This window comes from Syngnathus scovelli, unplaced genomic scaffold (assembly GCF_024217435.2).
Source record: "Syngnathus scovelli strain Florida unplaced genomic scaffold, RoL_Ssco_1.2 HiC_scaffold_29, whole genome shotgun sequence".
Lineage (NCBI taxonomy): Eukaryota > Metazoa > Chordata > Actinopteri > Syngnathiformes > Syngnathidae > Syngnathus > Syngnathus scovelli.
The window spans coordinates 986598-1130776 of record NW_026061381.1 but is presented as its reverse complement, the minus strand read 5'-3'; the positions used below and the strand labels follow the sequence as shown (position 1 = coordinate 1130776).

Sequence of the window (144179 nt, the reverse complement as noted above, 5' to 3'; positions counted from 1 at the left end):
ATGGGCTGAATTGGAGGCGCAGGCACAGGCGCCGGCACTGGTGCTGGCGCTGGCGCCGGAGGTGGAGGTGGGGGTGGGGACGGGGGTGTTGGTGGAGGTGGGGGCAGCGGCTTGGGCCCGTGGCCGTCAAAGTTGCAGTTGATAATGTTCTTTACGTCTTCGATGGTTACAGCACCAGTATCCACCATCTGATGGGCAACTTCACATACATTTGCCGGGCACGTGGGCTTGCGCACCGCACTAGGCAGCAGCTGGTTGACGGAGTCTGCGCATGGGGCATACCAACAACCGTCGTTAAACACCTTCATGGCTTTGACTTTTGCGTAGGCGGGATCGCGTGTCCGCATGGCGCACTTGCAGTCCGCCGAGGTTGGGTTGCGCACGCAGTAGCCCTGGATGAAGGCATCATTGTTGGGCGGGTGTAGGTTGTTGTACCATTTGCTGCACCAGTTTGAACCGGGACCAGTTATCTTAGATGTGATGGTACCATCAGCGGTGCGTGTGGCCACGCTACAGTAGTTTGTGTTGAGTGTGAGCATTGAAGTGGCATTGTCACTACGAGAGCCAAACAGGTCAGTGGAGCGACTCAATTGATTCTCTGTGTCTACATACTCCATCTTGTACGTGAGTGCAAGCTGGGGGGCCCTTCCATGGAACTGTGCACCTATCACAGGGTTGATGCCCTTTGAGCTCAGGCCAATCTGGCCGTCCCTGGTGCTGGCTGCCATGCACGTGGGCTGGGAAGTGCAGAAGCCGCTGCAGCACGAGGCTTGCCCCAATTCCCAGTCGCGCACCCGGTTGTGCATGGGACACTCCCTACGTCCTGTAAATGCGCTGCACCAGCCGCATGCGCACGGCGCGTCGGTGGGCACGGCTGCACCATCGCGGTCTATCTGAGTGCGAAACAGGGTTACAGTTGACGCCATCTTTTAAAGACCCGACACGCTTTAAAATAGCAGTCATGAAAACAGTTTTAGTTACACTGGGTTTTATTATGCTGATTGTATGGTGTTACATCATGTGGTCCAACCAGCGTACGCTCATAAGGTACGTAGAGAACAGCAAAAACAAAGCTAGAGAGGACGACATAGAGGGGTGCGATGACTGCACCGCCTAGGACATCACACCCCTGTCAAGGAACGACTGGCCATGGGTCATCGTTTGTTTATTGACTCTGCATGCCGCCAGCATGGGAGGCTCCTTGTAAATGTGCACAGCGGCTGTAGCGGGGTTGGCATTGGCCGAAGCGTGGACCTGTGCCTCCACAGTGAAGGTGTGCGCCATGACATGTGAATACGCCCTCTGCGCCACCACGTCGGTGGGTGTGGCAGTGCGACTCACACTAACGCTCTCCAACTGGCTAATGGCCTTCTGCACGGTGGTAGGCCTATACAACTGCCTCTTGGCTACGATGCCCGGGGGCGCATAGGCGCCATCAACCGACACACGCTCCTGTATGTAGTGTCCTACGCCCAGTGTGGGCCTGTGGAATCTGCGACTCGCCATGTCAGGCACCCCGTACACGTGAGTGTCGGCGAACGGTACAATACGACTGCCGGGCCCCACCGACTCTGGCACTAGAGGCATGCCCCCGGTGATAGCCTGACGTGAGTACAGCTGCTTGTCGCTTGCCTCGTGTCCTTCCGTCTGCTGGTGAGAGATGTCTGTGAACTTGACACCGTCGATAAAGGGCTTGTTGCCGTGGGACGTGACATTAATGGAGCCGCGTACCGGGGAACGGCCCAGCACTACAGCGTGGGCACCGCCTGGGTCTATGGGACTCCTTGCCACGAGCGCCAAGGTCACATCGGGCATAGCCACAGTGTGCACCGACGATGCGGCATAGTTGGGGTGTTTGAGAGAGACGTAATCATTGTTGGCTACGCGCCAGGCTTCTTTGGCCACATCCACAAAAACCCGCTGCGTCTTTAGAGTTGAGGTGGGCCTGGGCCGGGGGCCCCTTGTCACCTTGGGGATCCTGGGTGTTTCGTGCCTGAAAGGAGTGGCTTATTCAAAACTAAGATTTATTTAATTTGTTTGTTCCCAGGCAAAATTGGATGTGATGCAATTCCAAATTTCACCACATGACGGTGCCCAATTTCGACTTCATAGGACATATTAAACACTTAGCTTGTTATTATGTTCAAGGTAATCAGATTTGTTTATTATTCTAATGGCCTCTTCAAAACTATTCTGGATTACTACTTTGGATCTATTCTACATTACTTGGCAACAACATACTCTGTAACAGATTAGGCAGTATAATCATATATGTTAACTTGAGAGTGCCCACACTCAATCTACTTATCGTGATGTGTTAAATCAATTACTGTTAGACATTATTTGTCTGATAATCTACCAAATCTTTGAATTGAAGAATTTGTGATTTAATTAATAGCTTGTTGTTATGTTCAGGGTAATCAGACTTGTATATAATTCTAATGGCCTTCTTTTGAAAACTATTCTGAATTACAACTTTGGATCTTATATTACTTTGCAACAATCTACTCGGTGACAGATTAGGCAGTATAATCACATATGTTAACTTCAGTGCCCACACTGTATTTATTAATGGTTATTTGTTAAATCAAGTACTGTTAGACATGAAATAGGAAGTGTTTAACATAAATGTTATGGCTACTCACCATTGTAGCTCGCTCCTGGTCAATGATACGAACCTCTTCTTGCAGTGGAAAACTTGCAGCCAACAAACACCGTGGAACCTAAAGGAATGAAATTAAACATTAACATTTCGCCTCGACCAATTTTCACACGTACAACGCAACGCGGCTACACTTCTGCTATTACAAACGTAAATCTCCTTAAACACAATGAGTGTTATGTCAAACGCACCTCTTGCAATCAGGTGCCCCCGGCTTCCCAGTAACGGGTTCGTTTTAGCCGGGTTCGGAGATTCGTCCGTAATCTAACCACCCGAGTTAAATTAACTCCTCCGGAATCAATCTAATTTCTGTACGACGCCAATCCCTCTCAAGTCACCCGAAGCGCGTGCCGAGTAACTCAATTCGAGGCAGGACTTCGAAGTGACCGCATCGTATTGATGGCTCCCCGCTAATGTTTGAAGTTCTTATTCGTTACGGATATTTTTTAGATGTCTTTGTTAAGACCTCAGGGATTCGTTTGTATAGCGCACCCAAGCACTAGTTTTGCCGAAGTAAATGTTGATATGGGTCCGTTCCACTTGGTCGCTCATGCAGCGAGCCGACCAACTTTTTTTTATTCGAAAGAGAATCGAATTAATAAAAGTGTGACAATAATAGTATTTAAGAAGAAAATTAATGCCCCTTATATTATTAATTCTAACTTCGTATACGTAGATCTAGCACTTGACCGTCGGAGTTCTTCACCCCACTTAATTGCTTCGAAGAGAATAGCGACTTTCTTACCGAATAAAAATGTCGTGCTGTCTTTAGATTTGCCCAATAATTAATTTGGAAGGCAAGTCTATTTTTTGATCGTGTCCTATTTAACTTTTGACGCGGCCCGACAAAAGGGGAACTGGGCCGCGCCCCACGGACAATCGAAATATTTTTATCCTCCACCAACTTCACTGATTTATTTTAATCATCGTCTTTATGTTATTTAAAGGAAGTAAATTCTCAACCGAATTCACTTTCAACGAACTCAACTCTTCCGTTAAATATTTACGAAAGTTATTTAATTCTCTAACTTGCTCAGAGTTACTTTTTACGCGGCCCGTCAAAAAAGGGGAACTGAGCCGCGCCCGACGGACAATCGAAATATTTTTATTCTCCTCCAACTCCACTGATTTATTTCAACCGTCGTCGTTAATTTATTTAGAAGAAGTAAATTTCCAACAATTCACTTCTAACGAAATCCACTCCTCCTTTAAATATTTACGAAAGTTATTTAATTCTCTAACTTGCTCAGAGTTACTTTTTACGCGGCCCGTCAAAAAGGGGAACTGAGCCGCGCCCGACGGACAATCGAAATATTTTTATTCTCCTCCAACTCCACTGATTTATTTCAACCGTCGTCGTTAATTTATTTAGAAGAAGTAAATTTCCAACAATTCACTTCTAACGAAATCCACTCCTCCTTTAAATATTTACGAAAGTTATTTAATTCTCCAACTGGCTCAGAGTTACTTTTTACGCGGCCCGTCGAAAAGGGGAAGCGGGCCTGAGCCTTTCAAATAGTTAAACAACTTTTCGTTCTACACAAAATAATAATCCGATTTAAACACTTCCGTTGATTTATTTTATTTAAATCGGCCCCAAACCATCGGTTGCATATTCAGTACAAATCCGCGTACAACGAAGTAAGTAATATACAAAACACATTTATTGAAGAAACATGGAATAGAATTACAAATCTCAATTACCCCAGAAACTGAACAATTTCACTCACTGATACCCGTGTTAATAAAATCATTCAATCCCAGAACAATTCGATTGCAAAACACAGTTCATAAAAAAAGGGAAGCGGTGATTACCAGCTGCGTGCTATTTTTGGTGAAAGCAAAGTCGAGTGATCAGTTCGATCTTGCTTCTAAATCCAAATTAAAGAAACAGGCTGGCCACGAGGAATCCGGCGGCCCGATGACTATTCCCCCCTCTCGCTAAAATACATAAAAAATATAAATCCCTCTCACCTATTTCTCCTATAAAGTTGTCCAGTCCAATTTTTGGGAGTAAATCCAAGTTAATTTCAGTCCAGCGATCCTGCGTCTCACACAAAGATCTTCGGGACTTTGGAAAAAATCTTGAAACTCCTCCGGGCCTCTTCACGTATAAGCGCTCTTTTGGGGAAAAAAGCCCTGAAGCTACTCCAGCAGGACCTTTTATAGACCTCTCCGTCTCCCCCCCTCCCCTTTCTCTTCTCCTGTACTTTCCCTATAGGGTAAGACTGCCCAGTTCTCCCACGCGTATAGAAGGGACTGGCCAGCACTCCCACGCCTATGGAGGGACTGGCCAGCATTCCCACGCTTTGTTTTCTGTGGCCTTTAGCAGCTGTTTCCGCCCTGACCACGCAGTACTTTCCACCAAATGCACAGCTAGTGGTAAAACCTTTCACTTCCCCTTTTCACCTTTGACCTACTTTCTGTTACATGAATTGATCGAATTGACAAATAATATTGCTTTAAAGCGGTTACAGAGTACATTTTTAGCCAAGCAAAAAAATCAAAAAATTAAAATCACATAATAAACATTTCATTTGTGCTTCTCCAAACAATTTATGTCACGCCACTATTTTCAGTGACGGGTCCCTTGATCGAATTGACAAATAATATTGCTTAAAGCGGTTACAGAGTACATTTTTAGCCAAGCAAAAAAATCAAAAAATTAAAATCACATAATAACATTTCATTTGTGCTTCTCCAAACAATTTATGTCACGCCACTATTCTCAGTGACGGGTCCCTTGATCGAATTGACAAATAATATTGCTTAAAGCGGTTACAGAATACATTTTTAGCCAAGCAAAGAAATCAAAAAATAAAAAACACATAATAAAAATTTCATTTGTGCCTCCATGCGTGACTTACACTCTGACACCGTGTTCCTCTTTTCTATTTTAACTGGTCTAGCTTATTCTGGCCTCTCTTTTGGTCTCATGTTTTGGTCTGGCGCCATCTTTTGGACAAATTTGGAAATATCAGCTCTGTCAATTTATCCCTGTGAACAATCCATATTCTACCATTTGGACCATCTCTACCCCCATGTTACATGACACCACCTCCTTGGATTGAAAAACAGGTATAAATTTTCTCTGCTCACTCCCTCCCCCGCTACGAGTTAAGCAGTCATGTCGTCGTCTCCGTCTGAGATACTCACAACCTCAGCGGTTGTTGAAGTAGGGCAGGCCGCCGCCATATCACCTTGTCTGGCGATCTCTGCGAGGGCGTTGATCAGGCGCGACAACCGACCAGCAGCGTTGTCGTCGTCAGCGTGGTCCTCCACCGCGAGGGCTCTCAGCACCGGTGGCGTTGAATCCCCTGTGGCCACACTCTCGACATCTGCTTCCTCATCCTCAGCCCCGAGGTCGCTCTCGCGTTCTCTGTCTTGAGCCCCATCGTCGTCCTCAGACCCAGAAGGAGCTGCATCCACATCCAGCGGGCTTATCAGCCGTACGGGGCTGGTGGGCGAGTCGAGGGGAGGACCATCACCGTAGCCAGGCCCTCCATACATACGGCTGTCGTCTGAATCCCGACGCCTCATGGAACCCTCGCCTGGCTCTCTGTACCGTCCTCCTCCCCGACGCGCAGGCCGGACAAGCCCCACCGGGGCCTCGCTGGGTATCACCATAGGTCGGTGTGCTCCATATTCCGCGTTCGGGTGGGTGTAAAAGTCAGCCGGGAGAAAGCGATGAGGAGCGCTCACCGCCAGACAGCGCCCACATTGCCAATGCGAAGTGACGCATCGAGTGCCGTTCCGTTGACGCCAGGTCAGGTGAATCAAAGGCCAGATGGTGCCGTGGGTTCTTCCTGCTCCTTGCGTGAGAACCGTACATGCTGTTAGGGGCCCTCGAGTTGTCTCGAGCAGAGTCGCGGTGATCATCAACTCCGCACATCCTTCCCATCCGAGATGGTCCAAGCTGGACTGCTCTCCCTCTTTTACATACAGACCGTCAGGGACCAGCCAAGTCAAACTAAAGCCGGCCTGATAACAACAGCTTCCCACATAAGATCTCCCGATCACCCAGGCCAATTTCATATGGCTCATTCCGCACAGGATGCATTTAGGTGCATCCCCAAACCAGTGTACAGTCTGTAAAACATGGAAGCACAAATTTTAACATTCTTCATCAAACAATCACCCCTCTGCCAGCCCCTTGGTATACAATAGGGGGGCTTCTCTGCGGCCGTCCTCCCGCCTCTCGGGGCGGGAGGGGAAAGAAAACAGAGTATGTAAAAAACCAGGTTATCATTGCCAATTGGTCCACCACTTCGACCCAAAGTAACACAGACAATGACCCCCATATCACGCACCAGAGTACGAGTTTGGCCGTACGCCATCTCCACGCGACAGAGGTGCGTGCATGCTGGTCAAGTCCGGCTACCATCTTTATAACATACATGGCCATTCCTATCACCAATATCGCTTCCAATATGACAACCCCAAAAACGACATAATAAACAAAAATTGACACCACTTCCAAAACACTCCACAAAATAAGCAATACAATTTCGGCGATACCTCTGGGTGTATCAGGGTCAACATACATTCGGCCATGCATGTAGACTACAAAAAGACCCAAACCCATCGTGTGTCTTGTGTATAAAAATCTCAAAATCAAAACCTTGAATATTGATATGACCAAAATTACGGGGCGAGTGAGTTGTTGCAAATCCCAAGACCCAGAACAGCAGTAGGCTGTCCAGATACTGAATAAAACCCAATATTGAACTTCGTTACTCACTCTCATCGCTCCTGGCCTCCCCCTTGGATCTAAAAACCCACTTGAGCTGTTTGTTGCCATTATTAGTTTTAGTTCCTTTTTTTTTTTTCTCTCTCTCTTGTAGTCCCTGTCTCTGAGCTGTCAGGCTCGAATGCCCGACGGCTGGCCGACTTCTCCTTTTAATACGACGTTCCGACCACCCCTCTTGCGGGCCGTCATTTGCCTAACTAGAGACACCCCTCTTTCGCGTGGGTCGAATAAAATCTTCTTAATGCTTCCTTTTATGGCAATGCACAGAGTCGTTGCTATCCCTATCAATGCAAACCCTACTAGCACCCACGCCCAGATTGGCCCCAGTACCACTTCCAACGCACCAGTGATCACGTCCCCAAAGGCCTCAACCGCGGCACTTGTTGCTGACTGCAGCGCCGCCCCTATCTTCTCATACCAAGTGCAATCATGAATATTGTCTCCATGACCACATTTTATCCACTGCTCTGACGGGGAGAAACATGTTCCATTATTGAAAATTCTATTGGGGCCAACCCAATCAAAACCTATAAACTGCCGCCCCTCACACAGACTCTTTCGGAACGCACGCCCCTCAGCAATCTGCATCAGCGCAGGCAGCCGATAGGGGATAGACACTGGCTTGCCTAAATTTAGCAATCCTTCATTTTGTACCCAGGTACTACAAGGCACCCGGTCTCTAGCGGGCTGCCGCCTCCACCTGTTTTGTGGCGAGACGTACTCCCACAAAGCCCCTTCTACACTTCTGTATCTCTCATCTTGATATTTATCTAAACAATATTCTTTCCAATTAGGCAGTGTAACACATTGTTCACGAGCTAAGGCAATCAAACATTTTGTTTTCTCAGTGTTACAAGTCATCGCCCAGGGCCGAGGATTCACATAGATATATGGGGAATATATTCCCGTGGGCTTGATATCAGTCTCTTTTGAATATACTGTTGACATAAATTGGTATTGAACCCAGTAATTTGTTGTTACGTTTAAACAGGGTATAACCCATTGCTTCATCTCATACCCGTTAAATCCCCACCATGTCTTGGCGGGGTCCCGAACGTTTATCTCAGACCATGCCTGTAAAATTCCTTTCACTGTTTTGTTTACTAAGAGACTGGCACAGTTGTGAACCCACCTGGTGCCCAAGACGGATCGCTTGATCTCATCCAGGTCACATCTTGGTGACTTCCCAACTGTCCAATCCCTCCCATGCAATCCAGCATAAATTTTGCCCACTACACATTGGTCAATTTTATCAAATTCTCCCGGAGTTACCGTCAACAAATCGGCAGGAGTGGGTAACCGTTGAACCCATAAGTGCCTTGCCGATGGGTACAACCGGTGTCTGCCCTGGTCACTGCTGGGCACAGCGATCTGTCTCTGTACCTGCCATAACCATGGAAATGAACTATTTAGCCAAAATTCAAAATCCACTGGTTCCTTATTTGGGTTGAACTTCCTCCCTCCCCTTGTTGACACTGCGACAGGGGACTTCATCTTTTGGAATTTATAGGCCCACATTATCACATGATAATTATTCTCACAAAATTGTCCCACATTAAAGTAACACGCATTTAGCCTACTAAAAACTCTCTGACAGTCCCAAAATACTGGCTTCTGGCTGTCGGACAGGCTTCTCGGCACCCGGTTAAGGCGACGCTTACTTGAATAATCCTGAGTTTTTTCACAAACCAAATCTAAACAACTCCAGCACGGCTCCCATCCGGGATAAGTGCCACGGCACGTGGAGTTTTTCATTGGGGCCGGGAATGAAAATTCATCCGGCCTTTTCCCACTCTTTTCCCAATACCCTCCTTTTGATTCGGGCAACGGGACACACGAGGCATTGCTATACCATTCCGCATGCTCCTCGCCCACTTTTAAAATCCAATTTCTTTTAACAATTTTCTCTTCACGTTTGTTCTTGCAAATCAAGCTTATCGTTAGATTAGCAAAGTTTTCTGGCGCTTTGAAGTACCTCATATCACAAGCACTGATGTTACTTATTTTTTGCCCTGTCCAATTCACGAGACCCAAATGATCGGGAAAGTGAGTTACTTCACTCACTATTTCCCTTTTTGTCTTATATCGTCTTTTCTCCTCGTCTCCTGCGCGCGGAATTGCTCCTGGTTCCAGTGGCAAGGCTATCATCTTCTCTCGTCGTCGCAGCACCGATGTCCAATATTGTCTGGTAGCGATGTCTGGTGCTATGGATGTATTCCATTTCACGGTGACGCTTCCAAAGTCCACTGCCCAACAGGTTTGATTGAAGAGCTTCGTTCCATCGTACTCGATATGGATCATCTCCATCGGATCATAGCGGGCCGCGCTCTTCCAAAGTGTGAAGCTGAGTAGGATGCCTGTCAAAATGACTGACAGTATTATAGCTGTCAGCCAATCCGTCATCAGGGTCTTCTTCCATGATATCGCTGGCTGAGGAAAAATAGATGGTCTCCATTCAATTGTGTTCCAATCCATTGGAGGGTTGTCGGGTAAATTCGGTGGTTCGTCGCAAAAAGGCGAAGTGCTGGGAATCTCATACCCGCCGTCTGCACATAAAGTTATTCTTCGCCTTTCAAAATTTGGCTCTGGATTCCTGCTCACGGGAACTGCATTCGCGTAGAGTGGCTCCAGAGCTATCCATTCCCGGTTTGCATAAATCTCTTGTTCCTCTTGCGCAAAAAACGGATTCCTCCCGTTTTTCCCATCGTTGTCTGTGGAAGCCCTGGTCCCGGGGCTCAGCCTACCCGCTGGTTCCACCGGGTTGCAGCCAGCGGGATCATCCGTGTAGCCTGGGGGGGTCATTGGTGACTCCCCACTCTCCAGGCTCATTGTTCTCTTTCTCTTGACTCCGCGCGGGAAGTTCATGGTTGGTCACTTCTCAGGGCTGAATGAAGATCTGGTTCTTCTCTCCTGGCTTTATAGGGATCTTCCAGCCCCTCCTCCTTCCCTGGCTCCTCCCTTGTGCCAAGGAAAACGTCCACCTCCTTGGCCAAGGTGGTCACTCCTTCCGCTGTCCCCGTCTGGTTTTCTTTCTATTATTGGTTATGTACAGTCCATTAATGATACATCGTTATCATACTTTTATATACACATGTATACATACACAATTACATGCCTATTCATTTACATATACACGTATGTACACATTCTTCTCTTTTTTTTTTTTTTTTTTTTTCAGTTGTCTCCCCCCTGGGAATCTGGCCGCCTCCACAGCTTAACCAACCCCTCCACTGCGGCTCGACCCCTTTTTTTCTTTTGAGGGTCTGTCTCTTTAGACCGCAGTGTATAGTAGGAGGCCGCTTGAGCCAACGTTCCTAGCGGCCTATCAGAGGTGGACGGCCCTGGTTCCCCCGGCCTGGTGTCTACCGCATCTTCTGCCATGTTGCTCTCTTGGCCACCGGCTTGTTTTCTGGTTTCGGAGGCTTTGCGCTTCATTTCTGCCAGCACTGGACATGTCTTAAGGGTGCGGTGACGCTCCGGACCCCATCTGGTGTTTCCTTTTCCATCACATCCCGGCGTGGGACACACCTCGAGGCTCCCCACATATATCGGACAAGCTCTAAATGAGCGGTGGTAAGTTGCCCCTGGTCGTGTGCTACCGCTTCCGTCGCAGCCAGGAGTAGAGCAATTTGCCGGATACAACTTCGTCCAATCAAAAGGGGTCAAGTCCGGTAGAATCTTCCCGGGTCGGTCACTTACGCCACCACCTTCCGCCTTTGGAAACAGGTTTTCCTTCTGGACTCCTGTCTCTGGCGGGAGAGAAGTTGTTGGATTTTCCACTTGGACTCCTACTTCTAGCGGGAGAGAAGTGGTTGGATTTTCCACTTGGACTCCTACTTCTGGCGGGAGAGAAGTGGTTGGATTTTCTTCCGTCACCAACGATTGGAACATGCTTCCTCCAGCTGGACATCCCTGTGTCCACTCCTGGCTGGGACCTTTATCCCATTCTCTTGCTTCCGACCGGTCAAGGTCATCTGTCTCCTTGGCCTTTCTTTGAGATTCTATCGCCGCTACTGTGCCGTGCTCCTTTCTTGTTTGTATTTGTTCACTAAGAACATTCCGTATCTGGGACCCGGCGTTTCTTATGGCTACAACTTGGCTAAGCCTTTTGGCCTCCAATTTGATTCCCAGTGAATATATTCCTTCGTAAGGAATGATGGCCATTTTCACTGTAATCCTTACCAGTGCTGCTTCACCCTCATTCACTATAAGGACTGATCCAACTTTATTCCCAGGGGCAAAACAGTATATTCCTTTTTTTGTCACATACTGGAAGTCCTTGTTACACATGTCCAAAATACTTCGATAGCAGTACATGTTGCTCACAGTCGGGCTTGTTTCCGCAGGGGCTGCCTCCACTTTGACCAATGGTGCGTCCTTGCACGCCAACAACTGGGCTACAGCCCGAGCCCAAGTCATGGGCCTCCAAGGTCCCTCAAGCAGGTCCCCAAGGACTGCGGTTCCTCCTGCGGAAAGAACCGACTCACGAGCAAACAAGGCCATTTCGTCGGCCTCTTCTGTATAACTGTCGGGGGCAGGCCGGCCGACTGGCCTTGGCCAAGGCCAACAATGGCCCAAGGCCAGATAAAGGTTCTTCATGGCCTGATTATTATCATATGCCGGCCAAGATGCTCCTCCCAACACTGGATAGAGGGTCGCCAGGGGGGTCATTGCCCTGGTGATTTGCCATCCCTCTGCTTCTCCGACTTTCAATAATTTTCCTCTTGCCATGTGTTCTAAACACATGGGGCAATATTCCAGCTCATCGCCGTCCCAAATACACGTGCACGAGCTAATTTGTCGAGCCCGTACATCCGTAGTTGGTCCGATCTCCCACTGTGAAAAGAACACCATTCGTGTCAAAATGGTAATTCGACACTGGTGGCATACCATGGCATCTAACACTTTGACTGGAAGCTTGTCCTCATTCCTCTGGGCAAATTCCAGTTCTCTTACATCGGTGGTCAGTACCGGTGGCATCATGAAGCCTACTCCCGACCACATAGTAGGCAACAGGTTGGGTGTCAAACAAATGACACACGCTTCGTCGACCCATGTCCAGTGAAAATGTTCTGGTCCACCGGGTGTGCTACCCCGCTTGGCCAATCTCACCAGATTTAGGGCCCTTCCGGTTTGGATCCCATTTGGCGTTCTTCTTACGATGACCGCACCTTTGTGTGCGGCCATGCGCACGAAGGCCGGGATTATTCTGTAGTCCGTTGCCATATGTTATTTAAATTACTTCTTGGCTTGAATCGGGTCAGCCGATAACGGCTTCAGCTGTTCAACTCCTTGGATACCTTTCTTCTTTAGTCGTACTGTGTTCCTGTCCAAGACTTCACTAACGATGTCCGAGCAGTCGTACTTGGCCTTCACTGCTGTGTTGCTGTTCAGGTCCCTTGACTTGATCCACACCTTCTGTCCAACGCTGAACCGACACTTCTCTTTATCCTGGGACGGGCTGTCTTGGGTTCTGCCCACTTCCTGGGACACAAAGAGTCGTTGATTGAGTTCTTCGGACGGGGAGGGCCGGCTGCTCCTACTCCTCCCGTTCAGGTCTGCAACCAAATCAAGTAGTTTAGTACTCCACTCTTTCCCGTTTGCATTTTTTCCCAACCAGGTTTTGACTAGGCCAATACTTCTTTCGGCCACTCCGTTTGCCTGTGGTGTGTAGGGAGGCGAATAGACTCTGACTATTCCCCACCTACGACACCATTCGTCTACCTGGGCGTTTTTGAAATGAGTTCCATTGTCTGTTCTCAACTCTTTTGGGATTCCTAGCCACATGCACCCATCTTCTAGTGTCTTGATCACACTGTTTGCATTGGCTTTTCTCACTGCTTTCAGCCCGACGTGTCCTGACATCGAGTCTACCAGCACAACCAGGTATTTTTCACCCTTTGCGCCACTTATTCCCATGGGGCCAGCTACGTCCATACAAACCGAGCCCCACGGCACAGTACTCCTGATCGTCAATCCGTCCGTGCGTCGTCCTCTTCGCCCTGCGTTGTATTTGTTGCACGGATTACAATCCCGCAGAACCGCACGAATCATTCGGTCAGGGACCCAGAGTTCCAGCTTCTCTAACTCTTTCCGCGTAGGCAGTGGACCCGCGTGGCCTAGTGCTTCATGCACTGCCGACACGACTTGCCTCACGCTCTTGTCTGGGACCACTTTTCCGCGAGGGGTCTTGTCCCATTTTTCTGCTCCTACAACTATTATTCTTCTTTCCTGGACATATCGATCAACTTCGTTATTCCCTCTCCAATGAGCTCCTTCTTTTACATGAGATTTCTGGTGAACCACATCCAGACTCAAATTTAGCCGTAACTCGGCTATTTTTTTCCACACTTCATAGTGGGCCACTAGTTTTCCTTTCGCGCCCTCAAAGCCATTCTCTTCCCAAATGGCTAGATCGAATTTGAGAGCTTGCGCGCAATAATGACTGTCAGTTATAAGTCTTACGCGTCCAGCGTGATTTTTTTCTGCTTCTAACAGTCCTTCCAGCACTGCCGTGGCCTCTCCTGCTTGCGCGCTGCCGGGTGTCTTTCCTTTGCGGCGGCAACGCTCCACTCCATTCTGCTTCAGAATAAACCCCCAGTGGGCATTCTGCTCTCCTTCCTTTTTTGACCCATCGGTGTAAAGAGTCCATTCATAGGGCTTCTCTTCATCCATACTCTTTTTGGGTATCGGCTTCTTTGTGGAGGTTGTATTTGGTCCAATTTCCAAGTCGGGGTCTAGTAGGATGTCTTCCCATCTGCCCCATCGGATGTTGGTCGCTTTAGTGCTCTCGATTGTAGTCTTTCTTAGAAAACGATGCACGTTACTTCCGGTCTGGACTTTGATACCTTGTCCCTGGGCCAGGTCTTTTAAATTACTCCAGTACCTCGCCAACACTGCAAGTTCTTTCTCCTCCTGGGGGAATTTTTTCTCGACGCTGGACAGGGTGTAGGTCCACAAGGCCACCAAACCGGCACCTTCGTTGCTGACCGACACCATTGCATCATTTTCTTCGCACTGCACCTTTGCGACCAGTCTTACTGTCAAACTTCGTGGCTCAAGCCGCACGGCTTCTCGGACGGCCTGTTTCAAATTATTCAAGTTCTCATTGTCTTTGTCTGACCACTGCCACTTTGTTGGTTTTTGGCCCTCCGGTGTTTTCTTCAAGCGGCCGTACAGCGGCCTTGCATGTTTCTGATAGTGAGGAATATGATCCCGCGCATAATTGCACAGTCCAAGTATTCGCTGCAACTCTGTTTCTGATCTCGGGGGCGAAATCTGTTCAATTTTCTGTCGAAATCCTTCTGAGATTCCTAGGTTCTCAGTCACTTGGAATCCCAAGTAATCCACTTGGAATCGAGCTAGTTGGCATTTCTTGAGATTCAGCTTGAGGCCGGCAGCGGAGACTCGTTCCACCACTTTCTGCAGCAAGTCCAAATGTTCTTCCTCTTCGTCATTTGAAACAAACACATCATCGATGTACACCGTAACATCCAAACCACTCAAAACTTGTAAAACCGCTGATTGAAACACATTTGGGGAGTTTTTGTATCCTTGTGGCAATCTTTGCCACACGTATGATTTCCCTTTATGCGTGAATGCTGTTTTTCCTTGTGATGTTTTGGCCAGTCGTAGTGAAAAGAACCCGTTTGCTAAATCAATGCATGATTTGTATTTCTTCACTCTTAGCGTCTTTAGGGATGCCTGGGGATTTATGAGGCTCGCTCGATTAGCCACCGTCCGGCGGTTAAGAGCTTTAAAGTTGATAACTGGCCTCCATCCTCCCCCGGACGCCTCTGGTTTTTTCACTGCCTGAATCGGGCTGTTGGTCACTGGATTTGATTCTTCCCGAATGATGCCAAGCTGTAGAAGTTCCTTCACGATTGTTTCCATTTCAGCCACTGCTTCGGGATTCAAGGGATATTGTCTCACCGGTGGATGCACTCCTCCTTCAATTGTGTGGATGTATTTTGATCCAAGGTCACCACAGTCGTTCTTGAAATACGCCACAGCTGCCCTTTCCAATATGGCGGTCAGTTTCTGCTTCCCATCTGGAGACAGGTCGCTGTTTTGGACCAATTGGATCCGGACGGAGTCCACATCCACAGGTTTGTACCACTCATTCAGTGGCATGGTTTTAGTTGGACCCACTCGGACTGTTTTTGCTTTAATATTTTCCAACCTTGCTTTTACTGGCTGACGCTGATGTGCCGGTTTTTTCAGATCTTCGGCGTCTCTTAATGTCAGTAAATTGTGGGGCCCTTTCACCCAAACGATTATTTTCCAGACTCCAATTGGCATGCTGGTCACTGATCCATCTGCCATCATAACAGTTAGGTGTCCTATCACTTTCAAGGCTTTGCGGGTCATCGACACCTCAGCTCCGGTATCTACTAAATATGGAGCTCCATCAATATCAGTGTAGAGATTGTCTCCCTCTCTGTACACGCCTGACAGGGTGACCCGCGCCTCTTTTTCACTTATTTTCTGGGCCCAGCAGGGGCCGCAGCCTTGCGAGCCTCTGCCAGGGCCTTTCTTTCTTCTGGTGACATTTTGTCATACACATCTTTTGCCACATAACCAGTTGAATTCACTTTACCATAAGGGGGTTTGGGATTCTCTCGGGTGTTTTGTCTCTGATTATCATTAAATTTTTGCCCCTTCCCATAAGTTGGCTGTGGTGGTGGTTTCCGACTTGCTTGTGTATCTTCTGTGCGAGTGCGAGTGCTGCCCGATGGATTCGGCTTTTGTCTCTCCATGTAGTGTTTTGTTACTCTGTCCCATTTCTTTATGGATTCTTCGATTCGTGCCAGAGTTGCCTCCGCACCCAGCTTCACAAAAGTGGTGTCCTTGTCCTCGGTAACTGCTCTCAGTACTCGCACGTATCTGTTTGGGCTTATCACTTGTTTCAACTTATGCCACACATTCAGCAAGGTGAGACCCTGTTTTAATGCTTCTTTAGCTCTGGTTATATGTGCATCTTCGTCATCTTCTTCATCATCCACCCACCTCTGGTAGGCTTCCTGGGCTGTCTCATCCCTTCCAATGGGCTCGGCTGTAATATATTGCAGCCACAACTTCTTTGACAACTCTCCGCCCGGACCGTCTTTGATTACTGGCCAAGTTGCCAATAAATATTCTTTGACACTTTCTTTTTGGTACTTTACGCGTACCATTCCTTTTAAAGTTTTAAAGGCCCGTGTCTCTCTTTCCAGGTCATTTCCGGGCATCCCTGTATTTTCCAGATAAGTCGCTCCCAGTTGTGTGGTGCTCGGCTGAGCTTGTTGGGTGAAGTTTCCAATTATGTTGGTTTGTGTGGACATTGCGGGATTAACAGCGTGTGTGTCCAACTCTTCACACGCTCTTAGTTCTGCTTGAACACTAGAACTGTTGAGCTCTAAACTGAACTCTGCATCACACATTCACAGAACTGTACTTTATGACACTACGGACCTCTATCTTGCACTATCTCGCACTACCAACTTTACTGAACTTGTATAAACCCTTTAAATAGAAGTTTAATACATGGTTTAGCATTCCTCTGCACACTCTTGAATACTGTTTTGCCTACTTGCACTATTGCATAATTATCACTGCTGCACTTTATACTTATTTTTAATATATATATATATATATATATATATATATATATATATATATATATATATATATATATATATATATATATATATATATATATATATAGTATATGTATATATATATATTTTCATAGGATATGTTACTTCTATTCAACTGCAATATCACTACTTTGTTGTAAGACGTATGCAACGGAATTTCGTTTTGTATGCACCATGTGCAGACAAGATGACAATAAAGTTTGTCTAAGTCTAAGTCATGTCAGGTCAGCTGTCTGGAGAGAGAGAGAAGTCAGGACCTGCGGGCGGAGCACCACCGTGCCACCGCCGCCATGACGGAACTCAAAAGCAAACTCCATGAGGAGAAGCAGAAAGAGTTAGCCATTACCAGGGAGACATTACTGCGGCAGCATGAAATGGAGCTGATGAGAGTGATCAAAATCAAAGATGGAGAGATCCAGCGACTGAATGCCTTGGTCCTCAGCCTGAGGGACGGCTCCATGGACAAGGTGATCCGCTCTATCCGTGTCTGACTATCCGCACGCCACGTCGGGCTTCGATGCGGCCGCTACCGTATTGTGTAGCTTGTCCCCAGTAAGCGTCGCGGCGCTCCGTTGCGGTCTCAACGGCCCGGTGTGGCGCAATGTCTGCTCAGGTGAGGAGGGGGGGGCGCTTTGCTGGCGGAGGTGGAGGAGACGCGGCGGTGTCGGGAGACCGAGCGGTGTCGCCTCCACCAGGAGCGCGGAAGAAGCCCTGGCAGCGGCCCAGCAGGCCTGGCAGTCCCGAGCGGCCGAGCTCCGATCGGCTCATCACCAGCATCGGGAGGAGCTGAGCCGAACCAAGAGAGACTGCGAGAGGGAGATCCGCCGACTGGTAGGACTGATCAGATGCGCGGTGCGTGGCTATGTTCCCAATTTCGTTGTATACCTGCAGTGCAATGACACCTAAGGCATTCTATTCTATTCTATTTCACAAGAAGAAAATGTCCGGTTGCTCGCTTCGCTTTTGTCACAGCAAAGGTGTTCTAGTCGATTCAAGAAAAAAATTGGCCGGTTGCTCTCTTTGTTTTTGTCACAATTCTGGCAAATGAGTTTGCCCGCCTGCCTGAGCGCTCCCCGTTTGTACATCCAGACGGATGAGATCAAGCTGAAAGACAGAGCGGTTAGTGTTTTGGATGAAGCCCTGGGGCCGGCCACGTCCACCGCCTTCAGCTGCAGACTCAGGCTGCCGAGCAGCAGATCGCTGCCCTGAGGGATTCCCAAAGGGCGGGCCTAAACTACCCTGGAAGTGGGGTCAACGCCGCTACTAGCAATCCTCTTCATTGCGTAAGCCACCTCATCACACACTTGCAGTACGCATGACTTAGTTCGTTGCTGGAGGAAGGTAGCACAAAAACAGTTTTGAACTTTGAACGAGTGCTTGTGTGTGTGTGTTGCGGGGCGTTTTCAGTCTCAGGAGGATCGGGACACGCGACGGTTTCATCTGAAAATCGCTGAGCTCAGCGCAGTCATCAGGAAACTGGAGGATCGAAACGCCCTGCTTTCTGAAGAGCGCAATGAACTGGTAATTTATTGACGGCACGCTTGAAGGTTTGCGCTACGTTTGATGCGCGCCATCCAGCGAGGCACCCATTGCGCTTGCTTATTAGTTGAGCGGCGCGGCGAGTCGGTTGCCTGGTAGATGTCTTTTATTGGGAGCCAAAGCCACGATTCCGTTCAAACCGATGCAAAAGGAATGGATACGTTCTGGCCCGCGTGTTGTGCGTCTTTCACATCCCGCACTTCATGCTTGCAGCTAAAGCGACTGGGAGAAACAGAAAGCCAGTTTCTGCCACTCCTGTACAAAAACAAACGCCTGAGCAGGAAGAATGAAGAACTCTCGCTGGTGCTGTGTCGCCTTGAAAACAAAGTGCGCTTTGTCACCCAGGAGAACGAGGAGATGGCAAGCTTGGTAAGTCGACGCGGACAACGGCGGCGTGCCAACAGAGTCCACTGCATTTGTGTTCCACAGAGAAGGCCTAGTTCGCTCAATGACCTGGACCGCGGTTGCGGCCAGCAGGACGGTGAAATGGAGTTCCTTCAAGTTGTGGAGCAGCGGCACATCATCGACGACTTGTCCAAGGTCTTCAGGCAGGCGACTCGGTGCACGTACGGCAGCGCCGCGCTCGCTCGCTGTCGCCAGGAAACCTTTTCCGTCCAAAGCTTGGCCGGCGGCCGCCATCCAAAAAATTGGCCCCTTAAATTCCGACCTTTCAAGCAGGAGCATTGTGCGCACGCGTTTGAACACGCTTTAGACTTGTTTTGCCGTTTTCAGCAGCTCAAAGCTCCCGTTTTGTCAGCGCCTTTGCCACTCGCTGTGCGCTGAAAACGACGGACTTGCCCGGCTGCTCAGCCCGTCAACCATGAGCCGCGAGCGCGACGTCATTGTCCGTAGGCAGCTAGTGGCAAAATGCACCCTGTTAGAGTTGCGCTCGCTCCAACTTATTTTGCAAGAACCACACGGGAGACAAGTAAGTTCTTTTGGACACCTGCAGGTGGAGAGTCCATCCGTTGTACGAATGAAGTCTGACTCTCGGCTCCTGCACGAGCATTTTAATTAAGAGAAACAGGGTGGGTGTAAGAGTGGATTGAATAGAGGAAGCCCTTGACCTCTAGTCAAAACATAGCAAGGGGTGTTTTACGACTTTGTGTAGGAAGGGATAAGCGATAGGGATAAATAAGGGATAAATAATATTATTTATTACAGGTCGCAGTCAAAGTCAAAGCAACACAATGATACGATAAAGATAATCTGGAAAACCCTGACACACCCTGTAGTTGTCACTTTTGGAAAAGACGAGCGTCCCTCCAATCATCGCCGGTGACGTGTTTTTCAGGCTCTGGAGACAGGAGCTCATGTCAGAAATGTCATTGTGAGTCGCGTTTGTTTCTGCGCCGGAGCCGTTCGTTCCCTTTGCATCCAAAGAATCTCAAAGGCGGATTATTTGTGTCGACAGGAGAGAGATTTGCTGCTACGATACCGACGTCGAGAATCTCTGAGGAGGAACAAAGCGTGAGGTCCTGCAAGGTGAGTCTGTTTGTTTGCGGCTGCTTGGTGTTGCGCAAGATGAAATGGCCTTTTTCTCGCTATCGTTCCTCTCGTCGATTCATCGTGAGGTGTCGCTTCAGTTTGTTCAGAGAGATGTTTGCTTCCGCGCCCGCAGGTCATCGAAACATTTTACGGCTACGACGAAGACGTGTTGGTGGACCCGGACGGATCGTCCTTGTCTTTTCACACCGACAGAAACCCCGACACGGAACCCGAAGAGGTAGCCCGCCATTTCTGCCAGCGTATTGGCACCAAACATTCCTCTTCAGCCTGGAATCGGACTCGTCTTTGCGTCGCGGGTGCTTTGTCGCCGGTCTGACTGATTCTGGTACTAGTGCTGTGTTGCATTGGTGTGTGCATGAAGAGGCGGAGCTTCGCTACCGCCAGCTGACGCAAGAATATCAAGCGCTGCAACGAGCCTACGCTCTGCTAGCCCAGACCAGCGAAGGGGACTACGACGCCGAGAAGGAGATCAAGGTGGCGCCCCTTCCCGCAACCCCCGGCCGGGTCGCAGCCTCCCCGTTCTCACCCAGCCTCGGGTGTTCTCTGGTCTGAAAGGAGGAGGAGGAGCCTCCCTCCTCCTCCTTTCAGACCAGAGAAAAGCTGATGGTAGAAATGGGTCACTATCAAAGCAGAGTAGCAGATCTGGAGTCAGCGCTGAAGCAACAAGGACAGGTAAGCTCATCAATGAGCACACCTTTTTCTCAGACAAAATAGCTACATTCTTCAGTCACTCATCCGTCTGGCATTACTGGACCAACCCCCCCCCCCCCCCCCCCCCCCCCAACGTGGCTCGGAAAATGCGGAGAAAAGCAAATGTCATTTTCCAGTCAACCAAAGAATTTGTGGATGAAAATGACACAACATTCCAAAGCTGTCCACGCGTTTGTCTCTTCTAGAATGTCAAGTGGGTGGAGGAGAAGCAGCTGCTGCGTCAGAGCAATCAGCAGTTGGCCGAAAAGGTGACGGAAAGAAAGGCGCTGGGCGGAGTCGCTTGGCGTCACACCTGTCGGGAAGCCCCGCAGATGAGGTCTGACTGTCTTTTCAGGTCAGGCGGATGGAGGCGGAAGAAGCGCGTCTGAAAGAGCACATCCAGGATATCCGAGACCAAAACGAACTGCTTGAGTTCCGCATCCTGGAGCTGGAGGTGGGAAGACTCGCACAAGCGTGTTGAGGCCAGAGATGTGACGGACGGACGGACGGACGGACGGACGGACGGACGGACGGACGGACGGACGGATGCATGCCTCTGCCTTTCAGGAGAGGGAGTGGCGCTCCCCCGTCTTGAAGTTTCTGCAAGTCCGTTTCCCAGACGGCCTCAGCCCTTTGCAGATCTACTGCGAGGCCGAGGGCGTGAGCGTACGTAAGGCGTCCCTTGCAACCCTAACCTTAACCCGAGGTCCCAGAACACCTTACATTGCTCCTTGCGCCTTTCCCCCGGACATCGTCATCAGTGATCTGATGAAGAAGCTGGACATCCTGGGCTATAACGCCGTAAGTGTATGTCGAACTCCTTATGTTCGCACTCCACGAGACTCGGCGGCTCAAATGTGACTTTTGGAAGGCTTTGCGCTGAAAGAAGCTTGTTGACGCTGTGCCTTTGGGCTCTTGCAGAATCTCACCAACGAGGAGCAGGTGGTCGTGATTCACGCCAGGACCCTTCTCACCCTAGCCGAGAAGGTAACGCGCACGTCCACGCACGCTCTCGCATTCTGCTTATGTGACAGCAGCCTTTCCTCAGTGGTTAGAATACATCAAAGTGACCAAGTCAGCACTTCAACAGAAGATGTTGGACATTGAAAGTGAGAAGGTAGACAGACACGCGACATCAGCCAAGGGGAACTCCGGCAATGTGCCCCAACAATTCTGACCTTGAGCTGTGCTAGGATATGTTCTGCAAGCAGAAGGGCTACCTGGATGAAGAGTTGGACTTCAGGAAGTGTTCCATGGACCAGGCTCATAAGGTAAGCCGCCCTCAAATCTCCCGCCGGACCACTGATGGACGAGGATTGCGGCCCAGAGGATCCTGGAGCTGGAGGCCATGTTGTACGAGGCGCTACCGCAGCGGGACTGCCCCGCCACGGACGGCGAAAAAGCCAGCCACGCTGGCGTGAATGACGTGCTGACGGCGGATCAGAGAGAAGAGCTTAGGAGCGCCGTGGACCAATGGAAGCGAGCCCTGATGTGCGAGTTGAGGGAGCGCGACGCTTGCATCCTCCAAGAGAGAATGGATCTGCTGCACAGCGCGCAACAGGTAAGGGCCCAAAGCCAGCCCGGCACTTACTTGCACGCTTACTGGCTTTTGAATGCCACTTTCCATTTGTCCGTCCTAGAGGAACAAAGAGCTGAAAGAATTCATCGAAGCTCAGAAGAGACAAATCAAACAATTGGAGGAGAAGTTTCTGTTTCTCTTTCTATTCTTCTCCTTGGCCTTTATTCTGTGGCCCTAACATCAGCTGGTGAGTGAGCTCCAGCGGCACCGCACTCGACACCTCCGATACACTGCCAGCCGGTCTCAGACGTTGGCAGACGCTCCGATGCCAACGTATACCCCCCGCCACGGTGACAGAGGCACCGCGTCACACCGGCGCTCATCCAATCAGAAGGCAGGAAAAGCAAATTCACATGCAGGGCACTTTTGAACCAGAAGAGAGCGCCACAAAAAACGGTTGTTGCCCCAAACGCGCACTAAAAAGGGTCAGAATAACAAGAGTCCCACTGGCCAGCCGGGGCCACCCGTCCAGCTGTTTCTTCAGGGGGGAAAGAAATTGGAGTCACCGGTGAGTACATTTTGCATTTAGCTCTGCTTTTCTGCTTCTGTCTTCAAGTGTGTGGCATCCTGCGATCAAAGATTCAGCCAACCCCAAAGCGGTTGACCTCAACGTCCCACCACCATGCCTACCAGAGCAGGTGACGTGATGCTTTGGACATCCTTCCGTCTCAGATGCCCAAAAGTACTCTTTGCCACATCTGCGGCAATACGGTGTCTTTTCAAAGGTGCAAATAAATCCAGCGTGGGCGGAACACGCACGTCTTCGGTTTTTCCCGCTTTGTTTGTGTGACAGCTGTTGTGAAAATTTTATACAAATAAAGTTGTATAGTACAGGTTTGGCCAAGCCGCAACTCCCGAACCGCATGCGGCTCTTTTATGTTCATATCAACATTTGTGTGTGTGTGTGTGTGGGGGGGGGGGGGGGGGGGGGGGTTGTGCATGTTGGCTTCACTTGAGTTCAATTTGGTATTTTGGTCAAAAGCGCATGTGGTGAAATTCCACAAAGTAGGATGGGCAAACACATTTCTTTAAACTATGAGTGTCAATTGGGCTCTCGAAATGGCAGGGAAAAGATGCACAGCAAAACGAAAATACGTAGATGAACACAGGACGTTTTAATCAGAGTGGGAAAGTTTCTATTTTTTGTTGAACGTGATGGCAAACCATTCTGCCTGATATGTCAGACCTCAGCGCATTTCAAAGATTCAAATCTTCAGCGCCATGCACTTCAGCTCACTCCATGCTAACATTGATCAGGCGTCGAACCCGCAACATCATGCTTAAGAGGTGGCCATGCTAACCAGTGCGCCATTATGTCAACGCATAATAACTGTAAGTCTACTGATCAAAACAGCGGTTACTATATGACGTCGCTACGTCGTGGTCACGTGACGCAGACAAGACGTCAATGGACGTGGGCAGAGTTAACTTGTTTAAAAGGGAGTGGGCAGAAGAAATATTTAATTTATTTAAATCTATTTTGAGTGCACACCATTATGCCAATGCATAACAACTGTAAATCTACTAAACAAAACAGCGGTTGCTATATGACATCTGCCACGTCGTGGTCACGTGACATACGTGACGTCGATGGGCGTAACTTTCGCCGGAATTCAAATCCGCGGGGAGAGTTAACTTGTTTAAAAGAGAGTGGGCAGAAGAATTATTTAATTTATTTAAATCTATTTGGTGTGTGCGCCATTATGTCAATGCATAACAACTGTAAGTCTACTAAACAAAACAGCGGTTGCTATATGACGTCTGCCACGTCGTGGTCACGTGACGCGGACGTGACGTCGACGCCTACTTTACATCCCACCGATCACAGGACCCCTCGGCTGCATAACCGTGCCCCCTTCCCAACCAATCGGATTTGCTATACGCGAAAACGACGCCAATGGAAAGAGCTTCCGCCCAAATTTAAATCCGTGGGCGTGGCTCGCAGCAGGAAGTAGGAAAACGGCGGCGATGTTGACAAAGACACAGCGGATGGTAACATACGACTAACAAGAGAAATATTTTTATTTTCTGCTTGCAACTGGACCGTCCAGAGCGTACACGGTAAGTACAACTCATCGTTTTTAAAAAGAAGTACTTTTGTTGCCCTGAAAAGCGAGTGAGCGTGGCGTTTGTGGGGGACGTCGAATTTCGACGATTCTTTCTGGTCAACGGTTGTAAATGATTGTGTTGATTAAAAAAGAAAACTTGATGTAACTCTACTTTTAACTGCCGTTTCAGATAGATTTGGAATTGCATCACATCCAATTTTGCCTAGAGCGTACACGGTAAGTAACACTCATTGTGTTTAAGGAGATTTACGTTTGTAATAGCAGAAGTGTAGCCGCGTTGCGTTGTACGTGTGAAAATTGGTCGAGGCGAAATGTTAATGTTTAATTTCATTCCTTTAGGTTCCACGGTGTTTGTTGGCTGCAAGTTTTCCACTGCAAGAAGAGGCTCGTATCATTGACCAGGAGCGAGCTACAATGGTGAGTAGCCATAACATTTATGTTAAACACTTCCTATTTCATGTCTAACAGTACTTGATTTAACAAATAACCATAAATAAATACAGTGTGGGCACTGAAGTTAACATATGTGATTATACTGCCTAATCTGTCACCGAGTAGATTGTTGCAAAGTAATATAAGATCCAAAGTTGTAATTCAGAATAGTTTTCAAAAGAAGGCCATTAGAATTATATACAAGTCTGATTACCCTGAACAAGCTATTAATTAAATCACAAATTCTTCAATTCAAAGATTTGGTAGATTATCAGACAAATAATGTCTAACAGTAATTGATTTAACACATCACGATAAGTAGATTGAGTGTGGGCACTCTCAAGTTAACATATGTGATTATACTGCCTAATCTGTTACAGAGTATGTTGTTGCCAAGTAATGTAGAATAGATCCAAAGTAGTAATCCAGAATAGTTTTGAAGAGGCCATTAGAATGATAAACAAATCTGATTACCTTGAACATAATAACAAGCTAAGTGTTTAATATGTCCTATGAAGTCAAAATTGGGCACCATCATGTGGTGAAATTTGGAATTGCATCACATCCAATTTTGCCTGGGAACAAACAGATTACATAAATCTTAGTTTTGAATAAACCACTCCTTCTCAAACAAGTAAACTCTGCCCATTTTGCGCAGTAGATGTTCTGTTAATATCTAGTATTTATACAAAGTCATAATTTAAATTGCTTTCAACCTTCATTCATCGGTTCAACCAACATTACTCGCTCTTATTACCAACTTGTATTGATTTAACTAAGCGTTTAATACTTCCTATCAGGTCTCAAATCGAGATTTGGCAAAATACAATTTCAGCAAATCCAATTTTGCCAGGGAACAAAAATAGATTAAATAAACTAAATAAGTCCTCTTCCCATTAAATAAATCAGAAAAGTCTGTCTTGTAACCAGTCCTCTTCAAACAAGTAAAGTCTGCCCATTTTGTGCCGTAGATTTTGTGTCTATGCCTAGTATTTAAACAAAATCATAATTTAAACGACTTCTTTCCTTCATTCACTTTGGAAATTTGGAATTGCAGCAAATCGAATTTTGCCAGGGAACAAAAATAGATCAATTAAACTAAATAAGTCTTCTTCCCATTAAATAAATTAAAAAAGTCTGTCTTGTAACCAGTCCTTTTCAAACAAGTAAAGTCTGCCCATTTTGTGCCGTCGATTTTGTGTTTATGCCTAGTATTTATACAAAATCATAATTTAAAGGACTTCATTCCTTCATTCACTTTGGAAATTTGGCATTGCAGCACATCAAATTTTGCCTGGGAAGAAAAGTAGATTAAATAAATTTAATAAGTCTTACTACTTCCCATTAAATAAATTAAATACGTCTTACTTGTTTCCACTCCTTTTCAAAACAGTAGTTTAAAATGAGGGCCCTTCACTCAATCTTTAACCTCAACCCCGCACGTTGTGTTGTATCTGTGAATGTTGGTTGTGGCCAAATGATAGTTTTCTTTCATTCGTTTAGGTTCCAAGAAAACTTGATGTAACTCTACTTTTAACTGCCGTTTCAGATAAGCGGGTATTACGTCGCAGTCATGTGCCGCGGATATGACGTAATTGCCGGAACCTCCGCCAAAATTCAAATCTGTTGGCGCGATGGCCGTGAGCCACTGAGCAGCGACGATTATCAACAGAAATATCTTTATTTTCTGCTTGCAACTGGACCGTCTAGAGCGTACACGGTAAGTAACACTCATTGTGTTTAAGGAGATTTACGTTTGTAATAGCAGAAGTGTAGCCGCGTTGCGTTGTACGTGTGAAAATTGGTCGAGGCGAAATGTTAATGTTTAATTTCATTCCTTTAGGTTCCACGGTGTTTGTTGGCTGCAAGTTTTCCACTGCAAGAAGAGGCTCGTATCATTGACCAGGAGCGAGCTACAATGGTGAGTAGCCATTACATTTATGTTAAACACTTCCTATTTCATGTCTAACAGTACTTGATTTAACAAATAACCATAAATAAATACAGTGTGGGCACTGAAGTTAACATATGTGATTATACTGCCTAATCTGTCACCGAGTAGATTGTTGCAAAGTAATATAAGATCCAAAGTTGTAATTCAGAATAGTTTTCAAAAGAAGGCCATTAGAATTATATACAAGTCTGATTACCCTGAACATAACAACAAGCTATTAATTAAATCACAAATTCTTCAATTCAAAGATTTGGTAGATTATCAGACAAATAATGTCTAACAGTAATTGATTTAACACATCACGATAAGTAGATTGAGTGTGGGCACTCTCAAGTTAACATATATGATTATACTGCCTAATCTGTTACAGAGTATGTTGTTGCCAAGTAATGTAGAATAGATCCAAAGTAGTAATCCAGAATAGTTTTGAAGAGGCCATTAGAATAATAAACAAATCTGATTACCTTGAACATAATAACAAGCTAAGTGTTTAATATGTCCTATGAAGTCGAAATTGGGCACCGTCATGTGGTGAAATTTGGAATTGCATCACATCCAATTTTGCCTGGGAACAAACAGATTAAATAAATCTTAGTTTTGAATAAGCCACTCCTTCTCAAACAAGTAAACTCTGCCCATTTCGCGCAGTAGATGTTCTGTTAATATCTAGTATTTATACAAAGTCATAATTTAAATTGCTTTCAACCTTCATTCATCGGTTCAACCAACATTACTCGCTCTTACTACCAACTTGTATTGATTTAACTAAGCGTTTAATACTTCCTATCAGGTCTCAAGGCAAGATTTGGCAAAATACAGTTTCAGCAAATCCAATTTTGCCAGGGAACAAAAATAGATTAAATAAACTAAATAAGTCTTCTTCCCAATAAATAAATCAGAAAAGTCTGTCTTGTAACCAGTCCTCTTCAAACAAGTAAAGTCTGCCCATTTTGTGCCGTAGATTTTGTGTCCATGCCTAGTATTTAAACAAAATCATAATTTAAACGACTTCTTGCCTTCATTCACTTTGGAAATTTGGAATTGCAGCAAATCGAATTTTGCCAGGGAACAAAAATAGATCAATTAAACTAAGTCTTCTTCCCATTAAATAAATTAAAAAAGTCTGTCTTGTAACCAGTCCTTTTCAAACAAGTAAAGTCTGCCCATTTTGTGCCGTCGATTTTGTGTTAATGCCTAGTATTTATACAAAATCATAATTTAAAGGACTTCATTCCTTCATTCACTTTGGAAATTTGGAATTGCAGCACATCAAATTTTGCCTGGGAAGAAAAGTAGATTAAATAAATTTAATAAGTCTTACTACTTCCCATTAAATAAATTAAATACGTCTTACTTGTTCCCACTCCTTTTCAAAACAGTAGTTTAAAACGAGGGCCCTTCACTCAACCTTTAACCCTATTTATTCACCTTCTAGGCTAAGTGTTAAAGGCTAAGTGTTAAAGGCTAAGTGTTAAAGGCTAAGTGTTAAAGGCTAAGTGTTAAAGGCTAAGTGTTAGAGGCTAAGTGCCAGAGGCTAGGCGCCAGAGGCGAGTTTTTGTGGGCTGAAGTTTTAGTGGGGTTAGTGTGAATACAATCCAAAAGAATACAACAGAATACAATACAATAGAATATAATACATAGATTAAATTCAATAGCTCTTACTACTTCCCATTAAATAAATTAAATACGTCTTACTTGTTCCCAATCCTTTTCAAAAAAGTAGTTTAAAACGAGGGCCCTTCACTCAACCTTTAACCTCAACCCCGCACGTCACATTGTGTTGTATCTGTGAATGTTGGTTGTGGCCAAATGATAGTTTTCTTTCATTCGTTTAGGTTCCACGGTGTTTGTTGGCTATGTTTTCCACTGTCAGAAGGATGAAAATACAAAGTACAACGCTTGGACGTGGGCGAAGACGTCACCGGTGAGTCCTTCCTTCCTATTTATTTACCTTCTAGATGCTAGAGGCTAAGTGTTAGAGGCTAAGTGTTAGAGGCTAAGTGTTAGAGGCTAAGTGTTAAAGGCAACACAATACGAACAACACAACACAATACGAACAACTCAACACAATATGAACAACACAATATGAACAACACAACACAATACGAACAACACAACACAATACGAACAACACAACACAATACGAACAACACAACACATTACGAACAACACAACACAATACGAACAACACAACGATACTGCACTGAACAACACGATACCGCACTGAGAAACACGATACCGCACTGAACAACACGATACCGCACTGAACAACACCATGCCGCACTGAACACCATGCCACACTGAACAACACCATCCCGCACTGAACAACACCATGCCGCACTAAACAACACCATGCCGCACTGAACAACACCATGCCTCACTGAACGACACCATGCCGCACTGAAAGACACCATGCCGCACTGAACGACACCATGCCGCACTGAAAGACACCATGCCGCACTGAACAACACCATCCTGCACTGAACAACACCATCCCGCACTGAACAACACCATGCCGCACTGAACAACATTATTCCGCACTGAACAACATTATGCCGCACTGAACATTATGCCGCACTGAACAACACCATGCCGCACTGAACAACACCATGCCGCACTGAACAACACCATGCCGCACTGAACAACACCATGCCGCACTGAACAACATTATGCCGCACTGAACAACACCATGCCGCACTGAACAACACCATCCTGCACTGAACAACACCATTCCGCATTGAACACCATGCCGCACTGAACAACACCATCCCGCACTGAACAACACCATCCCGCACTGAACAACATTATGCCGCACTGAACAACATTATGCCGCACTGAACAACACCATGCCGCACTGAACAACACCATGCCGCACTGAACAACACCATGCCGCACTGAACAACATTATAACGCACTGAACAACACCATCCCGCACTGAACAACACCATGCCGCACTAAACAACATTATGCCGCACTGAACAACATTATGCCGAAATGAACAACACCATGCCGCACTAAACAACACCATGCCGCACTGAACAACACCATGCCGCACTGAACAACACCATGCCGCACTGAACAACACGATCCCGCATTGAACACCATCCCGCACTGAACAACACCATGCCGCACTGAACAACACCATGCCGCACTGAACAACACCATGCCGCACTGAACAACACCATGCCGCACTGAACAACACCATGCCGCACTGAACAACACCATGCCGCACTGAACAACACCATTCCGCACTGAACAACACCATGCCGCACTGAACAACATTATGCTGCACTGAACAACACCATGCCGCACTGAACAACAACATGCCGCACTGAAAAACATTATGCCGCACTGAACAACACCATGCCGCACTGAACAACACCATCCCGAACTGAACAACACCATGCCGCATTGAACAACACCATGCCGCACTGAACAACACCATCCTGCACTGAACAACACCATCCTGCACTGAACAACACCATCCCGCACTGAACAACACCATGCCGCACTGAACAACACCATGCCGCACTGAACAACACCATGCCGCAATGAACAACACCATCCCGCACTGAACAACATTATGCCGCACTGAACAACATTATGCCGCACTGAACAACATTATGCCGCACTGAACAACATTATGCCGCACTGAACAACATTATGCCGCACTGAACAACATTATGCCGCACTGAACAACATTATGCCGCACTGAACAACACCATGCCGCACTGAACAACACCATGCCGCACTGAACAACACCATGCCGCACTGAACAACACCATGCCGCACTGAACAACAGGATCCCGCATTGAACAACACCATGCCGCACTGAACAACACCATCCTGCACTGAACAACACCATCCCGCACTGAACAACACCATGCCGCACTGAACAACATTATGGCGCACTGAACAACATTATGCCGCACTGAACAACACCATGCCGCACTGAACAACACCATGCCGCACTGAACAACACCATGCCGCACTGAACAACACCATCCCGCACTGAACAACACCATGCCGCACTGAGCAACACCATGCCGCACTGAACAACACCATCCCGCACTGAACAACACCATGCCGCACTGAACAACACCATTCCGCACTGAACAACACCATGCCGCACTGAACAACATTACGCTGCACTGAACAACACCATGCCGCACTGAACAACACCATGCCGCACTGAACAACACCATGCCGCATTGAACAACACCATGCCGCATTGAACAACACCATGCCGCACTGAACAACACCATCCTGCACTGAACAACACCATGCCGCATTGAACAACACCATGCCGCACTGAACAACACCATCCTGCACTGAACAACACCATCCCGCACTGAACAACACCATCCCGCATTGAACAACACCATCCTGCACTGAACAACACCATGCCGCACTGAACAACACCATGCCTCACTGAACAACACCATGCCGCACTGAACAACACCATTCCGCACTGAACAACACCATCCTGCACTGAACAACACCATCCCGCACTGAACAACACCATGCCGCACTGAACAACATTATGGCGCACTGAACAACATTATGCCGCACTGAACAACACCATGCCGCACTGAACAACACCATGCCGCACTGAACAACACCATGCCGCACTGAACAACACCATGCCGCACTGAACAACATTATGCCGCACTGAACAACATTATGTCGCACTGAACAACACCATGCCGCACTGAACAACACCATGCTGCACTGAACAACATTATGCCGCACTGAAAAACACCATGCCGCACTGAACAACACCATCCCGCACTGAACAACACCATGCCGCATTGAACAACACCATGCCGCACTGAACAACACCATGCTGCACTGAACAACACCATGCTGCACTGAACAACACGATCCTGCATTGAACAACACCATGCCGCACTGAACAACACCATCCTGCACTGAACAACACCATCCTGCACTGAACAACACCACCCCGTACTGAACAACACGATCCCGCATTGAACAACACCATCCCACACTGAACAACACCATGCCGCACTGAACAACACCATTCCGCACTGAACAACACCATGCCGCACTGAACAACACCATGCCGCACTGAACAACACCATGCCGCACTGAACAACACCATGCCGCATTGAACAACACCATGCCGCACTGAACAACACCATCCTGCACTGAACAACACCATCCCGCACTGAACAACACCATGCCGCATTGAACAACACCATGCCGCACTGAACAACACCATCCTGCACTGAACAACACCATCCCGCACTGAACAACACCATGCCGCACTGAACAACATTATGGCCTACTGAACAACATTATGCCGCACTGAACAACACCATGCCGCACTGAACAACACCATGCCGCACTGAACAACACCATGCCGCACTGAACAACATTATGCCGCACTGAACAACATTATGCCGCACTGAACAACACCATGCCGCACTGAACAACACCATGCCGCACTGAACAACACCATGCCGCACTGAACAACACGACGTCGCACTGAACAACACGACGCCGCACAGAACAACACGACGCCGCACAGAATAACACAATACCGCACAGAACAACACAATACCGCACAAACAGTTTTAGATAATATTACGTCGCAGTCATGTGACGCGGACATGACGTCAATAGGCGGAACTCACGGCAAAATTATAATCCGTGGGCGTGGCTTGCAACAGGAAGTAGGAAAGCGGCAATTCTGGCAAACAAGACACAGCGGTTAGTAACACGATGACTTACAAGGCAAATATTTTTGTTTTCAGCTTGCAACTTGACCGTCTAGAGCGTACAAGGTAATTACAACTGTTTTTTTTTAGCCCTGAAAAGCGAGGGAGTGTGGCGTTTGGGAGGAATGTCGAACTCGGCGTCTGCTTCCAGCCACAGACGCCAAATTTAGACGATTATTTCGACTGGTCAACGGTTGTAAATTATTGCGTTGACTAAAAACTTTATTTAACTCTACTCTTAACTTTGCCGTTTCAGATATGCGGGTATTACACCGCGGAAATGACGTCAATAGGCTGAACTCTCGCCAAAATTCAAATCTGTGGGCGCAATGGCCTTGAGCGAGACACCGGATACAAACACGACGATTATCAACAGAAATATCTTTATTTTCTGCTTGCAAGTGGACCGTCTAGAGCGTACACGGTAAGTACAACTCATTGTGTTTAAAAAGATTTACGTTTATGTAGTTTGCGTTGCGTTGTATCTGTGAATGTTGGTTTAGGCTAAATGTTAATGTTTAATTTCATTCCTTTAGGTTCCACGGTGTTTGTTGGCTGTATGTTTTCCACTGCAAGAAGAGGCTCGTATCATTGACCAGCAGGAGCTACAATGGTGAGTACCCCTTTCGTCTTCCATTTATGTTAAACACTTCCTATTTCATGTCTAACAGTACTCGATTTAACAAATAACCATAAATAAATACAGTGTGGGCAGTCACGTTAACATATGTGATTATCCTGCCTAATATGTTTATCACAAATATGTCACTTATCACTAATATGTTTATTTGTTTATCACAACACCTTTGGACCTTCAGCAATCGATTATTTCCCTTCATCTACATAGAGACAGAACGATGGTGTCTTAAACATCTCATTCATTTCACCAAATAACTTCACGCAGGTGGATAACGGCCGTCTCGGTCACGCTATGTTGCGTGATGCAGTTTTGAAGAACCAAATGCATTTATTCAATGAATAAGTCAAGCTAGTTCTATGTTTATGATGTTGTAAGTTACGGTACCGATTGAAGTTGAGTTCGAAACCAGTGGAAAACAGCGCTGCGTTTGTGCTCTCCAGGTACAAATGTTGTGATCTCTGACTGACGACCGGGCGAGACTCGAGTAAGAGATGTCCAAACGAGCTCCGGCAGGGCGGGCCAAGGCGGAGCGAACGGACGCCCTTCAGGCCGCCAATGACGAGCTGAGAACCAAACTGATGGACGTCCAGTTAGAACTTCAGCAGGAGAAGAACAAGGTGAAAACCTCAACAGACAGACACTGCCTGCCTCCCTGCCTGCCTCCCTGCCTGCCTCCCTGCCTGCCTCCCTCCCTCCCTCCCACTTTTCCCGATGTAGATTAGACATGCGTGTGCCATGACTGTGTCAGCCTACATCAACAAATGCACCGAGGACGTCAGCACCACTAAGAATATCATCACCCGGGGCAACCAACGACCCTGGATGACTGAGGAGGTACGTCAAACGCTACGAGCGCGGAACTCTGCCTTCAAGTCTGGCGACAAGGAGACACTGAGGACAGCGAGAGCCAACTTGAACCGTGCCATCAGGATAGCGAAGCGAGACCGCAGTCGAAAATTTCAGGATCGTTTCCACGACGTCAAAAACATCAGGAGTATGTGGCAAGGCATACGGGCGATTACAGACGACAACTCACCCTCCCCCCCCCCCCGGTGGGTGTAGTTGATGCTGACTTTCTAAATGGTCTAAATAACTTCTTTGGGAGGTTCGAGGCACTAAACGGCACTCCAGCAGTTAAAACTGTCCCCCATCAGGAAGAGGAGGTACTCTGCCTTGACTCCGCCGATGTGTTGAAGACCCTGAGGAGAGTCAACCCCTGTAAGGCCCCTGGCCCGGACAACATTCCTGGGCGTGTGTTCAGGGAATGTGCAAGTCATCTGGCTGGGGTCATCACAGACATTTTTAACACCTCGCTGGGCCAAGCCACAGTGCCGGCGTGCTTTAAGACTGCCTCCATCATTCCGGTGCCGAAGAAACCTCAAATCACCTCATTTAATGATTACCGGCCTGTTGCACTGACTCCGGTTATGATGAAGTGCTTCGAAAGGCTGCTTAAAGGTCACATCGTTTCCAGACTCCCCCTATTATTTGACCCGTTCCAGTTTGCCGACCGGCAAAACCGCTCCACTCAGGAAGCCATCTCCTCCGTTCTTCACCTGAGCCTGGCTCACCTGGAGGAGAAGAACACCCATGTGCGGAGGCTGTTCCTGGACTTCAGCTCAGCGTTTAACACCATCATCCCACAGCATCTGGTAGGAAAATTGGAACACCTGGGCTTCAACACCCCCCTTCGCAACTGGCTGCTAGACTTCCTCACCAACAGACCTCAGTCAGTCCGGGTCGGACAGAACACCTCTGATGTCATCACCCTCAGCACAGGCTCCCTTCAGGGCTGCGTCCTGAGCCCCCTGCTGTGCACCCTGATGACACACGACTGCGTCCTCAGGTTCACCACCAATCACATCGTGAAGTCAGCAGACGACACAACGGTGGTGGGGCTCATCAGAGACAACAACGACCTGGACTACAGAGAGGAGGTGGAGCAGCTGGTGGGCTGGTGCAGAGAAAACAGCCTGATCCTGAATGAGGAGAAGATGAAGGAGATCATCGTCGACTTCAGGAAAAAACAGCCTCACCACGCTCCACTGATCATCAACAGCTCAGCTGTGGAGGTGGTCAGCAGCACCAAATTCCTGGGGGTCCACATCACAGAAGACCTCACCTGGACTATGAACACTACGGCACTGGTCAAGAGGGCACAGAAGCGCTTGTACTTCCTGCGGAGGATGAGGAGAGCCCACCTGCCCCCACCCATCATGAGGACGTTCTACAGGAGCACCATAGAGAGCATTCTGACAAGCTGTCTCTCTGTGTGGTGTGGAGGCTGCACCGCCTCCGATTGGAAGAACGTGAGGAGAGTGGTGAGGACAGCAGAGAGGATCATAGGGGCTCCTCTTCCCTCCATTCAGGACATTTCATCTCAGCGCTGCATGTCCCGTGCCCGTAACATCATCAATGACCCATCACACCCCCACCATGGACTGTTCTCCCTGCTGCCCTCTGGGAAGAGGTTTGCAGCATCCGCTGCAGGTCCACCAGGTTCTGCAACAGCTTTTTCCCTGCTGTCATCAGACTGTTGAACACTAGAACTGTTGAGCTCTAAACTGAACTCTGCATCACACATTCACAGAACTGTACTTTATGACACTACGGACCTCTATCTTGCACTATCTCGCACTACCAACTTTACTGAACTTGTATAAACCCTTTAAATAGAAGTTTAATACATGGTTTAGCATTCCTCTGCACACTCTTGAATACTGTTTTGCCTACTTGCACTATTGCATAATTATCACTGCTGCACTTTATACTTATTTTTAATATATATAGTATATGTATATATATATTTTCATAGGATATGTTACTTCTATTCAACTGCAATATCACTACTTTGTTGTAAGACGTATGCAACGGAATTTCGTTTTGTATGCACCATGTGCAGACAAGATGACAATAAAGTTTGTCTAAGTCTAAGTCATGTCAGGTCAGCTGTCTGGAGAGAGAGAGAAGTCAGGACCTGCGGGCGGAGCACCACCGTGCCACCGCCGCCATGACGGAACTCAAAAGCAAACTCCATGAGGAGAAGCAGAAAGAGTTAGCCATTACCAGGGAGACATTACTGCGGCAGCATGAAATGGAGCTGATGAGAGTGATCAAAATCAAAGATGGAGAGATCCAGCGACTGAATGCCTTGGTCCTCAGCCTGAGGGACGGCTCCATGGACAAGGTGATCCGCTCTATCCGTGTCTGACTATCCGCACGCCACGTCGGGCTTCGATGCGGCCGCTACCGTATTGTGTAGCTTGTCCCCAGTAAGCGTCGCGGCGCTCCGTTGCGGTCTCAACGGCCCGGTGTGGCGCAATGTCTGCTCAGGTGAGGAGGGGGGGGCGCTTTGCTGGCGGAGGTGGAGGAGACGCGGCGGTGTCGGGAGACCGAGCGGTGTCGCCTCCACCAGGAGCGCGGAAGAAGCCCTGGCAGCGGCCCAGCAGGCCTGGCAGTCCCGAGCGGCCGAGCTCCGATCGGCTCATCACCAGCATCGGGAGGAGCTGAGCCGAACCAAGAGAGACTGCGAGAGGGAGATCCGCCGACTGGTAGGACTGATCAGATGCGCGGTGCGTGGCTATGTTCCCAATTTCGTTGTATACCTGCAGTGCAATGACACCTAAGGCATTCTATTCTATTCTATTTCACAAGAAGAAAATGTCCGGTTGCTCGCTTCGCTTTTGTCACAGCAAAGGTGTTCTAGTCGATTCAAGAAAAAAATTGGCCGGTTGCTCTCTTTGTTTTTGTCACAATTCTGGCAAATGAGTTTGCCCGCCTGCCTGAGCGCTCCCCGTTTGTACATCCAGACGGATGAGATCAAGCTGAAAGACAGAGCGGTTAGTGTTTTGGATGAAGCCCTGGGGCCGGCCACGTCCACCGCCTTCAGCTGCAGACTCAGGCTGCCGAGCAGCAGATCGCTGCCCTGAGGGATTCCCAAAGGGCGGGCCTAAACTACCCTGGAAGTGGGGTCAACGCCGCTACTAGCAATCCTCTTCATTGCGTAAGCCACCTCATCACACACTTGCAGTACGCATGACTTAGTTCGTTGCTGGAGGAAGGTAGCACAAAAACAGTTTTGAACTTTGAACGAGTGCTTGTGTGTGTGTGTTGCGGGGCGTTTTCAGTCTCAGGAGGATCGGGACACGCGACGGTTTCATCTGAAAATCGCTGAGCTCAGCGCAGTCATCAGGAAACTGGAGGATCGAAACGCCCTGCTTTCTGAAGAGCGCAATGAACTGGTAATTTATTGACGGCACGCTTGAAGGTTTGCGCTACGTTTGATGCGCGCCATCCAGCGAGGCACCCATTGCGCTTGCTTATTAGTTGAGCGGCGCGGCGAGTCGGTTGCCTGGTAGATGTCTTTTATTGGGAGCCAAAGCCACGATTCCGTTCAAACCGATGCAAAAGGAATGGATACGTTCTGGCCCGCGTGTTGTGCGTCTTTCACATCCCGCACTTCATGCTTGCAGCTAAAGCGACTGAGAGAAACAGAAAGCCAGTTTCTGCCACTCCTGTACAAAAACAAACGCCTGAGCAGGAAGAATGAAGAACTCTCGCTGGTGCTGTGTCGCCTTGAAAACAAAGTGCGCTTTGTCACCCAGGAGAACGAGGAGATGGCAAGCTTGGTAAGTCGACGCGGACAACGGCGGCGTGCCAACAGAGTCCACTGCATTTGTGTTCCACAGAGAAGGCCTAGTTCGCTCAATGACCTGGACCGCGGTTGCGGCCAGCAGGACGGTGAAATGGAGTTCCTTCAAGTTGTGGAGCAGCGGCACATCATCGACGACTTGTCCAAGGTCTTCAGGCAGGCGACTCGGTGCACGTACGGCAGCGCCGCGCTCGCTCGCTGTCGCCAGGAAACCTTTTCCGTCCAAAGCTTGGCCGGCGGCCGCCATCCAAAAAATTGGCCCCTTAAATTCCGACCTTTCAAGCAGGAGCATTGTGCGCACGCGTTTGAACACGCTTTAGACTTGTTTTGCCGTTTTCAGCAGCTCAAAGCTCCCGTTTTGTCAGCGCCTTTGCCACTCGCTGTGCGCTGAAAACGACGGACTTGCCCGGCTGCTCAGCCCGTCAACCATGAGCCGCGAGCGCGACGTCATTGTCCGTAGGCAGCTAGTGGCAAAATGCACCCTGTTAGAGTTGCGCTCGCTCCAACTTATTTTGCAAGAACCACACGGGAGACAAGTAAGTTCTTTTGGACACCTGCAGGTGGAGAGTCCATCCGTTGTACGAATGAAGTCTGACTCTCGGCTCCTGCACGAGCATTTTAATTAAGAGAAACAGGGTGGGTGTAAGAGTGGATTGAATAGAGGAAGCCCTTGACCTCTAGTCAAAACATAGCAAGGGGTGTTTTACGACTTTGTGTAGGAAGGGATAAGCGATAGGGATAAATAAGGGATAAATAATATTATTTATTACAGGTCGCAGTCAAAGTCAAAGCAACACAATGATACGATAAAGATAATCTGGAAAACCCTGACACACCCTGTAGTTGTCACTTTTGGAAAAGACGAGCGTCCCTCCAATCATCGCCGGTGACGTGTTTTTCAGGCTCTGGAGACAGGAGCTCATGTCAGAAATGTCATTGTGAGTCGCGTTTGTTTCTGCGCCGGAGCCGTTCGTTCCCTTTGCATCCAAAGAATCTCAAAGGCGGATTATTTGTGTCGACAGGAGAGAGATTTGCTGCTACGATACCGACGTCGAGAATCTCTGAGGAGGAACAAAGCGTGAGGTCCTGCAAGGTGAGTCTGTTTGTTTGCGGCTGCTTGGTGTTGCGCAAGATGAAATGGCCTTTTTCTCGCTATCGTTCCTCTCGTCGATTCATCGTGAGGTGTCGCTTCAGTTTGTTCAGAGAGATGTTTGCTTCCGCGCCCGCAGGTCATCGAAACATTTTACGGCTACGACGAAGACGTGTTGGTGGACCCGGACGGATCGTCCTTGTCTTTTCACACCGACAGAACCCCCGACACGGAACCCGAAGAGGTAGCCCGCCATTTCTGCCAGCGTATTGGCACCAAACATTCCTCTTCAGCCTGGAATCGGACTCGTCTTTGCGTCGCGGGTGCTTTGTCGCCGGTCTGACTGATTCTGGTACTAGTGCTGTGTTGCATTGGTGTGTGCATGAAGAGGCGGAGCTTCGCTACCGCCAGCTGACGCAAGAATATCAAGCGCTGCAACGAGCCTACGCTCTGCTAGCCCAGACCAGCGAAGGGGACTACGACGCCGAGAAGGAGATCAAGGTGGCGCCCCTTCCCGCAACCCCCGGCCGGGTCGCAGCCTCCCCGTTCTCACCCAGCCTCGGGTGTTCTCTGGTCTGAAAGGAGGAGGAGGAGCCTCCCTCCTCCTCCTTTCAGACCAGAGAAAAGCTGATGGTAGAAATGGGTCACTATCAAAGCAGAGTAGCAGATCTGGAGTCAGCGCTGAAGCAACAAGGACAGGTAAGCTCATCAATGAGCACACCTTTTTCTCAGACAAAATAGCTACATTCTTCAGTCACTCATCCGTCTGGCATTACTGGACCAACCCCCCCCCCCCCCCCCCCGAACGTGGCTGGGAAAATGCGGAGAAAAGCAAATGTCATTTTCCAGTCAACCAAAGAATTTGTGGATGAAAATGACACAACATTCCAAAGCTGTCCACGCGTTTGTCTCTTCTAGAATGTCAAGTGGGTGGAGGAGAAGCAGCTGCTGCGTCAGAGCAATCAGCAGTTGGCCGAAAAGGTGACGGAAAGAAAGGCGCTGGGCGGAGTCGCTTGGCGTCACACCCGTCGGGAAGCCCCGCAGATGAGGTCTGACTGTCTTTTCAGGTCAGGCGGATGGAGGCGGAAGAAGCGCGTCTGAAAGAGCACATCCAGGATATCCGAGACCAAAACGAACTGCTTGAGTTCCGCATCCTGGAGGTGGGAAGACTCGCACAAGCGTGTTGAGGCCAGAGATGTGACGGACGGACGGACGGACGGACGGACGGATGCATGCCTCTGCCTTTCAGGAGAGGGAGTGGCGCTCCCCCGTCTTGAAGTTTCTGCAAGTCCGTTTCCCAGACGGCCTCAGCCCTTTCCAGATCTACTGCGAGGCCGAGGGCGTGAGCGTACGTAAGGCGTCCCTTGCAACCCTAACCTTAACCCGAGGTCCCAGAACATTGCTCCTTGCGCCTTTCCCCCGGACATCGTCATCAGTGATCTGATGAAGAAGCTGGACATCCTGGGCTATAACGCACGTCCACGCACGCTCTCGCATTCTGCTTATGTGACAGCAGCCTTTCCTCAGTGGTTAGAATACATCAAAGTGACCAAGTCAGCACTTCAACAGAAGATGTTGGACATTGAAAGTGAGAAGGTAGACAGACACGCGACATCAGCCAAGGGGAACTCCGGCAATGTGCCCCAACAATTCTGACCTTGAGCTGTGCTAGGATATGTTCTGCAAGCAGAAGGGCTACCTGGATGAAGAGTTGGACTTCAGGAAGTGTTCCATGGACCAGGCTCATAAGGTAAGCCGCCCTCAAATCTCCCGCCGGACCACTGATGGACGAGGATTGCGGCCCAGAGGATCCTGGAGCTGGAGGCCATGTTGTACGAGGCGCTACCGCAGCGGGACTGCCCCGCCACGGACGGCGAAAAAGCCAGCCACGCTGGCGTGAATGACGTGCTGACGGCGGATCAGAGAGAAGAGCTTAGGAGCGCCGTGGACCAATGGAAGCGAGCCCTGATGTGCGAGTTGAGGGAGCGCGACGCTTGCATCCTCCAAGAGAGAATGGATCTGCTGCACAGCGCGCAACAGGTAAGGGCCCAAAGCCAGCCCGGCACTTACTTGCACGCTTACTGGCTTTTGAATGCCACTTTCCATTTGTCCGTCCTAGAGGAACAAAGAGCTGAAAGAATTCATCGAAGCTCAGAAGAGACAAATCAAACAATTGGAGGAGAAGTTTCTGTTTCTCTTTCTATTCTTCTCCTTGGCCTTCATTCTGTGGCCCTAACACCAGCTGGTGAGTGAGCTCCAGCGGCACCGCACTCGACACCTCCGATACACTGCCAGCCGGTCTCAGACGTTGGCAGACGCTCCGATGCCAACGTATACCCCCCGCCACGGTGACAGAGGCACCGCGTCACACCGGCGCTCATCCAATCAGAAGGCAGGAAAAGCAAATTCACATGCAGGGCACTTTTGAACCAGAAGAGAGCGCCACAAAAAACGGTTGTTGCCCCAAACGCGCACTAAAAAGGGTCAGAATAACAAGAGTCCCACTGGCCAGCCGGGGCCACCCGTCCAGCTGTTTCTTCAGGGGGGAAAAAAATTGGAGTCACCGGTGAGTACATTTTGCATTTAGCTCTGCTTTTCTGCTTCTGTCTTCAAGTGTGTGGCATCCTGCGATCAAAGATTCAGCCAACCCCAAAGCGGTTGACCTCAACGTCCCACCACCATGCCTACCAGAGCAGGTGACGTGATGCTTTGGACATCCTTCCGTCTCAGATGCCCAAAAGTACTCTTTGCCACATCTGCGGCAATACGGTGTCTTTTCAAAGGTGCAAATAAATCCAGCGTGGGCGGAACACGCACGTCTTCGGTTTTTCCCGCTTTGTTTGTGTGACAGCTGTTGTGAAAATTTTATACAAATAAAGTTGTATAGTACAGGTTTGGCCAAGCCGCAACTCCCGAACCGCATGCGGCTCTTTTATGTTCATATCAACATTTGTGTGTGTGTGTGTGGGGGGGGGGGGGGGGGGGGGGTTGTGCATGTTGGCTTCACTTGAGTTCAATTTGGTATTTTGGTCAAAAGCGCATGTGGTGAAATTCCACAAAGTAGGATGGGCAAACACATTTCTTTAAACTATGAGTGTCAATTGGGCTCTCGAAATGGCAGGGAAAAGATGCACAGCAAAACGAAAATACGTAGATGAACACAGGACGTTTTAATCAGAGTGGGAAAGTTTCTATTTTTTGTTGAACGTGATGGCAAACCATTCTGCCTGATATGTCAGACCTCAGCGCATTTCAAAGATTCAAATCTTCAGCGCCATGCACTTCAGCTCACTCCATGCTAACATTGATCAGGCGTCGAACCCGCAACATCATGCTTAAGAGGTGGCCATGCTAACCAGTGCGCCATTATGTCAACGCATAATAACTGTAAGTCTACTGATCAAAACAGCGGTTACTATATGACGTCGCTACGTCGTGGTCACGTGACGCAGACAAGACGTCAATGGACGTGGGCAGAGTTAACTTGTTTAAAAGGGAGTGGGCAGAAGAAATATTTAATTTATTTAAATCTATTTTGAGTGCACACCATTATGCCAATGCATAACAACTGTAAATCTACTAAACAAAACAGCGGTTGCTATATGACATCTGCCACGTCGTGGTCACGTGACATACGTGACGTCGATGGGCGTAACTTTCGCCGGAATTCAAATCCGCGGGGAGAGTTAACTTGTTTAAAAGAGAGTGGGCAGAAGAATTATTTAATTTATTTAAATCTATTTGGTGTGTGCGCCATTATGTCAATGCATAACAACTGTAAGTCTACTAAACAAAACAGCGGTTGCTATATGACGTCTGCCACGTCGTGGTCACGTGACGCGGACGTGACGTCGACGCCTACTTTACATCCCACCGATCACAGGACCCCTCGGCTGCATAACCGTGCCCCCTTCCCAACCAATCGGATTTGCTATACGCGAAAACGACGCCAATGGAAAGAGCTTCCGCCCAAATTTAAATCCGTGGGCGTGGCTCGCAGCAGGAAGTAGGAAAACGGCGGCGATGTTGACAAAGACACAGCGGATGGTAACATACGACTAACAAGAGAAATATTTTTATTTTCTGCTTGCAACTGGACCGTCCAGAGCGTACACGGTAAGTACAACTCATCGTTTTTAAAAAGAAGTACTTTTGTTGCCCTGAAAAGCGAGTGAGCGTGGCGTTTGTGGGGGACGTCGAATTTCGACGATTCTTTCTGGTCAACGGTTGTAAATGATTGTGTTGATTAAAAAAGAAAACTTGATGTAACTCTACTTTTAACTGCCGTTTCAGATAGATTTGGAATTGCATCACATCCAATTTTGCCTAGAGCGTACACGGTAAGTAACACTCATTGTGTTTAAGGAGATTTACGTTTGTAATAGCAGAAGTGTAGCCGCGTTGCGTTGTACGTGTGAAAATTGGTCGAGGCGAAATGTTAATGTTTAATTTCATTCCTTTAGGTTCCACGGTGTTTGTTGGCTGCAAGTTTTCCACTGCAAGAAGAGGCTCGTATCATTGACCAGGAGCGAGCTACAATGGTGAGTAGCCATAACATTTATGTTAAACACTTCCTATTTCATGTCTAACAGTACTTGATTTAACAAATAACCATAAATAAATACAGTGTGGGCACTGAAGTTAACATATGTGATTATACTGCCTAATCTGTCACCGAGTAGATTGTTGCAAAGTAATATAAGATCCAAAGTTGTAATTCAGAATAGTTTTCAAAAGAAGGCCATTAGAATTATATACAAGTCTGATTACCCTGAACAAGCTATTAATTAAATCACAAATTCTTCAATTCAAAGATTTGGTAGATTATCAGACAAATAATGTCTAACAGTAATTGATTTAACACATCACGATAAGTAGATTGAGTGTGGGCACTCTCAAGTTAACATATGTGATTATACTGCCTAATCTGTTACAGAGTATGTTGTTGCCAAGTAATGTAGAATAGATCCAAAGTAGTAATCCAGAATAGTTTTGAAGAGGCCATTAGAATGATAAACAAATCTGATTACCTTGAACATAATAACAAGCTAAGTGTTTAATATGTCCTATGAAGTCAAAATTGGGCACCATCATGTGGTGAAATTTGGAATTGCATCACATCCAATTTTGCCTGGGAACAAACAGATTACATAAATCTTAGTTTTGAATAAACCACTCCTTCTCAAACAAGTAAACTCTGCCCATTTTGCGCAGTAGATGTTCTGTTAATATCTAGTATTTATACAAAGTCATAATTTAAATTGCTTTCAACCTTCATTCATCGGTTCAACCAACATTACTCGCTCTTATTACCAACTTGTATTGATTTAACTAAGCGTTTAATACTTCCTATCAGGTCTCAAATCGAGATTTGGCAAAATACAATTTCAGCAAATCCAATTTTGCCAGGGAACAAAAATAGATTAAATAAACTAAATAAGTCCTCTTCCCATTAAATAAATCAGAAAAGTCTGTCTTGTAACCAGTCCTCTTCAAACAAGTAAAGTCTGCCCATTTTGTGCCGTAGATTTTGTGTCTATGCCTAGTATTTAAACAAAATCATAATTTAAACGACTTCTTTCCTTCATTCACTTTGGAAATTTGGAATTGCAGCAAATCGAATTTTGCCAGGGAACAAAAATAGATCAATTAAACTAAATAAGTCTTCTTCCCATTAAATAAATTAAAAAAGTCTGTCTTGTAACCAGTCCTTTTCAAACAAGTAAAGTCTGCCCATTTTGTGCCGTCGATTTTGTGTTTATGCCTAGTATTTATACAAAATCATAATTTAAAGGACTTCATTCCTTCATTCACTTTGGAAATTTGGCATTGCAGCACATCAAATTTTGCCTGGGAAGAAAAGTAGATTAAATAAATTTAATAAGTCTTACTACTTCCCATTAAATAAATTAAATACGTCTTACTTGTTTCCACTCCTTTTCAAAACAGTAGTTTAAAATGAGGGCCCTTCACTCAATCTTTAACCTCAACCCCGCACGTTGTGTTGTATCTGTGAATGTTGGTTGTGGCCAAATGATAGTTTTCTTTCATTCGTTTAGGTTCCAAGAAAACTTGATGTAACTCTACTTTTAACTGCCGTTTCAGATAAGCGGGTATTACGTCGCAGTCATGTGCCGCGGATATGACGTAATTGCCGGAACCTCCGCCAAAATTCAAATCTGTTGGCGCGATGGCCGTGAGCCACTGAGCAGCGACGATTATCAACAGAAATATCTTTATTTTCTGCTTGCAACTGGACCGTCTAGAGCGTACACGGTAAGTAACACTCATTGTGTTTAAGGAGATTTACGTTTGTAATAGCAGAAGTGTAGCCGCGTTGCGTTGTACGTGTGAAAATTGGTCGAGGCGAAATGTTAATGTTTAATTTCATTCCTTTAGGTTCCACGGTGTTTGTTGGCTGCAAGTTTTCCACTGCAAGAAGAGGCTCGTATCATTGACCAGGAGCGAGCTACAATGGTGAGTAGCCATTACATTTATGTTAAACACTTCCTATTTCATGTCTAACAGTACTTGATTTAACAAATAACCATAAATAAATACAGTGTGGGCACTGAAGTTAACATATGTGATTATACTGCCTAATCTGTCACCGAGTAGATTGTTGCAAAGTAATATAAGATCCAAAGTTGTAATTCAGAATAGTTTTCAAAAGAAGGCCATTAGAATTATATACAAGTCTGATTACCCTGAACATAACAACAAGCTATTAATTAAATCACAAATTCTTCAATTCAAAGATTTGGTAGATTATCAGACAAATAATGTCTAACAGTAATTGATTTAACACATCACGATAAGTAGATTGAGTGTGGGCACTCTCAAGTTAACATATATGATTATACTGCCTAATCTGTTACAGAGTATGTTGTTGCCAAGTAATGTAGAATAGATCCAAAGTAGTAATCCAGAATAGTTTTGAAGAGGCCATTAGAATAATAAACAAATCTGATTACCTTGAACATAATAACAAGCTAAGTGTTTAATATGTCCTATGAAGTCGAAATTGGGCACCGTCATGTGGTGAAATTTGGAATTGCATCACATCCAATTTTGCCTGGGAACAAACAGATTAAATAAATCTTAGTTTTGAATAAGCCACTCCTTCTCAAACAAGTAAACTCTGCCCATTTCGCGCAGTAGATGTTCTGTTAATATCTAGTATTTATACAAAGTCATAATTTAAATTGCTTTCAACCTTCATTCATCGGTTCAACCAACATTACTCGCTCTTACTACCAACTTGTATTGATTTAACTAAGCGTTTAATACTTCCTATCAGGTCTCAAGGCAAGATTTGGCAAAATACAGTTTCAGCAAATCCAATTTTGCCAGGGAACAAAAATAGATTAAATAAACTAAATAAGTCTTCTTCCCAATAAATAAATCAGAAAAGTCTGTCTTGTAACCAGTCCTCTTCAAACAAGTAAAGTCTGCCCATTTTGTGCCGTAGATTTTGTGTCCATGCCTAGTATTTAAACAAAATCATAATTTAAACGACTTCTTGCCTTCATTCACTTTGGAAATTTGGAATTGCAGCAAATCGAATTTTGCCAGGGAACAAAAATAGATCAATTAAACTAAGTCTTCTTCCCATTAAATAAATTAAAAAAGTCTGTCTTGTAACCAGTCCTTTTCAAACAAGTAAAGTCTGCCCATTTTGTGCCGTCGATTTTGTGTTAATGCCTAGTATTTATACAAAATCATAATTTAAAGGACTTCATTCCTTCATTCACTTTGGAAATTTGGAATTGCAGCACATCAAATTTTGCCTGGGAAGAAAAGTAGATTAAATAAATTTAATAAGTCTTACTACTTCCCATTAAATAAATTAAATACGTCTTACTTGTTCCCACTCCTTTTCAAAACAGTAGTTTAAAACGAGGGCCCTTCACTCAACCTTTAACCCTATTTATTCACCTTCTAGGCTAAGTGTTAAAGGCTAAGTGTTAAAGGCTAAGTGTTAAAGGCTAAGTGTTAAAGGCTAAGTGTTAAAGGCTAAGTGTTAGAGGCTAAGTGCCAGAGGCTAGGCGCCAGAGGCGAGTTTTTGTGGGCTGAAGTTTTAGTGGGGTTAGTGTGAATACAATCCAAAAGAATACAACAGAATACAATACAATAGAATATAATACATAGATTAAATTCAATAGCTCTTACTACTTCCCATTAAATAAATTAAATACGTCTTACTTGTTCCCAATCCTTTTCAAAAAAGTAGTTTAAAACGAGGGCCCTTCACTCAACCTTTAACCTCAACCCCGCACGTCACATTGTGTTGTATCTGTGAATGTTGGTTGTGGCCAAATGATAGTTTTCTTTCATTCGTTTAGGTTCCACGGTGTTTGTTGGCTATGTTTTCCACTGTCAGAAGGATGAAAATACAAAGTACAACGCTTGGACGTGGGCGAAGACGTCACCGGTGAGTCCTTCCTTCCTATTTATTTACCTTCTAGATGCTAGAGGCTAAGTGTTAGAGGCTAAGTGTTAGAGGCTAAGTGTTAGAGGCTAAGTGTTAAAGGCAACACAATACGAACAACACAACACAATACGAACAACTCAACACAATATGAACAACACAATATGAACAACACAACACAATACGAACAACACAACACAATACGAACAACACAACACATTACGAACAACACAACACAATACGAACAACACAACGATACTGCACTGAACAACACGATACCGCACTGAGAAACACGATACCGCACTGAACAACACGATACCGCACTGAACAACACCATGCCGCACTGAACACCATGCCACACTGAACAACACCATCCCGCACTGAACAACACCATGCCGCACTAAACAACACCATGCCGCACTGAACAACACCATGCCTCACTGAACGACACCATGCCGCACTGAAAGACACCATGCCGCACTGAACGACACCATGCCGCACTGAAAGACACCATGCCGCACTGAACAACACCATCCTGCACTGAACAACACCATCCCGCACTGAACAACACCATGCCGCACTGAACAACATTATTCCGCACTGAACAACATTATGCCGCACTGAACATTATGCCGCACTGAACAACACCATGCCGCACTGAACAACACCATGCCGCACTGAACAACACCATGCCGCACTGAACAACACCATGCCGCACTGAACAACATTATGCCGCACTGAACAACACCATGCCGCACTGAACAACACCATCCTGCACTGAACAACACCATTCCGCATTGAACACCATGCCGCACTGAACAACACCATCCCGCACTGAACAACACCATCCCGCACTGAACAACATTATGCCGCACTGAACAACATTATGCCGCACTGAACAACACCATGCCGCACTGAACAACACCATGCCGCACTGAACAACACCATGCCGCACTGAACAACATTATAACGCACTGAACAACACCATCCCGCACTGAACAACACCATGCCGCACTAAACAACATTATGCCGCACTGAACAACATTATGCCGAAATGAACAACACCATGCCGCACTAAACAACACCATGCCGCACTGAACAACACCATGCCGCACTGAACAACACCATGCCGCACTGAACAACACGATCCCGCATTGAACACCATCCCGCACTGAACAACACCATGCCGCACTGAACAACACCATGCCGCACTGAACAACACCATGCCGCACTGAACAACACCATGCCGCACTGAACAACACCATGCCGCACTGAACAACACCATGCCGCACTGAACAACACCATTCCGCACTGAACAACACCATGCCGCACTGAACAACATTATGCTGCACTGAACAACACCATGCCGCACTGAACAACAACATGCCGCACTGAAAAACATTATGCCGCACTGAACAACACCATGCCGCACTGAACAACACCATCCCGAACTGAACAACACCATGCCGCATTGAACAACACCATGCCGCACTGAACAACACCATCCTGCACTGAACAACACCATCCTGCACTGAACAACACCATCCCGCACTGAACAACACCATGCCGCACTGAACAACACCATGCTGCACTGAACAACACCATGCCGCAATGAACAACACCATCCCGCACTGAACAACATTATGCCGCACTGAACAACATTATGCCGCACTGAACAACATTATGCCGCACTGAACAACATTATGCCGCACTGAACAACATTATGCCGCACTGAACAACATTATGCCGCACTGAACAACATTATGCCGCACTGAACAACACCATGCCGCACTGAACAACACCATGCCGCACTGAACAACACCATGCCGCACTGAACAACACCATGCCGCACTGAACAACAGGATCCCGCATTGAACAACACCATGCCGCACTGAACAACACCATCCTGCACTGAACAACACCATCCCGCACTGAACAACACCATGCCGCACTGAACAACATTATGGCGCACTGAACAACATTATGCCGCACTGAACAACACCATGCCGCACTGAACAACACCATGCCGCACTGAACAACACCATGCCGCACTGAACAACACCATCCCGCACTGAACAACACCATGCCGCACTGAGCAACACCATGCCGCACTGAACAACACCATCCCGCACTGAACAACACCATGCCGCACTGAACAACACCATTCCGCACTGAACAACACCATGCCGCACTGAACAACATTACGCTGCACTGAACAACACCATGCCGCACTGAACAACACCATGCCGCACTGAACAACACCATGCCGCATTGAACAACACCATGCCGCATTGAACAACACCATGCCGCACTGAACAACACCATCCTGCACTGAACAACACCATGCCGCATTGAACAACACCATGCCGCACTGAACAACACCATCCTGCACTGAACAACACCATCCCGCACTGAACAACACCATCCCGCATTGAACAACACCATCCTGCACTGAACAACACCATGCCGCACTGAACAACACCATGCCTCACTGAACAACACCATGCCGCACTGAACAACACCATTCCGCACTGAACAACACCATCCTGCACTGAACAACACCATCCCGCACTGAACAACACCATGCCGCACTGAACAACATTATGGCGCACTGAACAACATTATGCCGCACTGAACAACACCATGCCGCACTGAACAACACCATGCCGCACTGAACAACACCATGCCGCACTGAACAACACCATGCCGCACTGAACAACATTATGCCGCACTGAACAACATTATGTCGCACTGAACAACACCATGCCGCACTGAACAACACCATGCTGCACTGAACAACATTATGCCGCACTGAAAAACACCATGCCGCACTGAACAACACCATCCCGCACTGAACAACACCATGCCGCATTGAACAACACCATGCCGCACTGAACAACACCATGCTGCACTGAACAACACCATGCTGCACTGAACAACACGATCCTGCATTGAACAACACCATGCCGCACTGAACAACACCATCCTGCACTGAACAACACCATCCTGCACTGAACAACACCACCCCGTACTGAACAACACGATCCCGCATTGAACAACACCATCCCACACTGAACAACACCATGCCGCACTGAACAACACCATTCCGCACTGAACAACACCATGCCGCACTGAACAACACCATGCCGCACTGAACAACACCATGCCGCACTGAACAACACCATGCCGCATTGAACAACACCATGCCGCACTGAACAACACCATCCTGCACTGAACAACACCATCCCGCACTGAACAACACCATGCCGCATTGAACAACACCATGCCGCACTGAACAACACCATCCTGCACTGAACAACACCATCCCGCACTGAACAACACCATGCCGCACTGAACAACATTATGGCCTACTGAACAACATTATGCCGCACTGAACAACACCATGCCGCACTGAACAACACCATGCCGCACTGAACAACACCATGCCGCACTGAACAACATTATGCCGCACTGAACAACATTATGCCGCACTGAACAACACCATGCCGCACTGAACAACACCATGCCGCACTGAACAACACCATGCCGCACTGAACAACACGACGTCGCACTGAACAACACGACGCCGCACAGAACAACACGACGCCGCACAGAATAACACAATACCGCACAGAACAACACAATACCGCACAAACAGTTTTAGATAATATTACGTCGCAGTCATGTGACGCGGACATGACGTCAATAGGCGGAACTCACGGCAAAATTATAATCCGTGGGCGTGGCTTGCAACAGGAAGTAGGAAAGCGGCAATTCTGGCAAACAAGACACAGCGGTTAGTAACACGATGACTTACAAGGCAAATATTTTTGTTTTCAGCTTGCAACTTGACCGTCTAGAGCGTACAAGGTAATTACAACTGTTTTTTTTTAGCCCTGAAAAGCGAGGGAGTGTGGCGTTTGGGAGGAATGTCGAACTCGGCGTCTGCTTCCAGCCACAGACGCCAAATTTAGACGATTATTTCGACTGGTCAACGGTTGTAAATTATTGCGTTGACTAAAAACTTTATTTAACTCTACTCTTAACTTTGCCGTTTCAGATATGCGGGTATTACACCGCGGAAATGACGTCAATAGGCTGAACTCTCGCCAAAATTCAAATCTGTGGGCGCAATGGCCTTGAGCGAGACACCGGATACAAACACGACGATTATCAACAGAAATATCTTTATTTTCTGCTTGCAAGTGGACCGTCTAGAGCGTACACGGTAAGTACAACTCATTGTGTTTAAAAAGATTTACGTTTATGTAGTTTGCGTTGCGTTGTATCTGTGAATGTTGGTTTAGGCTAAATGTTAATGTTTAATTTCATTCCTTTAGGTTCCACGGTGTTTGTTGGCTGTATGTTTTCCACTGCAAGAAGAGGCTCGTATCATTGACCAGCAGGAGCTACAATGGTGAGTACCCCTTTCGTCTTCCATTTATGTTAAACACTTCCTATTTCATGTCTAACAGTACTCGATTTAACAAATAACCATAAATAAATACAGTGTGGGCAGTCACGTTAACATATGTGATTATCCTGCCTAATATGTTTATCACAAATATGTCACTTATCACTAATATGTTTATTTGTTTATCACAACACCTTTGGACCTTCAGCAATCGATTATTTCCCTTCATCTACATAGAGACAGAACGATGGTGTCTTAAACATCTCATTCATTTCACCAAATAACTTCACGCAGGTGGATAACGGCCGTCTCGGTCACGCTATGTTGCGTGATGCAGTTTTGAAGAACCAAATGCATTTATTCAATGAATAAGTCAAGCTAGTTCTATGTTTATGATGTTGTAAGTTACGGTACCGATTGAAGTTGAGTTCGAAACCAGTGGAAAACAGCGCTGCGTTTGTGCTCTCCAGGTACAAATGTTGTGATCTCTGACTGACGACCGGGCGAGACTCGAGTAAGAGATGTCCAAACGAGCTCCGGCAGGGCGGGCCAAGGCGGAGCGAACGGACGCCCTTCAGGCCGCCAATGACGAGCTGAGAACCAAACTGATGGACGTCCAGTTAGAACTTCAGCAGGAGAAGAACAAGGTGAAAACCTCAACAGACAGACACTGCCTGCCTCCCTGCCTGCCTCCCTGCCTGCCTCCCTGCCTGCCTCCCTCCCTCCCTCCCACTTTTCCCGATGTAGATTAGACATGCGTGTGCCATGACTGTGTCAGCCTACATCAACAAATGCACCGAGGACGTCAGCACCACTAAGAATATCATCACCCGGGGCAACCAACGACCCTGGATGACTGAGGAGGTACGTCAAACGCTACGAGCGCGGAACTCTGCCTTCAAGTCTGGCGACAAGGAGACACTGAGGACAGCGAGAGCCAACTTGAACCGTGCCATCAGGATAGCGAAGCGAGACCGCAGTCGAAAATTTCAGGATCGTTTCCACGACGTCAAAAACATCAGGAGTATGTGGCAAGGCATACGGGCGATTACAGACGACAACTCACCCTCCCCCCCCCCCCGGTGGGTGTAGTTGATGCTGACTTTCTAAATGGTCTAAATAACTTCTTTGGGAGGTTCGAGGCACTAAACGGCACTCCAGCAGTTAAAACTGTCCCCCATCAGGAAGAGGAGGTACTCTGCCTTGACTCCGCCGATGTGTTGAAGACCCTGAGGAGAGTCAACCCCTGTAAGGCCCCTGGCCCGGACAACATTCCTGGGCGTGTGTTCAGGGAATGTGCAAGTCATCTGGCTGGGGTCATCACAGACATTTTTAACACCTCGCTGGGCCAAGCCACAGTGCCGGCGTGCTTTAAGACTGCCTCCATCATTCCGGTGCCGAAGAAACCTCAAATCACCTCATTTAATGATTACCGGCCTGTTGCACTGACTCCGGTTATGATGAAGTGCTTCGAAAGGCTGCTTAAAGGTCACATCGTTTCCAGACTCCCCCTATTATTTGACCCGTTCCAGTTTGCCGACCGGCAAAACCGCTCCACTCAGGAAGCCATCTCCTCCGTTCTTCACCTGAGCCTGGCTCACCTGGAGGAGAAGAACACCCATGTGCGGAGGCTGTTCCTGGACTTCAGCTCAGCGTTTAACACCATCATCCCACAGCATCTGGTAGGAAAATTGGAACACCTGGGCTTCAACACCCCCCTTCGCAACTGGCTGCTAGACTTCCTCACCAACAGACCTCAGTCAGTCCGGGTCGGACAGAACACCTCTGATGTCATCACCCTCAGCACAGGCTCCCTTCAGGGCTGCGTCCTGAGCCCCCTGCTGTGCACCCTGATGACACACGACTGCGTCCTCAGGTTCACCACCAATCACATCGTGAAGTCAGCAGACGACACAACGGTGGTGGGGCTCATCAGAGACAACAACGACCTGGACTACAGAGAGGAGGTGGAGCAGCTGGTGGGCTGGTGCAGAGAAAACAGCCTGATCCTGAATGAGGAGAAGATGAAGGAGATCATCGTCGACTTCAGGAAAAAACAGCCTCACCACGCTCCACTGATCATCAACAGCTCAGCTGTGGAGGTGGTCAGCAGCACCAAATTCCTGGGGGTCCACATCACAGAAGACCTCACCTGGACTATGAACACTACGGCACTGGTCAAGAGGGCACAGAAGCGCTTGTACTTCCTGCGGAGGATGAGGAGAGCCCACCTGCCCCCACCCATCATGAGGACGTTCTACAGGAGCACCATAGAGAGCATTCTGACAAGCTGTCTCTCTGTGTGGTGTGGAGGCTGCACCGCCTCCGATTGGAAGAACGTGAGGAGAGTGGTGAGGACAGCAGAGAGGATCATAGGGGCTCCTCTTCCCTCCATTCAGGACATTTCATCTCAGCGCTGCATGTCCCGTGCCCGTAACATCATCAATGACCCATCACACCCCCACCATGGACTGTTCTCCCTGCTGCCCTCTGGGAAGAGGTTTGCAGCATCCGCTGCAGGTCCACCAGGTTCTGCAACAGCTTTTTCCCTGCTGTCATCAGACTGTTGAACACTAGAACTGTTGAGCTCTAAACTGAACTCTGCATCACACATTCACAGAACTGTACTTTATGACACTACGGACCTCTATCTTGCACTATCTCGCACTACCAACTTTACTGAACTTGTATAAACCCTTTAAATAGAAGTTTAATACATGGTTTAGCATTCCTCTGCACACTCTTGAATACTGTTTTGCCTACTTGCACTATTGCATAATTATCACTGCTGCACTTTATACTTATTTTTAATATATATAGTATATGTATATATATATTTTCATAGGATATGTTACTTCTATTCAACTGCAATATCACTACTTTGTTGTAAGACGTATGCAACGGAATTTCGTTTTGTATGCACCATGTGCAGACAAGATGACAATAAAGTTTGTCTAAGTCTAAGTCATGTCAGGTCAGCTGTCTGGAGAGAGAGAGAAGTCAGGACCTGCGGGCGGAGCACCACCGTGCCACCGCCGCCATGACGGAACTCAAAAGCAAACTCCATGAGGAGAAGCAGAAAGAGTTAGCCATTACCAGGGAGACATTACTGCGGCAGCATGAAATGGAGCTGATGAGAGTGATCAAAATCAAAGATGGAGAGATCCAGCGACTGAATGCCTTGGTCCTCAGCCTGAGGGACGGCTCCATGGACAAGGTGATCCGCTCTATCCGTGTCTGACTATCCGCACGCCACGTCGGGCTTCGATGCGGCCGCTACCGTATTGTGTAGCTTGTCCCCAGTAAGCGTCGCGGCGCTCCGTTGCGGTCTCAACGGCCCGGTGTGGCGCAATGTCTGCTCAGGTGAGGAGGGGGGGGCGCTTTGCTGGCGGAGGTGGAGGAGACGCGGCGGTGTCGGGAGACCGAGCGGTGTCGCCTCCACCAGGAGCGCGGAAGAAGCCCTGGCAGCGGCCCAGCAGGCCTGGCAGTCCCGAGCGGCCGAGCTCCGATCGGCTCATCACCAGCATCGGGAGGAGCTGAGCCGAACCAAGAGAGACTGCGAGAGGGAGATCCGCCGACTGGTAGGACTGATCAGATGCGCGGTGCGTGGCTATGTTCCCAATTTCGTTGTATACCTGCAGTGCAATGACACCTAAGGCATTCTATTCTATTCTATTTCACAAGAAGAAAATGTCCGGTTGCTCGCTTCGCTTTTGTCACAGCAAAGGTGTTCTAGTCGATTCAAGAAAAAAATTGGCCGGTTGCTCTCTTTGTTTTTGTCACAATTCTGGCAAATGAGTTTGCCCGCCTGCCTGAGCGCTCCCCGTTTGTACATCCAGACGGATGAGATCAAGCTGAAAGACAGAGCGGTTAGTGTTTTGGATGAAGCCCTGGGGCCGGCCACGTCCACCGCCTTCAGCTGCAGACTCAGGCTGCCGAGCAGCAGATCGCTGCCCTGAGGGATTCCCAAAGGGCGGGCCTAAACTACCCTGGAAGTGGGGTCAACGCCGCTACTAGCAATCCTCTTCATTGCGTAAGCCACCTCATCACACACTTGCAGTACGCATGACTTAGTTCGTTGCTGGAGGAAGGTAGCACAAAAACAGTTTTGAACTTTGAACGAGTGCTTGTGTGTGTGTGTTGCGGGGCGTTTTCAGTCTCAGGAGGATCGGGACACGCGACGGTTTCATCTGAAAATCGCTGAGCTCAGCGCAGTCATCAGGAAACTGGAGGATCGAAACGCCCTGCTTTCTGAAGAGCGCAATGAACTGGTAATTTATTGACGGCACGCTTGAAGGTTTGCGCTACGTTTGATGCGCGCCATCCAGCGAGGCACCCATTGCGCTTGCTTATTAGTTGAGCGGCGCGGCGAGTCGGTTGCCTGGTAGATGTCTTTTATTGGGAGCCAAAGCCACGATTCCGTTCAAACCGATGCAAAAGGAATGGATACGTTCTGGCCCGCGTGTTGTGCGTCTTTCACATCCCGCACTTCATGCTTGCAGCTAAAGCGACTGAGAGAAACAGAAAGCCAGTTTCTGCCACTCCTGTACAAAAACAAACGCCTGAGCAGGAAGAATGAAGAACTCTCGCTGGTGCTGTGTCGCCTTGAAAACAAAGTGCGCTTTGTCACCCAGGAGAACGAGGAGATGGCAAGCTTGGTAAGTCGACGCGGACAACGGCGGCGTGCCAACAGAGTCCACTGCATTTGTGTTCCACAGAGAAGGCCTAGTTCGCTCAATGACCTGGACCGCGGTTGCGGCCAGCAGGACGGTGAAATGGAGTTCCTTCAAGTTGTGGAGCAGCGGCACATCATCGACGACTTGTCCAAGGTCTTCAGGCAGGCGACTCGGTGCACGTACGGCAGCGCCGCGCTCGCTCGCTGTCGCCAGGAAACCTTTTCCGTCCAAAGCTTGGCCGGCGGCCGCCATCCAAAAAATTGGCCCCTTAAATTCCGACCTTTCAAGCAGGAGCATTGTGCGCACGCGTTTGAACACGCTTTAGACTTGTTTTGCCGTTTTCAGCAGCTCAAAGCTCCCGTTTTGTCAGCGCCTTTGCCACTCGCTGTGCGCTGAAAACGACGGACTTGCCCGGCTGCTCAGCCCGTCAACCATGAGCCGCGAGCGCGACGTCATTGTCCGTAGGCAGCTAGTGGCAAAATGCACCCTGTTAGAGTTGCGCTCGCTCCAACTTATTTTGCAAGAACCACACGGGAGACAAGTAAGTTCTTTTGGACACCTGCAGGTGGAGAGTCCATCCGTTGTACGAATGAAGTCTGACTCTCGGCTCCTGCACGAGCATTTTAATTAAGAGAAACAGGGTGGGTGTAAGAGTGGATTGAATAGAGGAAGCCCTTGACCTCTAGTCAAAACATAGCAAGGGGTGTTTTACGACTTTGTGTAGGAAGGGATAAGCGATAGGGATAAATAAGGGATAAATAATATTATTTATTACAGGTCGCAGTCAAAGTCAAAGCAACACAATGATACGATAAAGATAATCTGGAAAACCCTGACACACCCTGTAGTTGTCACTTTTGGAAAAGACGAGCGTCCCTCCAATCATCGCCGGTGACGTGTTTTTCAGGCTCTGGAGACAGGAGCTCATGTCAGAAATGTCATTGTGAGTCGCGTTTGTTTCTGCGCCGGAGCCGTTCGTTCCCTTTGCATCCAAAGAATCTCAAAGGCGGATTATTTGTGTCGACAGGAGAGAGATTTGCTGCTACGATACCGACGTCGAGAATCTCTGAGGAGGAACAAAGCGTGAGGTCCTGCAAGGTGAGTCTGTTTGTTTGCGGCTGCTTGGTGTTGCGCAAGATGAAATGGCCTTTTTCTCGCTATCGTTCCTCTCGTCGATTCATCGTGAGGTGTCGCTTCAGTTTGTTCAGAGAGATGTTTGCTTCCGCGCCCGCAGGTCATCGAAACATTTTACGGCTACGACGAAGACGTGTTGGTGGACCCGGACGGATCGTCCTTGTCTTTTCACACCGACAGAACCCCCGACACGGAACCCGAAGAGGTAGCCCGCCATTTCTGCCAGCGTATTGGCACCAAACATTCCTCTTCAGCCTGGAATCGGACTCGTCTTTGCGTCGCGGGTGCTTTGTCGCCGGTCTGACTGATTCTGGTACTAGTGCTGTGTTGCATTGGTGTGTGCATGAAGAGGCGGAGCTTCGCTACCGCCAGCTGACGCAAGAATATCAAGCGCTGCAACGAGCCTACGCTCTGCTAGCCCAGACCAGCGAAGGGGACTACGACGCCGAGAAGGAGATCAAGGTGGCGCCCCTTCCCGCAACCCCCGGCCGGGTCGCAGCCTCCCCGTTCTCACCCAGCCTCGGGTGTTCTCTGGTCTGAAAGGAGGAGGAGGAGCCTCCCTCCTCCTCCTTTCAGACCAGAGAAAAGCTGATGGTAGAAATGGGTCACTATCAAAGCAGAGTAGCAGATCTGGAGTCAGCGCTGAAGCAACAAGGACAGGTAAGCTCATCAATGAGCACACCTTTTTCTCAGACAAAATAGCTACATTCTTCAGTCACTCATCCGTCTGGCATTACTGGACCAACCCCCCCCCCCCCCCCCCCGAACGTGGCTGGGAAAATGCGGAGAAAAGCAAATGTCATTTTCCAGTCAACCAAAGAATTTGTGGATGAAAATGACACAACATTCCAAAGCTGTCCACGCGTTTGTCTCTTCTAGAATGTCAAGTGGGTGGAGGAGAAGCAGCTGCTGCGTCAGAGCAATCAGCAGTTGGCCGAAAAGGTGACGGAAAGAAAGGCGCTGGGCGGAGTCGCTTGGCGTCACACCCGTCGGGAAGCCCCGCAGATGAGGTCTGACTGTCTTTTCAGGTCAGGCGGATGGAGGCGGAAGAAGCGCGTCTGAAAGAGCACATCCAGGATATCCGAGACCAAAACGAACTGCTTGAGTTCCGCATCCTGGAGGTGGGAAGACTCGCACAAGCGTGTTGAGGCCAGAGATGTGACGGACGGACGGACGGACGGACGGACGGATGCATGCCTCTGCCTTTCAGGAGAGGGAGTGGCGCTCCCCCGTCTTGAAGTTTCTGCAAGTCCGTTTCCCAGACGGCCTCAGCCCTTTCCAGATCTACTGCGAGGCCGAGGGCGTGAGCGTACGTAAGGCGTCCCTCGCAACCCTAACCTTAACCCGAGGTCCCAGAACATTGCTCCTTGCGCCTTTCCCCCGGACATCGTCATCAGTGATCTGATGAAGAAGCTGGACATCCTGGGCTATAACGCACGTCCACGCACGCTCTCGCATTCTGCTTATGTGACAGCAGCCTTTCCTCAGTGGTTAGAATACATCAAAGTGACCAAGTCAGCACTTCAACAGAAGATGTTGGACATTGAAAGTGAGAAGGTAGACAGACACGCGACATCAGCCAAGGGGAACTCCGGCAATGTGCCCCAACAATTCTGACCTTGAGCTGTGCTAGGATATGTTCTGCAAGCAGAAGGGCTACCTGGATGAAGAGTTGGACTTCAGGAAGTGTTCCATGGACCAGGCTCATAAGGTAAGCCGCCCTCAAATCTCCCGCCGGACCACTGATGGACGAGGATTGCGGCCCAGAGGATCCTGGAGCTGGAGGCCATGTTGTACGAGGCGCTACCGCAGCGGGACTGCCCCGCCACGGACGGCGAAAAAGCCAGCCACGCTGGCGTGAATGACGTGCTGACGGCGGATCAGAGAGAAGAGCTTAGGAGCGCCGTGGACCAATGGAAGCGAGCCCTGATGTGCGAGTTGAGGGAGCGCGACGCTTGCATCCTCCAAGAGAGAATGGATCTGCTGCACAGCGCGCAACAGGTAAGGGCCCAAAGCCAGCCCGGCACTTACTTGCACGCTTACTGGCTTTTGAATGCCACTTTCCATTTGTCCGTCCTAGAGGAACAAAGAGCTGAAAGAATTCATCGAAGCTCAGAAGAGACAAATCAAACAATTGGAGGAGAAGTTTCTGTTTCTCTTTCTATTCTTCTCCTTGGCCTTCATTCTGTGGCCCTAACACCAGCTGGTGAGTGAGCTCCAGCGGCACCGCACTCGACACCTCCGATACACTGCCAGCCGGTCTCAGACGTTGGCAGACGCTCCGATGCCAACGTATACCCCCCGCCACGGTGACAGAGGCACCGCGTCACACCGGCGCTCATCCAATCAGAAGGCAGGAAAAGCAAATTCACATGCAGGGCACTTTTGAACCAGAAGAGAGCGCCACAAAAAACGGTTGTTGCCCCAAACGCGCACTAAAAAGGGTCAGAATAACAAGAGTCCCACTGGCCAGCCGGGGCCACCCGTCCAGCTGTTTCTTCAGGGGGAAAAAAAATTGGAGTCACCGGTGAGTACATTTTGCATTTAGCTCTGCTTTTCTGCTTCTGTCTTCAAGTGTGTGGCATCCTGCGATCAAAGATTCAGCCAACCCCAAAGCGGTTGACCTCAACGTCCCACCACCATGCCTACCAGAGCAGGTGACGTGATGCTTTGGACATCCTTCCGTCTCAGATGCCCAAAAGTACTCTTTGCCACATCTGCGGCAATACGGTGTCTTTTCAAAGGTGCAAATAAATCCAGCGTGGGCGGAACACGCACGTCTTCGGTTTTTCCCGCTTTGTTTGTGTGACAGCTGTTGTGAAAATTTTATACAAATAAAGTTGTATAGTACAGGTTTGGCCAAGCCGCAACTCCCGAACCGCATGCGGCTCTTTTATGTTCATATCAACATTTGTGTGTGTGTGTGTGTGTGTGTGGGGGGGGGGGGGTTGTGCGTGTTGGCTTCACTTGAGTTCAATTTGGTATTTTGGTCAAAAGCGCATGTGGTGAAATTCCACAAAGTAGGATGGGCAAACACATTTCTTTAAACTATGAGTGTCAATTGGGCTCTCGAAATGGCAGGGAAAAGATGCACAGCAAAACGAAAATACGTAGATGAACACAGGACGTTTTAATCAGAGTAGGAAAGTTTCTATTTTTTGTTGAACGTGATGGCAAACCATTCTGCCTGATATGTCAGACCTCAGCGCATTTCAAAGATTCAAATCTTCAGCGCCATGCACTTCAGCTCACTCCATGCTAACATTGATCAGGCGTCGAACCCGCAACATCATGCTTAAGAGGTGGCCATGCTAACCAGTGCGCCATTATGTCAACGCATAATAACTGTAAGTCTACTGATCAAAACAGCGGTTACTATATGACGTCGCTACGTCGTGGTCACGTGACGCAGACAAGACGTCAATGGACGTGGGCAGAGTTAACTTGTTTAAAAGGGAGTGGGCAGAAGAAATATTTTATTTAAATCTATTTTGAGTGCACACCATTATGTCAATGCATAACAACTGTAAATCTACTAAACAAAACAGCGGTTGCTATATGACATCTGCCACGTCGTGGTCACGTGACATACGTGACGTCGATGGGCGTAACTTTCGCCGGAATTCAAATCCGCGGGGAGAGTTAACTTGTTTAAAAGAGAGTGGGCAGAAGAATTATTTAATTTATTTAAATCTATTTGGTGTGTGCGCCATTATGTCAATGCATAACAACTGTAAGTCTACTAAACAAAACAGCGGTTGCTATATGACGTCTGCCACGTCGTGGTCACGTGACGCGGACGTGACGTCGACGCCTACTTTACATCCCACCGATCACAGGACCCCTCGGCTGCATAACCGTGCCCCCTTCCCAACCAATCGGATTTGCTATACGCGAAAACGACGCCAATGGAAAGAGCTTCCGCCCAAATTTAAATCCGTGGGCGTGGCTCGCAGCAGGAAGTAGGAAAACGGCGGCGATGTTGACAAAGACACAGCGGATGGTAACATACGACTAACAAGAGAAATATTTTTATTTTCTGCTTGCAACTGGACCGTCCAGAGCGTACACGGTAAGTACAACTCATCGTTTTTAAAAAGAAGTACTTTTGTTGCCCTGAAAAGCGAGTGAGCGTGGCGTTTGTGGGGGACGTCGAATTTCGACGATTCTTTCTGGTCAACGGTTGTAAATGATTGTGTTGATTAAAAAAGAAAACTTGATGTAACTCTACTTTTAACTGCCGTTTCAGATAGATTTGGAATTGCATCACATCCAATTTTGCCTAGAGCGTACACGGTAAGTAACACTCATTGTGTTTAAGGAGATTTACGTTTGTAATAGCAGAAGTGTAGCCGCGTTGCGTTGTACGTGTGAAAATTGGTCGAGGCGAAATGTTAATGTTTAATTTCATTCCTTTAGGTTCCACGGTGTTTGTTGGCTGCAAGTTTTCCACTGCAAGAAGAGGCTCGTATCATTGACCAGGAGCGAGCTACAATGGTGAGTAGCCATAACATTTATGTTAAACACTTCCTATTTCATGTCTAACAGTACTTGATTTAACAAATAACCATAAATAAATACAGTGTGGGCACTGAAGTTAACATATGTGATTATACTGCCTAATCTGTCACCGAGTAGATTGTTGCAAAGTAATATAAGATCCAAAGTTGTAATTCAGAATAGTTTTCAAAAGAAGGCCATTAGAATTATATACAAGTCTGATTACCCTGAACAAGCTATTAATTAAATCACAAATTCTTCAATTCAAAGATTTGGTAGATTATCAGACAAATAATGTCTAACAGTAATTGATTTAACACATCACGATAAGTAGATTGAGTGTGGGCACTCTCAAGTTAACATATGTGATTATACTGCCTAATCTGTTACAGAGTATGTTGTTGCCAAGTAATGTAGAATAGATCCAAAGTAGTAATCCAGAATAGTTTTGAAGAGGCCATTAGAATGATAAACAAATCTGATTACCTTGAACATAATAACAAGCTAAGTGTTTAATATGTCCTATGAAGTCAAAATTGGGCACCATCATGTGGTGAAATTTGGAATTGCATCACATCCAATTTTGCCTGGGAACAAACAGATTACATAAATCTTAGTTTTGAATAAACCACTCCTTCTCAAACAAGTAAACTCTGCCCATTTTGCGCAGTAGATGTTCTGTTAATATCTAGTATTTATACAAAGTCATAATTTAAATTGCTTTCAACCTTCATTCATCGGTTCAACCAACATTACTCGCTCTTATTACCAACTTGTATTGATTTAACTAAGCGTTTAATACTTCCTATCAGGTCTCAAATCGAGATTTGGCAAAATACAATTTCAGCAAATCCAATTTTGCCAGGGAACAAAAATAGATTAAATAAACTAAATAAGTCCTCTTCCCATTAAATAAATCAGAAAAGTCTGTCTTGTAACCAGTCCTCTTCAAACAAGTAAAGTCTGCCCATTTTGTGCCGTAGATTTTGTGTCTATGCCTAGTATTTAAACAAAATCATAATTTAAACGACTTCTTTCCTTCATTCACTTTGGAAATTTGGAATTGCAGCAAATCGAATTTTGCCAGGGAACAAAAATAGATCAATTAAACTAAATAAGTCTTCTTCCCATTAAATAAATTAAAAAAGTCTGTCTTGTAACCAGTCCTTTTCAAACAAGTAAAGTCTGCCCATTTTGTGCCGTCGATTTTGTGTTTATGCCTAGTATTTATACAAAATCATAATTTAAAGGACTTCATTCCTTCATTCACTTTGGAAATTTGGAATTGCAGCACATCAAATTTTGCCTGGGAAGAAAAGTAGATTAAATAAATTTAATAAGTCTTACTACTTCCCATTAAATAAATTAAATACGTCTTACTTGTTTCCACTCCTTTTCAAAACAGTAGTTTAAAACGAGGGCCCTTCACTCAATCTTTAACCTCAACCCCGCACGTTGTGTTGTATCTGTGAATGTTGGTTGTGGCCAAATGATAGTTTTCTTTCATTCGTTTAGGTTCCAAGAAAACTTGATGTAACTCTACTTTTAACTGCCGTTTCAGATAAGCGGGTATTACGTCGCAGTCATGTGCCGCGGATATGACGTAATTGCCGGAACCTCCGCCAAAATTCAAATCTGTTGGCGCGATGGCCGTGAGCCACTGAGCAGCGACGATTATCAACAGAAATATCTTTATTTTCTGCTTGCAACTGGACCGTCTAGAGCGTACACGGTAAGTAACACTCATTGTGTTTAAGGAGATTTACGTTTGTAATAGCAGAAGTGTAGCCGCGTTGCGTTGTACGTGTGAAAATTGGTCAAGGCGAAATGTTAATGTTTAATTTCATTCCTTTAGGTTCCACGGTGTTTGTTGGCTGCAAGTTTTCCACTGCAAGAAGAGGCTCGTATCATTGACCAGGAGCGAGCTACAATGGTGAGTAGCCATTACATTTATGTTAAACACTTCCTATTTCATGTCTAACAGTACTTGATTTAACAAATAACCATAAATAAATACAGTGTGGGCACTGAAGTTAACATATGTGATTATACTGCCTAATCTGTCACCGAGTAGATTGTTGCAAAGTAATATAAGATCCAAAGTTGTAATTCAGAATAGTTTTCAAAAGAAGGCCATTAGAATTATATACAAGTCTGATTACCCTGAACATAACAACAAGCTATTAATTAAATCACAAATTCTTCAATTCAAAGATTTGGTAGATTATCAGACAAATAATGTCTAACAGTAATTGATTTAACACATCACGATAAGTAGATTGAGTGTGGGCACTCTCAAGTTAACATATATGATTATACTGCCTAATCTGTTACAGAGTATGTTGTTGCCAAGTAATGTAGAATAGATCCAAAGTAGTAATCCAGAATAGTTTTGAAGAGGCCATTAGAATAATAAACAAATCTGATTACCTTGAACATAATAACAAGCTAAGTGTTTAATATGTCCTATGAAGTCGAAATTGGGCACCGTCATGTGGTGAAATTTGGAATTGCATCACATCCAATTTTGCCTGGGAACAAACAGATTAAATAAATCTTAGTTTTGAATAAGCCACTCCTTCTCAAACAAGTAAACTCTGCCCATTTCGCGCAGTAGATGTTCTGTTAATATCTAGTATTTATACAAAGTCATAATTTAAATTGCTTTCAACCTTCATTCATCGGTTCAACCAACATTACTCGCTCTTACTACCAACTTGTATTGATTTAACTAAGCGTTTAATACTTCCTATCAGGTCTCAAGGCAAGATTTGGCAAAATACAGTTTCAGCAAATCCAATTTTGCCAGGGAACAAAAATAGATTAAATAAACTAAATAAGTCTTCTTCCCAATAAATAAATCAGAAAAGTCTGTCTTGTAACCAGTCCTCTTCAAACAAGTAAAGTCTGCCCATTTTGTGCCGTAGATTTTGTGTCCATGCCTAGTATTTAAACAAAATCATAATTTAAACGACTTCTTGCCTTCATTCACTTTGGAAATTTGGAATTGCAGCAAATCGAATTTTGCCAGGGAACAAAAATAGATCAATTAAACTAAATAAGTCTTCTTCCCATTAAATAAATTAAAAAAGTCTGTCTTGTAACCAGTCCTTTTCAAACAAGTAAAGTCTGCCCATTTTGTGCCGTCGATTTTGTGTTAATGCCTAGTATTTATACAAAATCATAATTTAAAGGACTTCATTCCTTCATTCACTTTGGAAATTTGGAATTGCAGCACATCAAATTTTGCCTGGGAAGAAAAGTAGATTAAATAAATTTAATAAGTCTTACTACTTCCCATTAAATAAATTAAATACGTCTTACTTGTTCCCACTCCTTTTCAAAACAGTAGTTTAAAACGAGGGCCCTTCACTCAACCTTTAACCCTATTTATTCACCTTCTAGGCTAAGTGTTAAAGGCTAAGTGTTAAAGGCTAAGTGTTAAAGGCTAAGTGTTAAAGGCTAAGTGTTAAAGGCTAAGTGTTAAAGGCTAAGTGTTAAAGGCTAAGTGTTAGAGGCTAAGTGCCAGAGGCTAGGCGCCAGAGGCGAGTTTTTGTGGGCTGAAGTTTTAGTGGGGTTAGTGTGAATACAATCCAAAAGAATACAACAGAATACAATACAATAGAATATAATACATAGATTAAATTCAATAGCTCTTACTACTTCCCATTAAATAAATTAAATACGTCTTACTTGTTCCCAATCCTTTTCAAAAAAGTAGTTTAAAACGAGGGCCCTTCACTCAACCTTTAACCTCAACCCCGCACGTCACATTGTGTTGTATCTGTGAATGTTGGTTGTGGCCAACTGATAGTTTTCTTTCATTCGTTTAGGTTCCACAGTGTTTTTTTTGGCTATGTTTTCCACTTTCAGAAGGATGAAAATACAAAGTACAACGCTTGGACGTGGGCGAAGACGTCACCGGTGAGTCCTTCCTTCCTATTTATTTACCTTCTAGATGCTAGAGGCTAAGTGTTAGAGGCTAAGTGTTAGAGGCTAAGTGTTAAAGGCAACACAATACGAACAACACAACACAATACGAACAACTCAAAACAATATGAACAACACAATATGAACAACACAACACAATACGAACAACACAACACAATACGAACAACACAACACAATACGAACAACACAACACATTACGAACAACACAACACAATACGAACAACACAACGATACTGCACTGAAAAACACGATACCGCACTGAGAAACACGATACCGCACTGAACAACACGATACCGCACTGAACAACACCATGCCGCACTGAACACCATGCCACACTGAACAACACCATCCCGCACTGAACAACACCATGCCGCACTAAACAACACCATGCCGCACTGAACAACACCATGCCTCACTGAACGACACCATGCCGCACTGAAAGACACCATGCCGCACTGAACGACACCATGCCGCACTGAAAGACACCATCCCGCACTGAACACCATGCCGCACTGAACAACACCATCCTGCACTGAACAACACCATCCCGCACTGAACAACACCATGCCGCACTGAACAACACCATGCCGCACTGAACAACACCATGCCGCACTGAACAACATTATGCCGCACTGAACAACATTATGCCTCACTGAACATTATGCCGCACTGAACAACACCATGCCGCACTGAACAACACCATGCCGCACTGAACAACACCATGCCGCACTGAACAACACCATGCCGCACTGAACAACACCATGCCGCACTGAACAACACCATGCCGCACTGAACAACATTATGCCGCACTGAACAACACCATGCCGCACTGAACAACACCATCCTGCACTGAACAACACCATTCCGCATTGAACACCATGCCGCACTGAACAACACCATCCCGCACTGAACAACACCATCCCGCACTGAACAACATTATGCCGCACTGAACAACATTATGCCGCACTGAACAACATTATGCCGCACTGAACAACATTATGCCGCACTGAACAACACCATGCCGCACTGAACAACACCATGCCGCACTGAACAACACCATGCCGCACTGAACAACATTATAACGCACTGAACAACACCATCCCGCACTGAACAACACCATCCCGCACTGAACAACACCATGCCGCACTAAACAACATTATGCCGCACTGAACAACATTATGCCGAAATGAACAACACCATGCCGCACTGAACAACACCATGCCGCACTGAACAACACCATGCCGCACTGAACAACACCATGCCGCACTGAACAACACCATGCCGCACTGAACAACACGATCCCGCATTGAACACCATCCCGCACTGAACAACACCATGCCGCACTGAACAACACCATGCCGCACTGAACAACACCATGCCGCACTAAACAACACCATGCCGCACTGAACAACACCATTCCGCACTGAACAACACCATGCCGCACTGAACAACATTATGCTGCACTGAACAACACCATGCCGCACTGAACAACAACATGCCGCACTGAAAAACATTATGCCGCACTGAACAACACCATGCCGCACTGAACAACACCATCCCGAACTGAACAACACCATGCCGCATTGAACAACACCATGCCGCACTGAACAACACCATCCTGCACTGAACAACACCATCCCGCACTGAACAACACCATGCCGCACTGAACAACACCATGCCGCACTGAACAACACCATGCCGCAATGAACAACACCATCCCGCACTGAACAACATTATGCCGCACTGAACAACATTATGCCGCACTGAACAACATTATGCCGCACTGAACAACATTATGCCGCACTGAACAACATTATGCCGCACTGAACAACATTATGCCGCACTGAACAACATTATGCCGCACTGAACAACACCATGCCGCACTGAACAACACCATGCCGCATTGAACAACACCATGCCGCATTGAACAACACCATGCCGCACTGAACAACACCATCCTGCACTGAACAACACCATGCCGCATTGAACAACACCATGCCGCACTGAACAACACCATCCTGCACTGAACAACACCATCCCGCACTGAACAACACCATCCCGCATTGAACAACACCATCCTGCACTGAACAACACCATGCCGCACTGAACAACACCATGCCGCACTGAACAACACCATGCCGCACTGAACAACACCATGCCGCACTGAACAACACCATGCCGCACTGAACAACACCATCCTGCACTGAACAACACCATCCCGCACTGAACAACACCATGCCGCATTGAACAACACCATCCTGCACTGAACAACACCATCCTGCACTGAACAACACCATGCCGCACTGAACAACACCATGCCGCACTGAACAACACCATGCCGCACTGAACAACACCATGCCGCAAAGAACAACATTATGCCGCACTGAACAACATTATGTCGCACTGAACAACACCATGCCGCACTGAACAACACCATGCTGCACTGAACAACATTATGCCGCACTGAAAAACACCATGCCGCACTGAACAACACCATCCCGCACTGAACAACACCATGCCGCATTGAACAACACCATGCCGCATTGAACAACACCATGCCGCACTGAACAACACCATGCTGCACTGAACAACACCATGCTGCACTGAACAACACGATCCTGCATTGAACAACACCATGCCGCACTGAACAACACCATCCTGCACTGAACAACACCATCCTGCACTGAACAACACCACCCCGTACTGAACAACACGATCCCGCATTGAACAACACCATCCCACACTGAACAACACCATGCCGCACTGAAAAACACCATTCCGCACTGAACAACACCATGCCGCACTGAACAACACCATGCCGCACTGAACAACACCATGCCGCACTGAACAACACCATGCCGCATTGAACAACACCATGCCGCACTGAACAACACCATCCTGCACTGAACAACACCATCCCGCACTGAACAACACCATGCCGCATTGAACAACACCATGCCGCACTGAACAACACCATCCTGCACTGAACAACACCATCCCGCACTGAACAACACCATGCCGCACTGAACAACATTATGGCTTACTGAACAACATTATGCCGCACTGAACAACACCATGCCGCACTGAACAACACCATGCCGCACTGAACAACACCATGCCGCACTGAACAACATTATGCCGCACTGAACAACATTATGCCGCACTGAACAACACCATGCCGCACTGAACAACACCATGCCGCACTGAACAACACCATGCCGCACTGAACAACACGACGCCGCACAGAACAACACGACGCCGCACAGAACAACACGACGCCGCACAGAATAACACAATACCGCACAGAACAACACAATACCGCACAAACAGTTTTAGATAATATTACGTCGCAGTCATGTGACGCGGACATGACGTCAATAGGCGGAACTCATGGTAAAATTATAATCCGTGGGCGTGGCTTGCAACAGGAAGTAGGAAAGCGGCAATTCTGGCAAACAAGACACAGCGGTTAGTAACACGATGACTTACAAGGCAAATATTTTTGTTTTCAGCTTGCAACTTGACCGTCTAGAGCGTACAAGGTAATTACAACTGTTTTTTTTTAGCCCTGAAAAGCGAGGGAGTGTGGCGTTTGGGAGGAATGTCGAACTCGGCGTCTGCTTCCAGCCACAGACGCCAAATTTCGACGATTATTTATTATAACTCTACTCTTAACTTTGCCGTTTCAGATATGCGGGTATTACACCGCGGAAATGACGTCAATAGGCTGAACTCTCGCCAAAATTCAAATCTGTGGGCGCAATGGCCTTGAGCGAGACACCGGATACAAACACGACGATTATCAACAGAAATATCTTTATTTTCTGCTTGCAAGTGGACCGTCTAGAGCGTACACGGTAAGTACAACTCATTGTGTTTAAAAAGATTTACGTTTGTGTAGTTTGCGTTGCGTTGTATCTGTGAATGTTGGTTTAGGCTAAATGTTAATGTTTAATTTCATTCCTTTAGGTTCCACGGTGTTTGTTGGCTGTATGTTTTCCACTGCAAGAAGAGGCTCGTATCATTGACCAGCAGGAGCTACAATGGTGAGTACCCCTTTCGTCTTCCATTTATGTTAAACACTTCCTATTTCATGTCTAACAGTACTCGATTTAACAAATAACCATAAATAAATACAGTGTGGGCAGTCACGTTAACATATGTGATTATCCTGCCTAATATGTTTATCACAAATATGTCACTAATCACTAATATGTTTATTTGTTTATCACAACACCTTTGGACCTTCAGCAATCGATTATTTCCCTTCATCTACATAGAGACAGAACGATGGTGTCTTAAACATCTCATTCATTTCACCAAATAACTTCACGCAGGTGGATAACGGCCGTCTCGGTCACGCTATGTTGCGTGATGCAGTTTTGAAGAACCAAATGCATTTATTCAATGAATAAGTCAAGCTAGTTCTATGTTTATGATGTTGTAAGTTACGGTACCGATTGAAGTTGAGTTCGAAGCCAGTGGAAAACAGCGCTGCGTTTGTGCTCTCCAGGTACAAATGTTGTGATCTCTGACTGACGACCGGGCGAGACTCGAGTAAGAGATGTCCAAACGAGCTCCGGCAGGGCGGGCCAAGGCGGAGCGAACGGACGCCCTTCAGGCCGCCAATGACGAGCTGAGAACCAAACTGATGGACGTCCAGTTAGAACTTCAGCAGGAGAAGAACAAGGTGAAAACCTCAACAGACAGACACTGCCTGCCTCCCTGCCTGCCTCCCTGCCTGCCTCCCTGCCTGCCTCCCTCCCTCCCAGTTTTCCCGATGTAGATTAGACATGCGTGTGCCATGACTGTGTCAGCCTACATCAACAAATGCACCGAGGACGTCAGCACCACTAAGAATATCATCACCCGGGGCAACCAACGACCCTGGATGACTGAGGAGGTACGTCAAACGCTACGAGCGCGGAACTCTGCCTTCAAGTCTGGCGACAAGGAGACACTGAGGACAGCGAGAGCCAACTTGAACCGTGCCATCAGGATAGCGAAGCGAGACCGCAGTCGAAAATTTCAGGATCGTTTCCACGACGTCAAAAACATCAGGAGTATGTGGCAAGGCATACGGGCGATTACAGACGACAACTCACCCTCCCCCCCCCGGTGGGTGTAGTTGATGCTGACTTTCTAAATGGTCTAAATAACTTCTTTGGGAGGTTCGAGGCACTAAACGGCACTCCAGCAGTTAAAACTGTCCCCCATCAGGAAGAGGAGGTACTCTGCCTTGACTCCGCCGATGTGTTGAAGACCCTGAGGAGAGTCAACCCCTGTAAGGCCCCTGGCCCGGACAACATTCCTGGGCGTGTGTTCAGGGAATGTGCAAGTCATCTGGCTGGGGTCATCACAGACATTTTTAACACCTCGCTGGGCCAAGCCACAGTGCCGGCGTGCTTTAAGACTGCCTCCATCATTCCGGTGCCGAAGAAACCTCAAATCACCTCATTTAATGATTACCGGCCTGTTGCACTGACTCCGGTTATGATGAAGTGCTTCGAAAGGCTGCTTAAAGGTCACATTGTTTCCAGACTCCCCCTATTATTTGACCCGTTCCAGTTTGCCGACCGGCAAAACCGCTCCACTCAGGAAGCCATCTCCTCCGTTCTTCACCTGAGCCTGGCTCACCTGGAGGAGAAGAACACCCATGTGCGGAGGCTGTTCCTGGACTTCAGCTCAGCGTTTAACACCATCATCCCACAGCATCTGGTAGGAAAATTGGAACACCTGGGCTTCAACACCCCCCTTCGCAACTGGCTGCTAGACTTCCTCACCAACAGACCTCAGTCAGTCCGGGTCGGACAGAACACCTCTGATGTCATCACCCTCAGCACAGGCTCCCTTCAGGGCTGCGTCCTGAGCCCCCTGCTGTGCACCCTGATGACGCACGACTGCGTCCTCAGGTTCACCACCAATCACATCGTGAAGTCAGCAGACGACACAACGGTGGTGGGGCTCATCAGAGACAACAACGACCTGGACTACAGAGAGGAGGTGGAGCAGCTGGTGGGCTGGTGCAGAGAAAACAGCCTGATCCTGAATGAGGAGAAGATGAAGGAGATCATCGTCGACTTCAGGAAAAAACAGCCTCACCACGCTCCACTGATCATCAACAGCTCAGCTGTGGAGGTGGTCAGCAGCACCAAATTCCTGGGGGTCCACATCACAGAAGACCTCACCTGGACTATGAACACTACGGCACTGGTCAAGAGGGCACAGAAGCGCTTGTACTTCCTGCGGAGGATGAGGAGAGCCCACCTGCCCCCACCCATCATGAGGACGTTCTACAGGAGCACCATAGAGAGCATTCTGACAAGCTGTCTCTCTGTGTGGTGTGGAGGCTGCACCGCCTCCGATTGGAAGAACGTGAGGAGAGTGGTGAGGACAGCAGAGAGGATCATAGGGGCTCCTCTTCCCTCCATTCAGGACATTTCATCTCAGCGCTGCATGTCCCGTGCCCGTAACATCATCAATGACCCATCACACCCCCACCATGGACTGTTCTCCCTGCTGCCCTCTGGGAAGAGGTTTGCAGCATCCGCTGCAGGTCCACCAGGTTCTGCAACAGCTTTTTCCCTGCTGTCATCAGACTGTTGAACACTAGAACTGTTGAGCTCTAAACTGAACTCTGCATCACACATTCACAGAACTGTACTTTATGACACTACGGACCTCTATCTCGCACTACCAACTTTACTGAACTTGTATAAACCCTTTAAATAGAAGTTTAATACATGGTTTAGCATTCCTCTGCACACTCTTGAATACTGTTTTGCCTACTTGCACTATTGCATAATTATCACTGCTGCACTTTATACTTATTTTTAATAAATATATATATATATATATATATATATATATATATATATATATATATATATATATATATATATAGTATATGTATATATATATATTTTCATAGGATATGTTACTTCTATTCAACTGCAATATCACTACTTTGTTGTAAGACGTATGCAACGGAATTTCGTTTTGTATGCACCATGTGCAGACAAGATGACAATAAAGTTTGTCTAAGTCTAAGTCATGTCAGGTCAGCTGTCTGGAGAGAGAGAGAAGTCAGGACCTGCGGGCGGAGCACCACCGTGCCACCGCCGCCATGACGGAACTCAAAAGCAAACTCCATGAGGAGAAGCAGAAAGCCATTACCAGGGAGACATTACTGCGGCAGCATGAAATGGAGCTGATGAGAGTGATCAAAATCAAAGATGGAGAGATCCAGCGACTGAATGCCTTGGTCCTCAGCCTGAGGGACGGCTCCATGGACAAGGTGATCCGCTCTATCCGTGTCTGACTATCCGCACGCCACGTCGGGCTTCGATGCGGCCGCTACCGTATTGTGTAGCTTGTCCCCAGTAAGCGTCGCGGCGCTCCGTTGCGGTCTCAACGGCCCGGTGTGGCGCAATGTCTGCTCAGGTGAGGAGGGGGGGCGCTTTGCTGGCGGAGGTGGAGGAGACGCGGCGGTGTCGGGAGACCGAGCGGTGTCGCCTCCACCAGGAGCGCGGAAGAAGCCCTGGCAGCGGCCCAGCAGGCCTGGCAGTCCCGAGCGGCCGAGCTCCGATCGGCTCATCACCAGCATCGGGAGGAGCTGAGCCGAACCAAGAGAGACTGCGAGAGGGAGATCCGCCGACTGGTAGGACTGATCAGATGCGCGGTGCGTGGCTATGTTCCCAATTTCGTTGTATACCTGCAGTGCAATGACACCTAAGGCATTCTATTCTATTCTATTTCACAAGAAGAAAATGTCCGGTTGCTCGCTTCGCTTTTGTCACAGCAAAGGTGTTCTAGTCGATTCAAGAAAAAAATTGGCCGGTTGCTCTCTTTGTTTTTGTCACAATTCTGGCAAATGAGTTTGCCCGCCTGCCTGAGCGCTCCCCGTTTGTACATCCAGACGGATGAGATCAAGCTGAAAGACAGAGCGGTTAGTGTTTTGGATGAAGCCCTGGGGCCGGCCACGTCCACCGCCTTCAGCTGCAGACTCAGGCTGCCGAGCAGCAGATCGCTGCCCTGAGGGATTCCCAAAGGGCGGGCCTAAACTACCCTGGAAGTGGGGTCAACGCCGCTACTAGCAATCCTCTTCATTGCGTAAGCCACCTCATCACACACTTGCAGTACGCATGACTTAGTTCGTTGCTGGAGGAAGGTAGCACAAAAACAGTTTTGAACTTTGAACGAGTGCTTGTGTGTGTGTGTTGCGGGGCGTTTTCAGTCTCAGGAGGATCGGGACACGCGACGGTTTCATCTGAAAATCGCTGAGCTCAGCGCAGTCATCAGGAAACTGGAGGATCGAAACGCCCTGCTTTCTGAAGAGCGCAATGAACTGGTAATTTATTGACGGCACGCTTGAAGGTTTGCGGTACGTTTGATGCGCGCCATCCAGCGAGGCACCCATTGCGCTTGCTTATTAGTTGAGCGGCGCGGCGAGTCGGTTGCCTGGTAGATGTCTTTTATTGGGAGCCAAAGCCACGATTCCGTTCAAACCGATGCAAAAGGAATGGATACGTTCTGGCCCGCGTGTTGTGCGTCTTTCACATCCCGCACTTCATGCTTGCAGCTAAAGCGACTGAGAGAAACAGAAAGCCAGTTTCTGCCACTCCTGTACAAAAACAAACGCCTGAGCAGGAAGAATGAAGAACTCTCGCTGGTGCTGTGTCGCCTTGAAAACAAAGTGCGCTTTGTCACCCAGGAGAACGAGGAGATGGCAAGCTTGGTAAGTCGACGCGGACAACGGCGGCGTGCCAACAGAGTCCACTGCATTTGTGTTCCACAGAGAAGGCCTAGTTCGCTCAATGACCTGGACCGCGGTTGCGGCCAGCAGGACGGTGAAATGGAGTTCCTTCAAGTTGTGGAGCAGCGGCACATCATCGACGACTTGTCCAAGGTCTTCAGGCAGGCGACTCGGTGCACGTACGGCAGCGCCGCGCTCGCTCGCTGTCGCCAGGAAACCTTTTCCGTCCAAAGCTTGGCCGGCGGCCGCCATCCAAAAAATTGGCCCCTTAAATTCCGACCTTTCAAGCAGGAGCATTGTGCGCACGCGTTTGAACACGCTTTAGACTTGTTTTGCCGTTTTCAGCAGCTCAAAGCTCCCGTTTTGTCAGCGCCTTTGCCACTCGCTGTGCGCTGAAAACGACGGACTTGCCCGGCTGCTCAGCCCGTCAACCATGAGCCGCGAGCGCGACGTCATTGTCCGTAGGCAGCTAGTGGCAAAATGCACCCTGTTAGAGTTGCGCTCGCTCCAACTTATTTTGCAAGAACCACACGGGAGACAAGTAAGTTCTTTTGGACACCTGCAGGTGGAGAGTCCATCCGTTGTACGAATGAAGTCTGACTCTCGGCTCCTGCACGAGCATTTTAATTAAGAGAAACAGGGTGGGTGTAAGAGTGGATTGAATAGAGGAAGCCCTTGACCTCTAGTCAAAACATAGCAAGGGGTGTTTTACGACTTTGTGTAGGAAGGGATAAGCGATAGGGATAAATAAGGGATAAATAATATTATTTATTACAGGTCGCAGTCAAAGTCAAAGCAACACAATGATACGATAAAGATAATCTGGAAAACCCTGACACACCCTGTAGTTGTCACTTTTGGAAAAGACGAGCGTCCCTCCAATCATCGCCGGTGACGTGTTTTTCAGGCTCTGGAGACAGGAGCTCATGTCAGAAATGTCATTGTGAGTCGCGTTTGTTTCTGCGCCGGAGCCGTTCGTTCCCTTTGCATCCAAAGAATCTCAAAGGCGGATTATTTGTGTCGACAGGAGAGAGATTTGCTGCTACGATACCGACGTCGAGAATCTCTGAGGAGGAACAAAGCGTGAGGTCCTGCAAGGTGAGTCTGTTTGTTTGCGGCTGCTTGGTGTTGCGCAAGATGAAATGGCCTTTTTCTCGCTATCGTTCCTCTCGTCGATTCATCGTGAGGTGTCGCTTCAGTTTGTTCAGAGAGATGTTTGCTTCCGCGCCCGCAGGTCATCGAAACATTTTACGGCTACGACGAAGACGTGTTGGTGGACCCGGACGGATCGTCCTTGTCTTTTCACACCGACAGAACCCCCGACACGGAACCCGAAGAGGTAGCCCGCCATTTCTGCCAGCGTATTGGCACCAAACATTCCTCTTCAGCCTGGAATCGGACTCGTCTTTGCGTCGCGGGTGCTTTGTCGCCGGTCTGACTGATTCTGGTACTAGTGCTGTGTTGCATTGGTGTGTGCATGAAGAGGCGGAGCTTCGCTACCGCCAGCTGACGCAAGAATATCAAGCGCTGCAACGAGCCTACGCTCTGCTAGCCCAGACCAGCGAAGGGGACTACGACGCCGAGAAGGAGATCAAGGTGGCGCCCCTTCCCGCAACCCCCGGCCGGGTCGCAGCCTCCCCGTTCTCACCCAGCCTCGGGTGTTCTCTGGTCTGAAAGGAGGAGGAGGAGCCTCCCTCCTCCTCCTTTCAGACCAGAGAAAAGCTGATGGTAGAAATGGGTCACTATCAAAGCAGAGTAGCAGATCTGGAGTCAGCGCTGAAGCAACAAGGACAGGTAAGCTCATCAATGAGCACACCTTTTTCTCAGACAAAATAGCTACATTCTTCAGTCACTCATCCGTCTGGCATTACTGGACCAACCCCCCCCCCCCCCCCCCCGAACGTGGCTGGGAAAATGCGGAGAAAAGCAAATGTCATTTTCCAGTCAACCAAAGAATTTGTGGATGAAAATGACACAACATTCCAAAGCTGTCCACGCGTTTGTCTCTTCTAGAATGTCAAGTGGGTGGAGGAGAAGCAGCTGCTGCGTCAGAGCAATCAGCAGTTGGCCGAAAAGGTGACGGAAAGAAAGGCGCTGGGCGGAGTCGCTTGGCGTCACACCCGTCGGGAAGCCCCGCAGATGAGGTCTGACTGTCTTTTCAGGTCAGGCGGATGGAGGCGGAAGAAGCGCGTCTGAAAGAGCACATCCAGGATATCCGAGACCAAAACGAACTGCTTGAGTTCCGCATCCTGGAGGTGGGAAGACTCGCACAAGCGTGTTGAGGCCAGAGATGTGACGGACGGACGGACGGACGGACGGACGGATGCATGCCTCTGCCTTTCAGGAGAGGGAGTGGCGCTCCCCCGTCTTGAAGTTTCTGCAAGTCCGTTTCCCAGACGGCCTCAGCCCTTTCCAGATCTACTGCGAGGCCGAGGGCGTGAGCGTACGTAAGGCGTCCCTTGCAACCCTAACCTTAACCCGAGGTCCCAGAACATTGCTCCTTGCGCCTTTCCCCCGGACATCGTCATCAGTGATCTGATGAAGAAGCTGGACATCCTGGGCTATAACGCACGTCCACGCACGCTCTCGCATTCTGCTTATGTGACAGCAGCCTTTCCTCAGTGGTTAGAATACATCAAAGTGACCAAGTCAGCACTTCAACAGAAGATGTTGGACATTGAAAGTGAGAAGGTAGACAGACACGCGACATCAGCCAAGGGGAACTCCGGCAATGTGCCCCAACAATTCTGACCTTGAGCTGTGCTAGGATATGTTCTGCAAGCAGAAGGGCTACCTGGATGAAGAGTTGGACTTCAGGAAGTGTTCCATGGACCAGGCTCATAAGGTAAGCCGCCCTCAAATCTCCCGCCGGACCACTGATGGACGAGGATTGCGGCCCAGAGGATCCTGGAGCTGGAGGCCATGTTGTACGAGGCGCTACCGCAGCGGGACTGCCCCGCCACGGACGGCGAAAAAGCCAGCCACGCTGGCGTGAATGACGTGCTGACGGCGGATCAGAGAGAAGAGCTTAGGAGCGCCGTGGACCAATGGAAGCGAGCCCTGATGTGCGAGTTGAGGGAGCGCGACGCTTGCATCCTCCAAGAGAGAATGGATCTGCTGCACAGCGCGCAACAGGTAAGGGCCCAAAGCCAGCCCGGCACTTACTTGCACGCTTACTGGCTTTTGAATGCCACTTTCCATTTGTCCGTCCTAGAGGAACAAAGAGCTGAAAGAATTCATCGAAGCTCAGAAGAGACAAATCAAACAATTGGAGGAGAAGTTTCTGTTTCTCTTTCTATTCTTCTCCTTGGCCTTCATTCTGTGGCCCTAACACCAGCTGGTGAGTGAGCTCCAGCGGCACCGCACTCGACACCTCCGATACACTGCCAGCCGGTCTCAGACGTTGGCAGACGCTCCGATGCCAACGTATACCCCCCGCCACGGTGACAGAGGCACCGCGTCACACCGGCGCTCATCCAATCAGAAGGCAGGAAAAGCAAATTCACATGCAGGGCACTTTTGAACCAGAAGAGAGCGCCACAAAAAACGGTTGTTGCCCCAAACGCGCACTAAAAAGGGTCAGAATAACAAGAGTCCCACTGGCCAGCCGGGGCCACCCATCCAGCTGTTTCTTCAGGGGGGAAAAAAATTGGAGTCACCGGTGAGTACATTTTGCATTTAGCTCTGCTTTTCTGCTTCTGTCTTCAAGTGTGTGGCATCCTGCGATCAAAGATTCAGCCAACCCCAAAGCGGTTGACCTCAACGTCCCACCACCATGCCTACCAGAGCAGGTGACGTGATGCTTTGGACATCCTTCCGTCTCAGATGCCCAAAAGTACTCTTTGCCACATCTGCGGCAATACGGTGTCTTTTCAAAGGTGCAAATAAATCCAGCGTGGGCGGAACACGCACGTCTTCGGTTTTTCCCGCTTTGTTTGTGTGACAGCTGTTGTGAAAATTTTATACAAATAAAGTTGTATAGTACAGGTTTGGCCAAGCCGCAACTCCCGAACCGCATGCGGCTCTTTTATGTTCATATCAACATTTGTGTGTGTGTGTGTGTGTGTGTGGGGGGGGGGGGGTTGTGCGTGTTGGCTTCACTTGAGTTCAATTTGGTATTTTGGTCAAAAGCGCATGTGGTGAAATTCCACAAAGTAGGATGGGCAAACACATTTCTTTAAACTATGAGTGTCAATTGGGCTCTCGAAATGGCAGGGAAAAGATGCACAGCAAAACGAAAATACGTAGATGAACACAGGACGTTTTAATCAGAGTAGGAAAGTTTCTATTTTTTGTTGAACGTGATGGCAAACCATTCTGCCTGATATGTCAGACCTCAGCGCATTTCAAAGATTCAAATCTTCAGCGCCATGCACTTCAGCTCACTCCATGCTAACATTGATCAGGCGTCGAACCCGCAACATCATGCTTAAGAGGTGGCCATGCTAACCAGTGCGCCATTATGTCAACGCATAATAACTGTAAATCTACTAAACAAAACAGCGGTTGCTATATGACATCTGCCACGTCGTGGTCACGTGACATACGTGACGTCGATGGGCGTAACTTTCGCCGGAATTCAAATCCGCGGGGAGAGTTAACTTGTTTAAAAGAGAGTGGGCAGAAGAATTATTTAATTTATTTAAATCTATTTGGTGTGTGCGCCATTATGTCAATGCATAACAACTGTAAGTCTACTAAACAAAACAGCGGTTGCTATATGACGTCTGCCACGTCGTGGTCACGTGACGCGGACGTGACGTCGACGCCTACTTTACATCCCACCGATCACAGGACCCCTCGGCTGCATAACCGTGCCCCCTTCCCAACCAATCGGATTTGCTATACGCGAAAACGACGCCAATGGAAAGAGCTTCCGCCCAAATTTAAATCCGTGGGCGTGGCTCGCAGCAGGAAGTAGGAAAACGGCGGCGATGTTGACAAAGACACAGCGGATGGTAACATACGACTAACAAGAGAAATATTTTTATTTTCTGCTTGCAACTGGACCGTCCAGAGCGTACACGGTAAGTACAACTCATCGTTTTTAAAAAGAAGTACTTTTGTTGCCCTGAAAAGCGAGTGAGCGTGGCGTTTGTGGGGGACGTCGAATTTCGACGATTCTTTCTGGTCAACGGTTGTAAATGATTGTGTTGATTAAAAAAGAAAACTTGATGTAACTCTACTTTTAACTGCCGTTTCAGATAGATTTGGAATTGCATCACATCCAATTTTGCCTAGAGCGTACACGGTAAGTAACACTCATTGTGTTTAAGGAGATTTACGTTTGTAATAGCAGAAGTGTAGCCGCGTTGCGTTGTACGTGTGAAAATTGGTCGAGGCGAAATGTTAATGTTTAATTTCATTCCTTTAGGTTCCACGGTGTTTGTTGGCTGCAAGTTTTCCACTGCAAGAAGAGGCTCGTATCATTGACCAGGAGCGAGCTACAATGGTGAGTAGCCATAACATTTATGTTAAACACTTCCTATTTCATGTCTAACAGTACTTGATTTAACAAATAACCATAAATAAATACAGTGTGGGCACTGAAGTTAACATATGTGATTATACTGCCTAATCTGTCACCGAGTAGATTGTTGCAAAGTAATATAAGATCCAAAGTTGTAATTCAGAATAGTTTTCAAAAGAAGGCCATTAGAATTATATACAAGTCTGATTACCCTGAACAAGCTATTAATTAAATCACAAATTCTTCAATTCAAAGATTTGGTAGATTATCAGACAAATAATGTCTAACAGTAATTGATTTAACACATCACGATAAGTAGATTGAGTGTGGGCACTCTCAAGTTAACATATGTGATTATACTGCCTAATCTGTTACAGAGTATGTTGTTGCCAAGTAATGTAGAATAGATCCAAAGTAGTAATCCAGAATAGTTTTGAAGAGGCCATTAGAATGATAAACAAATCTGATTACCTTGAACATAATAACAAGCTAAGTGTTTAATATGTCCTATGAAGTCAAAATTGGGCACCATCATGTGGTGAAATTTGGAATTGCATCACATCCAATTTTGCCTGGGAACAAACAGATTACATAAATCTTAGTTTTGAATAAACCACTCCTTCTCAAACAAGTAAACTCTGCCCATTTTGCGCAGTAGATGTTCTGTTAATATCTAGTATTTATACAAAGTCATAATTTAAATTGCTTTCAACCTTCATTCATCGGTTCAACCAACATTACTCGCTCTTATTACCAACTTGTATTGATTTAACTAAGCGTTTAATACTTCCTATCAGGTCTCAAATCGAGATTTGGCAAAATACAATTTCAGCAAATCCAATTTTGCCAGGGAACAAAAATAGATTAAATAAACTAAATAAGTCCTCTTCCCATTAAATAAATCAGAAAAGTCTGTCTTGTAACCAGTCCTCTTCAAACAAGTAAAGTCTGCCCATTTTGTGCCGTAGATTTTGTGTCTATGCCTAGTATTTAAACAAAATCATAATTTAAACGACTTCTTTCCTTCATTCACTTTGGAAATTTGGAATTGCAGCAAATCGAATTTTGCCAGGGAACAAAAATAGATCAATTAAACTAAATAAGTCTTCTTCCCATTAAATAAATTAAAAAAGTCTGTCTTGTAACCAGTCCTTTTCAAACAAGTAAAGTCTGCCCATTTTGTGCCGTCGATTTTGTGTTTATGCCTAGTATTTATACAAAATCATAATTTAAAGGACTTCATTCCTTCATTCACTTTGGAAATTTGGAATTGCAGCACATCAAATTTTGCCTGGGAAGAAAAGTAGATTAAATAAATTTAATAAGTCTTACTACTTCCCATTAAATAAATTAAATACGTCTTACTTGTTTCCACTCCTTTTCAAAACAGTAGTTTAAAACGAGGGCCCTTCACTCAATCTTTAACCTCAACCCCGCACGTTGTGTTGTATCTGTGAATGTTGGTTGTGGCCAAATGATAGTTTTCTTTCATTCGTTTAGGTTCCAAGAAAACTTGATGTAACTCTACTTTTAACTGCCGTTTCAGATAAGCGGGTATTACGTCGCAGTCATGTGCCGCGGATATGACGTAATTGCCGGAACCTCCGCCAAAATTCAAATCTGTTGGCGCGATGGCCGTGAGCCACTGAGCAGCGACGATTATCAACAGAAATATCTTTATTTTCTGCTTGCAACTGGACCGTCTAGAGCGTACACGGTAAGTAACACTCATTGTGTTTAAGGAGATTTACGTTTGTAATAGCAGAAGTGTAGCCGCGTTGCGTTGTACGTGTGAAAATTGGTCGAGGCGAAATGTTAATGTTTAATTTCATTCCTTTAGGTTCCACGGTGTTTGTTGGCTGCAAGTTTTCCACTGCAAGAAGAGGCTCGTATCATTGACCAGGAGCGAGCTACAATGGTGAGTAGCCATTACATTTATGTTAAACACTTCCTATTTCATGTCTAACAGTACTTGATTTAACAAATAACCATAAATAAATACAGTGTGGGCACTGAAGTTAACATATGTGATTATACTGCCTAATCTGTCACCGAGTAGATTGTTGCAAAGTAATATAAGATCCAAAGTTGTAATTCAGAATAGTTTTCAAAAGAAGGCCATTAGAATTATATACAAGTCTGATTACCCTGAACATAACAACAAGCTATTAATTAAATCACAAATTCTTCAATTCAAAGATTTGGTAGATTATCAGACAAATAATGTCTAACAGTAATTGATTTAACACATCACGATAAGTAGATTGAGTGTGGGCACTCTCAAGTTAACATATATGATTATACTGCCTAATCTGTTACAGAGTATGTTGTTGCCAAGTAATGTAGAATAGATCCAAAGTAGTAATCCAGAATAGTTTTGAAGAGGCCATTAGAATAATAAACAAATCTGATTACCTTGAACATAATAACAAGCTAAGTGTTTAATATGTCCTATGAAGTCGAAATTGGGCACCGTCATGTGGTGAAATTTGGAATTGCATCACATCCAATTTTGCCTGGGAACAAACAGATTAAATAAATCTTAGTTTTGAATAAGCCACTCCTTCTCAAACAAGTAAACTCTGCCCATTTCGCGCAGTAGATGTTCTGTTAATATCTAGTATTTATACAAAGTCATAATTTAAATTGCTTTCAACCTTCATTCATCGGTTCAACCAACATTACTCGCTCTTACTACCAACTTGTATTGATTTAACTAAGCGTTTAATACTTCCTATCAGGTCTCAAGGCAAGATTTGGCAAAATACAGTTTCAGCAAATCCAATTTTGCCAGGGAACAAAAATAGATTAAATAAACTAAATAAGTCTTCTTCCCAATAAATAAATCAGAAAAGTCTGTCTTGTAACCAGTCCTCTTCAAACAAGTAAAGTCTGCCCATTTTGTGCCGTAGATTTTGTGTCCATGCCTAGTATTTAAACAAAATCATAATTTAAACGACTTCTTGCCTTCATTCACTTTGGAAATTTGGAATTGCAGCAAATCGAATTTTGCCAGGGAACAAAAATAGATCAATTAAACTAAATAAGTCTTCTTCCCATTAAATAAATTAAAAAAGTCTGTCTTGTAACCAGTCCTTTTCAAACAAGTAAAGTCTGCCCATTTTGTGCCGTCGATTTTGTGTTAATGCCTAGTATTTATACAAAATCATAATTTAAAGGACTTCATTCCTTCATTCACTTTGGAAATTTGGAATTGCAGCACATCAAATTTTGCCTGGGAAGAAAAGTAGATTAAATAAATTTAATAAGTCTTACTACTTCCCATTAAATAAATTAAATACGTCTTACTTGTTCCCACTCCTTTTCAAAACAGTAGTTTAAAACGAGGGCCCTTCACTCAACCTTTAACCCTATTTATTCACCTTCTAGGCTAAGTGTTAAAGGCTAAGTGTTAAAGGCTAAGTGTTAAAGGCTAAGTGTTAAAGGCTAAGTGTTAAAGGCTAAGTGTTAAAGGCTAAGTGTTAAAGGCTAAGTGTTAGAGGCTAAGTGCCAGAGGCTAGGCGCCAGAGGCGAGTTTTTGTGGGCTGAAGTTTTAGTGGGGTTAGTGTGAATACAATCCAAAAGAATACAACAGAATACAATACAATAGAATATAATACATAGATTAAATTCAATAGCTCTTACTACTTCCCATTAAATAAATTAAATACGTCTTACTTGTTCCCAATCCTTTTCAAAAAAGTAGTTTAAAACGAGGGCCCTTCACTCAACCTTTAACCTCAACCCCGCACGTCACATTGTGTTGTATCTGTGAATGTTGGTTGTGGCCAACTGATAGTTTTCTTTCATTCGTTTAGGTTCCACAGTGTTTTTTTTGGCTATGTTTTCCACTTTCAGAAGGATGAAAATACAAAGTACAACGCTTGGACGTGGGCGAAGACGTCACCGGTGAGTCCTTCCTTCCTATTTATTTACCTTCTAGATGCTAGAGGCTAAGTGTTAGAGGCTAAGTGTTAGAGGCTAAGTGTTAAAGGCAACACAATACGAACAACACAACACAATACGAACAACTCAAAACAATATGAACAACACAATATGAACAACACAACACAATACGAACAACACAACACAATACGAACAACACAACACAATACGAACAACACAACACATTACGAACAACACAACACAATACGAACAACACAACGATACTGCACTGAAAAACACGATACCGCACTGAGAAACACGATACCGCACTGAACAACACGATACCGCACTGAACAACACCATGCCGCACTGAACACCATGCCACACTGAACAACACCATCCCGCACTGAACAACACCATGCCGCACTAAACAACACCATGCCGCACTGAACAACACCATGCCTCACTGAACGACACCATGCCGCACTGAAAGACACCATGCCGCACTGAACGACACCATGCCGCACTGAAAGACACCATCCCGCACTGAACACCATGCCGCACTGAACAACACCATCCTGCACTGAACAACACCATCCCGCACTGAACAACACCATGCCGCACTGAACAACACCATGCCGCACTGAACAACACCATGCCGCACTGAACAACATTATGCCGCACTGAACAACATTATGCCTCACTGAACATTATGCCGCACTGAACAACACCATGCCGCACTGAACAACACCATGCCGCACTGAACAACACCATGCCGCACTGAACAACACCATGCCGCACTGAACAACACCATGCCGCACTGAACAACATTATGCCGCACTGAACAACACCATGCCGCACTGAACAACACCATCCTGCACTGAACAACACCATTCCGCATTGAACACCATGCCGCACTGAACAACACCATCCCGCACTGAACAACACCATCCCGCACTGAACAACATTATGCCGCACTGAACAACATTATGCCGCACTGAACAACACCATGCCGCACTGAACAACACCATGCCGCACTGAACAACACCATGCCGCACTGAACAACATTATAACGCACTGAACAACACCATCCCGCACTGAACAACACCATCCCGCACTGAACAACACCATGCCGCACTAAACAACATTATGCCGCACTGAACAACATTATGCCGAAATGAACAACACCATGCCGCACTGAACAACACCATGCCGCACTGAACAACACCATGCCGCACTGAACAACACCATGCCGCACTGAACAACACCATGCCGCACTGAACAACACGATCCCGCATTGAACACCATCCCGCACTGAACAACACCATGCCGCACTGAACAACACCATGCCGCACTGAACAACACCATGCCGCACTGAACAACACCATGCCGCACTGAACAACACCATTCCGCACTGAACAACACCATGCCGCACTGAACAACATTATGCTGCACTGAACAACACCATGCCGCACTGAACAACAACATGCCGCACTGAAAAACATTATGCCGCACTGAACAACACCATGCCGCACTGAACAACACCATCCCGAACTGAACAACACCATGCCGCATTGAACAACACCATGCCGCACTGAACAACACCATCCTGCACTGAACAACACCATCCCGCACTGAACAACACCATGCCGCATTGAACAACACCATGCCGCACTGAACAACACCATCCTGCACTGAACAACACCATCCCGCACTGAACAACACCATGCCGCACTGAACAACATTATGGCTTACTGAACAACATTATGCCGCACTGAACAACACCATGCCGCACTGAACAACACCATGCCGCACTGAACAACACCATCCCGCACTGAACAACACCATCCCGCATTGAACAACACCATCCTGCACTGAACAACACCATGCCGCACTGAACAACACCATGCCGCACTGAACAACACCATGCCGCACTGAACAACACCATGCCGCACTGAACAACACCATGCCGCACTGAACAACACCATCCTGCACTGAACAACACCATCCCGCACTGAACAACACCATGCCGCATTGAACAACACCATCCTGCACTGAACAACACCATCCTGCACTGAACAACACCATGCCGCACTGAACAACACCATGCCGCACTGAACAACACCATGCCGCACTGAACAACACCATGCCGCAAAGAACAACATTATGCCGCACTGAACAACATTATGTCGCACTGAACAACACCATGCCGCACTGAACAACACCATGCTGCACTGAACAACATTATGCCGCACTGAAAAACACCATGCCGCACTGAACAACACCATCCCGCACTGAACAACACCATGCCGCATTGAACAACACCATGCCGCATTGAACAACACCATGCCGCACTGAACAACACCATGCTGCACTGAACAACACCATGCTGCACTGAACAACACGATCCTGCATTGAACAACACCATGCCGCACTGAACAACACCATCCTGCACTGAACAACACCATCCTGCACTGAACAACACCACCCCGTACTGAACAACACGATCCCGCATTGAACATCACCATCCCACACTGAACAACACCATGCCGCACTGAAAAACACCATTCCGCACTGAACAACACCATGCCGCACTGAACAACACCATGCCGCACTGAACAACACCATGCCGCACTGAACAACACCATGCCGCATTGAACAACACCATGCCGCACTGAACAACACCATCCTGCACTGAACAACACCATCCCGCACTGAACAACACCATGCCGCATTGAACAACACCATGCCGCACTGAACAACACCATCCTGCACTGAACAACACCATCCCGCACTGAACAACACCATGCCGCACTGAACAACATTATGGCTTACTGAACAACATTATGCCGCACTGAACAACACCATGCCGCACTGAACAACACCATGCCGCACTGAACAACACCATGCCGCACTGAACAACATTATGCCGCACTGAACAACATTATGCCGCACTGAACAACACCATGCCGCACTGAACAACACCATGCCGCACTGAACAACACCATGCCGCACTGAACAACACGACGCCGCACAGAACAACACGACGCCGCACAGAACAACACGACGCCGCACAGAATAACACAATACCGCACAGAACAACACAATACCGCACAAACAGTTTTAGATAATATTACGTCGCAGTCATGTGACGCGGACATGACGTCAATAGGCGGAACTCATGGTAAAATTATAATCCGTGGGCGTGGCTTGCAACAGGAAGTAGGAAAGCGGCAATTCTGGCAAACAAGACACAGCGGTTAGTAACACGATGACTTACAAGGCAAATATTTTTGTTTTCAGCTTGCAACTTGACCGTCTAGAGCGTACAAGGTAATTACAACTGTTTTTTTTTAGCCCTGAAAAGCGAGGGAGTGTGGCGTTTGGGAGGAATGTCGAACTCGGCGTCTGCTTCCAGCCACAGACGCCAAATTTCGACGATTATTTATTATAACTCTACTCTTAACTTTGCCGTTTCAGATATGCGGGTATTACACCGCGGAAATGACGTCAATAGGCTGAACTCTCGCCAAAATTCAAATCTGTGGGCGCAATGGCCTTGAGCGAGACACCGGATACAAACACGACGATTATCAACAGAAATATCTTTATTTTCTGCTTGCAAGTGGACCGTCTAGAGCGTACACGGTAAGTACAACTCATTGTGTTTAAAAAGATTTACGTTTGTGTAGTTTGCGTTGCGTTGTATCTGTGAATGTTGGTTTAGGCTAAATGTTAATGTTTAATTTCATTCCTTTAGGTTCCACGGTGTTTGTTGGCTGTATGTTTTCCACTGCAAGAAGAGGCTCGTATCATTGACCAGCAGGAGCTACAATGGTGAGTACCCCTTTCGTCTTCCATTTATGTTAAACACTTCCTATTTCATGTCTAACAGTACTCGATTTAACAAATAACCATAAATAAATACAGTGTGGGCAGTCACGTTAACATATGTGATTATCCTGCCTAATATGTTTATCACAAATATGTCACTAATCACTAATATGTTTATTTGTTTATCACAACACCTTTGGACCTTCAGCAATCGATTATTTCCCTTCATCTACATAGAGACAGAACGATGGTGTCTTAAACATCTCATTCATTTCACCAAATAACTTCACGCAGGTGGATAACGGCCGTCTCGGTCACGCTATGTTGCGTGATGCAGTTTTGAAGAACCAAATGCATTTATTCAATGAATAAGTCAAGCTAGTTCTATGTTTATGATGTTGTAAGTTACGGTACCGATTGAAGTTGAGTTCGAAGCCAGTGGAAAACAGCGCTGCGTTTGTGCTCTCCAGGTACAAATGTTGTGATCTCTGACTGACGACCGGGCGAGACTCGAGTAAGAGATGTCCAAACGAGCTCCGGCAGGGCGGGCCAAGGCGGAGCGAACGGACGCCCTTCAGGCCGCCAATGACGAGCTGAGAACCAAACTGATGGACGTCCAGTTAGAACTTCAGCAGGAGAAGAACAAGGTGAAAACCTCAACAGACAGACACTGCCTGCCTCCCTGCCTGCCTCCCTGCCTGCCTCCCTGCCTGCCTCCCTCCCTCCCAGTTTTCCCGATGTAGATTAGACATGCGTGTGCCATGACTGTGTCAGCCTACATCAACAAATGCACCGAGGACGTCAGCACCACTAAGAATATCATCACCCGGGGCAACCAACGACCCTGGATGACTGAGGAGGTACGTCAAACGCTACGAGCGCGGAACTCTGCCTTCAAGTCTGGCGACAAGGAGACACTGAGGACAGCGAGAGCCAACTTGAACCGTGCCATCAGGATAGCGAAGCGAGACCGCAGTCGAAAATTTCAGGATCGTTTCCACGACGTCAAAAACATCAGGAGTATGTGGCAAGGCATACGGGCGATTACAGACGACAACTCACCCTCCCCCCCCCGGTGGGTGTAGTTGATGCTGACTTTCTAAATGGTCTAAATAACTTCTTTGGGAGGTTCGAGGCACTAAACGGCACTCCAGCAGTTAAAACTGTCCCCCATCAGGAAGAGGAGGTACTCTGCCTTGACTCCGCCGATGTGTTGAAGACCCTGAGGAGAGTCAACCCCTGTAAGGCCCCTGGCCCGGACAACATTCCTGGGCGTGTGTTCAGGGAATGTGCAAGTCATCTGGCTGGGGTCATCACAGACATTTTTAACACCTCGCTGGGCCAAGCCACAGTGCCGGCGTGCTTTAAGACTGCCTCCATCATTCCGGTGCCGAAGAAACCTCAAATCACCTCATTTAATGATTACCGGCCTGTTGCACTGACTCCGGTTATGATGAAGTGCTTCGAAAGGCTGCTTAAAGGTCACATTGTTTCCAGACTCCCCCTATTATTTGACCCGTTCCAGTTTGCCGACCGGCAAAACCGCTCCACTCAGGAAGCCATCTCCTCCGTTCTTCACCTGAGCCTGGCTCACCTGGAGGAGAAGAACACCCATGTGCGGAGGCTGTTCCTGGACTTCAGCTCAGCGTTTAACACCATCATCCCACAGCATCTGGTAGGAAAATTGGAACACCTGGGCTTCAACACCCCCCTTCGCAACTGGCTGCTAGACTTCCTCACCAACAGACCTCAGTCAGTCCGGGTCGGACAGAACACCTCTGATGTCATCACCCTCAGCACAGGCTCCCCTCAGGGCTGCGTCCTGAGCCCCCTGCTGTGCACCCTGATGACGCACGACTGCGTCCTCAGGTTCACCACCAATCACATCGTGAAGTCAGCAGACGACACAACGGTGGTGGGGCTCATCAGAGACAACAACGACCTGGACTACAGAGAGGAGGTGGAGCAGCTGGTGGGCTGGTGCAGAGAAAACAGCCTGATCCTGAATGAGGAGAAGATGAAGGAGATCATCGTCGACTTCAGGAAAAAACAGCCTCACCACGCTCCACTGATCATCAACAGCTCAGCTGTGGAGGTGGTCAGCAGCACCAAATTCCTGGGGGTCCACATCACAGAAGACCTCACCTGGACTATGAACACTACGGCACTGGTCAAGAGGGCACAGAAGCACTTGTACTTCCTGCGGAGGATGAGGAGAGCCCACCTGCCCCCACCCATCATGAGGACGTTCTACAGGAGCACCATAGAGAGCATTCTGACAAGCTGTCTCTCTGTGTGGTGTGGAGGCTGCACCGCCTCCGATTGGAAGAACGTGAGGAGAGTGGTGAGGACAGCAGAGAGGATCATAGGGGCTCCTCTTCCCTCCATTCAGGACATTTCATCTCAGCGCTGCATGTCCCGTGCCCGTAACATCATCAATGACCCATCACACCCCCACCATGGACTGTTCTCCCTGCTGCCCTCTGGGAAGAGGTTTGCAGCATCCGCTGCAGGTCCACCAGGTTCTGCAACAGCTTTTTCCCTGCTGTCATCAGACTGTTGAACACTAGAACTGTTGAGCTCTAAACTGAACTCTGCATCACACATTCACAGAACTGTACTTTATGACACTACGGACCTCTATCTTGCACTATCTCGCACTACCAACTTTACTGAACTTGTATAAACCCTTTAAATAGAAGTTTAATACATGGTTTAGCATTCCTCTGCACACTCTTGAATACTGTTTTGCCTACTTGCACTATTGCATAATTATCACTGCTGCACTTTATACTTATTTTTAATATATATATATATATATATATATATATAGTATATGTATATATATATATTTTCATAGGATATGTTACTTCTATTCAACTGCAATATCACTACTTTGTTGTAAGACGTATGCAACGGAATTTCGTTTTGTATGCACCATGTGCAGACAAGATGACAATAAAGTTTGTCTAAGTCTAAGTCATGTCAGGTCAGCTGTCTGGAGAGAGAGAGAAGTCAGGACCTGCGGGCGGAGCACCACCGTGCCACCGCCGCCATGACGGAACTCAAAAGCAAACTCCATGAGGAGAAGCAGAAAGAGTTAGCCATTACCAGGGAGACATTACTGCGGCAGCATGAAATGGAGCTGATGAGAGTGATCAAAATCAAAGATGGAGAGATCCAGCGACTGAATGCCTTGGTCCTCAGCCTGAGGGACGGCTCCATGGACAAGGTGATCCGCTCTATCCGTGTCTGACTATCCGCACGCCACGTCGGGCTTCGATGCGGCCGCTACCGTATTGTGTAGCTTGTCCCCAGTAAGCGTCGCGGCGCTCCGTTGCGGTCTCAACGGCCCGGTGTGGCGCAATGTCTGCTCAGGTGAGGAGGGGGGGCGCTTTGCTGGCGGAGGTGGAGGAGACGCGGCGGTGTCGGGAGACCGAGCGGTGTCGCCTCCACCAGGAGCGCGGAAGAAGCCCTGGCAGCGGCCCAGCAGGCCTGGCAGTCCCGAGCGGCCGAGCTCCGATCGGCTCATCACCAGCATCGGGAGGAGCTGAGCCGAACCAAGAGAGACTGCGAGAGGGAGATCCGCCGACTGGTAGGACTGATCAGATGCGCGGTGCGTGGCTATGTTCCCAATTTCGTTGTATACCTGCAGTGCAATGACACCTAAGGCATTCTATTCTATTCTATTTCACAAGAAGAAAATGTCCGGTTGCTCGCTTCGCTTTTGTCACAGCAAAGGTGTTCTAGTCGATTCAAGAAAAAAATTGGCCGGTTGCTCTCTTTGTTTTTGTCACAATTCTGGCAAATGAGTTTGCCCGCCTGCCTGAGCGCTCCCCGTTTGTACATCCAGACGGATGAGATCAAGCTGAAAGACAGAGCGGTTAGTGTTTTGGATGAAGCCCTGGGGCCGGCCACGTCCACCGCCTTCAGCTGCAGACTCAGGCTGCCGAGCAGCAGATCGCTGCCCTGAGGGATTCCCAAAGGGCGGGCCTAAACTACCCTGGAAGTGGGGTCAACGCCGCTACTAGCAATCCTCTTCATTGCGTAAGCCACCTCATCACACACTTGCAGTACGCATGACTTAGTTCGTTGCTGGAGGAAGGTAGCACAAAAACAGTTTTGAACTTTGAACGAGTGCTTGTGTGTGTGTGTTGCGGGGCGTTTTCAGTCTCAGGAGGATCGGGACACGCGACGGTTTCATCTGAAAATCGCTGAGCTCAGCGCAGTCATCGGGAAACTGGAGGATCGAAACGCCCTGCTTTCTGAAGAGCGCAATGAACTGGTAATTTATTGACGGCACGCTTGAAGGTTTGCGCTACGTTTGATGCGCGCCATCCAGCGAGGCACCCATTGCGCTTGCTTATTAGTTGAGCGGCGCGGCGAGTCGGTTGCCTGGTAGATGTCTTTTATTGGGAGCCAAAGCCACGATTCCGTTCAAACCGATGCAAAAGGAATGGATACGTTCTGGCCCGCGTGTTGTGCGTCTTTCACATCCCGCACTTCATGCTTGCAGCTAAAGCGACTGAGAGAAACAGAAAGCCAGTTTCTGCCACTCCTGTACAAAAACAAACGCCTGAGCAGGAAGAATGAAGAACTCTCGCTGGTGCTGTGTCGCCTTGAAAACAAAGTGCGCTTTGTCACCCAGGAGAACGAGGAGATGGCAAGCTTGGTAAGTCGACGCGGACAACGGCGGCGTGCCAACAGAGTCCACTGCATTTGTGTTCCACAGAGAAGGCCTAGTTCGCTCAATGACCTGGACCGCGGTTGCGGCCAGCAGGACGGTGAAATGGAGTTCCTTCAAGTTGTGGAGCAGCGGCACATCATCGACGACTTGTCCAAGGTCTTCAGGCAGGCGACTCGGTGCACGTACGGCAGCGCCGCGCTCGCTCGCTGTCGCCAGGAAACCTTTTCCGTCCAAAGCTTGGCCGGCGGCCGCCATCCAAAAAATCGGCCCCTTAAATTCCGACCTTTCAAGCAGGAGCATTGTGCGCACGCGTTTGAACACGCTTTAGACTTGTTTTGCCGTTTTCAGCAGCTCAAAGCTCCCGTTTTGTCAGCGCCTTTGCCACTCGCTGTGCGCTGAAAACGACGGACTTGCCCGGCTGCTCAGCCCGTCAACCATGAGCCGCGAGCGCGACGTCATTGTCCGTAGGCAGCTAGTGGCAAAATGCACCCTGTTAGAGTTGCGCTCGCTCCAACTTATTTTGCAAGAACCACACGGGAGACAAGTAAGTTCTTTTGGACACCTGCAGGTGGAGAGTCCATCCGTTGTACGAATGAAGTCTGACTCTCGGCTCCTGCACGAGCATTTTAATTAAGAGAAACAGGGTGGGTGTAAGAGTGGATTGAATAGAGGAAGCCCTTGACCTCTAGTCAAAACATAGCAAGGGGTGTTTTACGACTTTGTGTAGGAAGGGATAAGCGATAGGGATAAATAAGGGATAAATAATATTATTTATTACAGGTCGCAGTCAAAGTCAAAGCAACACAATGATACGATAAAGATAATCTGGAAAACCCTGACACACCCTGTAGTTGTCACTTTTGGAAAAGACGAGCGTCCCTCCAATCATCGCCGGTGACGTGTTTTTCAGGCTCTGGAGACAGGAGCTCATGTCAGAAATGTCATTGTGAGTCGCGTTTGTTTCTGCGCCGGAGCCGTTCGTTCCCTTTGCATCCAAAGAATCTCAAAGGCGGATTATTTGTGTCGACAGGAGAGAGATTTGCTGCTACGATACCGACGTCGAGAATCTCTGAGGAGGAACAAAGCGTGAGGTCCTGCAAGGTGAGTCTGTTTGTTTGCGGCTGCTTGGTGTTGCGCAAGATGAAATGGCCTTTTTCTCGCTATCGTTCCTCTCGTCGATTCATCGTGAGGTGTCGCTTCAGTTTGTTCAGAGAGATGTTTGCTTCCGCGCCCGCAGGTCATCGAAACATTTTACGGCTACGACGAAGACGTGTTGGTGGACTCGGACGGATCGTCCTTGTCTTTTCACACCGACAGAACCCCCGACACGGAACCCGAAGAGGTAGCCCGCCATTTCTGCCAGCGTATTGGCACCAAACATTCCTCTTCAGCCTGGAATCGGACTCGTCTTTGCGTCGCGGGTGCTTTGTCGCCGGTCTGACTGATTCTGGTACTAGTGCTGTGTTGCATTGGTGTGTGCATGAAGAGGCGGAGCTTCGCTACCGCCAGCTGACGCAAGAATATCAAGCGCTGCAACGAGCCTACGCTCTGCTAGCCCAGACCAGCGAAGGGGACTACGACGCCGAGAAGGAGATCAAGGTGGCGCCCCTTCCCGCAACCCCCGGCCGGGTCGCAGCCTCCCCGTTCTCACCCAGCCTCGGGTGTTCTCTGGTCTGAAAGGAGGAGGAGGAGCCTCCCTCCTCCTCCTTTCAGACCAGAGAAAAGCTGATGGTAGAAATGGGTCACTATCAAAGCAGAGTAGCAGATCTGGAGTCAGCGCTGAAGCAACAAGGACAGGTAAGCTCATCAATGAGCACACCTTTTTCTCAGACAAAATAGCTACATTCTTCAGTCACTCATCCGTCTGGCATTACTGCTTGAGTTCCGCATCCTGGAGCTGGAGGTGGGAAGACTCGCACAAGCGTGTTGAGGCCAGAGATGTGACGGACGGACGGACGGACGGACGGACGGACGGATGCATGCCTCTGCCTTTCAGGAGAGGGAGTGGCGCTCCCCCGTCTTGAAGTTTCTGCAAGTCCGTTTCCCAGACGGCCTCAGCCCTTTGCAGATCTACTGCGAGGCCGAGGGCGTGAGCGTACGTAAGGCGTCCCTTGCAACCCTAACCTTAACCCGAGGTCCCAGAACACCTTACATTGCTCCTTGCGCCTTTCCCCCGGACATCGTCATCAGTGATCTGATGAAGAAGCTGGACATCCTGGGCTATAACGCCGTAAGTGTATGTCGAACTCCTTATGTTCGCACTCCACGAGACTCGGCGGCTCAAATGTGACTTTTGGAAGGCTTTGCGCTGAAAGAAGCTTGTTGACGCTGTGCCTTTGGGCTCTTGCAGAATCTCACCAACGAGGAGCAGGTGGTCGTGATTCACGCCAGGACCCTTCTCACCCTAGCCGAGAAGGTAACGCGCACGTCCACGCACGCTCTCGCATTCTGCTTATGTGACAGCAGCCTTTCCTCAGTGGTTAGAATACATCAAAGTGACCAAGTCAGCACTTCAACAGAAGATGTTGGACATTGAAAGTGAGAAGGTAGACAGACACGCGACATCAGCCAAGGGGAACTCCGGCAATGTGCCCCAACAATTCTGACCTTGAGCTGTGCTAGGATATGTTCTGCAAGCAGAAGGGCTACCTGGATGAAGAGTTGGACTTCAGGAAGTGTTCCATGGACCAGGCTCATAAGGTAAGCCGCCCTCAAATGTCCCGCCGGACCACTGATGGACGAGGATTGCGGCCCAGAGGATCCTGGAGCTGGAGGCCATGTTGTACGAGGCGCTACCGCAGCGGGACTGCCCCGCCACGGACGGCGAAAAAGCCAGCCACGCTGGCGTGAATGACGTGCTGACGGCGGATCAGAGAGAAGAGCTTAGGAGCGCCGTGGACCAATGGAAGCGAGCCCTGATGTGCGAGTTGAGGGAGCGCGACGCTTGCATCCTCCAAGAGAGAATGGATCTGCTGCACAGCGCGCAACAGGTAAGGGCCCAAAGCCAGCCCGGCACTTACTTGCACGCTTACTGGCTTTTGAATGCCACTTTCCATTTGTCCGTCCTAGAGGAACAAAGAGCTGAAAGAATTCATCGAAGCTCAGAAGAGACAAATCAAACAATTGGAGGAGAAGTTTCTGTTTCTCTTTCTATTCTTCTCCTTGGCCTTCATTCTGTGGCCCTAACACCAGCTGGTGAGTGAGCTCCAGCGGCACCGCACTCGACACCTCCGATACACTGCCAGCCGGTCTCAGACGTTGGCAGACGCTCCGATGCCAACGTATACCCCCCGCCACGGTGACAGAGGCACCGCGTCACACCGGCGCTCATCCAATCAGAAGGCAGGAAAAGCAAATTCACATGCAGGGCACTTTTGAACCAGAAGAGAGCGCCACAAAAAACGGTTGTTGCCCCAAACGCGCACTAAAAAGGGTCAGAATAACAAGAGTCCCACTGGCCAGCCGGGGCCACCCGTCCAGCTGTTTCTTCAGGGGGGAAAAAAATTGGAGTCACCGGTGAGTACATTTTGCATTTAGCTCTGCTTTTCTGCTTCTGTCTTCAAGTGTGTGGCATCCTGCGATCAAAGATTCAGCCAACCCCAAAGCGGTTGACCTCAACGTCCCACCACCATGCCTACCAGAGCAGGTGACGTGATGCTTTGGACATCCTTCCGTCTCAGATGCCCAAAAGTACTCTTTGCCACATCTGCGGCAATACGGTGTCTTTTCAAAGGTGCAAATAAATCCAGCGTGGGCGGAACACGCACGTCTTCGGTTTTTCCCGCTTTGTTTGTGTGACAGCTGTTGTGAAAATTTTATACAAATAAAGTTGTATAGTACAGGTTTGGCCAAGCCGCAACTCCCGAACCGCATGCGGCTCTTTTATGTTCATATCAACATTTGTGTGTGTGTGTGTGTGTGTGGGGGGGGGGGGGGGGGGGGTTGTGCGTGTTGGCTTCACTTGAGTTCAATTTGGTATTTTGGTCAAAAGCGCATGTGGTGAAATTCCACAAAGTAGGATGGGCAAACACATTTCTTTATACTATGAGTGTCAATTGGGCTCTCGAAATGGCAGGGAAAAGATGCACAGCAAAACGAAAATACGTAGATGAACACAGGACGTTTTAATCAGAGTGGGAAAGTTTCTATTTTTTGTTGAACGTGATGGCAAACCATTCTGCCTGATATGTCAGACCTCAGCGCATTTCAAAGATTCAAATCTTCAGCGCCATGCACTTCAGCTCACTCCATGCTAACATTGATCAGGCGTCGAACCCGCAACATCATGCTTAAGAGGTGGCCATGCTAACCAGTGCGCCATTATGTCAACGCATAATAACCGTAAGTCTACTGATCAAAACAGCGGTTACTATATGACGTCGCTACGTCGTGGTCACGTGACGCAGACAAGACGTCAATGGACGTGGGCAGAGTTAACTTGTTTAAAAGGGAGTGGGCAGAAGAAATATTTAATTTATTTAAATCTATTTTGAGTGCACACCATTATGCCAATGCATAACAACTGTAAATCTACTAAACAAAACAGCGGTTGCTATATGACATCTGCCACGTCGTGGTCACGTGACATACGCGACGTCGATGGGCGTAACTTTCGCCGGAATTCAAATCCGCGGGGAGAGTTAACTTGTTTAAAAGAGAGTGGGCAGAAGAATTATTTAATTTATTTAAATCTATTTGGTGTGTGCGCCATTATGTCAATGCATAACAACTGTAAGTCTACTAAACAAAACAGCGGTTGCTATATGACGTCTGCCACGTCGTGGTCACGTGACGCGGACGTGACGTCGACGCCTACTTTACATCCCACCGATCACAGGACCCCTCGGCTGCATAACCGTGCCCCCTTCCCAACCAATCGGATTTGCTATACGCGAAAACGACGCCAATGGAAAGAGCTTCCGCCCAAATTTAAATCCGTGGGCGTGGCTCGCAGCAGGAAGTAGGAAAACGGCGGCGATGTTGACAAAGACACAGCGGATGGTAACATACGACTAACAAGAGAAATATTTTTATTTTCTGCTTGCAACTGGACCGTCCAGAGCGTACACGGTAAGTACAACTCATCGTTTTTAAAAAGAAGTACTTTTGTTGCCCTGAAAAGCGAGTGAGCGTGGCGTTTGTGGGGGACGTCGAATTTCGACGATTCTTTCTGGTCAACGGTTGTAAATGATTGTGTTGATTAAAAAAGAAAACTTGATGTAACTCTACTTTTAACTGCCGTTTCAGATAGATTTGGAATTGCATCACATCCAATTTTGCCTAGAGCGTACACGGTAAGTAACACTCATTGTGTTTAAGGAGATTTACGTTTGTAATAGCAGAAGTGTAGCCGCGTTGCGTTGTACGTGTGAAAATTGGTCGAGGCGAAATGTTAATGTTTAATTTCATTCCTTTAGGTTCCACGGTGTTTGTTGGCTGCAAGTTTTCCACTGCAAGAAGAGGCTCGTATCATTGACCAGGAGCGAGCTACAATGGTGAGTAGCCATAACATTTATGTTAAACACTTCCTATTTCATGTCTAACAGTACTTGATTTAACAAATAACCATAAATAAATACAGTGTGGGCACTGAAGTTAACATATGTGATTATACTGCCTAATCTGTCACCGAGTAGATTGTTGCAAAGTAATATAAGATCCAAAGTTGTAATTCAGAATAGTTTTCAAAAGAAGGCCATTAGAATTATATACAAGTCTGATTACCCTGAACAAGCTATTAATTAAATCACAAATTCTTCAATTCAAAGATTTGGTAGATTATCAGACAAATAATGTCTAACAGTAATTGATTTAACACATCACGATAAGTAGATTGAGTGTGGGCACTCTCAAGTTAACATATGTGATTATACTGCCTAATCTGTTACAGAGTATGTTGTTGCCAAGTAATGTAGAATAGATCCAAAGTAGTAATCCAGAATAGTTTTGAAGAGGCCATTAGAATGATAAACAAATCTGATTACCTTGAACATAATAACAAGCTAAGTGTTTAATATGTCCTATGAAGTCAAAATTGGGCACCATCATGTGGTGAAATTTGGAATTGCATCACATCCAATTTTGCCTGGGAACAAACAGATTACATAAATCTTAGTTTTGAATAAACCACTCCTTCTCAAACAAGTAAACTCTGCCCATTTTGCGCAGTAGATGTTCTGTTAATATCTAGTATTTATACAAAGTCATAATTTAAATTGCTTTCAACCTTCATTCATCGGTTCAACCAACATTACTCGCTCTTATTACCAACTTGTATTGATTTAACTAAGCGTTTAATACTTCCTATCAGGTCTCAAATCGAGATTTGGCAAAATACAATTTCAGCAAATCCAATTTTGCCAGGGAACAAAAATAGATTAAATAAACTAAATAAGTCCTCTTCCCATTAAATAAATCAGAAAAGTCTGTCTTGTAACCAGTCCTCTTCAAACAAGTAAAGTCTGCCCATTTTGTGCCGTAGATTTTGTGTCTATGCCTAGTATTTAAACAAAATCATAATTTAAACGACTTCTTTCCTTCATTCACTTTGGAAATTTGGAATTGCAGCAAATCGAATTTTGCCAGGGAACAAAAATAGATCAATTAAACTAAATAAGTCTTCTTCCCATTAAATAAATTAAAAAAGTCTGTCTTGTAACCAGTCCTTTTCAAACAAGTAAAGTCTGCCCATTTTGTGCCGTCGATTTTGTGTTTATGCCTAGTATTTATACAAAATCATAATTTAAAGGACTTCATTCCTTCATTCACTTTGGAAATTTGGAATTGCAGCACATCAAATTTTGCCTGGGAAGAAAAGTAGATTAAATAAATTTAATAAGTCTTACTACTTCCCATTAAATAAATTAAATACGTCTTACTTGTTTCCACTCCTTTTCAAAACAGTAGTTTAAAACGAGGGCCCTTCACTCAATCTTTAACCTCAACCCCGCACGTTGTGTTGTATCTGTGAATGTTGGTTGTGGCCAAATGATAGTTTTCTTTCATTCGTTTAGGTTCCAAGAAAACTTGATGTAACTCTACTTTTAACTGCCGTTTCAGATAAGCGGGTATTACGTCGCAGTCATGTGCCGCGGATATGACGTAATTGCCGGAACCTCCGCCAAAATTCAAATCTGTTGGCGCGATGGCCGTGAGCCACTGAGCAGCGACGATTATCAACAGAAATATCTTTATTTTCTGCTTGCAACTGGACCGTCTAGAGCGTACACGGTAAGTAACACTCATTGTGTTTAAGGAGATTTACGTTTGTAATAGCAGAAGTGTAGCCGCGTTGCGTTGTACGTGTGAAAATTGGTCGAGGCGAAATGTTAATGTTTAATTTCATTCCTTTAGGTTCCACGGTGTTTGTTGGCTGCAAGTTTTCCACTGCAAGAAGAGGCTCGTATCATTGACCAGGAGCGAGCTACAATGGTGAGTAGCCATTACATTTATGTTAAACACTTCCTATTTCATGTCTAACAGTACTTGATTTAACAAATAACCATAAATAAATACAGTGTGGGCACTGAAGTTAACATATGTGATTATACTGCCTAATCTGTCACCGAGTAGATTGTTGCAAAGTAATATAAGATCCAAAGTTGTAATTCAGAATAGTTTTCAAAAGAAGGCCATTAGAATTATATACAAGTCTGATTACCCTGAACATAACAACAAGCTATTAATTAAATCACAAATTCTTCAATTCAAAGATTTGGTAGATTATCAGACAAATAATGTCTAACAGTAATTGATTTAACACATCACGATAAGTAGATTGAGTGTGGGCACTCTCAAGTTAACATATATGATTATACTGCCTAATCTGTTACAGAGTATGTTGTTGCCAAGTAATGTAGAATAGATCCAAAGTAGTAATCCAGAATAGTTTTGAAGAGGCCATTAGAATAATAAACAAATCTGATTACCTTGAACATAATAACAAGCTAAGTGTTTAATATGTCCTATGAAGTCGAAATTGGGCACCGTCATGTGGTGAAATTTGGAATTGCATCACATCCAATTTTGCCTGGGAACAAACAGATTAAATAAATCTTAGTTTTGAATAAGCCACTCCTTCTCAAACAAGTAAACTCTGCCCATTTCGCGCAGTAGATGTTCTGTTAATATCTAGTATTTATACAAAGTCATAATTTAAATTGCTTTCAACCTTCATTCATCGGTTCAACCAACATTACTCGCTCTTACTACCAACTTGTATTGATTTAACTAAGCGTTTAATACTTCCTATCAGGTCTCAAGGCAAGATTTGGCAAAATACAGTTTCAGCAAATCCAATTTTGCCAGGGAACAAAAATAGATTAAATAAACTAAATAAGTCTTCTTCCCAATAAATAAATCAGAAAAGTCTGTCTTGTAACCAGTCCTCTTCAAACAAGTAAAGTCTGCCCATTTTGTGCCGTAGATTTTGTGTCCATGCCTAGTATTTAAACAAAATCATAATTTAAACGACTTCTTGCCTTCATTCACTTTGGAAATTTGGAATTGCAGCAAATCGAATTTTGCCAGGGAACAAAAATAGATCAATTAAACTAAATAAGTCTTCTTCCCATTAAATAAATTAAAAAAGTCTGTCTTGTAACCAGTCCTTTTCAAACAAGTAAAGTCTGCCCATTTTGTGCCGTCGATTTTGTGTTAATGCCTAGTATTTATACAAAATCATAATTTAAAGGACTTCATTCCTTCATTCACTTTGGAAATTTGGAATTGCAGCACATCAAATTTTGCCTGGGAAGAAAAGTAGATTAAATAAATTTAATAAGTCTTACTACTTCCCATTAAATAAATTAAATACGTCTTACTTGTTCCCACTCCTTTTCAAAACAGTAGTTTAAAACGAGGGCCCTTCACTCAACCTTTAACCCTATTTATTCACCTTCTAGGCTAAGTGTTAAAGGCTAAGTGTTAAAGGCTAAGTGTTAAAGGCTAAGTGTTAAAGGCTAAGTGTTAAAGGCTAAGTGTTAAAGGCTAAGTGTTAAAGGCTAAGTGTTAGAGGCTAAGTGCCAGAGGCTAGGCGCCAGAGGCGAGTTTTTGTGGGCTGAAGTTTTAGTGGGGTTAGTGTGAATACAATCCAAAAGAATACAACAGAATACAATACAATAGAATATAATACATAGATTAAATTCAATAGCTCTTACTACTTCCCATTAAATAAATTAAATACGTCTTACTTGTTCCCAATCCTTTTCAAAAAAGTAGTTTAAAACGAGGGCCCTTCACTCAACCTTTAACCTCAACCCCGCACGTCACATTGTGTTGTATCTGTGAATGTTGGTTGTGGCCAACTGATAGTTTTCTTTCATTCGTTTAGGTTCCACAGTGTTTTTTTTGGCTATGTTTTCCACTTTCAGAAGGATGAAAATACAAAGTACAACGCTTGGACGTGGGCGAAGACGTCACCGGTGAGTCCTTCCTTCCTATTTATTTACCTTCTAGATGCTAGAGGCTAAGTGTTAGAGGCTAAGTGTTAGAGGCTAAGTGTTAAAGGCAACACAATACGAACAACACAACACAATACGAACAACTCAAAACAATATGAACAACACAATATGAACAACACAACACAATACGAACAACACAACACAATACGAACAACACAACACAATACGAACAACACAACACATTACGAACAACACAACACAATACGAACAACACAACGATACTGCACTGAAAAACACGATACCGCACTGAGAAACACGATACCGCACTGAACAACACGATACCGCACTGAACAACACCATGCCGCACTGAACACCATGCCACACTGAACAACACCATCCCGCACTGAACAACACCATGCCGCACTAAACAACACCATGCCGCACTGAACAACACCATGCCTCACTGAACGACACCATGCCGCACTGAAAGACACCATGCCGCACTGAACGACACCATGCCGCACTGAAAGACACCATCCCGCACTGAACACCATGCCGCACTGAACAACACCATCCTGCACTGAACAACACCATCCCGCACTGAACAACACCATGCCGCACTGAACAACACCATGCCGCACTGAACAACACCATGCCACACTGAACAACATTATGCCGCACTGAACAACATTATGCCTCACTGAACATTATGCCGCACTGAACAACACCATGCCGCACTGAACAACACCATGCCGCACTGAACAACACCATGCCGCACTGAACAACACCATGCCGCACTGAACAACACCATGCCGCACTGAACAACATTATGCCGCACTGAACAACACCATGCCGCACTGAACAACACCATCCTGCACTGAACAACACCATTCCGCATTGAACACCATGCCGCACTGAACAACACCATCCCGCACTGAACAACACCATCCCGCACTGAACAACATTATGCCGCACTGAACAACATTATGCCGCACTGAACAACACCATGCCGCACTGAACAACACCATGCCGCACTGAACAACACCATGCCGCACTGAACAACATTATAACGCACTGAACAACACCATCCCGCACTGAACAACACCATCCCGCACTGAACAACACCATGCCGCACTAAACAACATTATGCCGCACTGAACAACATTATGCCGAAATGAACAACACCATGCCGCACTGAACAACACCATGCCGCACTGAACAACACCATGCCGCACTGAACAACACCATGCCGCACTGAACAACACCATGCCGCACTGAACAACACCATGCCGCACTGAACAACACCATGCCGCACTGAACAACATTATGCCGCACTGAACAACACCATGCCGCACTGAACAACACCATCCTGCACTGAACAACACCATTCCGCATTGAACACCATGCCGCACTGAACAACACCATCCCGCACTGAACAACACCATCCCGCACTGAACAACATTATGCCGCACTGAACAACATTATGCCGCACTGAACAACACCATGCCGCACTGAACAACACCATGCCGCACTGAACAACACCATGCCGCACTGAACAACATTATAACGCACTGAACAACACCATCCCGCACTGAACAACACCATCCCGCACTGAACAACACCATGCCGCACTAAACAACATTATGCCGCACTGAACAACATTATGCCGAAATGAACAACACCATGCCGCACTGAACAACACCATGCCGCACTGAACAACACCATGCCGCACTGAACAACACCATGCCGCACTGAACAACACCATGCCGCACTGAACAACACGATCCCGCATTGAACACCATCCCGCACTGAACAACACCATGCCGCACTGAACAACACCATGCCGCACTGAACAACACCATGCCGCACTGAACAACACCATGCCGCACTGAACAACACCATTCCGCACTGAACAACACCATGCCGCACTGAACAACATTATGCTGCACTGAACAACACCATGCCGCACTGAACAACAACATGCCGCACTGAAAAACATTATACCGCACTGAACAACACCATGCCGCACTGAACAACACCATCCCGAACTGAACAACACCATGCCGCATTGAACAACACCATGCCGCACTGAACAACACCATCCTGCACTGAACAACACCATCCCGCACTGAACACCACCATGCCGCACTGAACAACACCATGCCGCACTGAACAACACCATGCCGCACTGAACAACACCATGCCGCACTGAACACCACCATGCCACACTGAACAACACCATGCCCCACTGAACAACACCATGCCGCACTGAACAACACCATGCCGCACTGAACAACACCATAATCCGTGGGCGTGACTTGCAACAGGAAGTAGGAAAGCGGCAATGCTGGCAAACAAGACACAGCGGTTAGTAACACGACGACTAACAAGACGAATATTTTTGTTTTCAGCCTGCAACTTGACCGTCTAGAGCGTACAAGGTAATTACAACTCATTGTTTTGAAAAATATGTTTTTTTTGTGTAGCCCTGAAAAGCGAGGGAGTGTGGCGTTTGGGAGGAACGTCGAACTCGGCGTCTGCTTCCAGCCACAGACGCCAAATTTCGACGATTATTTCGACTGGTCAACGGTTGTAAATGATTGCGTTGATTAAAAACTTTAACTCTACTCTTAACTTTGCCGTTTCAGACATGCGGGTATTACACCGCGGAAATGACGTCAATAGGCTGAACTCTCGCCAAAATTCAAATCTGTGGGCGCAATGGCCTTGAGCGAGACAACAGATACAAACACGACGATTATCAACAGAAATATCTTTATTTTCTGCTTGCAAGTGGACCGTCTAGAGCGTACACGGTAAGTACAACTCATTGTGTTCAAAAAGATTTACGTTTGTGAATGTTGGTTGAGGCTAAATGTTAATGTTTAATTTCATTCCTTTAGGTTCCACGGTGTTTGTTGGCTGTATGTTTTCCACTGCAAGAAGAGGTTCGTATCATTGACCAGCAGGAGCTACAATGGTGAGTACCCCTTTCGTCGTCCATTTATGTGAAACACTTCCTATTTCACGTCTAACAGTACGGTACCGATTGAAGTTGAGTCCGAAGCCAGTGGAAAACAGCACTGCGTTTGTGCTCTCCAGGTACAAATGTTGTGATCTCTGACTGACGACCGGGCGAGACTCGAGTAAGAGATGTCCAAACGAGCTCCGGCAGGGCGGGCCAAGGCGGAGTGAACGGGCGCCCTTCAGGCCGCCAATGACGAGCTGAGAGCCAAACTGATGGACGTCCAGTTAGAACTTCAGCAGGAGAAGAACAAGGTGAAAACCTCAACAGACAGACACTGCCTGCCTGCCTGCCTGCCTGCCTGCCTGCCTGCCTGCCTGCCTGCCTGCCTGCCTGCCTGCCTGCCTGCCTGCCTGCCTGCCTGCCTGCCTCCCTGCCTGCCTCCCTGCCTGCCTGGCTCCCTCCCTCCCTCCCAGTTTTCCCGATGTAGATTTGACATGCGTGTGCCATGACTGTGTCAGCCTACATCAACAAATGCAGCGAGGACGTCAGCACCACTAAGAATATCATCACCCGGGGCAACCAACGACCCTGGATGACTGAGGAGGTACGTCAAACGCTACGAGCGCCATGACTGTGTCAGCCTACATCAACAAATGCACCGAGGACGTCAGCACCACTAAGAATATCATCACCCGGGGCAACCAACGACCCAGGATGACTGAGGAGGTACGTCAAACGCTACGAGCGCGGAACTCTGCCTTCAAGTCTGGCGACAAGGAGACACTGAGGACAGCGAGAGCCAACTTGAACCGTGCCATCAGGGTAGCGAAGCGAGACCGCAGTCGAAAAATTCAGGATCGTTTCCACGATGCCAACAACAACAGGAGTATGTGGCAAGGCATACGGGCGATTACAGACTACAAATCTGATTACAGATTACAGACCCCCCCCCCCCCCCCCCCGGTGGGTGAAGTTGATGCTGACTTTCTAAATGGTCTAAATAACTTCTTTGGGAGGTTCGAGGCACTAAACGGCACTCCAGCAGTTAAAACTGTCCCCCATCAGGAAGAGGAGGTACTCTGCCTTGACTCCGCCGATGTGTAAGACCCTGAGGAGAGTCAACCCCCGTAAGGCCCCTGGCCCCGACAACATTCCTGGGCGTGTGTTCAGGGAATGTGCAAGTCAGCTGGCTGGGGTCATCACAGACATTTTTAACACCTCGCTGGGCCAAGCCACAGTGCCAGCGTGCTTTAAGACTGCCTCCATCATTCCGGTGCCGAAGAAACCTCAAATCACTTCATTTAATGATTACCGACCTGTTGCACTGACTCCGGTCATGATGAAGTGCTTCGAAAGGCTGCTTAAAGGTCACATCGTTTCCAGACTCCCCCCATTATTTGACCCGTTCCAGTTTGCCGACCGGCAAAACCGCTCCACTCAGGACGCCATCTCCTCCGTTCTTCACCTGAGCCTGGCTCACCTGGAGGAGAAGAACACCCATGTGCGGATGCTGTTCCTGGACTTCAGCTCAGCGTTTAACACCATCATCCCACAGCATCTGGTAGGAAAATTGGAACACCTGGGCTTCAACACCCCCCTTCGCAACTGCGCTGCTAGATTTCCTCACCAACAGTCCTCAGTCAGTCCGGGTCGGACAGAACACCTCTGATGTCATCACCCTCAGCACAGGCTCCCCTCAGGGCTGCGTCCTGAGCCTCCTGCTGTTCACCCTGATGACACACGACTGCGTCCCCAGGTTCACCACCAATCACATCGTGAAGTTCGCAGACGACACAACGGTGGTGGGGCTCATCAGAGACAACAACGACCTGGACTACAGAGAGGAGGTGGAGCAGCTGGTGGGCTGGTGCAGAGACAACAGCCTCCTCCTGAATGTGGAGAAGATGAAGGAGATCATCGTCGACTTCAGGAAAAAACAGCCTCACCACGCTCCACTGATCATCAACAGCTCAGCTGTGGAGGTGGTCAGCAGCACCAAATTCCTGGGGGTCCACATCACAGAAGACCTCACCTGGACTATGAACACTACGGCACTGGTCAAGAGGGCACAGAAGCGCTTGTACTTCCTGCGGAGGATGAGGAGAGCCCACCTGCCCCCACCCATCATGAGGACGTTCTACAGGAGCACCATAGAGAGCATTCTGACAAGCTGTCTCTCTGTGTGGTGTGGAGGCTGCACCGCCTCCGATTGGAAGAACGTGAGGAGAGTGGTGAGGACAGCAGAGAGGATCATAGGGGTTCCTCTTCCCTCCATTCAGGACATTTCATCTCAGTGCTGCATGTCCCGTGCCCGTAACATCATCCATGACCCATCACACCCCCACCATGGACTGTTCTCCCTGCTGCCCTCTGGGAAGAGGTTTCGCAGCATCCGCTGCAGGTCCACCAGGTTCTGCAACAACTTTTTCCCTGCTGTCATCAGACTGTTGAACACTAGAACTGTTGAGCTCTAAACTGAACTCTGCATCACACATTCACAGAACTGTACTTTATGACACTACGGACCTCTATCTTGCACTATCTCGCACTACCAACTTTACTGAACTTGTATAAACCCTTTAAATAGAAGTTTAATACATGGTTTAGCATTCCTCTGCACACTCTTGAATACTGTTATGCCTACTTGCACTATTGCATAATTATCACTGCTGCACTTTATATATATATATATATATATATATATATATATATATATATATATATATATATATATATATATATATATATATATATATATATATAGTATATGTATATATATTGTCATGTAACATGGGGGGTAAAGGTGGTGCAAATGGTAAAATATGGATTGTTCACAGGAATAAATTGGCAGAGCTGAAATTCCAAATTTGTCCAAAAGATGGCGCCAGACCAAAACATTAGACCAAAAAGGGGCCACAATAAGCTAAACTAGTTAAAATAGAAATAAAACAGGAACACGGTGTCGGATTGTGAGTCACGCATGGAAGCACGAATGTGATTTTTACTTTTTGATTTCTTTGCTTGGCTAAAAATGTATTCTGTAACAGCTTAAAGCAATATTGTTAGTCAATTTGATCAAGAGGCCCGCCACTATGAGAATAGTGGCGTGACATAAATTGTTTGGAGAAGCACAAATGTGATTTTTACTTTTTGATTTCTTTGCTTGGCTAAAAATGTATTCTGTAACAGCTTAAAGCAATATTGTTAGTCAATTTGGTCAAGAGGCCCGCCACTATGAGAATAGTGGCGTGACATAAATTGTTTAAAGAAATAGATCAAAGGTTTGGATTTTTATTTCAGAGTTAATTGAAGCGTAACTTTAAAAAGTTATTTTCATGAAACAGGAAGTGAAGAAAAGGGGAAGTGAAAGGCTTTACCAGGGGCTAGCTGTACATTGGTGGAAAGTAATGCATGGTCAAGGCGGAAACATCTGCTGAAGGACAGCAGGTGTACGAGCGTGGGAAAATTGTCCAAACCCTATACAGCGTGGGAAAACTGACCAAAATCTATAAGGCGTGGGAAACTAGGCGGTCTTACCCTATAGAGAGGATATAGGTACCAGACAAGCCTATAAAAAGTCCTGCAGGAGCAGCTAAGAGGCTTTTTCCCCCAAAGAATACGTGAAGAAGCCCGAAGGAGCTTCAAGATTTTTTCCAGAGTCCCGGGATCTTTGTGTGAGACGCAGGATCGCTGGTCCGAAATTAACTTGGATTTACTCCAAAAAATTGGACTGGACAACTTTACAGGAGAAACTAGGTGAGAGAAAACGACTTTTATGTATTTTAGCGAGAGTGGGGAATGTTAGAGATTTGCTCACTCCAACTTATTTTGCAAGAACCACACGGGAGACAAGGCAAGTTCTTTTAGACACCTGCAGGTGGAGAGATCACTCGCTACAGGAATGAAATCTAAAAGTCTCCTCCCTGCAAGGGCATATTTATTAGGAGGAACAGAGTGGGGGTGGGAGTGGACAGGTTTGGTGAACCCCCGGCCTCTGATAAGATCAGAGCAGGGGGTGTTTTACACTGTTGTGGGAAACAGAACAACTTTGATTGCTTCCCCTGCAGCTGGTCAATCAAGCAGAGGAAGCAACCACTTCATCTTACTCTGCATTGTGAGGGCAAGACAAGATTGATTTAATCATTACATTGTGAGGGCAAGACAAGATTGATTTAATCATTATAGTCTATATTCCAACATAATCCTACGATAAAGATAACCTGGAAAACCCTAACAGGGAATAGTCATCGGGCCGCCGGCCCCCTCGAGGCCAGCCTGTTTCTCTAATTTGGATTTTAGAAGTAAGATCGAATTGATCACTCGACTTTGCTTCCACCAAAAATAGCACGCAGCTGGTATCTACCTTTTCCCTCTTTCATGAACTGTGTTTTGCAATCGAATTGTTCTGGGATTGAATGATTTTATTAACACGGGTATCAGTGAGTGAAATTGTTCGGTTTCTGGAGTAATTGAGATTTGTAATTCTATTTCATGTTTCTTCAATAAATGTGTTTCGTATATTATTTACTTGGTTGTGCTCTGATTTGTACTAAATTTGTGCAATCGATGGTTTGGGGTTGATTTGACGATTTGATTAATGTGCGGGGGGTTATTATGGTATAACATAGGAGTTCCATAGTTCCAAGATGGCGGCGGGTTCCAAGATGGCGGCGCGCACGGACGCAGCGGCTTACGGCTCTCCACGCCAGTGCTCTTTTCTCCTTGCCTATATTTTTTTATTTTCACTCTTTGGCACACTCTGTACTGGGAATCCCAAGTACACTTTCCACTCGCTCACGGACATTGGACACCAAGCACGGATACCTATTTCAAGTGACTTTCACCGCAAGCACAACATCCCAGACGAGATTGCGAGACCGCCGGGGTCTCCGTGGATTGTTGTCGGGTCTGGGAGGCGACGCAGGCGGAGAAGAGAGAGGAAGCAAAAGCGAGGCCGTCGGTCTGGCCTAATGCTAAGGCTACGTAAACAACCGCACAAGCCGCCTCTCCCGAGCCTGTTTCTCTCCAACGCCAGATCCCTGCTGCATAAAATGGACGACCTGGATCTACAGCTCACGGGAAACCACTACGTCCGGGACTGTTGTGTGATTATTATAACCGAAACCTGGCTGCGCCCGGATATCCCCGATGCTAGCATGCAGCTAGCAAGCCGCTCCCTGCTACGCGCGGACAGAACATTGGACTCCGGTAAACGCAGAGGTGGGGGGCTTTGTATGTATGTGCACGAAAACTGGGGCAACAATGCGACCATCGTAGGCAGCCACTGCTGTCCGGACCTCGAGTACATGGCAGTCAGGTGCCGGCCTTTTTTCCTCCCGAGGGAGCTAGCTGTTGTTATCGTCATTGCTGTTTACATTCCACCCGACGCTGACGTAAGCACGGCACTCTCTCTCCTGCTGAGAGCTGTGAGTGAACAACAACGGGCTCACCCTGATGGCTTCCACATTGTAGCGGGGGATTTTAACAAGGCCAACTTAAAGACTGTTCTGCCGAATTTCCACCAGCACGTAAAGTGTGCTTCACGAGGTGAGAACACCCTGGACCATGTCTACACCAACATCAAACATGCATACAGAGCTATCCCCCTCCCCCACCTCGGGCAATCAGACCATCTGTCCCTCCTGCTCTTCCCTGCCTACACCCCCCTCAGACGCAAACTCAGACCCACCTTAAGGACCATCACCTCCTGGCCTGAGGATGCACTCCACAAACTCAAAGACTGTTTTCAACGGACAGACTGGGACCTGTTCGACCACCAGGAGCTGGGGACACACACAGACACAGTTCTGGGCTACATCCAGTTCTGCGCCAGCAATGTGACTGTGACCAAAACCATCCGGGTCTTCCCTAACCAGAAACCCTGGATGTGCAGCCAGGTCCGCTCTCTCCTCAGAGCCCGCGACACCGCCTTCAGGTCAGGAGACAGAGCTCTGTACAGCGCTGCCAGAGCTGAGCTGAGGAGAGGAGTCAAACGGGCGAAAGCGGACCACAGAAAACGCATCAAGTCCCACCTGTCCAGCAACAATGGCCGCAAGGTGTGGCAGGGCATCCAGGAGATCACCAACTTCAGGGGCAGTGCCGCTCAAGTCGAAGACCAAGGCGCACAGCTGGCAGAGGAGCTAAACAGCTTCTTTGCTCGGTTTGGAACATCCCAGCAGCACTCCCCTGTCCCTGCCCTGCCCCCTCCCCCACCCAGCTCTGACATCACTCCACTCACTGTTCAGGAGCACAAGGTCAGAAAGGTGCTCCTTACAGTGAATCCCAGAAAGGCCACAGGCCCGGATGGGGTCCCCGGCAAGGTGCTGAGGGCATGCGCTGAGGAGCTCGCCCCCACCTTCACCACGATCTTCAACCGCTCCCTGGCCCTAGCAACCGTCCCGCCCTGCCTGAAAAACCTCAACCATCATCCCAGTGCCGAAGAAGTCGGCCATCTCTAGCCTGAATGATTACCGGCCAGTGGCCCTCACTCCGGTGATCATGAAGTGCTTTGAGAGGCTGGTCCTTCAGCACATCAAGGATTATCTTCCCCCACACCTCGACCCCCACCAGTTTGCATACCGGACCAACAGATCCACAGAAGACGCCATCGCCGTAGCCCTCCATCGTGCGGTGAACCACCTGGAGCAGCAGCAGAGCTATGTCCGGATGCTCTTTGTGGATTACAGTTCGGCATTCAACACCATCCTCCCGGACAGACTCACCACAAAGCTGGACACTCTCGGACTCCCCTCTCTCACATGTGCCTGGATTAATGACTTTCTGACCAACCGACTCCAGGCTGTGAGAGTTGGCTCCCGCCTCTCCTCCACCCGTACGCTGAGCATCGGCTCCCCACAGGGCTGTGTGTTGAGCCCCCTCCTCTTCTGCCTCTACACTCATGATTGCAGACCGGCTCACAAACACAACCGGATTGTCAAGTTCGCCGACGATACCACTGTGGTCGGTCTCATCTCCAATGGCGATGAGGTAGCCTACAGAGAGGAGGTCCTGGAGCTGGTCGACTGGTGCTCTGAGAACAATCTCGCTCTGAACACCAAGAAGACCAACGAGCTCATCATAGACTTCAGAAGACACAGCCCTGAGCCAACTCCCCTCTTCATCAACGGCGAGCAGGTGGAGAGGGTCCACAGCACCAAGTACCTGGGCGTCCACATCTCTGACCGGATCTCCTGGTCAGAGAACATCACCACCATCGTCAAGAAGGCTCAGCAGCGGTTACACTTCCTGAGAGTCCTCAGGAGGTACAACCTCAACACCGACCTGTTGCTGACCTTCTACCGATCTTCCATCGAGAGTCTACTGACCTACTGCATCGTAGTATGGTTCGGCAGCTCCACCGCCGCTGACAGGGAGAAGCTGCAGAGAGTGGTGAAGGCAGCCCAGAGGATCATCGGCCGCCCTCTCCCCTCCCTTACGGACATCTACACTACCCGCTGCCTCAGCAGGGCTAAGGCCATCTCAGCGGACAGCTCCCACCCTGGCTCCGCCCTGTTTGACCTGTTGCCCTCTGGAAGACGCTACAGGCAAATGAAGACCAGGACAAACAGACTCAGAAACAGTTTCTTTCCCCAAGCCATAGCCGCCCTCAACTCCAGCCGACACTGATGACACTTTCCTCCTGCACTATTACTGCACTTTGTCCGCACTACTGTTTCTGATTATTTCATCTACTTTTCTACTAGTCGATTACTTGACTATGTTACTTGTGTGTACCTCATGCACTGGATGGAGGTCTCCAATTTCATTGTACTATGTAGAATGACAATAAAGGTTTTCTGATTCTGATTTCTGACCGTAATAAATAAAAGTAACATCAGACAATTGTAGAGAATTGAATAACTTTCGTAGTTATTTGAGACACGAGTGAATTTCAATTCGTTTGAAAGTTTGCTTCGTCTGAATAAATTAACGGAAGTGTTTAAATTGGATTATTAGTTTGGTGTAGAACTGAAAGTAATTTAATTATTTGAAGGGCGCAGGCCCGTTCCCCCTTTTGACGGGCCGCGTAAAACGTAACTCCGAACATGTTAGAGAATTAAATTTTTAAAGCAATCAAGTGGGGTGAAGCACTCCGACAGTTAAGTGCTAGATTTACATATAAGAAGTTAGAATTAATAATATAAAGTGCATTAATTTTCTTCTTAAATGCTATTATTGTCACACTTTTATTAATTCGATTCTCTTTCGAATAAACAAGTTGGTCGGCTCGCTTCATGAGCGACCAAGTGGAACGGACCCATATCAACATTTACTTCGGCAAAACTAGTGCTTGGGTGCGCTATACAAACGAATCCCTGAGGCCTTAACAAAGACATCTAAAAATATCCGTAACGTAATAAGAACTTCAAACATTAGCGGGGAGCCATCAATACGATGCGGTCACTTCGAAGTCTTGCCTCGAATTGAGTTACTCGGCTCGAGCTTCGGGTGACTTGAGAGGGATTGGCGTAGTACAGAAATTAGATTGATTCCGGTGGAGTTAATTTAACTCGGGTGGTTAGATTACGGACGAATCTCTGAACCCGGCTAAGACAAACCCGTTACCGGGAAGCCGGGGGCACCTTAATGAAAAAGGTGCGTTTGACAATATATTTTCATAGGATATGTTACTTCTATTCAACTGCAATATCACTACTTTGTTGTAAGACGTATGCAACGAAATTTCGTTTTGTATGCACCATGTGCAGACAAGATGACAATAAAGTTTGTCTAAGTCTAAGTCATGTCAGGTCAGCTGACCGTTGACTGGTAGGACTGATCAGATGCGCGGTGCGTGGCTATGTTCCCAATTTCGTCGTATACCTGCAGTGCAATGACACCTAAGGCATTCTATTCTATTTCACAAGAAGAAAATGTCCGGTTGCTCGCTTCGCTTTTGTCACAGCAAAGGTGTTCTAGTCGATTCAAGAAAAAAATTGGCCGGTTGCTCTCTTTGTTTTTGTCACAATTCTGGCAAATGAGTTTGCCCGCCTGCCTGAACGCTCCCCGTTTGTACATCCAGATGGATGAGATCAAGCTGAAAGACAGAGCGGTTAGTGTTTTGGATAAAGCCCTGGGGCCGGCCACGTCCACCGCCTTCAGCTGCAGACTCAGGCTGCCGAGCAGCAGATCGCTGCCCTGAGGGATTCCCAAAGGGCGGGCCTAAACTACCCTGGAAGTGGGGTCAACGTCGCTACTAGCAATCCCCTTCATAGCGTAAGCCACCTCATCACACACTTGCAGTACGCATGACTTAGTTCGTTGCTGGAGGAAGGTCGCACAAAAACAGTTTTGAACTTTGAACGAGTGGTTGTGTGTGTGTGTTGCGGGGCGTTTTCAGTCTCAGGAGGATCGGGACACGCGACGGTTTCATCTGAAAATCGCTGAGCTCAGCGCAGTCATCAGGAAACTGGAGGATCGAAACGCCCTGCTTTCTGAAGAGCGCGATGAACTGGTAATTTATTGACGGCACGCTTGAAGGTTTGCGCTACGTTTGATGCGCGCCATCCAGCGAGGCACCCATTGCGCTTGCTTATTAGTTGAGCGGCGCGGCGAGTCGCTTGCCTGGTAGATGTCTTTTATTGGGAGCCAATGCCACGATTCCGTTCAAACCGATGCAAAAGGAATGGATACGTTCTGGCCCGCGTGTTGTGCGTCTTTCACATCCCGCACTTCATGCTTGCAGCTAAAGCGACTGAGAGAAACAGAAAGCCAGTTTCTGCCACTCCTGTACAAAAACAAACGCCTGAGCAGGAAGAATGAAGAACTCTCGCTGGTGCTGTCTCGCCTTGAAAACAAAGTGCGCTTTGTCACCCAGGAGAACGAGGAGATGGCAAGCTTGGTAAGTCGACGTGGACAACGGCGGCGTGCCAACAGAGTCCACTGCATTTGTGTTCCACAGAGAAGGCCTAGTTCGCTCAATGACCTGGACCGCGGTTGCGGCCAGCAGGACGGTGAAATGGAGTTCCTTCAAGTTGTGGAGCAGCGGCACATCATCGACGACTTGTCCAAGGTCTTCAGGCAGGCGACTCGGTGCACGTACGGCAGCGCCGCGCTCGCTCGCTGTCGCCAGGAAACCTTTTCCGTCCAAAGCTTGGCCGGCGGCCGCCATCCAAAAAATTGGCCCCTTAAATTCCGACCTTTCAAACAGGAGCATTGTGCGCACGCGTTTGAACACGCTTTAGACTTGTTTTGCCGTTTTCAGCAGCTCAAAGCTCCCGTTTTGTCAGCGCCTTTGCCACTCGCTGTGCGCTGAAAACAACGGACTCGCCCGGCTGCTCAGCCCGTCAACCATTAGCCGCGAGCGCGACGTCATTGTCCGTAGGGAGCTAGTGGCAAAATGCACCCTGTTAGAGTTGCGCTCGCTCCAACTTATTTTGGAAGAACCACACGGGAGACAAGTAAGTTCTTTTGGACACCTGCAGGTGGAGAGTCCATCCGTTGTACGAATGAAGTCTGACTCTCGGCTCCTGCACGAGCATTTTTATTAAGAGAAACAGGGTGGGTGTAAGCGTGGATTGAATAGAGAAAGCCCTTGACCTCTAGTCAAATCATAGCAAGGGGTGTTTTACAACTTTGTGTAGGAAGTTGCTATCGCTTATGATAGGGATAAATAAGGGATAAATAATATTATTTATTACAGGTTGCAGTCAAAGTCAAAGCAACATAATCATACGATAAAGATAATCTGGAAAACCCTGACACACCCTGTAGTTGTCACTTTTGGAAAAGACGAGCGTCCCTCCAATCATCGCCGGTGACGTGTTTTTCAGGCTCTGGAGACAGGAGCTCATGTCAGAAATGTCATTGTGAGTCGCGTTTGTTTCTGCGCCGGAGCCGTTCGTTCCCTTTGCATCCAAAGAATCTCAAAGGCGGATTATTTGTGTCGACAGGAGAGAGATTTGCTGCTACGATACCGACGTCGAGAATCTCTGAGGAGGAACAAAGCGTGAGGTCCTGCAAGGTGAGTCTGTTTGTTTGCGGCTGCTTGGTGTTGCGCAAGATGAAATGGCCTTTTTCTCGCTATCGTTCCTCTCGTCGATTCATCGTGAGGTGTCGCTTCAGTTTGTTCAGAGAGATGTTTGCTTCCGCGCCCGCAGGTCATCGAAACATTTTACGGCTACGACGAAGACGTGTTGGTGGACTCGGACGGATCGTCCTTGTCTTTTCACACCGACAGAACCCCCGACACGGAACCCGAAGAGGTAGCCCGCCATTTCTGCCAGCGTATTGGCGCCAAACATTCCTCTTCAGCCTGGAATCGGACTCGTCTTTGCGTCGCGGGTGCTTTGTCGCCGGTCTGACTGATTCTGGTACTAGTGCTGTGTTGCATTGGTGTGTGCATGAGGAGGCGGAGCTTCGCTACCGCCAGCTGACGCAAGAATATCAAGCGCTGCAACGAGCCTACGCTCTGCTCGCCCAGACCAGCGGAGGGGACTACGACGCCGAGAAGGAGATCAAGGTGGCGCCCCTTCCCGCAACCCCCGGCCGGGTCGCAGCCTCCCCGTTCTCACCCAGCCTCGGGTGTTCTCTGGTCTGAAAGGAGGAGGAGGAGCCTCCCTCCTCCTCCTTTCAGACCAGAGAAAAGCTGATGGTAGAAATGGGTCACTATCAAAGCAGAGTAGCAGATCTGGAGTCAGCGCTGAAGCAACAAGGACAGGTAAGGTCATCAATGAGCACACCTTTTTCTCAGACAAAATAGCTACATTCTTCAGTCACTCATTCGTCTGGCATTACTGGACCAACCCCCCCCTGAACGTGGCTGGGAAAATGCGGAGAAAAGCAAATGTCATTTTCCAGTCAACCAAAGAATTTGTGGATGAAAATGACACAACATTCCAAAGCTGTCCACGCGTTTGTCTCTTCTAGAATGTCAAGTGGGTGGAGGAGAAGCAGCTGCTGCGTCAGAGCAATCAGCAGTTGGCCGAAAAGGTGACGGAAAGAAAGGCGCTGGGCGGAGTCGCTTGGCGTCACACCCGTCGGGAAGCCCCGCAGATGAGGTCTGACTGTCTTTTCAGGTCAGGCGGATGGAGGCGGAAGAAGCGCGTCTGAAAGAGCACATCCAGGATATCCGAGACCAAAACGAACTGCTTGAGTTCCGCATCCTGGAGCTGGAGGTGGGAAGACTCGCACAAGCGTGTTGAGGCCAGAGATGTGACAGACGGACGGACGGACGGATGCATGCCTCTGCCTTTCAGGAGAGGGAGTGGCGCTCCCCCGTCTTGAAGTTTCTGCAAGTCCGTTTCCCAGACGGCCTCAGCCCTTTGCAGATCTACTGCGAGGCCGAGGGCGTGAGCGTACGTAAGGCGTCCCTCGCAACCCTAACCTTAACCCGAGGTCCCAGAACACCTTACATTGCTCCTTGCGCCTTTCCCCCGGACATCGTCATCAGTGATCTGATGAAGAAGCTGGACATCCTGGGCGATAACGCCGTAAGTGTATGTCGAACTCCTTATGTTCGCACTCCACGAGACTCGGCGGCTCAAATGTGACTTTTGGAAGGCTTTGCGCTGAAAGAAGCTTATTGACGCTGTGCCTTTGGGCTCTTGCAGAATCTCACCAACGAGGAGCAGGTGGTCGTGATTCACGCCAGGACCCTTCTCACCCTAGCCGAGAAGGTAACGCGCACGTCCACGCACGCTCTCGCATTCTGCTTATGTGACAGCAGCCTTTCCTCAGTGGTTAGAATACATCAAAGTGACCAAGTCAGCACTTCAACAGTAGATGTTGGACATGGAAAGTGAGAAGGTAGACAGACACGCGACATCAGCCAAGGGGAACTCCGGCAATGTGCCCCAACAATTCTGACTTTGAGCTGTGCTAGGATATGTTCTGTAAGCAGAAGGGCTACCTGGATGAAGAGTTGGACTTCAGGAAGCGTTCCATGGACCAGGCTCATAAGGTAAGCCACCCTCAAATCTCCCGCCGGACCACTGATGGACGAGGATTGCGGCCCAGAGGATCCTGGAGCTGGAGGCCATGTTGTACGAGGCGCTACCGCAGCGGGACTGCCCCGCCACGGACGGCGAAAAAGCCAGCCACGCTGGCGTGAATGACGTGCTGACGGCGGATCAGAGAGAAGAGCTTAGGAGCGCCGTGGACCAATGGAAGCGAGCCCTGATGTGCGAGTTGAGGGAGCGCGACGCTTGCATCCTCCAAGAGAGAATGGATCTGCTGCACAGCGCGCAACAGGTAAGGGCCCAAAGCCAGCCCGGCACTTACTTGCACGCTTACTGGCTTTTGAAGGCCACTTTCCATTTGTCCGTCCTAGAGGAACAAAGAGCTGAAAGAATTCATCGAAGCTCAGAAGAGACAAATCAAACAATTGGAGGAGAAGTTTCTGTTTCTCTTTCTATTCTTCTCCTTGGCCTTCATTCTGTGGCCCTAACACCAGCTGGTGAGTGAGCTCCAGCGGCACCGTACTCGACACCTCCGATACACTGCCAGCCGGTCTCAGACGTTGGCAGACGCTCCGATGCCGACGTATACCCCCCGCCACGGTGACAGAGGCACCGCGTCACACCGGCGCTCATCCAATCAGAAGGCAGGAAAGGCAAATTCACATGCAGGGCACTCTTGAACCAGAAGAGAGCGCCACAAAAAACGGTTGTTGCCCCAAACGCGCACTAAAAAGGGTCAGAATAACAAGAGTCCCACCGGCCAGCCGGGGCCACCCGTCCATCCATTTCTTCAGGGGGGAAAAAAATTGGAGTCACCGGTGAGTACATTTTGCATTTAGCTCTGCTTTTCTGCTTCTGTCTTCAAGTGTGTGGCATCCTGCGACCAAAGATTCAGCCAACCCCAAAGCGGTTGACCTCAATGTCCCACCACCATGCCGACCAGAGCAGGTGACGTGATGCTTTGGACATCCTTCCGTCTCAGATGCCCAAAAGTACTCTTTGCCACATCTGCGGCAATACGGTGTCTTTTCAAAGGTGCAAATAAATCCAGCGTGGGCGGAACACGCACGTCTTCGTTTTTTCCCGCTTTGTTTGTGTGACAGCTGTTGTGAAAATTTTATACAAATAAAGTTGTATAGTACAGGTTTGGCCAAGCCGCAATTCCTGAACCGCATGCGGCTCTTTGCTTGGATTCATGCGGCCCTTTTATGTTCATATCAACATTTGTGTGTGTGTGTGTGTGGGGGGGGGGGGGTGTTGTGCGTGTTGGCTTCACTTGAGTTTAATTTGGTATTTTGGTCAAAAGCGCATGTGGTGAAATTCCACAAAGTAGGATGGGCAAACACATTCCAGTAAACTATTAGTGTCAATTGGGCTCTCGAAATCGCAGGGAAAAGATGCACAGCAAAACGGCAATATGTAGATGAACACAGGACGTTTTTATCAGAGTGGGAAAGTTTCTATTTTTTGTTGAACGTGATGGCAAACCATTCTGCCTGATATGTCAGACCTCAGCGCATTTCAAAGATTCAAATCTTCAGCGCCATGCACTTCAGCTCACTCCATGGCTAACATTGATCAGGCGTCGAACCCGCAACATCATGCTTAAGAGGTGGACATGCTAACCAGTGCGCCATTATGTCAATGCATAATAACTAAGTCTACTGATCAAAACAGCGGTTACTATATGACGTCGCTACGTGGTCAAGTGACGCAGACAAGACATCAATGGACGGACCTTCCTCCGAAATTAGAATCCGTGGGCAGAGTTAACTTGTTTAAAAGGGAGTGGGCAGAAGAAATATTTAATTTATTTAAATCTATTTTGAGTGTACACCATTATGCCAATGCATAACAACTGTAAATCTACTAAACAAAACAGCGGTTGCTATATGACATCTGCCACGTTGTGGTCACGTGACAGACGTGACGTCGATGGGCGAAACTTCCGCCGGAATTCAAATCCGCGGGGAGAGTTAACTTGTTTAAAAGGGAGTGGGCAGAAGAATTATTTAATTTATTCAAATCCATTTGGAGTGTGCGCCATTATGTCAATGCATAACAACTGTAAGTCTACTAAACAAAACAGCGGTTGCTATATGACGTCTGCCACGTCGTGGTCACGTGACGCGGACGTGACGTCGACGCCTACTTTACATCCCACCGATCACAGGACTCCTCGGCTGCATAACCGCGCCCCCTTCCCAACCAATCGGATTTGCTATACGCGAAAACGACGCCAATGGGCGGGCTCTTCCGCCAGAATTTAAATCCGTGGGCGTGGCTCGCAACAGGAAGTAGGAAAATGGCGATGTTGACAAAGACACAGCGGATGGTAACATACGACTAACGAGAGAAATATTTTTATTTTCTGCTTGCAACTGGACCGTCCAGAGCGTACACGGTAAGTACAACTCATCGTTTTTAAAAAGAAGTACTTTTGTTACCCTGAAAAGCGAGTGAGTGTGGCGTTTGGGGGGAACGTCGAATTTCGACCATTATTTTGACTGGTCAACGGTTGTAAATGATTGCGTTGATTAAAAACTTTATTTAACTCTACTCTTAACTTTGCCGTTTCAGATATGCGGGTATTACACCGCGGAAATCACGTCAATAGGCTGAACTGTCGCCAAAATTCAAATCTGTGGGCGCAATGGCCTTGAGCGAGACAACGGATACAAACACGACGACTATCAACAGAAATATCTTTATTTTCTGCTTGCAAGTGGACCGTCTAGAGCGTACACGGTAAGTACAACTCATTAGGTTTAAAAAGATTTACGTTTGTGTAGTTTGCGTTGCGTTACATCTGTGAATGTTGGTTGAGGCTAAATGTTAATGTTTAATTTCCTTCCTTTAGGTTCCACGGTGTTTGTTGGCTGTAAGTTTTCCACTGCAAGAAGAGGCTCGTATCATTGACCAGGAGCGAGCTACAAGTATCATTGACCAGGAGCGAGCTACAATGGTGAGTAGCCATAACATTTATCTTAAACACTTCCTATTTCATGTCTAACAGTACTTGATTTAACAAATAACCATAAATAAATACAGTGTGGGCACTGAAGTTAACATATGTGATTATACTGCCTAATCTGTCACCGAGTATATTGTTGCAAAGTAATATAAGATCCAAAGTTGTAATTCAGAATAGTTTTCAAAAGAAGGCCATTAGAATTATATACAAGTCTGATTACCCTGAACATAATAGCAAGCTATTAATTAAATCACAAATTTTTCAATTCAAAGATTTGGTAGATTATCAGACAAATAGAGTCTAACAGTAATTGATTTAACACATCACGATAAGTAGATTGAGTGTGGGCACTCTCAAGTTAACATATGTGATTATACTGCCTAATCTGTTACAGAGTATGTTGTTGCCGAGTAATGTAGAATAGATCCAAAGTAGTAATCCAGAATAGTTTTGAAAAGGCCATTAGAATAATAAACAAATCTGATTACCTTGAAGATAATAACAAGCTAAGTGTTTAATGTCCTATGAAGTCAAAATTGGGCACCATCATGTGGTGAAATTTGGAATTGCATCACATCCAATTTTGCCTGGGAACAAACAGATTTAATAAATCTTAGTCTTAAATAAGCCACTCCTCAAGCAAGTAAACTCTGCCCATTTTGCGCAGTAGATGTTCTGTTAATATCTAGTATTTATACAAAGTCATAATTTAAATTGCTTTCATTTAACTAAGCGTTTAATACTTCCTATCAGGTCTCAAGTCAAGATTTGGCAAAATACAATTTCAGCAAATCCAATTTTGCCAGGGAACAAGAATAGATTAAATAAACTAAATAAGTCTTCTTCCCATTAAATAAATCAGAAAAGTCTGTCTTGTAACCAGTCCTCTTCAAACAAGTAAAGTCTGCCCATTTTGTGCCGTGGATTTTGTGTCTATGCCTACAATTTATACAAAATCATAATTTAAACGACTTCATTCCTTCATTCACTTTGGAAATTTGGAATTGCAGCAAATCGAATTTTGCCAGGGAACAAAAATAGATCAATTAATCTAAATAAGTCTTCTTCCCATTGAATAAATTAAAAAAGTCTTACTTGTTCCCACTCCTTTTCAAAAAAGTAGTTTAAAACGAGGGCCCTTCACTCAACCTTTAACCCTATTTATTCACCTTCTAGGCTAAGTGTTAAAGGCTAAATGTTAAAGGGTAAGTGTTAGAGGCTAAGTGCCAGAGGCTAGGCGCCAGAGGCGAGTTTTTGTGGGCTGAAGTTTTAGTGGGGTTAGTGTGAATACAATCCAAAAGAATACAACAGAATACAATACAATAGAATATAATACATAGATTAAATTCAATAGCTCTTACTACTTCCCATTAAATAAATTAAATACGTCTTACTTGTTCCCAATCCTTTTCAAAAAAGTTGTTTAAAACGAGGGCCCTTCACTCAACCTTTAACCTCTACCACCGCACGTCACATTGTGTTGTATCTGTGAATGTTGGTTGTGGCCAAATGATAGTTTTCTTTCATTCGTTTAGGTTCCACGGTGTTTGTTGGCTATATGTTTTCCAATGTCAGAAGGATGAAAATACAAAGTACAACGCTTGGACGTGGGCAAAGACGTCACCGGTGAGTCCTTCCTTCCTATTTATTTACCTTCTAGGTGCTAGAGGCTAAGTGTTAGAGGCTAAGTGTTAGAGGCTAAGTGTTAAAGGCAAAACAATACGAACGACACAACACAATACGAACAACTCAACACAATACGAACAACACAATATGAACAACAAAACACAATACGAACAACACAACACAATACGAACAACACAACACAATACGAACAACACAACACAATACGGACAACACAACGATACAGCACTGAACAACACAATACCGCACTGAACAACATGATACCGCACTGAACAACACGATACCGCACTGAACAACACCATGCCGCACTGAACAACACCATGCCGCACTGAACGACACCATGCTGCACTGAACGACACCATGCCGCACTGAACGACACCATGCCGCACTGAACGACAGCATGCCGCACTGAAAGACACCATCCCGCACTGAACAACACCATGCCGCAATGAACAACACCATCCTGCACTGAACAACACCATCCCGCACTGAACAACACCATGCCGCACTGAACGCACCATGCTGCACTGAACGACACCATGCCGCACTGAACGACACCATGCCGCACTGAACGACACCATGCCGCACTGAACAACACCATGCCGCAATGAACAATACCATGCCGCACTGAACAAAACCATGCCGCACTGAACAACATTATGCCGCACTGAACAACATTATGCCGCACTGAACAACATTATGCCACACTGAACAACACCATGCCGCACTGAACAACACCATGCCGCACTGAAAAACATTATGCCGCACTGAAAAACACCATGCCGCACTAAACGACACCATCCCGCACTGAACAACACCATGCCGCATTGAACAACACCATGCCGCACTGAACAACACCATCCTGCACTGAACAAAACCATCCCGCACTGAACAACACCATGCCGCACTGAACAACATTATGTCGCACTGAACAACATTATGCCGCACTGAACAACACCATGCCGCACTGAACAACACCATGCCGCACTGAACAACACCATGCCGCACTGAACAACACCATGCCGCACTGAACAACACGATCCCGCACTAAACAACACCATCCCGCACTGAACAACACCATGCCGCACTAAACAACACCATGCCGCACTGAACAACACCATGCCACACTGAACAACACCATCCCGCACTGAACAACACCATGCCGCACTGAACAACACCATTCCGCACTGTACAACACCATGCCGCACTGAAAAACACCATGCCGCACTGAACAACACCATCCCGCACTGAACAACACTATGACGCACTGAACAACACCATGCCCCACTGAACAACACCATGCCGCACTGAACAACACCATGCCGCACTGAACAACACCATGCCGCACTGAACAACACCATGCCGCACTGAACAACACCATGCCGCACTGAACAACACCATGCCGCACTGAACAACACCATGCCGCACCGAACAACACCATGCCGCACTGAACAACACCATCCCACAATGAACAACACCATGCCGCACTGAACAACACCATGCCGCACTGAACAACATTATGCCGCACTGAGCAACATTATACCGCACTGAACAACACCATCCCGCACTGAACAACACCATGCCGCTTTGAACAACACCATGCCGCACTGAACAACACCATCCTGCACTGAACAACACCATCCCGCACTGAACAACACCATCCTGCACTGAACACCATGCCGCACTGAACAACACCATGCTGCACTGAATAACACCATGCCGCACTGAACAACACCATGCCGCACTGAACAACACCATGCCGCACTGAACAACACCATCCCGCACTGAACAACACCATGCCGCACTGAACAACGCCATGCCACACTGAACAACACCATGCCGCACTGCACAACACCATCCCGCACTGAACAACACCATGCCGCACTGAACAACACCATGGCGCACTGAACAACATTATGCCGCACTGAACAACATTATGCCGCACTGAACAACACCATGCCGCACTGAACAACACCATGCCGCACTGAACAACATTATGCCGCACTGAGCAACATTATGCCGCACTGAACAACACCATCCCGCACTGAACAACACCATGCCGCTTTGAACAACACCATGCCGCACTGAACAACACCATCCTGCACTGATCAACACCATGCCGCACTGAACAACACCATCCTGCACTGAACACCATGCCGCACTGAACAACATTATGCCACACTGAACAACACCATGCCGCACTGAACAACACCATGCCGCACTGAACAACACCATGCCGCACTGAACAACACCATGCCGCACTGAACAACACCATGCCGCACTGAACAACACCATGCCACACTGAACAACACCATCCTGCACTGAACAACACCATGCCGCACTGAACAACACCATGCCGCACTGAACAACACCATGCCGGACTGAACAACACCATGCCGCACTGAACAACACCATGCCGCACTGAACAACACCATGCCGCACTGAACAACACCATCCCGCAATGAACAACACCATGCCGCACTGAACAACACCATGCCGCACTGAACGCACCATGCTGCACTGAACGACACCATGCCGCACTGAACAACATTATGCCGCACTGAAAAACACCATGCCGCACTAAACGACACCATCCCGCACTGAACAACACAATACCGCACAAAACAACACAATACAGCACAAACAGTTTTAGATAATATTATGTCGCAGTCATGTGCAACAGGAAGTAGGAAAGCGGCAATGCTGGCAAACAAGACACAGCGGTTAGTAACACGACGACTAACAAGACAAATATTTTTGTTTTCAGCTTGCAACTTGACCGTCTAGAGCGTACAAGGTAATTACAACTCGTTGTTTTGAAAAATATGTTTTTTTTTGTGTAGCCCTGAAAAGCGAGGGAGTGTGGCGTTTGGGAGGAACGTCGAACTCGGCGTCTGCTTCCAGCCACAGACGCCAAATTTCGACGATTATTTCGACTGGTCAACGGTTGTAATTTATTGCGTTGATTAAAAACTTTAACTCTATTCTTAACTTTGCCGTTTCAGATATGCGGGTATTACACCGCGGAAATGACGTCAATAGGCTGAACTCTCGCCAAAATTCAAATCTGTGGGCGCAATGGCCTTGAGCGAGACAACGGATACAAACACGACGATTATCAACAGAAATATCTTTATTTTCTGCTTGCAAGTGGACCGTCTAGAGCGTACACGGTAAGTACAACTCATTGTGTTTAAAAAGATTTACGTTTGTGAATGTTGGTTGAGGCTAAATGTTAATGTTTATTTTCATTCCTTTAGGTTCCACGGTGTTTGTTGGCTGTATGTTTTCCACTGCAAGAAGAGGCTCATATCATTGACCAGCTGGAGCTACAATGGTGAGTACCCCTTTCGTCGTCCATTTATGTGAAACACTTCCTATTTCATGTCTAACAGTACTCGATTTAACAAATAACCATCAATAAATACAGTGTGGGCAGGCAAGTTAACATATGTGATTATCCTGCCTAATATGTTTATCACAAATATGTCACTAATCACTAAAATGTTTATTTGTTTATCACAACACCTTTGGACCTTCAGCAATCGATTATTTCCCTTCATCTACATAGAGACAGAACGATGGTGTCTTAAACATCTCATTCATTTCACCAAATAACTTCACGCAGGTGGATAACGGCCGTCTCGGTCACGCTATGTTGCGTGATGCAGTTTTGAAGAACTAAATGCATTTATTCAATGAATAAGTCAAGCTAGATCTATGTTTATGATGTTGTAAGTTACGGTACCGATTGAAGTTGAGTCCGAAGCCAGTGGAAAACAGCACTGCGTTTGTGCTCTCCAAGTACAAATGTTGTGATCTCTGACTGACGACCGGGCGAGACTCGAGTAAGAGATGTCCAAACGAGCTCCGGCAGGGCGGGCCAAGGCGGAGTGAACGGGCGCCCTTCAGGCCGCCAATGACGAGCTGAGAGCCAAACTGATGGACGTCCAGTTAGAACTTCAGCAGGAGAAGAACAAGGTTAAAACCTCAACAGACAGACACTGCCTGCCTCCCTGCCTGCCTGCCTGCCTGCCTGCCTGCCTGCCTGCCTGCCTGCCTGCCTGCCTGCCTGCCTGCCTGCCTGCCTGCCTGCCTGCCTGCCTGCCTGCCTGCCTGCCTGCCTGCCTGCCTGCCTCCCTGCCTGCCTCCCTGCCTGCCTGTCTCCCTCCCTCCCTCCCTCCCTCCCTCCCTCCCTCCCTCCCTCCCTCCCTCCCTCCCTCCCTCCCAGTTTTCCCGATGTAGATTTGACATGCGTGTGCCATGACTGTGTCAGCCTACATCAACAAATGCAGCGAGGACGTCAGCACCACTAAGAATATCATCACCCGGGGCAACCAACGACCCTGGATGACTGAGGAGGTACGTCAAACGCTACGAGCGCCATGACTGTGTCAGCCTACATCAACAAATGCACCGAGGACGTCAGCACCACTAAGAATATCATCACCCGGGGCAACCAACGACCCTGGATGACTGAGGAGGTACGTCAAACGCTACGAGCGCGGAACTCTGCCTTCAAGTCTGGCGACAAGGAGACACTGAGGACAGCGAGAGCCAACTTGAACCGTGCCATCAGGGTAGCGAAGCGAGACCGCAGTCGAAAAATTCAGGATCGTTTCCACGATGCCAACAACAACAGGAGTATGTGGCAAGGCATACGGGCGATTACAGACTACAAATCACCCCCCCCCCCGGTGGGTGAAGTTGATGCTGACTTTCTAAATGGTCTAAATAACTTCTTTGGGAGGTTCGAGGCACTAAACGGCACTCCAGCAGTTAAAACTGTCCCCCATCAGGAAGAGGAGGTACTCTGCCTTGACTCCGCCGATGTGTAAGACCCTGAGGAGAGTCAACCCCCGTAAGGCCCCTGGCCCCGACAACATTCCTGGGCGTGTGTTCAGGGAATGTGCAAGTCAGCTGGCTGGGGTCATCACAGACATTTTTAACACCTCGCTGGGCCAAGCCACAGTGCCAGCGTGCTTTAAGACTGCCTCCATCATTCCGGTGCCGAAGAAACCTCAAATCACCTCATTTAATGATTACCGACCTGTTGCACTGATGAAGTGCTTCGAAAGGCTGCTTAAAGGTCACATCGTTTCCAGACTCCCCCCATTATTTGACCCGTTCCAGTTTGCCGACCGGCAAAACCGCTCCACTCAGGACGCCATCTCCTCCGTTCTTCACCTGAGCCTGGCTCACCTGGAGGAGAAGAACACCCATGTGCGGATGCTGTTCCTGGACTTCAGCTCAGCGTTTAACACCATCATCCCACAGCATCTGGTAGGAAAATTGGAACACCTGGGCTTCAACACCCCCCTTCGCAACTGGGCTGCTAGACTTCCTCACCAACAGACCTCAGTCAGTCCGGGTCGGACAGAACACCTCTGATGTCATCACCCTCAGCACAGGCTCCCCTCAGGGCTGCGTCCTGAGCCCCCTGCTGTTCACCCTGATGACACACGACTGCGTCCCCAGGTTCACCACCAATCACATCGTGAAGTTCGCAGACGACACAACGGTGGTGGGGCTCATCAGAGACAACAACGACCTGGACTACAGAGAGGAGGTGGAGCAGCTGGTGGGCTGGTGCAAAGACAACAGCCTCCTCCTGAATGTGGAGAAGATGAAGGAGATCATCGTCGACTTCAGGAAAAACCAGCCTCACCACGCTCCACTGATCATCAACAGCTCAGCTGTGGAGGTGGTCAGCAGCACCAAATTCCTGGGGGTCCACATCACAGAAGACCTCACCTGGACTATGAACACTACGGCACTGGTCAAGAGGGCACAGAAGCGCTTGTACTTCCTGCGGAGGATGAGGAGAGCCCACCTGCCCCCACCCATCATGAGGACGTTCTACAGGAGCACCATAGAGAGCATTCTGACAAGCTGTCTCTCTGTGTGGTGTGGAGGCTGCACCGCCTCCGATTGGAAGAACGTGAGGAGAGTGGTGAGGACAGCAGAGAGGATCATAGGGGTTCCTCTTCCCTCCATTCAGGACATTTCATCTCAGCGCTGCATGTCCCGTGCCCGTAACATCATCCATGACCCATCACACCCCCACCATGGACTGTTCTCCCTGCTGCCCTCTGGGAAGAGGTTTCGCAGCATCCGCTGCAGGTCCACCAGGTTCTGCAACAACTTTTTCCCTGCTGTCATCAGACTGTTGAACACTAGAACTGTTGAGCTCTAAACTGAACTCTGCATCACACATTCACAGAACTGTACTTTATGACACTACGGACCTCTATCTTGCACTATCTCGCACTACCAACTTTACTGAACTTGTATAAACCCTTTAAATAGAAGTTTAATACATGGTTTAGCATTCCTCTGCACACTCTTGAATACTGTTATGCCTACTTGCACTATTGCATAATTATCACTGCTGCACTTTGTACTTATTTATATAAAAAAAAAAAAAAAAAAAACTTTTCCTCACCCCCCGTGGGTGGTCTCTTTTTCCCTTCAAGCTCGGGTCCTCTACCAGAGGCCTGGGAGCTTGAGGGTTCTACGCAGTATCTTTGCTGTTCCTAGTACTGCACTTTTCTGGACTGAGATGTCAGATGTTTTTCCTGGGATCTGTTTCAGCCACTCCTCCAGTTTGGGGGTTACTGCCCCTAGTGCTCCAATGACCACAGGTACCACTGAAGTCTTAACTCTCCAGGTCTTCTCCAGCTCTTCTCTGAGCCCTTGATATTTCTCAAGTTTCTCATGTTCCTTTTTCCTAATGTTACCATCATTTGGGATGGCTATGTCAACCACAACGGCTTTCCTCTGCTCTTTGTCCACCACCGCAATGTCCGGTTGGTTCGCCATTACCATTCTGTCTGTCTGGATCTGGAAGTCCCAGAGGATCTTGGCTTGGTCATTCTCTACCACCTTTGGAGGTGTTTCCCACTTGGATCTTGGGACTTCCAGTCCATACTCTGCACAGATGTTCCTGTACACTATTCCAGCTACTTGGTTATGGCGCTCCATGTATGCTTTACCTGCCAGCATCTTACACCCTGCAGTTATGTGCTGGATTGTCTCAGGACCTTCTTTGCACAATCTACACCTGGGGTCTTGTCTGGTGTGGTAGATTTGGACCTCTATTGCTCTGGTGCTCAAGGCCTGTTCTTGTGCAGCCAGGATCAGTGCCTCTGTGCTGTCCTTCAGACCAGCTCTTTCTAGCCATTGGTAGGATTTCTGGATATCAGCTACTTCAGCTATGTTTCGGTGGTACATACCATGTAGGGGCTTGTCCTCCCATGATGGTCCCTCCAGCACCTCATCTTCCTTTGATGCCCATTGTCTGAGACATTCACTGAGCACGTCATCCGTTGGGGCCTTATCCCTGATGTACTTATGGATCTTGGATGTTTCATCTTGGATCGTGGCTCTCACGCTCGCTAGTCCTCGGCCTCCTTCTTTACGGCTAGTGTACAGTCTCAGGGGGCTGGACTTGGGATGGAACCCTCCATGCATGGTTAGGAGCTTCCGTGTCTTGATATCTGTGGTCTGTATATCTTCCTTTGGCCACCGTATGATTCCTGCAGGGTACCTGATTACTGGTAGGGCGTAGCTGTTAATGGCTAGGGACTTGTTCTTGCCATTGAGCTGACTTCTTAGGACTTGCCTTACTCGATGGAGGTATTTGGCTGTGGCTGCTTTCCTTGTTTCCTCGTCAAGGTTGCCATTTGCCTGTGGAATTCCAAGGTATTTGTAGCTGTCCTCAATGTCTGCTATTGTTCCTTCTGGGAGTGAGACCCCCTCTGTGTGGATTACCTTTCCTCTTTTAGTCACCATGCGGCCACATTTCTCAAGTCCGAATGACATTCCGATGTCAGAGCTGTAGATCCTGGTAGTGTGGATCAGGGAGTCAATGTCCCGCTCGTTCTTAGCGTACAGCTTTATGTCATCCATGTAGAGGAGGTGGCTGATGGTGGCCCCATTCCTGAGTTGGTATCCATAGCCCGTCTTGTTGATTATTTGGCTGAGGGGGTTCAGTCTTATACAGAACAGCATTGGGGACAGAGCGTCTCCTTGGTATATACCACATTTGATGGTCACGTGTGCAAGTGGCTTGCCATTGGCTTCAAGTGTGGTTTTCCACTGTTTCATCGAGTTGGCGATGAAGGTTCTCAGAGTCCCATTGATGTTGTACAGCCTCAAGCATTCAGTGATCCAAGTATGTGGCATTGAGTCATATGCTTTCTTGTAATCAATCCAGGCAGTGCTCAGGTTGGTACGTCTAGTTCTGCAGTCTTGGGTGACTGTTCTATCCACCAGGAGTTGATGTTTTGCTCCTCTGGTATTTTTACCAATCCCTTTCTGAGCAGTGCTCATGTATTGATCCATGTGCCTGCTGATCTTATCTGATATTATGCCCGACATCAGCTTCCATGTTGTGGAGAGGCAGGTGATTGGCCGGTAGTTGGATGGGACTGTACCCTTTGATGGATCCTTCTGGATCAGGATCGTACGCCCTTGGGTTAGCCATCCAGGGTGAGTCCCATCCCTTAGCAGTTGGTTCATTTGTGCTGCCAGGCGCTCATGGAGAGTTGTAAGTTTCTTGAGCCAGTAGCTGTGGATCATGTCAGGGCCTGGTGCTGTCCAGTTTTTCATTCCTGAGACTCTTCTCTGGATGTCTGCCACTGTGATGGTTACTGGGTTCTGTTCAGGGAGCTTGCTGTGGTCCTTTCTCAGAGCCACCAGCCACTGTGCATCCTTCTTATGTGATGCCTCCCGCTCCCATATATCCTTCCAGTACTGTTCAGTTTCCAGCCTTGGTGGGTCTGCTCTGCTATTATTCCCCTGCCACTGAGCGTATACTTTCGCTGGTTGTGTTGTGAACAACCTGTTTATTCGTCTGGCTTCATTCTCTCTTGTGTACCTCTTTAGGCGGCTGGCCAAGGCTTGGAGTCTTTGTTTGGCAGTTTCGAGTGCTTCAGGTATGGGCATATGGCTGTATTTCTTGGGAACTTGCTTTTTCATTGCACCTTTCTGGGCCTCTGTCATTTGGCTCACTTCTCTCCGTGCTATCTTGATTTTGGCCTCCAGCCTTCTCTTCCATGGTGGGCACTGTTGTGGTCGCATATGGTCATTCTTCTTGTAGCCAAGCATTTCTAGGATCACTGCTGCTGAGGTGTATATCAGCTCATTGGTTTCAGTGATGGTAGCCGTAGGAATTGTTGTCAATGCTGCATTCACATCTTCTAGGAGACTTTCTGAGGGTACTTCACTTAGCCTCTGCAGTGTGTATCTAGGTTCCCGAGCATTCATTCTCACCGTGATCTTGTTCTTCAGGTCAGTTGCTGCCTCGTTCAGCTTGATTGTGCTTATTGGGGTTTCGTACCCAACCTCTGGGCTTTTACATGGATTTAACTCGTCTCTGACCTGGTGCTCTGGTTGGCCTTCGCTATGGCATTTATGTTGTATCTCATCAATCTCGAGGTGTGATAGCAGGTGCCGTTTATGGATATTGGAACATTGAGCTACTAGTTGCTTGGCCGATAGTGTTGACTGTGGGTATTGAAGTTGCCATTGTTCCCGCATTCTCCGCATGTAACCCCTCTCGCTCGGGTTGCTGGAGTAGTAGCATTCCAACAGATCCTTATTCTCGCATCTCGCCCATTTGTGTCTTGTTCCAGTAGCCCATTTGTCATCAGGGTGCTCTGGTTCCCCAGCACCTGACGCAGACCTTGTTTGTCCGGGCGACGTCTGAGCCGGCATGTCTTTCGTTTCTTGTACTCTCATTATCTCTGAGGTAGGCGGTATCGTTAAGGGTCTTGCCTAAGGACCCACACTGACTGTTGGTAAGGTAATCGCTCATTGCTCATATTGTGCCCCTGCCGGGAATCGAACCCGGGTCTTCCGTTTGTAAGTCATGTCACTTACTGATTGAGCTAGTCAGCCATATATATATATATATACTTATATATATATATATATATATATATATATATATATATATATATATATATATATATATATATATATATAGTATATGTATATATATTGTCATGTAACATGGGGGGTAAAGGTGGTGCAAATGGTAAAATATGGATTGTTCACAGGAATAAATTGGCAGAGCTGAAATTCCAAATTTGTCCAAAAGATAGCGCCAGACCAAAACATGAGACCAAAAAGGGGCCACAATAAGCTAAACTAGTTAAAATAGAAATAAAACAGGAACACGGTGTCGGATTGTGAGTCACGCATGGAAGCACAAATGTGATTTTTACTTTTTGATTTCTTTGCTTGGCTAAAAATGTATTCTGTAACAGCTTAAAGCAATATTGTTAGTCAATTTGATCAAGAGGCCCGCCACTATGAGAATAGTGGCGTGACATAAATTGTTTGGAGAAGCACAAATGTGATTTTTACTTTTTGATTTCTTTGCTTGGCTAAAAATGTATTCTGTAAGAGCTTAAAGCAATATTGTTAGTCAATTTGGTCAAGAGGCCCGCCACTATGAGAATAGTGGCGTGACAAAAATTGTTTAAAGAAATAGATCAAAGGTTTGGATTTTTATTTCAGAGTTAATTGAAGCGTAACTTTAAAAAGTTATTTTCATGAAACAGGAAGTGAAGAAAAGGGGAAGTGAAAGGCTTTACCAGGGGCTAGCTGTACATTGGTGGAAAGTAATGCATGGTCAAGGCGGAAACATCTGCTGAAGGACAGCAGGTGTACGAGCGTGGGAAAATTGTCCAAACCCTATACAGCGTGGGAAAACTGACCAAAATCTATAAGGCGTGGGAAACTAGGCGGTCTTACCCTATAGAGAGGATATAGGTACCAGACAAGCCTATAAAAAGTCCTGCAGGAGCAGCTAAGAGGCTTTTTCCCCCAAAGAATACGTGAAGAAGCCCGAAGGAGCTTCAAGATTTTTTCCAGAGTCCCGGGATCTTTGTGTAAGACGCAGGATCGCTGGTCCGAAATTAACTTGGATTTACTCCAAAAAATTGGACTGGACAACTTTACAGGAGAAACTAGGTGAAGGAAAACGACTTTTATGTATTTTAGCGAGAGTGGGGAATAGTCATCGGGCCGCCGGCCTCCTCGAGGCCAGCCTGTTTCTCTAATTTGGATTTTAGAAGTAAGATCGAATTGATCACTCGACTTTGCTTCCACCAAAAATAGCACGCAGCTGGTATCTACCTTTTCCCTCTTTCATGAACTGTGTTTTCCAATCGAATTGTTCTGGGATTGAATGATTTTATTAACACGGGTATCAGTGAGTGAAATTGTTCGGTTTCTGGAGTAATTGAGATTTGTAATTCTGTTTCATGTTTCTTCAATAAATGTGTTTCGTATATTATTTACTTGGTTGTGCTCTGATTTGTACTGAATGTGCAATCGATGGTTTGGGGTTGATTTGACGATTTGATTAATGTGCGGGGGGTTATTATGGTATAACATAGGACCGTAATAAATAAAAGTAACATCAGACAATTGTAGAGAATTGAATAACTTTCGTAGTTATTTGAGACACGAGTGAATTTCAATTCGTTTGAAAGTTTGCTTCGTCTGAATAAATTAACGGAAGTGTTTAAATTGGATTATTAGTTTGGTGTAGAACTGAAAGTAATTTAATTATTTGAAGGGCGCAGGCCCGTTCCCCCTTTTGACGGGCCGCGTAAAAGGTAACTCCGAACATGTTAGAGAATTAAATAACTTTTGTAGATATTTAAGGGAAGAGTGAATTTCGTTAAAAGTGAATTCGTTTGAAAATTTACTTCCTCTAAATAAAATAACGACGATGGTTAAAATAGATTTGTCATGCGGTCGCGTTTATTTTTTTAGTTTTTTGTCTCGTCAATTGTCGTAACTTTACTTCCGGTTTTATTTTGTCATCCCTTCCGTTTCAGTTCGTGTTTCCTTCCTTGGTGTTTGGTTGTCTTGTCTTCCCTGATCCCGATTGTGTGCACCTGCGTAATCGACACTAATTGTCATCACCTGTGTCCCCGCCCTTTTGTGTGTATTTAGTCCGTGTCTTCCCCTTGTCTTGTGCCAGTGTGTCTTGCCTCGTCCCGACCACCAGCGATCCCTTGATGTCCGAACTCTCTGTAAGAACCCTCCTTTTTGTCTCGCCACCGAGCGACGCTTTTGTTTGTGCCTTGGTCTCCATCGCCTTTTTGTCTCGCCCCAGTGCGACTCCTTTAGTTGGTACTTTTTGCTACGTGTTTTCCCTCGTAAGAGGCGTTTTGATTTGTACTTTTAGCCTTTTGACTCGCCTCAGTGCGACACCTTTTGTTTGTACTTTTTGCCACGTGTTTTCCCTCGCAAGAGGCGATTTGATTTGTACTTTTGCTCAGTGTGCTTGCTGGAATAAATCCCAGAAAGAAACGACTCTGCATCTGAGTCCTCCGTCTTGTCCCCTGCCTGACAGTACACACTGGCCAGACATGGACTCGGCAGAGTCAGAGCACCTGTGCGCCGCAGTGCGTTCCCAGGCCTCACAGCTCGCCCAGCACCAGAAGCAAGTGGGCGACTTGAGGGAAGAAATCCGAGGAATCGCTAAGTGCCAAGAAGAATTCAGAGGAGCGGTCGCCACCCAAGTAGCACAGCTGGGCCAGCAAATGCAGGACGTGCTCTCGCTCTTAAACGCGGGACCAGCAGCGACTTCCAGTACACCCGCTGCTTCCTCAGTTACTCCCCTTGCCATAGCTCCCATGACCGGCTGTGCCAGACTGGCTCCTCCAGAGCGCTACTCCGGTGAACCCGGCCTTAGCCGGGCATTTATTACAGAATGCGGGATGCATTTTGAGAGGGCCCCAGCAGATTTCCCCACCGAGCGCTCCAAGGTGGCCTACATGGTTTCATACCTGACGGGAAGGGCCCGCACGTGGGCCACCGCGGAATGGGCCAGGGATTCTGTCTCCTGTCACTCTCTCCCCGCGTTCATCAAGGCTCTGCGAACGGTGTTCGATCCAATCTCCGCTGACCGAGAAAAGGCTCGCCAACTCTGTCAGATAGTCCAGGGACAAGACACCGTCGGGGACTACGCCATCCGGTTCCGCACGCTGGCCGCGGAGTGCGGTTGGAACGCGACGGCACTATATGACGTCTTCCTCCGGGGCCTCTCTGGGTCCATACAGGATCAGCTAATCCCCTTAGACCTTCCCACCGACCTCGATGCCCTCATCGCTCTGGCTATCCGCACTGGCAACCGGCTGCAAGAGTGGAGGAAGCACCGAAGCAGGACCACCCCCGCCTTCGTAAAATTTAAAATTAAATTAAATTTGTCGGGCCGCGTCAAAAGTTAAACAGGACACGATCGAAAAATAGACTTGCCTTCCAAATTAATTACTGGGCAAATCTAAATAGAGTAAGACATTTTTATTCGTTTTAAGAAAGTTGTTAATCTTTTTAAAGCAATCAAGTGGGGTGAAGCACTCCGACAGTTAAGTGCTAGATTTACATATAAGAAGTTAGAATTAATAATATAAAGTGCATTAATTTTCTTCTTAAATGCTATTATTGTCACACTTTTATTAATTCGATTCTCTTTCGAATAAACAAGTTGGTCGGCTCGCTGCATGAGCGACCAAGTGGAACGGACCCATATAACATTTACTTCGGCAAAACTAGTGCTTGGGTGCGCTATACAAACGAATCCCTGAGGTCTTAACAAAGACATCTAAAAAATATCCGTAACAAAATAAGAACTTCAAACATTAGCGGGGAGCCATCAATACGATGCGGTCACTTCGAAGTCCTGCCTCGAATTGAGTTACTCGGCACGAGCTTCGGGTGATTTGAGAGGGATTGCCGTCGTACAGAAATTAGATTGATTCCGGTGGAGTTAATTTAACTCGGGTGGTTAGATTACGGACGAATCTCCGAACCCGGCTAAAACAAACCCGTTACCGGGAAGCCGGGGGCACCTTAATCCAAGAGGTGCGTTTGACAGCACCCAACCAGAGTGACGGGAGGAGCACATTTCAGAAAACGTGCTCAGCTCGTCGAGAAAATGCGATTTAAGCAATAAAATTAAAAATGCACCTAAAACCTAAACCAAACGTTGCAGGTGGTTATTTCTTCATGCGCAGTGGTCAACGCGGCACTCTCTAGCTGCCAAGAGCACTTTTTACTATGCGCACCCAACCAGAGTGACGGGAGGAGCACATTTCAGAAAACGTGCTCAGCTCGTCCAGAAAATGCGATTTAAGCAATAAAATTAAAAATGCACCCAAAACCTAAACCAAACGTTGCAGGTGGTTATTTCTTCATGCGCAGCAGTCAACGCGGCACTCTCATGCTGCCAAGAGCACTTTTTACTATGCGCACCCAACCAGAGTGACGGGAGGAGCACATTTAAGAAAACGTGCTCAGCTCGTCGAGAAAATGCGATTAAAGCAATAAATTTAAAAATGCACCTAAAACCTAAACAAAACGTTGCGGGTGGTTATTCCTTCATGCGCAGTGGTCAACGCGGCACTCTCTAGCTGCCAAGAGCACATTTTACTATGCGCACCCAACCAGAGTGACGGGAGGAGCACATTTCAGAAAACGTGCTCAGCTCGTCGAGAAAATGCGATTTAAGCAATAAAATTAAAAATGCACCTAAAACCTAAACCAAACGTTGCAGGTGGTTATTTCTTCATGCGCAGTGGTCAACGCGGCACTCTCTAGCTGCCAAGAGCACTTTTTACTATGCGCACCCAACCAGAGTGACGGGAGGAGCACATTTCAGAAAACGTGAGAGAGGTTTATAAGGCGGCAAGCTTTGATGTCTATTCATATGCAAATGAGTTAGGGGGTAATAAAATTTTATGACCTATTGATGTTAAGATTTATGGCTTTTTTTTTTATTGGGGGTCATAAATCACCCTCTTTTGATTTGTGGCGGGGTTGGGGGCATCAAGATGGCGTCAGTCGTGACGGCGCCATCTTTGACTGTCGCCATTTTGGTTTGCTGGCGCCATTTTTAAGATGTGGATATGTATGGGCGTGTATTTTTATGAATCAAGACAGGTGCAGCACCTGAGCTAGCTTTGCTAACAGCCCTCTGAGCTACCTTTGCAGAGCCTTTCTGTTGAGAAGAGGAAGGGAGGAGGGGGTTAGAGAGGCGTCATTAGAGGTGGCAAAGTTGGCTTCAAGAGAGTCGCATATAATTTGAGAAACAATAGCTCAGCCAAAGTTATCTGAAAGCGGGAGACGCATGTAATTTGGTAAACATTGCTTTAGAGGATCAAGGGGGTTTTGGAGGATCAAGGGGGGTTTTGTTGAGAAAATCACACGGCTACAAGTCGCAAGGTGTTGGTGCATAATTTGACAAACAATACTGGGTCCGACGATATGAGAAAGACCTCTTTGATGCGTCATCAACAAGCGGCCAAAGTTATCCGATTTCGTGCGACACGTGAGCTCATAGGCGTGGTCTTATCCCCGCCGAATTTAAAGTTTGGTGTGGACGAGCATCATTTTGGAGAAGACAAGACAAGACAAGCCATCGCTCGGACCAACGGGGGTCGAAGCGCGTCAAAAAGCTGTTTTCGAGAATGGTTAAAGGTAAGTCATTTTACTACATTTCTCACAATAATAATAATAATAACAAATAATAATAATGATAAATAATAATAATAGGTTATTTTATAAAACAAGATGTATTGTTTACAGACAACATCGTTTTTGCCGATGTCCACGCATCTTTTGACGACGATTTTAGCGACGTTTACCTAACACAATCAGACTACGGTGAGTCAATCGCGCATCTAAGATAGTTCATATAGAGGGTATTAGTTGCTGATTTTATTTTTTGTATGCGTCAGATCTCCTGGCCGCTGCCACTAGAAAAAACAATCGGCCGACACAAGCTGCCTCCGACCGCCATATTGGAGCAGTCGAAACGTCCGACCGCCATATTGGAGCAGTCGAAACGTCAGCGCCAGCGCGACCGGCGGTATCAGAGTCACGTGCTACTGTTGAAGCCAATCCACTCTCAACCCACACCGTTCAGCCGGAATCAGCGACGGACTCAGAACTAGTTGAAGCTCTGTCTACTTACGAGGGCTTGAAGCATCATCAAGAGTCGACAAACAAAGTTAGAAGCATTTCCTTCTATGTTATCATTCGACTTGCTATTTTTGATAATATAAAGGCTTAACCGTTTTTTTTTGTTTTTTTTATAGCCACTTCCGGGTGAGCGTCGTGACACGAAGGCTCAGAGAGAGAGCAAGGGACGGGGGAGGAGGAGAGGGCACCCCTTCTACAACACGCACCACTCAACCAGCAGGGGGTCTCTAAAGTGTCGTGGTAACTGTGTCTACAAAAGACGGTTACAAGAGTGTTTTAAGATTATACATGCTCTTACAGATTTAGCCGAATCAAAATAGGTTTGTGTTGTTTCTGTTGTGTTTTGTAAAAGAAAATATAATGGATCATCCAAACCTTACGTCAACGGAGTCAGATTTCTTAGCAAACATTTCTGAAATAGATTTACCGTCATTTAGCGGGCCAAGCCAAAGAAGTGACACACCAGAGCTAAATTTATCAAACGCTAACAATGTGTGTACGAGTCAAATAACAGATTTGCTCAACAATGTGACCGCGGCTTTGTCAGAGGGGAAGAGACCAGACAGTCCTGCTATTCTCACTCATTTACAGGCTGTCATAGATGAATTGAACAATCAAAGTATGAATGAAGGTCGACAGAGTCCGACACAAATCCCGTCACAATTGCTAAACATGATAGCAGAATTAAACAACCAAGCTAATGGCAACAACGGGCGTATCAGTCCTGACATTCCTGTGCAGTTGCTAAACATGATCCAAAATCTAAATACACAGCCTCTGGTTGATCCGTTGACCGCTAACACTGTCGATTCATCATCGTTTGCTGTTGACGATGTTCAGCCGATATTTCAGCCTAACAACTGCTCTGTTATAATTGATCACGAAATAGACGTTATTGACAACAACACACCAGCATTTCAACACACGCCCCAGCAATCTAACAACGGTTCTGTATTAGCTGACCAACACGGCGGTTCTATTGTAATCAATAGGCCACATTTCAATAATGTAGAGGTAAGGCGACGGTTAAATATACCATCGCAACAGAACATTAATGATTTTGCAACCTTCTACCTCCAGATTGAAGATAAAATAGATGATGTCGTGCAAGAGGTAGCTAGCAGGGCACAAACAGGTGATGTAATTCAGATAGAGCTCGCGGCTGGTAACGATAGAGCTCACATCTACCAGCAAACTAGTGATATAAACTCTATCAGAGATAATGTATCAAACTTGCTTGAACGTTTAGCCCAATCAAACACAGAGCTTCTGGCTGATGAGGGCTTAGAGCTCATTGTACAAATAGTCACACCATTGCGTGGTGGTGGTGGAATGCGTCGAAGGCTGTTGAACACTACCAACAGAGAGATTTTGAGGTTGAAAAAACGACACCTACACATACCTCGTAATAAAGACAATAAATTGTGTTTCGCTCTCTCACTAACCTATCTGCTAAATGACACACTCACGACAAAACAGGCCACAAGACAAGCGCGACTCTTACATGAGAGTGTAGGATTGGATTGTCAAACACCTGTGAGTCTGGGCGATGTCCATAAATTTGAGAAAGTCCTCAAACGGAAAATAACTGTAATGTATCGAAAAGAGGACTGCCGCCCCATGACCTTTTTCGACACGCGTTACCCCAAAACAGATAACGACACTTTATTTGTCTTAAATCTTGAGGGCCATTTTTACGGCGTGAAAGCGATTGAGGCCTTTGTCGGCCACGCATTTTTTTGCAGGCATTGTTACAAAGGGCATGAGAATTGGCAACAGCACCATTGTGAAGGACACTGTGGCGTTTGTCTTGATCCAGGCTGTAAACAGCGACGGTTTAAACATGTCATCTGCCCCGACTGTAACAAATCTTGTCGTAATGAGGAATGCTTTACCAAACATAAAGAGTCTCGATCAATGAATCGTGTCAGCAACTGCACTTCATACAAAAAATGCTTGGAGTGCGGTCTTCAATATTATGTGAGAGCTGATGGTACCGGTGCTAAACATCGTTGCCCCGTTAAAAAATGCACAGTGTGTGATGAGATCATAAATCAAGATGACGCATTGTTGAACCCTCACATGTGCTACATTCAGCCCATCAAACCACAACCACCGTGCAAAAATGTAGTCTACTACGATTTCGAAACTTATGTAGATTCAGACGGTTTACACAAACCTTTTCTCATCTGTTGCGAATCAAATAATGGACTGGCGAAGCATTGGTATGGCACAGATTGTGTTGATGAATTTCTCAGATTTTTCCGAATGCCACGGTTTAAACAAACTACGTTTGTTGCACATAATGCGAGAGGTTTTGATTCATACATACTGATAAGGAGAATGCTTGAATTAGGTCTCAAACTCGACATTCTGATGCAAGGGAGTAAAGTTCTATCATTTGTCGATTTAGACACAAAATCACGATTTATAGACTCTCTCTCATTCTTGACGATGCCTCTAAGCGCAATGCCTAAGGCCCTGGGGTTTGAAGACAAATCAAAGGGTTACTTCCCACACAAATTCAGCTCTTTAGAGCATCTAAACTACGTAGGGTCTCACCCTGACCCCACGTACTACGGCACCGAGCGAATGTCACCCTCCCAACGATCAAAGTTTGACGAGTGGTATGCCAAAGAAGCTAGCAATGTGTTTGATTTTGCTAAACAGGCAATAGCCTACTGCGAGAATGATGTTGATCTGTTAATGCAAGGGTGTGAAAAATTCAGGAGTGAGTTTTTTGAGGCCACCGGAACAGATCCATTCAATGCGGTAACAATTGCGTCGGCGTGCATGAAAGTTTTTCGAGCTAATTTTCTGACTCCTCAAACACTAGCCATTACACCATCAGACAACTATATGCGTCAGTACAAAGCTTTCTCGCACGATTCTATTCAGTACATGCAATGGATCATGCACAGCCAAAATATCCAAATTAGACATGCGTTGAACGGTGGTGAAGTTAGGATAGACAACTACTTTGTAGATGGTTATTGTGAAATCGGGGGCGTAAAAATAGTGTTTGAGTATTTTGGTTGTTATCACCACGGCTGCGCAGAATGCTTCGACCTCTCTAAAATATGCCCGACAACCAAACGCCCTTTTCAGGAGAGGTTTGATAAAACACAAAAGAAAATTCAGGATCTACAGCTTAGACAGGATGTGTACCTTGTAATTATGTGGGAGCATGAATGGTTGCAAATGAAAAAGATGGACATAGAGGTGAAGGAATTCCTTAAAAAAAACAAATTTCCTACACCGCTCAAACCGAGGCAGGCTCTTTTTGGGGGCCGAACAAACGCATTCGTTTTAAAATACACGGCAGAGCCAGACGAGCGTGTGTTGTATGTTGATGTGACATCATTATATCCTTTCATCAACAGTACAGCCACATACCCAATCGATCATCCAACGATTATCCACGGTGATTTTAAAGACCCTAGGTCGTATTTTGGTTTCATCAGCGCCACAGTCAACCCACCCCGTGGTTTATATTTTCCCGTTCTACCGTTCAAAACAGCTAAAGGTAAACTCGTCTTCACACTGTGCCGCACATGTGCCGAGTGTAACAACCAGCAGACGGCTTGTACACATAGTGATGAGCAAAGATCGTTAACAGGTGTTTGGACAACCCCTGAATTTGTTAAGGCACTCGATCTCGGGTACACGGTTGCGGAAATTACAGAAGTGTGGCATTACACAAGAACGAGCGACACAATTTTCCGTGATTACATGCGAACATTTCTAAAAGGTAAACAAGAATCTTCAGGTTACCCGCCTCACGTGGTCAACCAGGCTGACAGAGAAAGATACATAGAAGGGTATGCCATTCATCAGGGTATCCAACTCGATCCTTCCAAAATTGCTGTAAACCCTGGCAAAAGGCAAGTGTCAAAACTCTGTCTTAACAATCTGTGGGGAAAACTCGCGCAACGTGACAACATGACAAACACAAAAATTGTGACAAAATCAGAGGATTTTTTTGAACTTTTGTTTTCAGGTCTGTACAATGTGAAATTCTTCCATTTTATCAATGAGAAGCTCTCAATTGTGCAGTATTGTATCAACATAAACAACGAGATCCCCGCCTCAAAAACATCAAACGTGGCTGCAGCGTGCTTCACAACAGCCTATGCACGCCTAAAAATGTACAGCTATTTAGAAATTTTACAGAGGCGTGTCCTTTACACAGATACAGACAGCCTCGTGTACACTGTGAAGCCAGGTGAAAGTGTTCTCCCGCTAGGTGATTATCTGGGTGATTTGACAGATGAGCTTTCGAACGACAGCATTTTAGAATTTGTCTCAGCCGGCCCCAAAACATACGCTTATAAAACACGAGGGTCATCTCAGACGGTCATGAAGGTAAAGGGTATCACACAAAGTCACGAAAGCGGTCAGAGCATCAATCTCGACAGCATGCTCAGTTTGGTTCAAGGCTACCTCGATACAGCAGGTGCGACCTCAGATGTGCTTTACGCGCCCCAGCATAATATCGTTCGCGATAAGAGAGGGTTTCATCTCAGAAACGTGTCATTTTCCAAGCGGCTTCGTGTGGTGTACGATAAAAGAAGGCTGCTAGAGCGAGGCACCACTGAACCGTTTGGCTACTGATATTTCTATCTATCGATACGTGTGTCTGTGTGTGTGGAAATGGCTTTTAATCAGATTGAATTCGACCCCAGATTAGAACTCCCTTTTTCATCTCTAGTAGCAGGGCCTTCGGGTTGTGGCAAGACTTTCTTTGTAAAAAATGTATTGCAAAATCCTGAACATGTTCTGAGAAAAAAACCTGATAATATTGTCTGGGTTTATACTTCATACCAGCCAATGTACGATGAGCTCAAAAACCTGAATAAAGACATTGTTTTTATCAAGGGGCTGCCTGATTCTTTTGACGACGAGAAGCTGTTCCCGCCACAGCAGCACCATCTGTTGATTCTGGATGACGTCATCTTCCAAGCTTCGGATAACCCTGAAGTGGTTCGAATATTCACCCAATATAGACATCATAAAAATTTAAGCGTTATAATGCTAACGCAGAATGTATTCCATCAGGGCAAATTTAGCCGGACTATTAGTTTGAACAGTAATTATTTGATTTTGTTCAAAAACCCCCGCGATAAACTGCAGGTGAGTGTCCTGGCGAATCAAATTTCTCCCAGCAACCGGAAGTTTTTCCTGGAATGCTTTGAAGATGCTACAAGAGAGCCGCATGGGTATTTACTGGTAGATTTGACACCTTCATGCCCAGAACAATATAGACTACGTACAGGTGTACTACATAACCAGTGGCCTGTCGTTTATATACCCAAACAATAAAACGATGACGAAGCTTTTAAAAACAAACGCACCGTTACTCAAATCTCTGTTTACATCCAAGCCGGCCAAACGTAAGCATTTGCTACTCAGAGGCCCCAGTAGTTTGGTGAAAGCATTATGTGAGATTGCTCTAAATCTTCTTAAAGGACATGTACCCTTAAAATCAAAACTTTACAAGAGACTTAAAAAGCAAAAGAAAAATATCCGCTTTTTGGCTGATAAGAAAAATACTTTGAAGAAGAAAAGAGCTGTGTTAGTTCAGAAAGGTGGTTTTATATT

At 47.2% G+C, this 144179-nt stretch overlaps 7 protein-coding genes and 7 long non-coding RNA genes across 16 annotated transcripts; all 14 read left to right on the top strand.

The window, feature by feature from the left end:
• The first annotated feature begins 17330 nt into the window (after positions 1-17330).
• Positions 17331-17863, top strand: LOC137839967 (janus kinase and microtubule-interacting protein 3-like). Its single transcript, XM_068649771.1, has 2 exons — positions 17331-17517; positions 17664-17863. The coding sequence occupies exons 1-2, from the start codon at positions 17341-17343 to the stop codon at positions 17838-17840; spliced, it is 354 nt and encodes a 117-aa protein (XP_068505872.1). The 5' UTR covers positions 17331-17340; the 3' UTR covers positions 17841-17863.
• Positions 17864-24158: 6295 nt separating this feature from the next.
• On the top strand, positions 24159-24869 carry LOC125993441 (uncharacterized). Its single transcript, XR_007490224.2, has 3 exons — positions 24159-24428; positions 24606-24652; positions 24776-24869. It is a non-coding gene; the product is annotated as an uncharacterized lncRNA (long non-coding RNA).
• Positions 24870-36206: 11337 nt separating this feature from the next.
• LOC137839977 (janus kinase and microtubule-interacting protein 3-like) lies at positions 36207-36739 on the top strand. The gene is made up of 2 exons (XM_068649789.1): positions 36207-36393; positions 36540-36739. The coding sequence occupies exons 1-2, from the start codon at positions 36217-36219 to the stop codon at positions 36714-36716; spliced, it is 354 nt and encodes a 117-aa protein (XP_068505890.1). The 5' UTR covers positions 36207-36216; the 3' UTR covers positions 36717-36739.
• A 6054-nt stretch (positions 36740-42793) lies between these two features.
• Positions 42794-43504, top strand: LOC137839969 (uncharacterized). Its single transcript, XR_011086355.1, has 3 exons — positions 42794-43063; positions 43241-43287; positions 43411-43504. It is a non-coding gene; the product is annotated as an uncharacterized lncRNA (long non-coding RNA).
• Positions 43505-54822: 11318 nt separating this feature from the next.
• Positions 54823-55355, top strand: LOC137839976 (janus kinase and microtubule-interacting protein 3-like). Its single transcript, XM_068649788.1, has 2 exons — positions 54823-55009; positions 55156-55355. The coding sequence occupies exons 1-2, from the start codon at positions 54833-54835 to the stop codon at positions 55330-55332; spliced, it is 354 nt and encodes a 117-aa protein (XP_068505889.1). The 5' UTR covers positions 54823-54832; the 3' UTR covers positions 55333-55355.
• A 6049-nt stretch (positions 55356-61404) lies between these two features.
• On the top strand, positions 61405-62115 carry LOC137839970 (uncharacterized). Its single transcript, XR_011086356.1, has 3 exons — positions 61405-61674; positions 61852-61898; positions 62022-62115. It is a non-coding gene; the product is annotated as an uncharacterized lncRNA (long non-coding RNA).
• Positions 62116-70578: 8463 nt separating this feature from the next.
• LOC137839978 (janus kinase and microtubule-interacting protein 3-like) lies at positions 70579-73347 on the top strand (the record flags this gene model as incomplete). The annotated part of the gene is made up of 2 exons (XM_068649790.1): positions 70579-70743; positions 73114-73347. Coding segments are annotated over exons 1-2 (360 nt in total), but the record flags the coding sequence as incomplete, so codon positions are not given.
• A 6218-nt stretch (positions 73348-79565) lies between these two features.
• LOC125993455 (uncharacterized) lies at positions 79566-80276 on the top strand. Its single transcript, XR_007490236.2, has 3 exons — positions 79566-79835; positions 80013-80059; positions 80183-80276. It is a non-coding gene; the product is annotated as an uncharacterized lncRNA (long non-coding RNA).
• Positions 80277-88479: 8203 nt separating this feature from the next.
• On the top strand, positions 88480-91226 carry LOC137839981 (janus kinase and microtubule-interacting protein 3-like; the record flags this gene model as incomplete). The annotated part of the gene is made up of 2 exons (XM_068649792.1): positions 88480-88644; positions 90987-91226. Coding segments are annotated over exons 1-2 (366 nt in total), but the record flags the coding sequence as incomplete, so codon positions are not given.
• A 3814-nt stretch (positions 91227-95040) lies between these two features.
• On the top strand, positions 95041-96541 carry LOC125993440 (janus kinase and microtubule-interacting protein 3-like). The gene is made up of 4 exons (XM_068649791.1): positions 95041-95230; positions 95307-95674; positions 95754-95879; positions 96249-96541. The coding sequence occupies exons 2-3, from the start codon at positions 95462-95464 to the stop codon at positions 95868-95870; spliced, it is 330 nt and encodes a 109-aa protein (XP_068505892.1). The 5' UTR covers positions 95041-95230; positions 95307-95461; the 3' UTR covers positions 95871-95879; positions 96249-96541.
• Positions 96542-97484: 943 nt separating this feature from the next.
• LOC137839968 (uncharacterized) lies at positions 97485-98195 on the top strand. Its single transcript, XR_011086354.1, has 3 exons — positions 97485-97754; positions 97932-97978; positions 98102-98195. It is a non-coding gene; the product is annotated as an uncharacterized lncRNA (long non-coding RNA).
• Positions 98196-116904: 18709 nt separating this feature from the next.
• LOC137839971 (uncharacterized) lies at positions 116905-117477 on the top strand. Its single transcript, XR_011086357.1, has 3 exons — positions 116905-116984; positions 117071-117169; positions 117251-117477. It is a non-coding gene; the product is annotated as an uncharacterized lncRNA (long non-coding RNA).
• A 275-nt stretch (positions 117478-117752) lies between these two features.
• LOC125993449 (janus kinase and microtubule-interacting protein 3-like) lies at positions 117753-119103 on the top strand. 2 transcript variants are annotated; one of them, XM_049762040.2, is made up of 3 exons: positions 117753-118244; positions 118324-118449; positions 118819-119103. In XM_049762040.2, the coding sequence occupies exons 1-2, from the start codon at positions 118032-118034 to the stop codon at positions 118438-118440; spliced, it is 330 nt and encodes a 109-aa protein (XP_049617997.1). In that variant the 5' UTR covers positions 117753-118031; the 3' UTR covers positions 118441-118449; positions 118819-119103. The 2 variants fall into 2 exon arrangements, with proteins under 2 accessions (XP_049617997.1, XP_049617996.1); XM_049762039.2 differs by lacking the exon at positions 118819-119103 and having other exon boundaries at positions 118324-118806.
• Positions 119104-137620: 18517 nt separating this feature from the next.
• Positions 137621-143455, top strand: LOC125993436 (uncharacterized). 2 transcript variants are annotated; one of them, XR_011086367.1, is made up of 4 exons: positions 137621-138074; positions 138183-138260; positions 138335-138606; positions 138695-143455. It is a non-coding gene; the product is annotated as an uncharacterized lncRNA (long non-coding RNA). The 2 variants fall into 2 exon arrangements; XR_011086366.1 differs by lacking the exon at positions 137621-138074 and having other exon boundaries at positions 138144-138260.
• The last annotated feature ends 724 nt before the right edge of the window (positions 143456-144179 follow it).

What these genes read in the sequence shown, in the direction of transcription:
- LOC137839967 (XM_068649771.1), top strand. Translation starts at nt 17,341, where the DNA reads ATGACGGAACTCAAAAGCAAACTCCATGAGGAGAAGCAGAAAGAGTTA. An exon ending in GGGACGGCTCCATGGACAAG is followed by an intron (nt 17,518 to 17,663) that starts GTGATCCGCTCT and finishes ATGTCTGCTCAG; the next exon opens with GTGAGGAGGGGGGGGCGCTT.
- LOC137839977 (XM_068649789.1), top strand. Translation starts at nt 36,217, where the DNA reads ATGACGGAACTCAAAAGCAAACTCCATGAGGAGAAGCAGAAAGAGTTA. An exon ending in GGGACGGCTCCATGGACAAG is followed by an intron (nt 36,394 to 36,539) that starts GTGATCCGCTCT and finishes ATGTCTGCTCAG; the next exon opens with GTGAGGAGGGGGGGGCGCTT.
- LOC137839976 (XM_068649788.1), top strand. Translation starts at nt 54,833, where the DNA reads ATGACGGAACTCAAAAGCAAACTCCATGAGGAGAAGCAGAAAGAGTTA. An exon ending in GGGACGGCTCCATGGACAAG is followed by an intron (nt 55,010 to 55,155) that starts GTGATCCGCTCT and finishes ATGTCTGCTCAG; the next exon opens with GTGAGGAGGGGGGGGCGCTT.
- LOC125993440 (XM_068649791.1), top strand. Translation starts at nt 95,462, where the DNA reads ATGTTGTACGAGGCGCTACCGCAGCGGGACTGCCCCGCCACGGACGGC. An exon ending in TGCTGCACAGCGCGCAACAG is followed by an intron (nt 95,675 to 95,753) that starts GTAAGGGCCCAA and finishes TGTCCGTCCTAG; the next exon opens with AGGAACAAAGAGCTGAAAGA.
- LOC125993449 (XM_049762040.2), top strand. Translation starts at nt 118,032, where the DNA reads ATGTTGTACGAGGCGCTACCGCAGCGGGACTGCCCCGCCACGGACGGC. An exon ending in TGCTGCACAGCGCGCAACAG is followed by an intron (nt 118,245 to 118,323) that starts GTAAGGGCCCAA and finishes TGTCCGTCCTAG; the next exon opens with AGGAACAAAGAGCTGAAAGA.